The sequence below is a fragment of the Engystomops pustulosus genome, chromosome 6 (assembly GCF_040894005.1).
Source record: "Engystomops pustulosus chromosome 6, aEngPut4.maternal, whole genome shotgun sequence".
In the NCBI taxonomy this organism is placed as follows: Eukaryota; Metazoa; Chordata; class Amphibia; order Anura; family Leptodactylidae; genus Engystomops; species Engystomops pustulosus.
This window is the reverse complement of record NC_092416.1, coordinates 177,422,960-177,567,138: the sequence shown is the minus strand read 5'-3', so window position 1 is coordinate 177,567,138 and position 144,179 is coordinate 177,422,960. Positions and strand designations below refer to the sequence as shown.

General features: G+C 44.5%; 1 protein-coding gene and 1 long non-coding RNA gene across 4 annotated transcripts; both read left to right on the top strand.

The window, feature by feature from the left end:
• The first annotated feature begins 14,310 nt into the window (after nt 1–14,310).
• Nucleotides 14,311–57,540, top strand: LOC140066187 (uncharacterized). 2 transcript variants are annotated; one of them, XR_011848150.1, is made up of 6 exons: nt 14,311–14,373; nt 20,113–20,179; nt 20,231–20,331; nt 48,193–48,305; nt 49,849–49,904; nt 57,446–57,540. It is a non-coding gene; the product is annotated as an uncharacterized lncRNA (long non-coding RNA). The 2 variants fall into 2 exon arrangements; XR_011848151.1 differs by lacking the exons at nt 20,113–20,179; nt 20,231–20,331.
• A 17,113-nt stretch (nt 57,541–74,653) lies between these two features.
• On the top strand, nt 74,654–130,396 carry KCNJ16 (potassium inwardly rectifying channel subfamily J member 16). Of its 2 annotated transcripts, none has more exons than XM_072112566.1 (2): nt 74,654–74,978; nt 127,620–130,396. In XM_072112566.1, the coding sequence occupies exon 2, from the start codon at nt 127,676–127,678 to the stop codon at nt 129,059–129,061; it is 1,386 nt and encodes a 461-aa protein (XP_071968667.1). In that variant the 5' UTR covers nt 74,654–74,978; nt 127,620–127,675; the 3' UTR covers nt 129,062–130,396. The 2 variants fall into 2 exon arrangements, with proteins under 2 accessions (XP_071968667.1, XP_071968666.1); XM_072112565.1 differs by lacking the exon at nt 74,654–74,978 and adding an exon at nt 95,031–95,245.
• Nucleotides 130,397–144,179: the final 13,783 nt, after the last annotated feature.

Sequence of the window (144,179 nt, the reverse complement as noted above, 5' to 3'; positions counted from 1 at the left end):
TATCTATCTATCTCATATATATCTATCTCATATCTATCTATCTATCTATCTATCTCATATCTATCTATCTATCTATCTATCTATCTATCTATCTATCTCCTATCTATCTATCTATCTATCTCATATCTATCTATCTATCTATCTATCTCATATACTTATACTCATACTTATCAATGTCTCATATCTTATATCATGTATCATCTTTCATATGTATCCTCCATCATCCCTCTCCCTATCATCTGTCTCTCTCCTTTAGCATTCTCCCACAGTCCCATATTACAGATACTCACCTGCTACTGTATGTAACTACAAAGTGTTATTATTGTGAGCGCGGAGCCTGATGCAGGTGGGCGGAGAGCGGGCATGACTGGCTGGACTGGGAAGGGGCTATAGACTTGGGTTGAGCTTATTGGGGGGAGGAAATGCAGTGTGAGGTGATAGGGGGATTTAAATGTGGGGAGGAGTTAGTAGGGCTTATAAGGGCTGGCAGGAAGGGTAAGCCTCATTCTGGCCAGAAAAAATTTTGTCCCGCCCACCCTCCCGTAGTTTTTGTTGTATAGGGACGCTTATGCGTGTTTTGGGAGAAGGGATACACGTAGTTTCAAAAGCTAATTGTCAGTAGGGGTAGGATAGGAGTAGTTAGGATGCCGGTTGTGAGGTGGCGGGTTCTTGGCAATGCCCAGTTAGTGCATTTAAATTTCGGTGGTTATGCAATTTAACCACTATAATAAGGTTGGTGGTTTGAGAACAAAAACTGTTTTTCCCCCGGGGGGCTCGACAATTGTTAATAAAGCTGTGACCATTCATCTTTCCAACAGAAAATTGTCTCTGTGTGTTTATTAGGTAGATGGGTGATTAGGCTAGAAGTGTATGGTTTTTTCCCAGCCCTGGATCTCAGTCATCGCCGGGTCATGTGCAGGTCTAAAGGAGCCTCTTACTGACTGTGACTCTTCATAACATAGTTTTATTTTGGGGCCTCAGTTTTTGATTTGCCCAGGGCCCCACTTTGACTAAAACTGGGCCCTGACCCCATGAACCAGATTTGGTTATTACTAAAGTTTGAGGATGACCCCATAACAGTATGGGAGGATGTTATTCATGCATTTCAGTTCACCACAGCGAAGTTGAGGGTTACAGCTCCCCTTTACTATAGTCCCAGACTGCAATAATCAGCTGTGAGGTGTCTGTAATGAAGCTTTATTCATAATCCTTGGTCCCATTACAGCAAAAAATTTTGAAACTCCAATTGTCACTGGGGCAAAAAATGTTTTTTCTGGAACTACAATTATAAAATATACAGTTCCCACTTCCATACAAATTCAACTTAAGAACAAACCTATGCAACATATCCTGTACGTAACCCGGGGACTGCCTGTACGTAGAAAACATTGTAGCTTGGGGAATGTATGGAAGCTGAGACCCCCCACCAATTACAATAACTGTTGCACCCCTAATCTGAATTCTGCTGTAGCTACACTGAAGCAGAAACATATCTTGTTTAATTCCTTAGCTGAGTGGTTTTGCTGATAAAACAATTATAGAATTATGATAATGAAGCTCTGTCACTTCAATGGCTGGTTCAGTGCTTCTCCTAGCACATTAGTTATTCACTGCAGGAGAGGATGATGTAATCCCTGGGTTGTGCCTGAGGGCAGAATAATCAATTGCTGCACCATCCCCCGGCTGCTGTGTATGAGTGATCCAGCTCAGGCTGATTAGTCATGTCTTGTGTAATGAAAAGCTCTGTGTCTAATGTATTTATGTAGGCAGCCAGCCTCACCCAGCTTTCCCAAGGTCCTGAATGTTATAATTGAATTGTGTTTTCAGCAAAACCACTCAGCTCAGGCATGTCTCCAGGTATGTTTGCTTCATAATGCATCAAATCACATGGTAGGTTTCCTATAAGTTGTATTATCGGTTAGACCCCTTTAACTGAAGAAAAAAATGAATATGTAATAATAATCATCATAACATAATTGCATTAAAAAATTAAATAAACGTAATATATAACAATAGTCATAATCTAATAATAATGTAAAATATACAACAATAATAAAATACAGTTCATCGCTCTAAGTCTCCTGAGTGATAATAACTGGGAAAGGGGCGGGAGGGGAACTTGCAGCTCTAAAATCCTCACATTCCTTTGGATGTAGTAACAAGAAGTAGATATTGGGCATCTTTTACAGGGAGCAAGGAAATTATATTTCCAAATCCACTTTAAAGTACAACTGTGACCCGTCTCCAACATAAATACTACTGATTGTTTGTACACAGCCAAACTTTAACTGTTCCAACTCTCGGCTGAAAAACTCCAAAAAAAAAAATAAAAAATAGTAAACCCAAGTTGTTTTTGGAATTCTAAAAATATATATTAAGGGATATAAAAATTCTAATTCTTTCAAATTTAAAAGAAAATTTTTGAGAACATCAATAAAAAGTGATAAAAGATATATGAAGATGTGAATTTTTAAAAAGTTCTGGGTTGATACATGTCATAAATACAGAGATAAGGAGATAACAGCTCTTCTTCCTTTTTATTCTCTAAATTACACAGTACTCTGATTTACTATAGATGTTTTACCCTTAAACTTTATGTCCAAAACTTAGATGTGAGTGGTTGGTAATATACTGTAGATGATCTTCCTTCTACACTGTGCTTTGATCTGCTGTAGACGATCTTCCCCAACACTGTGCTGTGATCTGCTGTAGATGATCTTCCCCAACACTATGCTGTGATCTGCTGTGGATGATCTTCCCCAACATTGTGCTATGATCTGCTTTGGATGATCTTCCCCAACACTGTGCTGTGATCTGATGTAGATGACCTTCTCCTACACTGTGCTGTGATCTGATGTATATGATCTTCCCCAACACTGTGCTGTGATCTGATGTAGATGACCTTCTTCTACACTGTGCTGTGATCTTTTGTAGATGATTTTCCCCTACAATGTGTTGTGATCTGATGTATATGATATTCCCCAACACTGTGCTGTGATCTGATGTATATGATCTTCCCCTACACTTTGCTGTGATCTGAGGAAGATAATTGTCCACTTATGCTGTGTTATGCATTTTTCAAGAACATGTTCTCCAACACTGTGCCTTGATCTGCTGTTGATGATCTTCCCCTAATTTTCCCATGCATGTTGCAACTTTGCAATACATTTTTCTAAAACACTTCCCCCAACACTGTGTCGTGATCTACTGTAGATGATCTTCTTGTATACTGTGCCATGCATTTTTCTGGAATATCTACCCAACATTTTTCCTGACTATCTTTGTCTATACTGTTTTTTATCTTCTGTAGATGATCTCCCCTACACTGTACTGTGATGTGCTGTAGATCAACTCCATTTACACTGTACTGTGATCTGATGTACATAAAATTTCCTTACAATGTGCTATGCATTTTTCAAAAACATCTCCCCCTACATTATGCTGTGATCTGCTGTAGATGATCTTCTCCCTACACTGTACAGTGATATTCTGTAGATGATCTTCCCCCTACACTGTACTGTGATCTGATGTAGACAATTTCCCCCCTATACTGTGCTGTGTATTTTTCTAGAACATCTCCCAAAACTGTGTACCTTGGATATTGGATTATGAAGTACTATGGGTTAGGATTGTTTACTCTCAATGAAAGTCAGTAAAGTCTCTGTCCTCTAGTCTACAAGTTTTTTTTATCAATTTGAAGGGAACCTGTCACCACATTTTTCTCAAATACAGCTAGTGGCAGGTTCTTATAGAGCCCAAGTAACTAAATGACACTCTTATTTTAGCTAAAAATGATTTCCCTCAGATTCCCCTAAAATTAGAGTTATAAACTTGCCTGGTATTTAGGGATCTATATAGCTAATTGAGGGGCGTGGCCTATTGTCGTGTGAACAGGGTGACATCATCACATGTCCTTTAGTATTTTAACATTCGCAAACCTTACCCCATGCACATACTCAGATCCCCCTAAAATCAGAGTTATAAACTTGCCTGATATCCAGGGATCTATAGAGGGATTCAAGAGGTATGGCCTAATGTCATGTGACCAGGGTGTCATCATCACATGTCCTTTAGCCTTTTAACATTAGCAAACCTTACCCCATGCACATATCTGACCACATAAAAAAATCACAGCAGCCTGGATGGACTTCTACTCCTCTCCATGCAGGCTGCTGTGATTTCATGTGATATGATATGCTGTGATTTCATGAGATATGTACTTGAGGTACAGTTTGCTAATGTTAGAAGGCTAACGGACCTGCGATGATGTCACCCTGGTCACATGACATTACTGCTGCATGCCGAGAAAGCTGCTGGATTCAGCCCTAGGAGGACACGCCCACCTCGACTCGCTATAGACATCCTTGGATACCAGGTAAAATTATACAGTTGAATATATGGGAATCCGAGTGGAAGATACACCATATGGGCCCTCTAGGCCTCAAGGGCCCGGTTGTGACAGCACCTTCTGCACCCCCTCAAGTTACGCCCCTGGGTGTCAGTTAATTACTAGGACTCTATGGGAACCTGCTACTAGATGTATTTGTCAAAAATGTGGTGACTGGTTCCCTTTAAATCAGAGTGACTTCTGGGTAACAGGTGTATAAATATCTCACCAAAAACACGATCCTCAATGAACTCAGTGTTCAGTGTTACAGAGGAAAAAACTAATCTCAGTAATAAAAAGTCTGAGTATTGTGCCTAGTCGGATACCACAGATTTCCAGCACAAACCCCACAAGAATAATATTTCCAGACTAAGAAACCCATATTTCAGCTCTAATACCACATGAAACGCGTTTCCAGCTAAATCATCCCAAGGCCTTTGCTTTTCCAATAGAACAGCAACAGGAAGGACACAGTTGTGGGAATGTGTAAAAATAACAACAAAAAGGCACATAAATGGGAAACACAAACAACAAGGGAAAGTAAAAGCCGCTTTTTAACCCCAAAAAATTCCGACCAAAAAAATTTATTCTGAAATAACTTTATTAATCCCATCTAATAATAAGGCGGATGAAACGTTTGTGACAATTAATTAAAGCCGCGAAAAAAAAAAAAAAAGGCGACGCGGTCCACGCAATGAGGACAACATGTGACACTAAACAAAAACACTGGGGGAAAAAAAAAAAATGCAAGAAAAAAGTAATTAAAAAAGGCTAAAAATACAATGTGGGGATGTGTTTACAATTAAAAGTAGTTCCCTCAACCAGACTCGTGCGTGAACTTTCTTTGCACTGGGAATTCAAAATAGAAAAAAAAAAAAAAAAAGTTGTAAAAAAAAAAATAAAATCTAAAAAGTTGATGTTAGTTTTTGTAATAAAATGTATAATTATAGCTAAAAAGTTTGGTGCAACTTGCAACTATCGGCACAGTTGCTCCCTGCACGGCAGTTAACAGCAAGTTAACGTTGGGGCGGGGCCTACGTGCTGGATGTGGACTCTTGACACTCGAGAGGAATATATAACGAGTGCCTTAAATTCAGAGGGGGCGCACACCAGTACGTCATTGTGCTTGGTTTACAATCTTTCATCCTGGTCGTAGATAGTCCTTTCATGTAGTAGAACTGCAATACCAAACACAACCAGGCACATGTGTGGCGCTGTGAAGCAGATTTTCTATGTCGCTGCCCCCAGCTATGGTTTGTGTTTGGTCTTCCAGTTAATCTCCATCTCTGTAGATGGGTCTGACTGCAGTACCGCACACAACCTGTGAGTAGACGCGGTCCTGCGTATTCGAAATAAAGGATATTTTTCCAAAATCTTTTAAAGGGGATGTCAAATTAGGGCACATTTACTTACCTGTTCGACGGAGTTCACCCAAAGTGCATTGTCCGACAATCATGCCCTGTGCCGCGAATCACTAAGGTCGTGCCCCCTGATATCCTGCATGTGTCGCTTCCCCGCTCAGGTCCCCGGGGTTCACCTTCTTCTTCCTAGTGCATGTAAGTGCATTGTCCGTGTATAATGCGCTGTGCGGGGAGTCACTAAGATCGTGCGCCCTATATCCTGCATGTGTCGCTTCCCCGCTCAGGTCCCCGGGGTTCACCTTCTTCTTCCTAGTGCATGTAAGTGCATTGTCCGTGTATAATGCGCTGTGCGGGGAGTCACTAAGATCGTGCGCCCTATATCCTGCATGTGTCGCTTCCCCGCTCAGGTCCCTGGAGTTCACCTTCTTCTTCCTGGTGCATGTAAGTGCATTGTCCGTGTATAATGCGCTGTGCGGGGAGTCACTAAGATCGTGCGCCCTATATCCTGCATGTGTCGCTTCCCCGCTCAGGTCCCTGGAGTTCACCTTCTTCATCCTGGTGCATGTAAGTGCATTGTCTTGCGACACAAATTGAATCTAAATCCAGCGCGGTATCCGAATCAGTCGGATCGTACGACGGCCCAATCCGTGCCCAATCCGTGCCCAATCCTAACCCAGCGCAAAAACCCTTGTTAAATACCCGTCAAAGCTGCACAAATCCCGAGAACCATGAACACTCTGACGAAAGTGCGACCCGCGACCCTTAGTAAATAAGCCCTATTATCTCCTATATGGGGGATAAGTCTCAATCTACTTGGGGTCCAACTGCTGACACCTCCAATATCTCCGACGTAGAAGTGAATACGGTACCGGCTTCATTTACAGGGAGACTTTTGGTGCCTCATTATCCCAATCGCTTTTCCTCAATCTTTCATAGGAAAACCCCTTTAAGGCTGCGACCAATGACAGTACCAGGTTCTATCACCAGATGCGTTACGTTTCGCTCACATTCTTGATCGTCCGCTCGGGGTTGCGATGTCTCTGTGTGGAGCGATCCCACGTCACGGGGAGACATTGGAGAAATCCGGCTTCTTGTCTAATAAATGTGAAGCCTCCTCGCATGCAGCTGGCACCTGGAGGACAACTTTCCACATCTGTCTCGTTCTCTGACTCATCCCGGGGTCCCCGACAAGCAATGATAACTCCGACCCAGACCCCACGCTGCGGAATGATTCCAGGGTGATTTATTATATTATACTCTATATTCATCTCATAGTAACGGCAACCGTTTTGGCCAAATCTTCTCGAACATTGTATTCTTGGCTTTGGAAGCTCAGATGGGATTGTTCATGGAGAGAAGGGTTTTCGTGTGAAGTGTCCCCAGTCCGGTAATAAAACTTCTGAAAACAGGGAAATACGGACAATGCTGTGTTGCAATTGGAAAACAACAGTCAGATTGTATCCATTAATCTAGTATCATGGGGACCACATCGGGGAAGTATTTACTTCAGTCCAAGACCGAAACCAAATCTGTTCTCTCAATTTGGACAGAACCTTAACACTGCTCACTCTGGGCCACCATGAAGAGGCTACTACATAGCGCCCCCGAGGGATACAGTATAAGATGTTCTGGGGGTGTTCTGCTTCAGAGGTCAGGAACTAAAGGTCCAAGCAGAACATTGATATCTGTAGAGTTATAAACATCATAGTTTAATGTTATTTGTTATTTGGAGAGATAGAACCAACCCAAAAATTATTTAGGACCCCAGAGCAGACGCAGAAAGGGAATCAGGCCTCAGAACAAGCTGTTAAAATGAATTCAGACCCAAGATAATATCTTAAATTGAATTCAGACCGCAACCAGATCTTAAAATGAATTCAGACCCCAGACCAGATCTTAAAATGAATTCAGACCTCAGTCCAGATCTCAAAATGAATTCAGATCCCAAACGAAATGTTAAAATGAATTCAGACCCGAGACCAGATGTTAAATTGAATTCAGACGCCAGAATAGATCTTCAAATGAATCAGACTTCAGAACAGGCTGTTAAAATAAATTCAGACCCCATACCAGATCTTAAAATGAATTCAGATCCCAAACTGGATGTTAAAATGAATTCAGACCCCAGACCAGATCTTAAAATGAATTCAGACCCCAGACCAGATCTTGAAATGAATTCAGACCCCAGACCAGATCTCAAAATGAATTCAGACCCCAGACCAGATCTCAAAATGAATTCATTCAGACCCCAGACCAGATCTCAAAATGAATTCAGACCCCAGACCAGATCTCAAAATGAATTCAGATCCCAAACGGAATGTTAAAATGAATTCAGACCCCAGACCAGATGTTAAATTGAATTCAGACGCCAGAATAGATCTTCAAGTGAATCAGATCCCAAACTGGATGTTAAAATGAATTCAGACCCCAGACCAGATCTTAAAATAAATTCAGACCCCAGACCAGATCTTAAAATGAATTCAGACCTTAAACCGGATGTTGAAATGAATTTGCCTAAGCAGATACCATACAGCTCTAATATGAAACTCTGAAGAGTTCCCCAATTCCCAAATGACTAAAAAAAATTTAATTTTTTAATTTAAAGTTTAATTTCTTACACCTTTATGCAAGTAGGTGGCATTAAGAGTAACGAATAACCATGCTGGAGGTGAGGGCATAACTGTGGGTACAACTTGTTTCTTTTGATTTGATTGGTCTAAATCTATAGCCGGTCTTTTAAACCTTCATAACGCCTTTCAGGAGAATTCGAATACCTGATTGGTTATCTACAAGTGGCGTATTCTATTCCTATCACCATTCAGATTTCTGTGAACCCATCAGGTACCATGTACAGGCTCAGGCTTTGTTACAATGTAGCGAGCTACGCACGTGAAAAACTCTAGGGACACGGCAATCATGAAAATGATATATCTCTGAGGGCTTGTTTTTTGCGTGAGAAGTCATATTTACTATTCCCACCATTTTTAGTTAAATGATTCACATATTTTTGCCGCGTGGTGGAGGATTTAAAAAAATGTTTTTTACTTCACATGATCACATGACCGTGGGAAGGTGTGGTCAGAGTTGTCTTGTCCTAACGATGTGAATACACAAGGATCTCAATGATGAGGACTGAACGTGTCAGATCGGAGGTTTGTTCTGTATGTTTCAATGTTTGCTCATTTAAATAGCAATAAACAGATCACATAAAGAAATACAGCCCCTCCCTTACAGACTACAGAACAGAGTCACAAATCAGACCCAAACCAGGCCTCTCCAAATAAAGACTTCAAACCTCAAACCAAACGCACCAAATTTGAGAACTTTCTTATCTTACCCCTTAATCTTATTACAAACAGACCTCTAAAATATCCCCCCTATTTCACAGCTTTAAAATGCAAATATTCTTCAGACCCCCATATAAAATACATTGGGGCACATTTGCTTACCCGTCCTTTTGATGCCGCCGATCCGGACTGTCCGGCGAGGACTCGGAGCTGCAATGATTCACTAGGATCATGCGTCTAATTTCCTGTATGTGTTGCTTCCCCGCTCAGGTCCACAGGAGTTCACCTTCTTCTTCCCGGTGCATGTGAGTGCTGATCTTGCAACACAATTTCATTTTTAAATTCCGCGGTTTGTCCGATGGCACGACCCCTGATTTGTGTCGCATGCAAGCCACAATCAAATTGCGTGCGTCAAAAACCCGGGGCAATTCAGTGCAAAACAGAAAAATTTTGGAAACTCAATGGAAATGCGTCCAATGGACCCTTAGTAAATGTGCCCCATTCTCCTTAATACAGACCCCAAATTAGACCAGTCTTAATATTGACTTTACAGATTCTTGAAATCCACCTGGTTCTGTAGGGGTCTCCCATTATTGGTAGTGAAGGCTTGGAGTCACAGGACCTACATCGGCCAATCAGTGACTTCCTCTGGGCACAGGATGTCGCTGTCATGTAACAGGAAGTGACATCATGTCGTCTAAGGAAGCAGCTGATTGGACGAAAGCAGGTTCTCCGAATAAGGAATGCATTTTTTTTTGGTTGACCCCCCCTGGATTTTATTGTTGTCTATCATGTTCCAACCCATTTGTGTAGGTGACAAGAAAAACCTTAGAGGAACCGGTTTCCACATCGATGCCCCCCGTGACCTGAAGTCCACTTCCCCCATTATCCGGGATCCTCTCCGCTCATTCCGATGGCTGGTTTCCTGCTTTCTTAAAAATGTTGTTATCATAGTAACATTCTTTTGCATTTAACATAATTTGTCCTTTGGAAATCTCTGGGATATGCAGCTAATTGGTGGAAATTCCGTGAAGCGCTTCCATTGATTTTTCCATATATTGTATCAGTTTTCAAGATGAAGATTCCAAAAGTCTGCAAGATATTATTTCTGAGCTGAGAACTGTATCATCCGACAGTACAAGATATTCTTTGTACACATCCACACGCGCTCAGGCTGACATGCAGAGTTTTCCATCTTCTTACTACAGTAAATTTCATCTGATGAACTCCCCCCCCCCACCCCAAATCCCACATTTTGGAGTGCTGTGTTCATCATGATCAACCAAGGACACTTACTCATAGATCCAGACCCCGCAACAGGGGAGTTACCAGAGCCCTTCTGTGCTGTAGCTTCACAGGGTGTTACACTGTGTCTACTCCCCTTGCTCCCACAGCACTTTCCCTGCACAGTGTAACAGCCTGTGAATCTGCAGCACGGAAGGGCTCTTGTAGCACTCCCAGGAGCCCGTTAGGCTTATAAGCGTAATTTTAAAAGTTGATTTTAGAACAAATATAAGAAGATTACCATGGTCACGGTGCCCGAATCTATGAGTACTTGCCCTTGGTTTATCATGACGGATTTTGATAGATAGTTGATTTCTTTAAATGTGGACCCCAGACCAAAGCCTGGAAAAATAGTACAAAGATCAGACCTCATATATACAGATCTCATACCCCATAAAGAAATGCAGTATTAATAATTGTGTGAAATGTAGACATCCTCAAACCATCAGTAGCCTGAAAAAAGACCCCAGACCAGACTCCTAACAAAGACCCCAGACCATAATCCGTATCAGTCCCATACAAGTTCAAGACTGGATCTGGGGGACGCTGTGGATGTTGTATATCTGGACTTCTCAAAGGCATTTGACACCGTGCCACATAAAAGGTTGGTTTATGAAATGAGACTGCTGGGAATAGGAGAAAATCTGTGTATCTGGGTAAGTAATTGGCTTAGTGATAGAAAACAGAGGGTGGTCATTAATGGCACATTCTCAGATTGGGTTGATGTTACCAGTGGAGTGCCACAGGGGTCAGTATTGGGGCCACTTCTTTTTAATATTTTTATTAATGACCTTGTAGTGGGTTTACACAGTCAAGTTTCAATATTTGCAGATGATACTAAGCTGTGTAAAGTAATAAATACTGAGGTCGATAGTTTAGCATTACAGAGGGATTTGTGGAAACTTGAGGAGTGGGCAGAGAAATGGTTGATGAGGTTTAATGTAGATAAATGTAAAGTTATGCACTTGGGCCATGGAAACAAAAAGTATAATTATGTTCTAAACGGTCAATTACTTAGTAAAACTGAAGCTGAAAAGGACTTGGGCGTATTGGTGGATGGTAAACTTAATTTTAGTGACCAGAGCCAGGCGGCTGCTGCTAAAGCAAATAAAATAATGGGATGTATCAAGAGAGGAATAGATTCTCATGATAAAGACATAGTTCTGCCCTTATACAAATCCCTGGTCAGACCACACATGGAATATTGTGTACAGTTTTGGGCACCAGTGTATAAAAAGGATATAATAGAGCTGGAACGGGTGCAGAGGAGAGCAACCAGGATTATTAGGGGAATGGGGGGACTAGAATACAATGACAGATTACAAAATTTGGGATTATTCAGTTTAGAAAAAAGACGACTGAGGGGAGACCTCATTACAATGTACAAATACCTGAACGGACAGCACAAGGATCTCTCCAAAGATCTTTTTATACCTCGGCCTGTGACCAGGACAAGGGGGCATCCTCTACGCTTAGAGGAGAGGCGATTCTACCATCAACATAGACAAAGGTTCTTTACTGTAAGAGCAGTGAGACTGTGGAACTCTCTGCCGCAGGAGGTTGTTATGGCCGACTCTATGTACATGTTCAAGAGAGGCCTGGATGACTTTCTGGAGAGAAAAAATATCACGGGTTATGGGGATAAAACATTTATTTAATTCTTGAAGGTTGGACTTGATGGACTTGCGTCTCCTTCCAGCCTTATATACTATGATACTATGATACTATGAAGTCCCATAAGAGACCTCAAATATACAGACTCCAGTAACGGATAAAGGATTATAGACCTCAGATGTTTCTTAAAACAACCAAATAAATCTCTGAAATATGTAAAGACCCCAGACCAGACCAGACTGTCCCTCGAAACAGACAGCTCCCCATAAACTTACACCTCATCTCAGACCACTATAATGAATATAGACCCCAGACCAAACAAGAAAGACATCCTAAAAATGCAGACCTCAGAACAGATCCTCCTTAATACAGGACCCAAACTAGAACCCTGTTCTGAACCCAGACCTGAACCTTAGAATAGACCCCTACTAATAATACTGTGATCTATTACATAGAGCTCAGTGTGTGTGCATGTATGTGTGTGTGTGTGTATATGTGTATGTATATATGTATGTGTATATGTATGTATATATGTATGTGTATGTGTGTGTATGTATGCGTGTGTATATGTTTATGTATATATGTATGTATGTGTATATGTATGTATGTGTGTATATGTGTATGTGTATATGTCTGTATGTGTGTATGTATGTATGTATGTATGTATGTGTGTGTATATATGTATGTGTATATGTATGTGTGTGTGTATTTTTGTATGTATATATGTATATGTATGTATGTATGTGTGTGTATGTATATGTGTATGTATATATGTATGTGTGTGTATGTATGTGTGTGTATATGTGTATTTATATATGTATGTGTATATATCTGTATGTGTGTATGTATGTGTGTATGTATATATGTATGTGTATATGTATGTGTGTGTGTATTTTTGTATGTATATATGTATGTGTATGTATGTGTGTGTATGTATATGTGTATGTATATATGTATGTGTGTGTATGTATGTGTGTGTGTATATGTGTATTTATATATGTATGTGTATATGTCTGTATGTTTGTATGTATGTGTTTGTATGTATATATGTATGTGTATATGTCTGTATGTGTGTATGTATGTGTATATGTGTATGTGTATATGTCTGTGTGTATACGTGTATGTATATATGTATGTGTATATGTATGTGTGTGTGTATTTGTGTATGTATATATGTATGTGTGTGTATGTATGTGTGTGTATATGTGTATGTATATATGTATGTGTATATGTGTATGTGTATATGTCTGTATGTGTGTATGTATGTGTGTGTGTATATGTGTATGTATATATGTATGTATATATGTATGTGTATATGTATGTGTGTGTGTATATGTATATATGTATGTGTATGTATGTATGTGTATGTATGTGTGTGTATATGTGTATGTATATATGTATGTGTATATGTCTGTATGTGTGTGTGTATGTATGTATGTATGCATATGTATATATATGTATGTATGTCCGCTATAGGAATCTGCACCGTCCCGTTTATAATCACCAAAATTTGCACAGTTGCTCCCTGTGACTCAGGGAACATCATAGACTCGGTTTTGAGACAACATTTCACCCCGCGCTTTTTGAAATCCACCTATTACCCCCATATACTGGAGCCATTGTCTGCTGCTGCTGCTGTGGCAGTTGGAAGCTGAGCCATGATTGGTTGCTGTTCTGCCACAGGTCATTAATATGAGCTCTGAGCTGTGATTGGTTACTACAGGAAAGAAGTATAAGACGCTTATGTGTGAGGTAAGATGGATAGAGACAGAGGGAGATTTATCAGACGTTTCTGAGGTAAAACTGTTCTAGTTGCCCATGGAAACCAATCAGAGCTCAACTTGAATTTTATAAACAGCTGTGGGAAAATGAAACTCAAGCTTTGATTGGTTGCCATGGGCAACCAGTTCTGCTCTCAGTCAGTTCTGATAAAGCTCCCCATAGACAAAGTGACAGTCAGAGACAAATACAGAGACGTTCGTAAACAGTCACAGTCAGAGAAAGTCAGAGACAGTCAAAGACAGTCAGAGAATTTGAGGCGGTCAGAGACAATCAGAGACAGCGTCAGAGACAGAAACAGTCAGAGAAAGTCAGAATCAGAGACAGTCAGAGACAGACAGTCACAGTCAGAGCAGGGGCGCACCTGCCATGAGGCGAGTTGAGACTTTCGCCTCAGGGCGGTGCACCTCCTGGTGGAGGAGGGGGCGGCATTGTGGAGGCTGCCAGGCTGCTCCGCTACTACTAACAATAGTAATTGCATCATTCAGATGAGACACAGGAAGCGCTTACTAGCACTTCCTGTGTCACTAGTGCAGAAGCAGCATGGAGGAGGAGTGGGAGCGCCACATTCAAACATGTGGCTGGTCTCCCTGGAGGTCCACAGAAAGATGGCTGCCATGATGGATTCACTGCCTGACCTGGACCTCCTGCCAAATAACAGGTAAGTGACATGTGTATATATATGTGTGTGTCTTGTCATGTGTATATCTGTGTACAACATGTCAACATGTACACATGTAATATGTGTATATATATAGGTGTCATGTGATATATGTGTATGTATATGCAGGTATACCATGTAAAGGGTGTACATATAGGTGTCATGTGTGTATATACAGGTATAACATGAAATAGGGTTGTATATAGATGTAATATGTGGTGTATATATATATAGTGATTGATTTCCTGGGGGGTATATTGCTGTTCCCTAACTGGACTACATTCCATGGGGGCCTCCACCAGATTTTGCCCCCAGGGGCCCCCACTAACCTTAATCCAGCCCTTGCTGTATCTTTTTTGTACTACATGGTGGTACTCTATGAATTTTATACTATGTGGCGGCACACTGTATGCATTTTATACTTTATGGTGGTACGCTATATGAATTTTGTACTACATGGAGGTACGCTGTATGCATTTTATATTACATGGTGGCACGCTGTATACATTTTATATTACATGGAGGTACGCTGTATGCATTTTATACTACATGGCGGCACGCTGTATGCATTTCATACTGCACGGCGGTACTATTACATATATGGGGGGGGGGGGTGCGTCTTTCTATGGCTCCCCTCGGGCAGCAGAAAGGCTTGGTTCACCCCTGAGTCAGAGACAGACATAGTTGGAGACAAAGACGGATGGAGACAGAGACACTGGGAGACAGAGACAGTCAGAGACACTCAGAGACAGAAACGTTCAGAGACAATCAGAGAGAGATAGATAGAACACATTCTATTTTGTTATAGCTAAGAGCAGGTATATACTATCCCAGGCTGCGTCGGGATCTAAAACTAGTATATAATGTATACTACTATATGCCATATTAGACAGAGCACAGAAACAAATACAGCCCCTCCCTTACAGACTACAGAACAGAGTCTGAAGTCAGGCACAAATTAGACTTGAGACCAAAACCTGGTCCTGAGCCTCAAACCAAATCGAGCCTTTCCATCTTACCCCTCAATCTTTTTATAAAAGGACCCCTAAAATATCCGTCATATATATATATCTAACCCAGGTCAGAGCCACCTGCAGCAGGGGGCAGATGTACCCCTAGGGGCAGTAGAGGGGGTATAAGAGGAGCTGCCCTGTATCTTCTCACCCATCTGGAGTGATGATGGAAAACAATTGGAAGTGTTGAATGGAAAACCTTCGGAATGTGGCTTGTGTTCCGGGCTCCAGCTGTGCGGCACATGATGGACCCTCTCTGATCAGTTTTATCACGTACATGGGAATCTTCCGCACCTCAGTCCCGGCTCCACTTGTTAGATATTAGGTCTTGGCTGTTTGCAACCTGCTCCTTCCAAATCTCTTCCAAATTCCCACCCAAAATCTTGGGAATCTTGTAAAGGGAATAAACAACACATGTAGGAGCTGGCAGGAGCAGCAGCATGGCCAACCTCTAGTATCTGCACCTCTGTACATGGCACGGGATGGGGGATGTGTAGATGACACTGTTATGGGGGATGTGTAGATGACACTCTTATGGGGGATGTGTAGATGACACTGTTATGGGGGATGTGTAGGTGACACTGTTATGGGGGGATGTGTAGGTGACACTGTTATGGGCGATGTGTAGGTGACATTGTTATGGGGGGATGTGTAGATGACACTGTTATGGGGGATGTGTAGGTGACACTGTTATGGGGGATGTGTAGGTGACACTGTTATGGGGGGATGTGTAGGTGACACTGTTATGGGGGATGTGTAGGTGACACTGTTATGGGGGGATGTGTAGATGACACTGTTATGGGGGGATGTGTAGGTGACACTGTTATGGGGGGATGTGTAGATGATACTGTTATGGGGGGATGTGTAGATGACACTGTTATGGGGGATGTGTAGATGACACTGTTATGGGGGATGTGTAGGTGACACTGTTATGGGGGATGTGTAGATGACACTGTTATGGGGGGATGTGTAGATGACACTGTTATGGGGGATGTGTAGGTGACACTGTTATGGGGGATGTGTAGGTGACACTGTTATGGGGGATGTGTAGATGACACTGTTATGGGGGATGTGTAGGTGACACTGTTATGGGGGATGTGTAGGTGACACTGTTATGGGGGATGTGTAGAGGACACTGTTATGGGGGATGTGTAGATGACACTGTTATGGGGGGATGTGTAGGTGACACTGTTATGGGGGGATGTGTAGGTGACACTGTTATGGGGGATGTGTAGGTGACACTGTTATGGGGGGATGTGTAGATGACACTGTTATGGGGGGATGTGTAGGTGACACTGTTATGGGGGATGTGTAGGTGACACTGTTATGGGGGGATGTGTAGATGACACTGTTATGGGGGATGTGTAGGTGACACTGTTATGGGGGGATGTGTAGGTGACACTGTTATGGGGGATGTGTAGGTGACACTGTTATGGGGGATGTGTAGATGACACTGTTATGGGGGATGTGTAGGTGACACTGTTATGGGGGATGTGTAGATGACACTGTTATGGGGGGATGTGTAGATGACACTGTTATGGGAGGATGTGTAGGTGACACTGTTATGGGAGGATGTGTAGGTGACACTGTTATGGGGGGATGTGTAGGTGACACTGTTATGGGAGGATGTGTAGGTGACACTGTTATGGGGGGATGTGTAGGTGACACTGTTATGGGGGATGTGTAGGTGACACTGTTATGGGGGATGTGTAGATGACACTGTTATGGGGGATGTGTAGGTGACACTGTTATGGGGGATGTGTAGATGACACTGTTATGGGGGGATGTGTAGATGACACTGTTATGGGAGGATGTGTAGGTGACACTGTTATGGGAGGATGTGTAGGTGACACTGTTATGGGGGATGTGTAGGTGACACTGTTATGGGGGATGTGTAGATGACACTGTTATGGGGGATGTGTAGATGACACTGTTATGGGGGGATGTGTAGATGACACTGTTATGGGGGGATGTGTAGGTGACACTGTTATGGGGGATGTGTAGGTGACACTGTTATGGGGGATGTGTAGGTGACACTGTTATGGGGGATGTGTAGGTGACACTGTTATGGGGGATGTGTAGATGACACTGTTATGGGGGATGTGTAGATGACACTGTTATGGGGGGAGGTGTAGGTGACACTGTTATGGGGGATGTGTAGATGACACTGTTATGGGGGATGTGTAGGTGACACTGTTATGGGGGATGTATGGGTGACACTGTTATGGGGAGATGTGTAGGTGACACTGTTATGGGGGATGTGTAGGTGACACTGTTATGGGGAGATGTGTAGATGACACTGTTATGGGGGATGTGTAGGTGACATTGTTATGGGGGGATGTGTAGATGACACTGTTATGGGGGATGTGTAGGTGACACTGTTATGGGGGATGTGTAGATGACACTGTTATGGGGGATGTGTAGGTGACACTGTTATGGGGAGATGTGTAGATGACACTGTTATGGGGGATGTGTAGGTGACATTGTTATGGGGGGATGTGTAGATGACACTGTTATGGGGGATGTGTAGATGACACTGTTATGGGGGATGTGTAGGTGACACTGTTATGGGGGATGTGTAGATGACACTGTTATGGGGGATGTGTAGATGACACTGTTATGGGGGATGTTTAGATGACACTGTTATGGGGGATGTGTAGATGACACTGTTATGGGGGGTGTGTAGGTGACACTGTTATGGGGGATGCGTAGGTGACACTGTTATGGGGGATGTGTAGATGACACTGTTATGGGGGGATGTGTAGGTGACACTGTTATGGGGGATGTGTAGGTGACACTGTTATGGGGGATGTGTAGATGACACTGTTATGGGGGATGTGTAGGTGACACTGTTATGGGGGGATGTGTAGATGACACTGTTATGGGGGGATGTGTAGGTGACACTGTTATGGGGGATGTGTAGGTGACACTGTTATGGGGGATGTGTAGATGACACTGTTATGGGGGATGTGTAGGTGACACTGTTATGGGGGGATGTGTAGGTGACACTGTTATGGGGGATGTGTAGGTGACACTGTTATGGGGGGATGTGTAGGTGACACTGTTATGGGGGATGTGTAGGTGACACTGTTATGGAGGATGTGGAGGTGACACTGTTATGGGGGGAGGTGTAGGTGACACTGTTATGGGGGGGGGTGTAGGTGACACTGTTATGGGGGATGTGTAGATGACACTGTTATGGGGGATGTGTAGATGACACTGTTATGGGGGATGTGTAGGTGACACTGTTATGGGCGATGTGTAGGTGACACTGTTATGGAGGGATGTGTAGATGACACTGTTATGGGGGATGTGTAGGTGACACTGTTATGGGGGATGTGTAGGTGAGACTGTTATGGGGGGATGTGTAGGTGACACTGTTATAGGGGATGTGTAGGTGACACTGTTATGGGGGGATGTGTAGGTGAGACTGTTATGGGGGGATGTGTAGGTGACACTGTTATAGGGGATGTGTAGGTCACACTATTATGGGGGGATGTGTAGGTGACACTGTTATAGGGGATGTGTAGGTGACACTGTTATGGGGGGATGTGTAGGTGACACTGTTATGGGGGGATGTGTAGATGACACTGTTATGGGGGGATGTGTAGGTGACACTGTTATGGGGGATGTGTAGATGACACTGTTATGGGGGATGTGTAGATGACACTGTTATGGGGGATGTGTAGGTGACACTATTATGGGGGATGTGTAGATGACACTGTTATGGGGGATGTGTAGGTGACACTGTTATGGGGGGATGTGTAGATGACACTGTTATGGGGGATGTGTAGATGACACTGTTATGGGGGGATGTGTAGGTGACACTTATGGGGGGGATGTGTAGATGACACTGTTATGGGGGGATGTGTAGGTGACACTGTTATGGGGGATGTGTAGGTGACACTGTTATGGGGGGATGTGTAGATGACACTGTTATGGGGGGATGTGTAGGTGACACTGTTATGGGGGATGTGTAGGTGACACTGTTATGGGGGATGTGTAGATGACACTGTTATGGGGGATGTGTAGGTGACACTGTTATGGGGGATGTGTAGGTGACACTGTTATGGGGGGATGTGTAGGTGACACTGTTATGGGGGGATGTGTAGGTGACACTGTTATGGGGGGATGTGTAGATGACGCTGTTATGGGGGATGTGCAGGTGACACTGTTATGGGGGATGTGTAGGTGACACTGTTATGGGGGATGTGTAGGTGACACTGTTATGGGGGATGTGTAGGTGACACTGTTATGATACGTGTTTTCTTGCGCTGTGTAGGATGAGGCCGCCGCCCGCTGTAATTGGATGCAGACATGTAACATAGTATATATGTGAGTATATACACAGCCGTGTACGCAGCGCTCAGGTGGCTGAACTCCACGTGTTTGCGATTGGTAGGAAAATATTTGAACAAGGTTTCGGTAACATCACTGCCGTCTATAGACTTGTCTGTCTCCCACCACCGCAGCCATTTATACCGCAATGAGGCGTCCTCCGTGCGCTGATACCATTGGGGCTTAGATTGCTACTGAAATCAGGATCTTACTAATCACGTATCACCCAGACACCATCATGAGAAACTGGTGAAAGAGACTGCGACTCTGCTGCGGCTTCTTTGTAATCTACGGAAAACAGCGCCATGCATTGTGTAGTGGCTATGCATGGTATTGCAGCTCAGACTTATTCACTTGTATGAGAGTTACTGTTTTGACTGTCTTCTAGGGTGGAGTGTTGTTGGTCATGTGAATGCTACATCCAATCAGTGACCTCAATGGTTCAAGGAATGGAGGTCATGTGATGCTACATCCAATCAGTGACCTCAATGGTTCAAGGAATGGAGGTCACAGGAAAGGTGACATTGATTGGCCGTGGTGGTCACCTGACCACTAACAGCTGGCAGTTTAAACAATGATCCAGGGGCTTAATGTGGAGTCAGAAGAGGTAGGTACAATATATTTCTATTTAACCCCTTCTTCCTCTCGTCCTACAGGCAGCACTGATGGGTAAGAGTCTGGAGTCCTAATTATGACAGAAGAACACAATAACAATGTTAATTAACAATAAATCAATTAACCGACTGCCCTATAAGTATCCTAGGAGTCAAGGAAGAGGCGTGTTTTTTTCTTCTGTCCTAATTAGGTTTACTGCCAGTATCCTCTTGCTCCCCTGAGGCCTGGGCTGTGGTGCACGTCCAGCAGGGTAGAAGCAAATGTCTTACCAGTGGCAATCCTGGTGAAACTACATTCTGAGGCTGTCCTTCCCCCCGTGGTGGCGGAAGTCCAGTATTTTCGGAGTTTCTGGATAAACTCCCCTCCTACTGCGTCTCCCATTGGAAGCGGGAACCGCTGTATTCTCAGGTACGGCTTTTGAATAAGCAGAGAAGTGGAGGTCAGATTTGTGTTGCACTCAATACTTTGGGGTATAGCTGCTGTTTTGCCGCATCTCCCCCTTCCTGAAGCCACCATCTACAATGTACCGTAAGGTGGTTTCTATATTGTTGTGAACAAAGCTCTTGCTAACCTTAGGGCTCAGCGCGTCCCCTGCATCCTTTTCTTATGTTAGAAGGATTTGGTTGTTAGCCCGGGTGTCGCCTCTGACCAGGTGCATTGCATTTCCTGTTGGGAATGTTTTAAGGCTGTACTGTTCAGGTATGCTCTCTGCACCTGCCAGGCAGCAGAGTCAGTCTGAGCTTAAGGTTTGTTCCTTTCATGAGTGCCCTTGTTCCTTCATTTGGCATGTCCTAACACTTGTTGTTTGTGTTACAGATGTCCAGCCTTGGTAAAAGGAAGAGAAAGTCTCATCATAGAGACTGTATTAGCTGTGAGCAGCCTATACCGGATGATTGCCCTGATGATGTTTGTGCCCCTTGTGCAGCTCCTGCTCAGACTTCAGGAGGAGACGTATTTTTTCAGTGGATGAAGGAAAAAATGTCTGCTGTATTTGATGAGATGAGTTCAAAGAAAAAGAAGTCTAAAAGACATCATAAACGTAGAAAACATCATAGGCAATCATCTTCTATATCTTTGCCTTCTAGTAGCTTCTCAGAAGCCCAGATAATTTCTGGGGATAGCCCTGAATCGGAAGGTTCTGGGCCAGATGTATCTGAGGATTTTTTTCTGTTTCACAAAGATAAAACCTCTAAATTGATCAAGGCGGTTAAAAGTGTAATGGAGACAGATGAGTCTCATAATGACTCTGTTAACCAAGATGCACTTTTTTATTTTCCCAGAAAAAAAGCCAAAGTATTGCCTAGTCATCCTGATCTTAAAGTCCTCTTTGAACAGGGTTGGTCTAAGCCTGAAAAAAGATTTGATTTGGGGTCTCGTTTTCGAGCAGTATACAAAATCGACCCTAAAGAATCTGAAGAATGGGAATTGCCTCCCAAGATTGATATCCCAGTGGCTAAACTATCTAAAAAATCTATTTTTCCTGCAGATGAATCTTCTTTACTTAAAGACCCTCTTGACAGGAAAGCTGACGCTATGCTCCGCAGAAGCTATCAACTCTCAGCAGCCATGGCTAAGGCATCTCTTGCTACTGTGCCTGTTGCACGAGCCTTAAGATTATGGCTAAGCCAGATTGGTCGGGACATTTTGGATGGAGTCCCTAGAGAAGAAATTTATGAGAATTTGTCTTCTGTTAAACTTGCAGGCGATTTTCTGTGTGATTTTTCTCTTGACTCTTTAAAACTTGCATCTAAGAACATGCTAACGGCTAACTCTGCACGTCGTGCCCTGTGGATAAAACCCTGGACAGGGGATGTAGCCTCCAAACATCACTTCTGTTCACTTCCCTTCCACCCATCTTCCTTGTTTGGGAAAGACCTGAAGGAGGTGTTGAAGAATCTTAGTGAAGATAAGGGGAACTCTTTTCCACAAGTAGCCAGTACCTCCAAAAAACCGAGCTTTCCACCTAGAAAAGCAAGACCGGAAAGACCTTTTCGTGCATTTCGTAACCGACGTAGAGGAGTTCAGAAGTCTAAAGACAGAACTGTCTTCCACAGTAAAAAAAACGAGAAGCCTGACTTCTGACGCCATGCCAGGTCTGTCTCCAGTAGGTGCAAGGGTGACAGACTTTGCTCACTTATGGACAGACATCACATCCGATGCTTGGGTACTGTCCACAGTAAAAAACGGATACGCTTTGGAATTCGACAAGATTCCGCCAGAAAGATTTTTGAGTACAAAAATCGAGAAATCTCAGATCCTTCCCTTGTTGCACGAATTTATCCAAAAAAGAGCTCTAGAAGAAGTCCCTTTGTCAGAAAGAGGAAAAGGAGTGTACTCCGCCATATTTGCTGTACCAAAGCCAAACAACAGGTGGAGATTAATTATAGACCTCCGCTATCTAAACAGATTCTTGACCAAAATTGCATTCAAGATGGACTCCATAAAATCAGCCACCGCCATTCTACAGCAAAGCAACTACATGGCCAAAATAGACCTGGCCGATGCTTATCTCCACATTCCCATCAGGAGAGGTCACAGAAAATATCTGAGAATAGCAATTGTGACCAATTCAAGAACTCTTCACTACCAGTTCACCTGTCTGCCATTCGGCATTACATCAGCCCCTCGCGTCTTCACCAAGACCACCATAGTTCTGGCGGCTGCACTGAGACTTCGGGGGATACAGATCGTGCCCTATTTGGACGACTGGCTGGTCATAGCAGAGAATCAATCTCTCTTGAAACTTCATCTTCAGATGACAATCGATCTTCTACAACAACTGGGTTTCCTAATCAATTGGGAAAAATCCCTTCTTATTCCAACAACCAGAATTCAGTTCCTGGGGTATATTCTCGACTCGTGCAGTATGACTATTCATCTTCCTCAGGAGAGAATCTTGAAAATCAAGCAGTCCGTGCACTACCTTATCAAGACAAGATGCACAACGGTCAGAACAGCCATGAGGGTCCTGGGTCTGATGACTTCAATAATAGAAGCAGTTCCTTGGGCAAAGGCACATTTCAGACAGCTACAACTCAACATTCTGGCTGTTTGGAACAAATCTCCAGCAGGATTCGACAAACCGATTGTACTAACTCCTCAGACCAGAGTCAGCCTCGGTTGGTGGTTGAGGAAGAATTTGGCGTCCGGCAGATCTTTACGTTTTGTTCAACCCCAGATCCTGACAACCGATGCCTCATCCTCAGGTTGGGGGGCCCACCTCGGCAATCTCTGGGTTCAGGACAAATGGAATTACACAGACAGGACTCGGTCCTCAAATCAAAGAGAATTGAAAGCCATTTATTTAGCCCTGAAATTCTTTCAGACCCAGCTGAAAAAACAGCATGTGAAGGTACAGACCGACAATCTGTCATGTGTTTATTACATAAACAAGCAAGGGGGTACCAGGAGCACACCCCTCATCAAACTGTGTCAAAAGATTATCTCCTGGGCCGAGGAAAACCTTCAGAGTCTGTGAGCAGTCCACATTCGAGGGTCTCTGAACACTCAGGCAGACATTTTAAGCCGCTCTCAACTAAGACCTGGGGAATGGTCCCTGAACAGTGTTATCTTCCAACAGATTGTCAGTCGGTTCGGTTGTCCACAAATGGACATGATGGCGACCAAACAGAACTCGAAGTTGCCAATGTTTTGCTCTCTTTTACAGGTCAGACCAACCATATGCAGTGGATGCCCTGTCTCTTCCCTGGACCAACCTGTTCATTTACATATTTCCTCCGATACCGCTCATTCAGAGGATACTTTACAAAATCAAAGAAGAGAAACCGAATGCAATTCTGATCCTACCATTTTGGCCACGCAGAGTATGGTTTCCTCTTGTAATGAGGTTGTCCAAGGGCGAATATTGGAAACTTCCTGCAGTTCCACATCTCTTGGAACAGATGGGGTTTTTCCATCCATCACCACAGAAGCTACAGCTTACGGCCTGGAGATTGAGAAGAAGACCCTAACAGGTCTAGGTCTTTCATCCAGAGTTATAAAGACATTGTTGTCAGCTAGAAGACCAGCGACCATTAAGTCCTATGGTAGAGTTTGGAAAGTCTTCACATCCTGGTGTTCAGATAATTCTGTATCTGAACCTTCAGTCTCAGATATTCTTACTTTTCTACAGGATGGCCTTGATAAAGGTTTAAAACCTGCTACCTTGAAGCTTCAGTTTGCTGCAATCAATGCTTTAAATAACAATAGATTCTCATCTAATCATTTAGTACGGAGATTTTTCAAGGCTTTAAGGAACATCAAACCTCCTATTAGACCACCATGTCCACAGTGGGATCTTGCCTTGGTCCTACATCATCTCACAGAACCTCCCTTTGAGCCTATACAGGAAGCTTCTCTCAAATCTTTATCGTGGAAGACCTTCTTTTTAGTTGCCGTTTCCACCGCTAGAAGAATTTCAGAGCTGCAAGCCTTATCCTGCAAAGAGCCATACTTACAGATAAGACCAGACTGCATCATACTAAGAACCGTTCCATCGTTTCTTCCTAAAGTGGCCTCAGTTTCTAATTTAAATCAGGAATATTATCTTCCAGCTTTGTGTCCAACTCCTGCTAATGCTCATCAGCAAGTTCTGCATCTTCTGGATGTTAGAAGATCCTTGACTTATCTAGAGAAGACAAAATCTTTTAGAAAATCTGAATCTCTGTTTCTCCAATTTCAAGGTCCAAGAAAAGGGATGAAGGCCTCTGCAGCCTCTCTCTCTCTCGATGGATAAAGCAGAGTATTTCTATGGCTTACAGAGCCTTGGGACAACCTTCACCTTTACAGATTAGGGCTCATTCTACAAGATCTACCGCTACTTCCTGGGCAGAGTATGCAATGCTCTCTATAGATCAGATCTGTCAAGCAGCTTCTTGGACTTCTTCTAATACTTTTGCTAAACATTAAAGGCTGGATGTCTCCTCAGCTGGCTCAGCCTTTGGCGTATCGGTGCTATCTACAGTGGCTTCGAAAATTTGTCCCCCCCTTTGATTTGCTACCTAAATCCCATCAGTGCTGCCTGTAGGACGAGAGGAAGATCTAAATTTTGCTTACCTGAAAATTTCTTTTCCTCGAAGTCCAAAGGCAGCACTATTATATTCCCTCCCAATAAAATAATTTTTTTGCTGCATAAAACACGCCTCTTCCTTGACTCCTAGGATACTTATAGGGCAGTCGGTTAATTGATTTATTGTTAATTAACATTGTTATTGTGTTCTTCTGTCATAATTAGGACTCCAGACTCTTACCCATCAGTGCTGCCTTTGGACTTCGAGGAAAAGAAATTTTCAGGTAAGCAAAATTTAGATCTTATACCCTCAAGAAATGCTGGGACTCTTGGACAACCCCTTTAAGTTATGTTTTATGGCTTTTTCTATATATTTCCTAGCTCTGTGCTAGTAAATTATTAGTACCAGAAGGGACGCTCCGAGCATCAGGCAGGGTGTGCAAACACTGGGGGCGCCAGAGAGATGGGGGCAATCCCGATCCTCTCTTATTACTCCTCTAGCAGCCGACAGTAAGAAGAGAGGAGGGCGCATTACTATGCAGCGCATCCTCCACAAACTTGAAGGAAGGTGGGCATCATCTTCCCCCAGCCTACAGAACACAGAAGAGAAGGAGGACTCTTCACTCACCATCAAGGGCTCTCATAACACGTCCTAAGCTTCCTCCTTATCACCCTGCTCCTCCTCACTGTCTCCTAATTGACTTCTGTTAACTGCAGCCACAAGTTAGGAGTCACACTGCTCCCCTTGCAACAACAAACAACTTAAGGAAGTCAATATAAGGGTTAAAAATCCTGATTTATTGCTGCCCAAGGAGCTCAGAGACAGAATTGTGGCAAAGCACAGATGTGGCCAAGGTCACAAAATAATTTCTGCAGGACTCAAGGTTCCTAGGAGCACAGTGGCCTCTATAATCCTAATGGAATAGGAATAACCACTGTATGAGGTTCTGCAGAAGCTGATGTCTTTATACTGATGTTCTGCAGCAGTTGATCTCTGTATTAGGAGGTTCCGCAGCAGCTTTGATGTGTATCATGATGTTCCGCAGAAGCTGATGTGTGTATTGTGATGTTATGCAGTAGCTGAGGTTTTATTTATGAGGTTCTGTAGCAGCTGAGGCGTATATTGTGATCTTATGCTGCAACTGAGGTGTAATTGTTGCTGTGATGTGTATCATGAAGTTCTGCAGCAGGTGAGCTTTATATTACAATGTCCTGCAGCAGCTGAGGAGTGTATTGTGAGGTTCTGCAGAAACTGTGGTGTGTATGATGAGGTTCTGCAGCAGCTGAGGAGTGTATTATGTGGCTCTGCAGCAGCTGTGGTGTGTATGATGAGGTCCTGCAGCAGCTGAGGAGTGTATTGTGAGGTTCTGCAGAAGCTGTGGTGTGTATGACGAGGTTCTGCAGCAGCTGAGGTGTGTATTATGTGCCTCTGCAGCAGCTGAGGTGTGTATTATGAGGTTCTGCAGCAGCTAAGGTGTGTATTATGAGGTTCTACGGCAGATGAGGTGTGTATTATGTGGCTCTGCAGCAGCTGTGGTGTGTATTATGAGGTTCTGCAGAAGGTGAGGTGGGTATTATGAGGTTCTGCAGCATTTGTGGCGTGTATTATGAGGGTCTGCAGCAGCTGTGGTGTGTATTGTGATATTCTGCAGCAGCTGTGGTGTGTATGATGAGGTTCTGCAGAAGCAGAGGTGTGTATTATGAGGTTCTGCGGCAGCTGTGGTGTGTATTATGAGGTTCTGCAGAAGCTGAGTTGTATATTATGAGGTTCTGCAGCAGCTGTGTCATGTATTATGATGTTCTGCAGCAGCTGAGGTGTGTATTATGATGTTCTGCAGCAGCTGAGGTGTGTATTATGAGGCTCTGCTGCAGCTTAGGTGTGTATTATGAGGTTCTGCAGCAGCTGTGGTGTGTATTGTGATGTTCTGCAGCAGCTGTGGTGTGTATTATGGTGTTCTGCAGCAGCTGAGGTGTGTATTATGAGGCTCTGCAGCAGCTGAGGTGTGTATTATGAGGTTCTGCAGCAGCTGTGGTGTGTATTGTGATGTTCTGCAGCAGCTGTGGTGTGTATTATGATGTTCTGCAGCAGCAGATGTGTAATATGAGGGTCTGTTGTAACTATTAACATAACTTGATGGCACGGGGGGGGGGGGGGGGTACAACCTTTGAGGTTCTCTCTGTTGGCTAAATGACCTAGACACTGCCCTGAGTATCAGTTTGGTCTGGGGGTCTCCCCCCCCCCCTCGGGCTCCCCCTGATTTAAGCGATAACAATGTGTGTACACTCGCCTGCGCATGACTCGGGGCTGACTCTATTTGGAGGAATGAGCGTCTGGTTTCTGGATATTGTTGCATTTATTTTGTCAGGATAAGCAGAACGCGCGGCGTTTTATGTGGGAGCGTTGGGTCATCTCCATCCTGCCATAGTGTGTGAATAAAGAATTTCCTAACACGTCCACAGATTAACACCACAAACGCCGGCCGGACAGGGAGAAGCCGCGCAGCTGCCTCACATTATCAGTAACCACAATGGAATGAATAACACAAGAACAAATCCAGCCTCAGACTCTGATGGGAAAAAGTCCTGCGTGTCATAAGCGAGAGAGGCAGCCGTATAGGAAGGGGTCAGAGGTCAGGGGGGAAATCGGGGGCAATTAGTGAAAATTAAGGGACATAAATGCAAGGTCATGCCCAGCCTTGGTTGTTAGACCATTGAGTGAAGCACCACGAGTAGAGATGAGCAGATCCGGGGGTCAGGTTCCAGGTTTGGGTTTGGCCATCTGACCCGGACATATTGCCGGATTGGCTTCCAAACATTCCAATCCGGAATCTGACACCTTCAGCAACTAGCCGTGACTAGGATTGGCCAACCACAGCCATGGCTTTTTTGGCAGGGTAGTCAATTAGCTAGAATGGCTGTTTGGCCGTCAATCCGGGTCAGATAGACGAACCCTGAACCTGACTATTGGGTCCACTCATCTCTAGCTACGAGTATTCAGACTTGCTCCATTCTGGTAACTTCCACCAGAAGTTTTGACAATTTGGAAGTTCCATAGAAGTCAATGGGGCACATTTACTTACCTGTCCCGTTGATGCCGCCGATCCGGAATATCCAACGAGGATTTGGGTCTGCCGCGATTCACTAAGGTTGTGCGTCCAATTTCCTGGATGTGTCACTTCCGTGCAAAGGCCCGCTGGAGTTCACCTTCTTCTTTCTGGTGCATGTGAGTGCTGATCTTTTGACACAATTTCGTTTTTAAGTTCCACGGTTTGTCCGAATCAGTCGGGTTGTCGCGCCCCCCTATTTGTGTCGCATGCAAGCTGGCGCCGATGCACCACAATCTGATCGCGTGCGCCAAAAACCCAGGGCTATTCAGGGCAAAACGGTAAAATGTCTGGAAACCCGACGAAAATCCGGTTTTCGGACTCTTAGTAAATGTGCCCCATTGGATCAATGTGGTGTAGGTCTTGTAGTCCTGTTATGTGAGTTACGAGGGTCTACGCTGTTGGATTTACCCTACAATCATACACTCATCCTCTACCCTGGGAATACGGGTAGTCTTAACAAAAACCCCTTTAAGAAGTGGACTAAGGAGTGGACACTAATGTATTATTCACAGGGGGTCCATACATTTATTAGGTGGCTGCCAGATATAACTTTGCGCTACCCAACTTTCCCCAGGTTACGACTTCGTACACCAAAGACAGAATTCGGAACACATAGGGGCAACTCCATCTCCACCTGTTCTTTTGGTTTCCCAAAAACGCCAGTCTTTATAGATTCCCCCCCTAGTCTTGTAGGCACCTGAGGTACTTTGTACGTCAGGCTCCCAACATATCCAGGCATCCAGTTGTGTGGTGACCCATGCCAAAAATATCTCATTAAAAATGACCCATGATTATTTTGTGTGGCTTCTAGGATTTCGAGGTTTTTTTTGGTTCTGTATCTATTTTTTTTTCTGGCTGAATTTCTATTTCTTTTGACTTTATCAAAGTCTGTGCTCATTTTTGGACACTTTTATGTTGAACATTGTGTCATCCATGAATTGATATTTCTAGTGAAAACTTAAATGATTCCAGCGAAAATGTTTTTGTCGATCCAAAATTTTTTATAAAATCTTAATAAAGTTCATATCATCCCTTCTTGTCATCGAGGCTTCTCTTTGAATAGTCTTTGATAAATCGGGAACTAAATCAAACTTCTTGTGAATCCACAACTCCCAGGATGCTCTGATATCTGGAGGCTTTCATGGATATACCCACAAGCACTGGAAGTCCATGTTAACGTTGGCCTGGTCAAATATTTACTCAGGGCTCCATTAAGACCACCGACTGTGCCACAGTACAACCTTAATATGTCATGTCCATAAGATCCATTGGGTGACAGCTATAAATTGGGCATAACATAACCCTCAGCTCTACTATCCTTCCACCACGACCATTTCAATGTTTGTCCTCTACTGGAAGGATGTAGAATTTAGGAAGCCACACTGATTGCCTTGGCCAAAAGTAGACAACACAACAAGACTTGGAATTTTTGTTCTTTGTTATGTGACTATTGGACAAAAATATTATACCATGACTAGGGTTGAGTGGACCTAAACGGGCACCTACCAAACATTGTGGATTTGGGTCACCAAACCCGGTTTTACAGCAAGGTTTAGACATTCAGGCTAACCTGGAAAAGCTAGTTGATGGGCTGCCCAGCAGTTTTTAGCCTTGACAACACATGATAGATCTATACCTCATGGCACCATTAAGGATGTTTGAAGAGGACTTAGGGCCTGAGCCCTCTGCAAACAAACTTGGTGTTTGCTGCAGTATGCAGCAAACATCTGCCAGTAACTCCTGTGGTTGTCGCTCCAAGCCAGTCATTTTGCATGATCTGTAACAGTGTGCTGGTGGCATGATGTTACAGATAAGTAGCTAGTTCACTATATGCTGCAATACTGTAGTATTTGAGTATATAATAGGAGTGAACAGACCCCTGGCTTTAGCTTCTCCAACCAAACTTTTGCTTAAAGTTTGGCCAAACTCGGTATTGGGTACATCACATGTATTTCTTATGTACCCAATAAGAAACACTGATTGATTTCTCCTTTTTACTTCTGCACCACAGACCTATGGATTAGCATCAAAAATTGATCATCAAAGTCAAGATGATCACCATTAAGTGGCTCATTTACTAAGGGTCCGAACGCCGCACTTTCGCCGGGTTTCCCGAATATTTCAGTTTTTCGCCGAACTGCACCGGGATTTTGGCGCACGCGACCGGATTTTGGTGCATCGGCGCCGGTTTGCACACGACAGAAATGGGGGGGGGGGCGTGCCCGTTGGACAACCCGACGGATTCGGACAAACCGCAGAATTTAAAAAAGGTTTTGTGTCACAAGATCAACCACTCACATGCACCAGGAAGAAGAAGGTGAACTCCGGCGGACCTCGGCGCAGCAGCCACACCTGCAGCAACTCGGACGCACGATGTTAACGAATCGCGCCGGACCTGAATCCTCGTTGGACAACGCTCCGCGGCCGCGGGATCGCAACGGGATCGAGTAATTTAAATCTGCCCCATTGTATTTGAAACACGGTCAACAGGTTCTGTCAAATGGAATTACCACCCGTAACACATTGACATCTTGCTTTAAAGAATTCTCCCATCATATATACCTACATCTGTCCCCTATTTACAGGATTGTTTGAGTCTGGCAACTGGGAGCCTTAGTGAGTACAAGAACTGAGACCCAAGTGCCCCCAAAGATCTATATGAATGGAGCTGTCATGGAGCCTTCCGAAAGTGAATGGACCTTTGCAAAGCATCCATGTCTAAAATTATACACCTCCTTTACCAATTTTTTGTTTCAAATACTATTCATCTCCAGCCACTGTTCATCTCGGATGAAAACTTGTTTATCCCTAGCCCAATCTAAGCAAATTCATTCAAAAAGTATTCCTGATTACCCAAGTCCTAGTCAATTTCGTCAATCTCTAAATGGAAATTTTTATCTGGCAGAGAATTAAAGTCACATATTTTTCAAGCTAAAAATGTGTATTACATGTGTGTCAAAATAATTCTCTAGAAATTCAGAAGTTAAGGTACTGGGACGAGAACTGGGACATGGTTAGATGGGATCAGTACAAGTGGCAAAATATTCTAGAAACTTCTCAGAAAGTTGTCTGGGAAGAATGTTTTTGGAAAGTTTTGCAAATTATGTTTAATCACAATTGTGCTTTAATTATGAAAGCTGCACTGATGTCCCATTTCTGGAGCCTTGTCACAGCCCTGGAACGTCCCACCTTTACTACGGCATGGCCACTAAATAGACTAGAAGTTTGAATCTATTTATGGTGGTCTCTCAAGATCTGGGTTGAAGCTACAACTTAGTTGGTCAACCAACTATTAGGTGGACCGTATGTGGACTAGATCAATGCTGCCTTTAATCATAGAGGAGAAAATGAACAGCTTTATGTTTTTGATATCCTGAAACCTCAACAGTCAATGACCTCTGTGATAAGAAACTTTTTTGATCCGGTGGTTTTGATTGTGGGTGTTACTGGCGGGTTTTCGGGTAAGCGAACCAAGCTTTTCTTCGAGGTTCATCCAAACCTGGCGAATGAAACCTGAACTGGTCCCCTTCATTCTACTGTAACGCTAACACCATTTGTAACAAATTCAAGACATTGGGGCACATTTACTTACCCGGTCCAGTCGCGATCCCGTGGCGCATTGTCCGACGAGGATTCGGGTTTGGCGGGATTAACTAAGGTCGTGCGCCCGATATCCAGCAGGTGTCACTGCGGTGCTGAGGTCCACCGGAGTTCACCTTCTTCTTCCCGGTGCATGTAAGTGCTGATCTTGCGACACAAATAGTTTTTTAAATTCCACGTTTTTTCCGAATCCGTCGGGTTGTCTGACGGCCACGCACCCCGATTTCTGTCGCGTGAAAGCCGGCGCCACAATCCGATCACGTGCGCCAAAAACCCGGGGCAATTTGACGCAAAATGGAAATATTTGGGGAACCCGACGAAAGTGCGGCGTTCAGACCCTTTGTAAATGAGCCCCATTGTTGGCTTCTTCTGAATCAACAAAGCTTGAAGAAGAAAAGTTGGAACCAATATTTTTCCAACCTCAGTATGTTCGTCTTAATATATATAGAGCAAAATTAATCATCATCCAGTAAATGGTTGTTGAAGGTCCATTGGGCACATAATGACCTACAAACATGGCAATGGCCGGTGCTAGGACACAAAGTAGACGTTGTTCAATAAACCTGAGGTTGCTCGTTCAGTGTGTGGTCTTGGGAACATCTAGTAACTATTCATTCTGTCCGGCTTCTGTACCACTTACACCATTTGTAACAAATTAAATTTCATTAATAGGCACTTATTATCATTACCGAGAAGTTCCGTGGAAAAAGGATCTTGACAACCGCTTCCCCTTTTGAAATATATGAGGTGCAATAAACCCTGGTGATGTTTTCGTAGCGATGTATTACAAACCCAGTGCTAAGTAAGGTTCACAATGATTGCTTGATTGTTTCCTCCATGAGGCATTGAACCCACGCTCCTAAATATTCGAGACCCGCCATGTTAATTACACTCTTCCTCTCCTTTGCTCATCTGGGTCCAAACAAAATGTTTGCCCAGCCGTTCCATAGCGTTATACAGCACGGTATAAAGCCTACTGCTCATATTCTTGCTCTGGCCTTGAAAAACACAAGGTCCTTTTCCACACTTTGTTGTGGATCCAACAAGTTTCCTTTAATCATTATTCTTGACCTAAATGGAGTAGGCAGCGTCCTGGCGCCGAGGAACAAAAATGGAGCGCAAAAACGTCAAACTTCTTTCCAGCAATGACTCCGAGTCTATTTTCTTCCATGACGTAGATGGATCGTACGCCAGCTATTTCCTGAGCGGTTCATCGAAAGGCATCCAGCCCCTTACACAACAGGCTGTGCCCTACTGATATTGTGTAAATATATATTTTTAGAGGGCCAGATACATCAAGAAAAAGTATTGGCAGTCGAGATCTGAATAAATCATTCTGCTGTCCAGAACAGATACAATCCAGGAATTCTCAGCGGAGTGAAAACAAATGATAGGGACGGAGTCAGAAGCTTCAACTGGGTTGGAGTGCAGAATGTAAAATGATCCTTCGTTTATCGGTGGACATCGGATCGGATGATTGGCCGGCAGCAGTAGGAGAATCAAAGGTTGGAGACTAAAGTGGTGGGTGATTGGTACAGTGACTATAACACGGGGTCCCCAAATTCTTCTACATTGAAGTTTGGATACTGAGGATAAATTGTAAAATCAAAAATGGGGTTCCCTAACTAAAATAATGACATACCCCGGAAAAATTTTAATGTGAGGATTGTTTTCCTCCTAACGAAACCCACAGACAGATGACCGTAGTTGTTTTGGCTAGTTGTTGGCTACGTAGTTGGCTACAGATGACCGTAGCCTTGTGCTAGGCGCCACTTCATTGGTGAGGACATAGCCCATTAGTTTCTAAGGAATCATAGACAAGGCTTTCATTTCCATGGAACCGTTCTTGTTCCGGGAAGTCTTCTATTATCGCCATCGGCCGGTATGTGCCGTGCACCCATGGATGATAGATGGGCTGCAAACAACAGTTCACGGCACTCATGTTTCCGGCTCATGAACTACACATGTTTAGGAGTGCTATGGCCATGTTCACATCTCAATTAGGGACCTTCATCATGGCCACTTTTTGGTCTGGCAATAGAACAGACACCCCAATGTACCCTTAGTACTGTCAATTGGGTATGAATGGGGTCTATTTTGACCTCAAAGCTGCAGATTATACCACCAAAGACAAGAAAAATCTGGGAAGTATGTTGTGGACCCCGATTAAAACTGTCCCAGGAATTGGTAAGTTATTGTTGTGAATTTTGCTTATATAGTGGCTGTAGAATGGGTGTTCCCAAAATAATGTCTCATCATATATAACTCTGTTTTGGCTTTTCAAAAAGTTGTATTTATGGTACCTTCTGGTAATAATGGACTGTATGTTATAGCCAGAATTGGACTGGCCCACCGGACCACCAGGCTCTAAGCAAATAGTGGATTCCATAGATACACAAGGCACCGGCCTGATTATGAGCATAGTAAAGTTTATTTCCTAGAGGATAGTGAAGAGAATATTTTTGTTGGATCCCAGAAACCCAAGTCCAGGTGAGTGACTTCTCGATGAGTTGTAAGACCAGTCAACAGATTGGCGGTCATGTTGTGAGATTTGCATTGTTTCTACCCATTTCCTCCTTTTCGACAAGTTCCTCCCTATATATACACCAGATTGGCTCCCTATCATGTACAGGATTCAATTAAAAAAGCTGAGTCTTAAAATACAAAGCCCCAAGTAATCCGACACAGACCGTCTCGCCATGCCTGCAGCACATCTGCTATGACTTTGGAGCTTTCTCGCTTGTTTGAAACAATCCTTTGCGAATGTTGGGTGTCATGTTCATTTTCATAGGACGTTTTTTGAATAGGAGTGGGTCGGAAGTGGTTACATACCTGCTTCTGCACACCTGTCGTTCTGGCTCCCCTTGTAGGTCTACAGAGTCAAGCAAAGCCGTTCATGCTATGCTTGAAATTTTTGGAAATGTTGAAAGTCAGGACCTTCAAAATAACCAGTGCCCAACTTCCGAGACTCCTTTCAAGGATGATTTGAGATGTAAAGGAAAGGACCTCTATCTGTAGACAACTGTTCCTAATTGTTTGCTCCCTACATCTCCTTCGTCAACTCTATCACCTTTAATTTAGCCAAACCCGTTCCTTGCTCATACTCCATGATTTGGCCGTATGTTGAACCATATGGGAGTCTCTTCCTTCTGGAAAACAGTGGGGGTCATTTACAAACGGCCTGAATCGTTTTTTTTCGTCGGGTTTCCCGTATTTTTCCGATTTGCACCGAATTGCCCCAGGTTTTTGCCGCACGCGATCGGATTGTGTCGTATCGGCGCCGGCATGCACGCGACGGAAATCGGAGGGTGTGGCTGTCGGAAAACTCAACGGATTCGGAAAAACCGCAGAATTTTTTTAAAAAAATGTGTCGCTTGACACGCGCTTACCTGCACCCAGCAACGGATGGTGAACTCCAGTGAACTCCGACGGACTTCAGCGCAGTAGCGACACCTGGTAGACATCGGGCGCACTACCTTGAATCACCAGAAGACCCGAATCCTCAACAGAGAATGCGCCGCTGGATCGTGACAGGACCGGGTAAGTAAATCTGCCCCAGTTACTTAGTTGGCTTAAATTCGAAGTTACAAGACACCTCGAAAGTCAGATTTTGACATATGGGGAACCATCTAATGAAAAATAATTTTAGTGCCACTATTCTCCAGATTACACCTATGTTTGATATGGATGTTCAGAGTCTTTATAATGCAGGTAGAAGTTGTTACCTTGCTCCTCCAAATTCTAAGCTTGTCTAAAGTTCATTAAGATGAAGATGATCTTCAAGGTTTTGGAATTTGAGGACATCTTGTAGCCAATTGTTTCAACCACTTTCATATAATTTTTTTATCCTTTGGTGAAACCTCTTGGACATCAGAATCTTCTTGATATGTGGTCTTATAAAGGCACCTGCTCAAACCTCAATCTTAGATTGCGTTGGGTCCAACAGAAACTTGACGAAGACATCTGCGTCAAGGTCCAACCACAGCCAGTGACTGCTGAGAACATCTAATCAATGGGGGATCTTAAGAGTAAAATTATCAATATCAAAATGCTGGACAACCCCTTCAAGGAAGGTAGTCAATGAACTTCACCCTACGGGTCTCCTGAGTAGTACACCACAAGTGGAAGCATCAGTCATACTTCCCAGATATCACTGCATTCATAAAAATTGACGAATGCATGCAAACTACGATGACGGCGCTAGACGTCCACCACCCACGGATTATTCCGCACATGTTGACATTTCTCCGCCGGTTCTATTTCCATGGACATGTCTCTTTGCTTTCCTTTAACACTGAACACTGGTTTTGTTCTTAGAAAGTGCTTAGCATCTAGTCGCTAAAAAAAGCCCTCACCAGCTCCGGAGCAGAGCGCGGAGATAAGCTAATTTTGTAAACATTTTCACTTTTTTTGCCAAATATCTTTCATATGCCGAACATGTGTGTGTGAGCCTGTGTGTGTTCTGGGACTAATTCGTAAAGCTAGAAATAATATTTTCTTTCACTTTACTACCAGACGGTTCTCCGACTTGCCTAGTTCATGGTTGATGTCTTCTCCCGAGTACAATGAGGTCATGTTGGATCACATGGCTAGCTTACAGTGTCAACTACCAGTTCATCATCATCAATTCCGGAATTTGCCTGACTCGATGCCTCGGTGTCCTCGCTAGCGTTTGGCTTGTATAATGCGTAAAGACGTGCCTGCTCTATTGCTGAACAATCGCATGGTGCTTTATGTTCTGTGGTGGCTGAGAAAGACCTCAATATACTGCAATATGACTCATAGATAACTATAGTAAGGAAAGAGCCGGTGCCAAACTTCTGGGAAGTATCTAGTTTCTTGGCCCACAATTAGTTTTGACAATAAAAAAAAAAAAAAAAGATATCCTGGATGGAAGAGTCAGTGTTAAACAGTTTAGCAAATTTCACAACATTTAGTTTGAGTCATTGATTTTTTTTTTATGTTGCTTTTAACAACTATTGTCCTGCCTATACTGTATCTCCTGGATCGGTGCCGTTCTGATCGGATTTGGCAAAAACCCTCAATGACCAAGTTACGTTACAACCGCAGAAGAAGAATTTATTTTATGATGGCATCTGTCAACATTAAAGGGGAGGGTAACATCAATAAGTTATTAGTGGGGGTCCGACACCTAACCCCCCACATCCTTATGATACTGTATGTCCTGGATCGGTGCCGTTCTGATCGGATTTGGCAAGAACCCTCAATGACCAAGTTACGTTACAACCGCAGAAGAAGAATTTATTTAATGATGGCATCTGTCAACATTAAAGGGGAGGGTAACATCAATAAGTTATTAGTGGGGGTCCGACACCTAACCCCCCACATCCTTATGATACTGTATGTCCTGGATCGGTGCCGTTCTGATTGGATTTGGCAAAAACCCTCAATGACCAAGTTACGTTACAACCTTAGAAGAAGAATTTATTTAATGATGGCATCTGTCAACATTAAAGGAGAGGGAAACATCAATAGGTTATTAGTGGGGGTCCGACACCTAACCCCCTCATCTTTAAGATGTTCAGCTCAGTGTAAGCATCGGGCCACAGAGCCAATGGTTACTAGCTTGCTTTGTTTATACGTGATCGGTGTGGAGTCCCTTCCCTATGATCAAATATGACTTAACTTTTAATACTAACTCATGAAAAAACCCTTTAAAGGGGTTTTCCCATAAAACAAGTTAGGCCCTATGCACAGGATAGAGCCTAACTTGCTGATCAGTGGGGTCTCAGTGATGAGACGCCTAAAGATCACGAGAATGGGGGGTTCAATGGGGTCCGATGTACCCCCGTCAGACCACTTGTTTCTTCCCGAGATGAGTAGAGCAGCCGTTCGCACATGGCCAAGGCTGCCTGTTCATCTCTATCTTGAGTACAACACTCGGCAATCTCCGTCACCTTTGATATAGAAATGAACGGGCAACCTGGCCATGTGCGACCGGCTGCTCTACTCAACTCGGGGAGCGACGAGAGGTCAGATGGAGATACATTGGACCCCTGAATCCCCACCAATCAGCAAGTTAGGTCCTCTCCTGTTGATAGCGCCTAACTTGTTTCAAGGGAAAACCCATTTTAAAGTTAGAGTAAAATGAGAAGCCCACTAGTGTTGACTTGGTCAACACCTATTATAAGAGCCATCCAAAGTCAAAGGACTTCCATAGAGCTTTGCAAAGTGCAATGTCAGGGAGACAAATTGTAAGAATCTGACAGATTCTGCATTAAGGGTATAAGCTACTCGAGATAATGGGAGCCTTTTAGATCAGGTTATATGTGAGAACGTTAAGGTTTGGGAATTGTTGAATGGACTGAGGAAGGAAATACCGGAATGATGTGGAAGCGCTAGAGAGGTCTTAAAAGCAAAAGTTGGAGAAGGTTGACATAGGGAGGTAGAGAGTCTGGTTCGGTTCTCGTGAACTTGACCTAAAGATTATGTCAGTGATGCATGAGAAAATCCAATATCACCTTCCCGTTGGTCGTGGTGTGGTTTGTATTTTGTAAAACCATTGGACTCCATGGTGAGCGGTGCCACCAGGTTGCAGGGTCCATCAGATGTATGTGCTGGAAGCTGGAAACGTAGAGATGTGATGGCAGAAACCAAGGCTCGTAAGCGATGTCTACCGGTGACCGCACTGGCAATGACCACTTCTGATTCTGTATTGGACCAAGGACTGTATAAGGACCAGGACATTTTCCTTTCATTACATAAGTAAATCTGTATCTGGAATATATATTATTAGAATTCTAGCACATGGAAGTGATTGAAGATCCCAGCAGTGACATCCCCTACAGATATTACATTGCAAGGAACACGTTGTACTTCTCAGACCACTTCAGCAGGGGATGTTCTGCTTCCGCACAAACTCTTCACCATTACTGTCAACATATTTGACAACTTCTTGCACCATAATTTTAACAAGTACATTGTGAACTATCATTCCCAAGGTATAGAAAAGACAAAGAATAAATTCCATAATCTAGAAATCGTAGAAATTTGTTCTTCACCTGTCGTGTTTCCAGGGGAACGAGAGTAAGAACTTTACGTTTCATCAGAGGACATTTCCATTATTGAGAAGTAGGATCTGTATTCATCTAGGAACAGAACCGCTCTTGTCCTTGGGATGTCTATGTCAATCTACATAAAGTCACCCGACAACTAGACCAAGCATAGTAAAGCACCAAGTATTAAGTCATCTTTTAAGGGGTTTCTAACCATGAGATCGAGGACCCCCACCAATTACAAGAGTCTTGAATACCAATCTGCAATTGGGTATAGAGTTTCCATTAAGCTACAATAGTGTCTATGCTAAAGCACCACATATTACATGGAACAAGACTAGACAGGAGAGAGTTTGCATGTTCTCTCCATGTTTGCATGGGTTTCCTCCGGGTCCCCCGGTTTCCTCCCACACTCCAAAACATACTGGTAGGTGATTAGATTGTGAGTCCCATTTGGGACAGGTGACAAGTTCTGTGCAGCGCTGTGCAATCTGTAGACGCTATATAAATAAAGAATTATTATTATTATAGAGAGGACCATCATCAACTAAGAAAAGCAGAGTTCTGATTCACCATAAACAATTTAGGTATCCAAACAAATCTTACTAATAAGCTCCTCATCAGTAAAGGGTTCCAACGAGGGATGACCAGAACTTCGGGTTCAGGCCCAATGCCGCTGGTAAAACCTGCAATCGGTGGGTGTTAACCCTTTAAATACATCCAGCAAAATGCTAGTGGCATTTAGATACATTGAAGGTGCACACTCTCAGCCATCATTAAGAGGTTTGGAGGACATCTACCATCAGAATTTCTTACTTACCAATGCATTTTATAGTAGGAGGAACAGGTTTCGTAGCTTCAGGAACTGCAGGATGCACCCCAAAAAGAACCGGAGGACCTCTGGGCTATGTCATTGGAGCGGCTCAAGCTCAGCTTCAGAGAGTGGAGGTGTGCATATATAATTAGTCTTCGAAGTCAAGAGATGCTCCAATAACATAGGTTGGGGCCGGCTCATTAGCATATTTTCATAAAACGCAAAGTAAATTTGGGCAGTCTGCCATCAGAAATTCTGCTGGTGCTCCTTTAACACGGGCAATCAGTGCAAGCACCAATCAAAGGTGTTCGAACAATGCCGGTATGAACCAAGATTTCCCTCTAACCACATCATAGGAGATCATTTTCTGATTGCTAATACTTTGACTAATTTGTCCTCCACCAGAAATGAGACCTAAGGGTCCTGAGTCGTCATGAACAATGGGGGGTTCTCACAAAAAGTCATATCCATCCATAAGATAGAGACTGATTGCGGCAGGTGCGACCACTGGGATCACCAATGATTCTGAGAACTGAGGTCCTGAATTTCCACGAACAAAGGTGACCCTACAAAAAAAACCCATCTCTATCCAAAATATGGAGAGCAGACGAGAACAGGAGTCCTAAGGGGCCACTAGGACCATTTACCTATTTACCTAAATTTTTCATCACATCTGCATCAAAACTTTTGCAAGGTTCTCCTCATGACTGTGAGCGGTATAGAAGCCTCGTATGTGAGCCCAAACATTGCCAAGTACTTGATGTACCTAACCGAATAAAGAACAATTCCTTGAAGCACTTATCACATACATACGACTCTTGAGTTGTGTTTTATGCTTCTGCCTTCATGCAGCATTCAGCACTTAACTCTTGCCAGCGATAGCGTGCAGATAATTCCACAGTTTTTCTTGGAATTCAGTTCTCTCCCAGCTCGACGTACTGAAAGAAAAGCAGGTGGCAATTCAGTGACTCAATGCACAATTTAAGAAATTTGACTTGTCGAAGTTGATCCAGTACTTTCACGAGAATAAATGTTATTCACATATTTTATCTGTTTAGACCTGGAAAGAAGTTTCAATCGATGATTCTGTCCAATCAAGATGAAAATGTAGGTTGTAGGTTGGAGATTGAAATGTCCTGGACACCACAGAAATCCCTTTGTTGGGTAATTCCTACTAGTTGAGGTCCCACCAACGTAATCTTCACACACTATTATGTAGATAAATCTGGATGTTAGGTTCAATTTCCAAATCTTAATTACTTTGGATATCACAATTCCTGAACAAGCACCAAATTACTTTCTGCTCCTCCAAAATCCGGACTGGACATCATGACGAATGATGACCTAAATTATTACTCCGAGATATGGACATTTCAGATCGGAGAGTTCTATAAGCAACAACATTGGGGCACATTTACTTACCCGGTCCTGTCGCGATCCCTGTCGCGTTGTCTGATGAGGATGTAGTCCGGCACGATTCACTAAGATCGTGTGCCCGATATCCTGCATGTGTCGCTTCCCCGCTCAGGTCCTCCGTAGTTCACCATCTTCTTCCCGGTGCATGTGAGTGCCTGTCTTGCGACACAATTTGACATGTTAAATCCTGCGCATTGTCCGAATCCGTCGGATGATCCGTCCGCGTGAAAGATGGCACCGACGTGCCAAAATCCGATTGCATGCAACACAGTCCCCGGCATGATGCCCGAAAACATCGGAAAACCCGGCCGCGGGACCTTAGGAATTAAGCCCCAATATGTTTGTTGGGTGATTCCTACTCAAGATCTCCACCCATGCAATCTTCAGTACCAAGTGTGAAACACTTAACCTTCTGATTCTCCGAAATGTTCTTTTCCTTTTATTTTTGGGTTTGGCATGAAGGCAAATGAAGACCTCAATTATCACTCCGAAAAAATAGAAATATCAGATCTTCACTTAAGGGATTTGAGAATACAACAGACCACAGCAGTATCTTTATTGGATTCCGCCACCTACATAATCTCCTGATACATTTTGGTGGAATTTTTTCCCCTCATATTATCTCCTTTTTTATACCTGGGCTTGATATCCCATCAAATGATGTCCCCATTAATCACTCCTAGAATTATCGGATCTACGTATATTGGAATGGGGAGTCCTAGAGACCACAACTCTAAGATCCCACCAATTTAATCTTCAAACATGTAGAATATTTTGAGGGAATTTCTTGGATAACTCTAGGCCACAGCTGTCCCGGTGTTGACCGACCTTTTAAGGATGTCAAGGACCAAATTGACCTTCTACTCTCCCAAGTTTTCTCTTTCTTCCATACCTGGGAATTCAGTTCTCTCCCAGCTCGACGTACTGAAAGAAAAGCAGGTGGCAATTCAGTGACTCAATGCACAATTTAAGAAATTTGACTTGTCGAAGTTGATCCAGTACTTTCACGAGAATAAATGTTATTCACATATTTTATCTGTTTAGACCTGGAAAGAAGTTTCAATCGATGATTCTGTCCAATCAAGATGAAAATGTAGGTTGTAGGTTGGAGATTGAAATGTCCTGGACACCACAGAAATCCCTTTGTTGGGTAATTCCTACTAGTTGAGGTCCCACCAACGTAATCTTCACACACTATTATGTAGATAAATCTGGATGTTAGGTTCAATTTCCAAATCTTAATTACTTTGGATATCACAATTCCTGAACAAGCACCAAATTACTTTCTGCTCCTCCAAAATCCGGACTGGACATCATGACGAATGATGACCTAAATTATTACTCCGAGATATGGACATTTCAGATCGGAGAGTTCTATAAGCAACAACATTGGGGCACATTTACTTACCCGGTCCTGTCGCGATCCCTGTCGCGTTGTCTGATGAGGATGTAGTCCGGCACGATTCACTAAGATCGTGTGCCCGATATCCTGCATGTGTCGCTTCCCCGCTCAGGTCCTCCGTAGTTCACCATCTTCTTCCCGGTGCATGTGAGTGCCTGTCTTGCGACACAATTTGACATGTTAAATCCTGCGCATTGTCCGAATCCGTCGGATGATCCGTCCGCGTGAAAGATGGCACCGACGTGCCAAAATCCGATTGCATGCAACACAGTCCCCGGCATGATGCCCGAAAACATCGGAAAACCCGGCCGCGGGACCTTAGGAATTAAGCCCCAATATGTTTGTTGGGTGATTCCTACTCAAGATCTCCACCCATGCAATCTTCAGTACCAAGTGTGAAACACTTAACCTTCTGATTCTCCGAAATGTTCTTTTCCTTTTATTTTTGGGTTTGGCATGAAGGCAAATGAAGACCTCAATTATCACTCCGAAAAAATAGAAATATCAGATCTTCACTTAAGGGATTTGAGAATACAACAGACCACAGCAGTATCTTTATTGGATTCCGCCACCTACATAATCTCCTGATACATTTTGGTGGAATTTTTTCCCCTCATATTATCTCCTTTTTTATACCTGGGCTTGATATCCCATCAAATGATGTCCCCATTAATCACTCCTAGAATTATCGGATCTACGTATATTGGAATGGGGAGTCCTAGAGACCACGACTCTAAGATCCCACCAATTTAATCTTCAAACATGTAGAATATTTTGAGGGAATTTCTTGGATAACTCTAGGCCACAGCTGTCCCGGTGTTGACCGACCTTTTAAGGATGTCAAGGACCAAATTGACCTTCTACTCTCCCAAGTTTTCTCTTTCTTCCATACCTGGGCTTTGACATCTAGGGAAATGATGACCTCAAATGGAGACTTTCGAGTGTGTTGTAGGCCGTCGCTGTCCATTGTTAGGTCTATAACTTGAAGACCACCAATGTTATCTTCTGACACATCTTTGTAGATACAATTCAGTAGAACTTTCTCGTAATAATTACTTTAGATAACATGTTGATAGACAGACATATTTTCATGAATAACTCCAGCCCAGAAAGAAAATGTTACATCCCACGTATGTCCGTCAATGTGTATTAACATTCTCAACTTGGCTTGGGTACAACATACACATTGTATCCCAACCTCATAGACCACCCGAGTGATTTAATGGATTATTCTAGGACTGGTAATGAAAACGCAGCATAATCAAAGTCATGTACAAATAGTTAACAATTAAGCGCTTCCTTTGAACAACATTTTGACACTGGTGATGGCAAAGTCCTAGCCACCGAGACGTGATATTACGTCAAATGTACGCTCTGTCTCTTTCCCATTTCCTATTTTCATATTCTCTACCCAAGACCTTCTTATATGTTCCTACAAGTTATCACAAAGAAAACATTATCGTGTGCGCTGTGAATAAACACCCAGGCCGACGCAAGAGAAATTTGGAAATAATTGCCAAGCAAGAAAAATAGTCAAATGTTTCGACGTTTTCCGTAAAATAATGGAATCCGACCAATCAGAGGTTTTAACTAGAGATGAGATATTTGAGACATATCAGTCTGCTTTGTGTTGTGCCAACTTAAAGTCAACCTAGATGTAATAAACTTGACTGGATGTCCCCTGATTTGTTGATTATGTCCATAATGGTGACTCCCGTACCGGTGACTCTCGTACTGGTGACTCTCGTACTGGTGACTCTCGTACTGGTGACTCTCGTACTAGAGACTCTCATACTGGTGACTCTTGTACTGGTGACTCTCATACTGGTGACTCTCATACTAGTGACTCTCATACTGGTGACTCTCATACTAGTGACTCTCATACTAGTAACTCTCGTACTGGTGACTCTTGTACTGGTGACTCTTGTACTGGTGACTCTTGTACTGGTGACTCTTGTACTGGTGACTCTCATACTTATGACTCTCCTACTGGTGACTCTCATACTGGTGACTCTCGTTCCGGTGACTCTCATACTCATGACTATCATACTGGTAACACTCGTACTGGTGACTCTCGTACTGGTGACTCTCGTACTGGTGACTCTCGTACTGGTGACTCTCATGCTGGTGACTCTCATACTGGTGACTCTCATACTGGTGACTCTTGTACTGGTTACTCTTGTACTGGGTACTCTTGTACTGGTGACTCTCATACTGGTGACCCTGGTACTGGTGACCTTTGTACTGGTTACTCTTGTACTGGTTACTCTTGTACTGGATACTCTTGTACTGGTGACTCTTGTACTGGTGACTCTTGTACTGGTTACTCTTGTACTGGATACTCTTGTACTGGTGACTCTCATACTGGTGACCTTTGTACTGGTGACCTTTGTACTGGTTACTCTTGTACTGGTTACTCTTGTACTGGATACTCTTGTACTGGTGACTCGTGTACTGATGACTCTCATACAGGTGACTCTCATACTAGTGACCTTCATACTGGTGACTCTCATACTAGTGACTCTCATACTGGTGACTCTCATACTAGTGACTCTCATACTAGTAACTCTCGTACTGGTGACTCTTGTACTGGTGACTCTTGTACTGGTGACTCTTGTACTGGTGACTCTTGTACTGGTGACTCTCATACTTATGACTCTCCTACTGGTGACTCTCATACTGGTGACTCTCGTTCCGGTGACTCTCATACTCATGACTATCATACTGGTAACACTCGTACTGGTGACTCTCGTACTGGTGACTCTCGTACTGGTGACTCTCGTACTGGTGACTCTCATGCTGGTGACTCTCATACTGGTGACTCTCATACTGGTGACTCTTGTACTGGTTACTCTTGTACTGGGTACTCTTGTACTGGTGACTCTCATACTGGTGACCCTGGTACTGGTGACCTTTGTACTGGTTACTCTTGTACTGGTTACTCTTGTACTGGATACTCTTGTACTGGTGACTCTTGTACTGGTGACTCTTGTACTGGTTACTCTTGTACTGGATACTCTTGTACTGGTGACTCTCATACTGGTGACCTTTGTACTGGTGACCTTTGTACTGGTTACTCTTGTACTGGTTACTCTTGTACTGGATACTCTTGTACTGGTGACTCGTGTACTGATGACTCTCATACAGGTGACTCTCATACTAGTGACCTTCATACTGGTGACTCTCATACTCATGACTCTCATACTGATGACACTCGTACTGGTGACTCTCATACTGGTGACTCTGATACTGGTGACTCTCATACTCATGACTCTCCTACTGGTGACTCTCATGCTGGTGACTCTCATACTGGTGACTCTCATACTGGTGACTCTCATACTGGTGACTCTTGTACTGGTTACTCTTGTACTGGGTACTCTTGTACTGGTGACTCTCATACTGGTGACCCTGGTACTGGTGACCTTTGTACTGGTTACTCTTGTACTGGTTACTCTTGTACTGGATACTCTTGTACTGGATACTCTTGTACTGGATACTCTTGTACTGGTGACTCTTGTACTGGTGACTCTTGTACTGGATACTCTTGTACTGGATACTCTTGTACTGGTGACTCTCATACTGGTGACCCTCGTACTGGTGACCTTTGTACTGGTTACTCTTGTACTGGTTACTCTTGTACTGGATACTCTTGTACTGGTGACTCTTGTACTGATGACTCTCATACAGGTGACTCTCATACTAGTGACCTTCATACTGGTGACTCTCATACTCATGACTCTCATACTGATGACACTCGTACTGGTGACTCTCATACTGGTGCCTCTGATACTGGTGCCTCTGATACTGGTGACTCTCATACTCATGACTCTCCTACTGGTGACTCTCGTACTTGGTGACTCTCATACTGGTGACTCTCATACTGATGACACTCGTACTGGTGCCTCTGATACTGGTGACTTCCAAGAGAAGGCCATGGATAGCAAATAGAAGAAGATAGATACATTTTGTATCAATAATTTTTATTCTTTTTAAATTTTTTGCTCATATAAAATATAAGGAAATATACAACCCTGTAATACAGAGACTGACTGTTTTCCATTTCTTATACCTCCCTAAATAAGCTCCTTAATGTGTATTGGAATTAGTTGGTTTTGTATAAATTAGAAACATCATTTGGATAATTGTACAGGTGCCAGCAAAATGCAAATTCACAGTATAAATAAAAACTCCATCTCACGCTGCAAAAAATTCACCTTTTATATTTTGTACATTGACCTAACAACATTGTAGCAGAAAGATAACAATCCAAAAGTTCTGGATGTCGATGGTGAAATTTTTTTAAATGCTTGGTCCTAAAGGCCAAAAAGAGGCTGGTTGTGCAGGGGTTAATGAAAGAAAATCGTTGTCTTATTGTGAGCAGATTTACATTTTCTTTCTTATTGTCCTATGCAAATTTGTCATTTTCTCGTACAAATTGATGTCTAGTCAATTTCATTACATACAAAGCAGAGGATTGTGTGGAGGAGCGCGAGCGATGTAACCCCATTGTGTCTTCTACACCATGACTCATCCCGCACTATTAGTGATTTGTATGGAGGCTTCATCTGACACACGTTCCTGCGTTCCCTTCCTAGTTATAGCTGACAGCGAGCTTGGCATGGCTGTCACATACTTCAAGTCTGTCTGATAAGCCTCACTGACTCAGTTGTGTTCTGTTACATAACCAACATCAGTTTATGCCATTACAAAATACTTGCGAACCCAAAAAACTGAAGAGCGATACTACAAAAAATACTATGAAGAAGGATGAGGTAAAGGGGAAGTGACCAAAAGACACTGAACTAATAAGTCTAAGCAAATCGGAAACCCATAGCAAGTTGTATCCAATTCCGCTCCTCGGGGGCGGGATGAATTTCAGGATCCACCCCTGAGCTGAACATTATCAACAAAGACACAATGGGGCTTATTTAGTAAGGGTCCCGACTTTTCATGGATTGTGCCGGGGATTGTGTCGCACGCGATTGGATTTTGTCACGCCAGCTTTCAGGCTACATAAATCCGGGGGGGGTCGGACTATCCAACGTATTCGGACTAAGCGCAGGATTTAACATTCAAATTTGTGTCGCAAGACAATGCACTTACATGCACCAGGAGGAAGATGGTGAACTCCTGCGGACCTGAGCAGGGAGCGACACATGCAGGGTATCGGGCGCAGGATTTACGTGCATTCCGGCAGACATTCCGGATCGGGGGTCGTGACTCGGACAGGTAAGTAAATGTGCCCCCCATGTCTACAGTATCTTTAAAAAAAAAAAAAGAAGAGCTTGATCTTAAAGGGAACCCGTTAACAGTAATTGGCCTAAAAAATCACTGTTTCTTTCATGGTCAAGTGTGATGGCGTAATCTAGAAAATTGGTTGTATAAAGTCACGGAGGAGGAGAGTTTAATACTGAAGTGAAATAGGTATTGGGTGCCTTCAACCATCACAGGAAATGTGATATATGTTCTACATTTTTCTTTTGTATACAGCTTTCCTCATGGGCGGGATGAAACTTTGCAGGTCCCTTATTATGAACAGATTGTACAGTCACCTCTCCAACCAAAGATGAGGCTGCAGGACCTTCAAGTACTGACTCACATAGGTATACAATGCCTTCAAACATCATAACAGATCTGGGATCATTTACAAAAAAAATTTTGGGAAAATATTTCCATATATGGAGGTAAAGGTTTGCAGGTACTTACCCTGAGCTAAATACAACCAACAAAGACCCAATGTTACAGTCTCTCCAACAAAGAGGAGGAATCAAAAAGACATGCAAGGCCCACAGCTAGTGTTCTACATTTCTTTTTGCAACCATTTTTTTGTCTTGGGCTAGTTAAGAGCAGGTCCCTCCCCTGAGCAGGACTTTTCTAACAAAGACTCAATGGTACAGGTAATCGAACAAAAGATGAGTTGGACCTAACTGGATAAGACAGGTATATAGTTTCGGCAACGTCTACCAAAGATGGGACAATTTTAGCATTTCATTCTATTGTATCGTTCCTCATGGGCAGGTTCCTCCACGAGGTAGACAATAAAAACATAGGCCCAGATGGAGAAGTCATCTACCTCTCCAACAAGAAATGAGCTGAGACTTTCAGTACTGGATTAACCAGCTCCGAAGAGATCATTTAGACATTACTTTTGGGGTGGGGTAAAGCATGACAGGACTCTCCCCTGAGTTAGACATTATCCACAAAGACCCAATGGTAAGGTCATCGTCTTCTACACCCAATGATGAACAGTATAAATAGGTATGTAACACCTTCAACCAGCACAGAAGGTGTGGGACCATTTTAACATTTATTTGCAGATGCATCTTTCCTCATGGGCGGAGTGAAACTTGGCAGGCCCCACCCCAGAGGAAAACTGTTTTTAACAAAGACCCTATGGTACAGCCACTCCCACTCCAACAAAGATAAACTGAACCTTCCAGTATGTGGTCACACAGGTATGTAGTACCTGTCCTGCCCTCTCTTGAGCTGAAAGTGAAGACCCAATAGTGCATTCATTTGCCTCTCCAAAAAAAGATGAGCTTCACTTCATTATTTTGAGTGAAATAGGTGCATATTAAATCTACCTTTACAATCCATCTGGTAAACCAGGGACATTACTCATAGATCCAGGCACCAAGACTGTGGTCATCTTCTTATATGTGTTATCCATGGCCTCCTTCCTTCTAAAATCAACTTTTGAATTAAGCTAATTATTCAGAAGGGCTCTAGGGAACGTTACCAGAGCCCCTCTGTGTTGTAGCTTCACAGGATGTTACACTGTCTCTCCCTGCCTTCTGCTCCCTCATGACCTTCCTCCTCCCTCTCCCAGATGTAATCTCACACAGTGGGAGTGGGGAAAGTTTAAAAGCCTGTGAAGCTACAGCACGGAGGAGCTCTGGTAACACCCCCAGGAGCCCTTTAGCCTCATTAGGATCATTTTGATCAAAGTTGATTTTAGAAGGAAGGAGGCCATGGAAGACAAATATAAGAAGATTCCCACAGCCCCGGTCCCTGGGTCTATGAGTAATGTCCCTGGTTTATCAGGATGGATTTTGATGTAGAATGTGGGTTTCTTTATTGTTACCCGTCTGCACAAGTGTTTTTGAAATTGCAAGATCATGAGAGTTTGTTTTCCCCACATTACAGCTTACAAGCCGTGACGGGAATAAAACTGAAGGTCAAGTATGTAAAACACACACAGGGTAAGGACACAAGTGTTTCTTTTACACTTTTATATGCAATGTTTATACCAAACACAAATGTATCTTCACCGCTGAGGAATGTCGTTATTCCGCTAGCCGTGACCCTGTACACCTTCTCCAATCTTTCCAATCTCATTATCCGGAGCAAGGTCTCGGGAGGGGGAGTCAATAAATAGTTATACGGGTGCTCGGTATATGGAAGCTGAAGACTAAGAGTGCTCAAAACTTTTACACTTTAAGGAGTTGTTAGGGTCAGGGGTAGCAGATCCTCTGGACCACCACGGGCAATGACATAAGCCGACATCGGAGTCTAAGTGGCACCAGGTCTTCACCAGAGCCTGTCGGAAGGCGGGTTGGACTATCTGCGGCGTAGTGCCACCAGGTCGCTCCACAGGCATGACTTTGCTCATGGTGGTGACCAAGGCGAAGTACAGAATCGTGGTCAGTCAGGAGGTCAGGACAGGCTGCACAGGATCTGAGTCAGGAACGGAATCACAACGGGAACATCACAACGGGAAATCACTATAAACGCGCAGGGTAACAATAGGAAAGCTTTCTCTCAGGAATGAGGCACAAAGATTCGGCAGGGATACAGGAAGGGGCTGGCCATTTATCAGGGCAGGCGGCCGGCCCGCACCAATTATCAGCGCGCTGCCCCTTTAAATCTTACAGAGCCGGCGCAAGTGTGCACTAGGAAGCGGGGATGAGGCGGTGGAGCGCAGGGATTACCACTGGAGCAAGGGAAGGTAAGTGAGGCTGCAGAGGGAGTCCAGAGGCACAGAGAGGCACATGGGTGCGTCTGCAACCCGGGACAGGGGTCGTAGGAGCACCCGTGACAGGAGTTTTCCAACTCATTTTAAAAATGAAACATAAAATGGTATAAAATAAAAAATAGTGCCCCCGATCCAGTACAAGCAATACCAAACTCCTCCCCTTTTCCTGGTCCTTGTTCGGATAGACTTTCCAATCACTGATTCCAAAACCATGACCACATTAATGGGGGTCCTTTATACCCCTAAATGGATAGAGCTACCAGCAATAGATGAGGCCCGTGCTCTGTTGCTATCACTATGGGCTCGTAGATTCAGACACCGAATTGTATCCAAATTTTTTCTGATTCTCTTTGGACAAATTTTGGGGAGGATATTTAGAACACTGGATTGTGGGGAGGAGATCAGATTGTCTTCTGGCAGAGAGTCAGTGTCCACAAAATCGCCAAAACACCAAGTCTGGATAAGGATGGGGATCAGCGAGGGAAACTGATAAAAAAAATCATAAAAAACTACCAAACAAGATTGGAGCTTTTCATAAAATCTGTGTTTTAAAGGACTAGGATGTAGAGATGATTGAACCCGATGTTTCCATTTTGTGTTTCGGGTTCATATTCCCAGATTGGCGTCCGAATAACAAATCCAGCGAATTGGCGCCCCTAGCACCTAGCCATGGCTGTGATTGGCTTGGGGAATGATTGGTTGGATACCCCTGGCCAATCATAGCCATGACTAGTAGCTAGGAACGTCAATTTGTCGGGTTGGCTATTTGGCCGCCAATCCAGCAATAAATTCTGGTCGAGCAGGGTGGACCTGAAGCCGAACGGAAACATTGGGGTTCATTTACTAAGGGTCCGCGGAGCACATTTTAGTTGGGTTTCCCGATGATTTCCGTTTTGCGCCGTATTGCCCCGGGATTTTGGCGCACGCAATCGGATTTTGGCGCATCGGCGCCGGCTTCCACGTGACAGAAATCGGGGGACGGCCGCCAGATAACCCGACGGATTCAGACAACACGCGGGATTTTACATTTAGAAATGTGTCGTAAGACATGCACTTACGTGCACCGCGAAGAAGAAGGTGAACTCCGGCGGACCTCGGCGCTGAAGCGACGGATACAGGAACTCGGGCACACGATCTTAGTGAATCGTGGCAGACCCGAATCCTTGTTGGACAACGCACCACGGGATCGCGACAAGACCGGGTAAGTAAATCTGCCCCATTGGGTCCACTCATCTCTACCAAAGGAGTTTTGTATAACAATTTCCAACATCTGTTTTCCTATGAACAATTCGGCAAATCTTTACAGAATCGAATCTTGGATGATTTACTCATCTTTTTTCATATATATTATATAAATGGATTGGTCGCCCACTGCAGATCCAAGGATTCCAGAATTCCCAGGTTAGATGATCGGTGATGGTTCCACCAGTCAGACCTTCACCAATTGGTAGCAACAGGGCAAATCATCCTGCAGCCTGAATTAGAGGACCTTAAAGGAAACCTACCACTTGAAGTGGCAGGTATAAGAGGGAACTACCGAGCACCAGCTCAGGGTGAGCTGGTGCCGGAGCTTATTTTTGTTAGTGTTTTAAACCGCTATATCGCGGTTTAAAACACTTTTTAAACTTTATGGCCGAAGCTGCTTCGGCGCAGGGAGGTACGCGCTCGGCGCACCATGCGCGCGGCTCTCCTTCACTTCCTATGTAGCCGCGGGCACGGTCGTGCGCATGGTGTGCCGAGCGCGTACCTCCCTGCGCCGAAGCAGCTTCGGCCATAAAGTTTAAAAGGTGTTTAAAACCGCGATACAGCGGTTTAAAACACTAACAAAAATAAGCTCCGGCACCAGCTCACCCTGACCTGGTGCTCGGTAGTTCCCTCTTATACCTGCCACTTCAAGTGGTAGGTTTCCTTTAAATCCTTGATTGAGGACCTTAAATGTATGTGTATCATTGGACTAGTTATGTAGTAGTGATGAGGATGAATTACTAACTAACCAGAACATCCTCTTCTGGGCTCTAGAAGTCCATAGACGGAGCTGTAAAGTTGCTCTCCAGAATTACGGCTGCTCCCAAGTCATTCGGGAGGTCAAAGTCCGAGACGGCTGCCGAAACGAACCTGCTGGCGCCATGTATAATTATTACATACAATTCTCCGCTGTTTACCCGGCTCAGAGCTGCGCGCGGTTATTAGCGGGATTATTGTCACGTGAAAATGGTAAAAATAGCCTCCTCAATGTTAGAGATGTCATTTATGGATGTGTGAAGCTCCGCTATAGAGCCAGAGGTTCCTGTGGGTCTGGCTCACGTCAAACAATGGCATTTACTGTAGATGTAGACGAGTTTGTCGTTTATCGGTTGCGCAGTGAGAAACTCCCTGTTAAAGGGGCGGCCCATTCCCATCTGAAGCTTTCATGACATGGATCACATATCTGTCCGTCTACAGTTGCTTTAAGGGGTTTTCAATGAACTTTGGAAAATGGACAAGGATGGAATAAAAAAAAACACAGTGGGGCTCATTTACTAAGGGTCACGGATCGCACTTTCATCAGACTGTTCGACTTTTTTGGGGATGGCATGGCTTGCACAGGTATTTAACAGGTGTCTGTGCTGGGATTGTGTCACACGCGATCGGGGGCAAATCTTAAAAATTCGGGAAACCCAGCAGATAAACGCGATTCGGACCCTTAGTAAATGTGCCCCAATGACTTCAGGGGACTAACGAAAGACCATCACGGACCACCGGAGCAGACATGGGACTCAACGAGAACCACACACTATACACCCCCCTCCAAGGAGGAATCCAGCTCTGCTACATCTTGTGTTTACTTGCTAGAAGAGTCTCAGTGCATAAGAACCTCCATGACCTTGTGAAAGGCGCAGCCCATGGGTGCTGGAAAATACCGGCTGCACCCAGTATGTAACACTCGGAGTTACAAGTTGTCATGTAGTTTCGGGCACTTGTTATGCACTTAGTAAATCTTATACCCTGAAGGAGGGGAAACGTGTGGAGCGGAGCAGACCGAGCGTCTGGATATCTGTGGCTTCATCGTTATATATGGTCACCCCTAAAAAAATGTCCAAATACCGACAAAACTTTGTAATATAGTAGCCCCTAGTGAATAACTGGTAAATCCTTTTATACCACCCTTCAATTTTAAAGTGCACCTTCCACCACTCCCACGAACCCCCGGCCCAGTATAGGGGTCACTGGACCGATACCAGCCCAGTTGTAATTTTTCCTCTACCCCCCAGTGTTCCCGAACAATCAGTGTTGTTAGTTTCAGCACCCACTCAGCTAATTCTGCTCTCTATTGCCAAGTGGGCGGGATCAAGTTGACTACTCTATTCCAGGACCACCCACCTGTCAATATAGAGTCAAAACTAATTGGACTAATTGTTCAGGAACGGTTTGGACAAGAGACAAAATTCCAATTTCCCTGAAATTAGTGGATCAGCAAATACTTGGTGCTGGTGGAATCGGAGCCAAGCCTTCTATATCTGTTAGCGACACATTCCGTAGCAGTGTGAGTGAAATGCTGTATTTTTGCTAAAAATGTCATCTAAGATCCTATAACCTTTACATTTGCAAAATGTAGCCCATGTAAATATCTGATCACATGAAAACACAGCATACCTCCACGGAGGATGGGGAAGAGTGGAAGTCCATGCAGACGTTCTGTGATTTCATGTGATCAGATGCATACATGGGGCACATTTTGCAAATGTAAAGGGTATAGGACAGTGATGGCAAACCTTTAAGACACCGAGTGCCCAAACTACAACCAAAACCCAAATTTTTTTCCACAAAATGCTGAATTTTAAGCACTAGCTTATTACACCATGCTCTTTCCCAGGTTTAAATTGTATAATCACCCGAAAACATCTATACAGTAGAAAGAAGGAGAACATGTTTAGATTATCATTGTAGCTTCCTTCTACAATGGCTGTCTGGGACTGCAAGAGGCGTCCTATCTGGGGAACCCTGCCCTGGGGTGAGGGCAGTGTGGGACTGGGTTTCCTTAGGCCCACCAGAGAATATAAATTTGGGGGCCCACTCTACATTATTCCCCAGGAAATATACTCTAGCAACCTACAAATTGTGGTGTTTTCTGATGGACCTCTGGGTTTCAGTATTGTGTTGAGCCAGGGCCCATCGGAGGATTCTCTGGTACTCTGGTGGGCCAGTCCAACACTGGGTGAGGGCAAGGGTGCCCATATAGAGGGCTCTGAATGCCACCTCTAGCCCCCGTGCCATAGGTTCATCACCTATAGGACCTTAGATGACATCAACCTAGTCACATGACATGAAGTGTTGAATTACAAGGAAGCATATGTCATGGGGAGGAGTAGATGGGAGGAGCAGGACACTCCCTTTTTGATACCAGGTAACATAAAGTTGATTTGATGGGGATGTGAAACTATTTTTATCTAAAAGAAGGGGGTCAGTTAGTTACTAGGGCTCTATGGGAACCTGCCACTGGCTGTATTTGTGAACAAGTGGTAACAGGTTCCCTTTAAATAGTTGGGACAAACCCTTTAAGCCTAATATTACCCCCTCTCTGCATGAGTTGTATAAGCCCCTCTCTATGACTGACAATGTTCCCACTCCAGTTACCGCACGGTCCGCGCACTGACAGCCATTGTAGCCAATCAATATCACATTAACACTTACACAACGCGCCAAGTATGAATCCGTTCCTTCCGAAAAATCTCCCGTCACTATCTGAAGTCATTCCGATAATGAGGGTCTTATGTAAAACCCTGGAGGGATATGGAACTAGGTTAAGGGGGCAGACGCTCCCGCGCCGCTGACGTCCGCCTTTATTTATGGTCTATTTTCATAATAAAGAGATGTCTTTTAAAAGCTGAATATTGATTAGTGATCCAATAAGACGCCATTTCCTGCCCCATTTTCTTTAAAGTGTTATTATCCGGCAGGACAAGGACTTGTCTTATTGATGGGATGTATGTAGCTCGCAGACTGGATGCAAATGTAGCAAACCCTCAGCTGTTAGATGTAAAGAAAAAAAATTTGGAACAGGAATTAGAGATCAAAGAATGGGAAACGATTACACAATAAAGTATTACAATGTTGCAGAACCAGTGAATAAAAGGGTTACATAAGTACCCCAGATCCCCCCCCCCCCCACTAAAAAAAAATATTAGGCAACTTACCTTAATCTTTCTTCCGCTCTCAGAATTGTGGCAAGCGTTGGTTTAAGCCCAACTGGGTATGTCAGCAGGAAGTGATGTTTTTTTAAAAAGTTTTTGAATTCTTGGTAGTGATAATCCATAAACATCATAATGGATATTATTTACCCAGATTTAGTCATCCAGAAGAGGGAATCATATTTTACACCAATTAAAAATTCCATATTGATCACACACAAGCACAATATACATCCATACCCTCACAGCTCTGCTACATCCATTCATACACACAAAGCACTTCTATAACTATTTACTCACAGACACACAGCTCTGCTACATCCATACTCTTACACACAGCTCTGCTACATCCATTCTTACACACAAACTCTTCTATATCTATTTACTCACACAGACACACAGCTCTGCTAAATCCATACTCTCACACACAGCTCCGCTACATCCATTCTTACACACAAACTCTTCTATATGTATTTACTCACACAGACACACAGCTCTGCTACAACCATACTCTCACATACAGCTCTGCTACAGCCATTCATACACAAAAAACGCTTCTATATCCATTTACTCACACAGACACACAGCTCTGCTACATCCATACTCTCACACACAGCTCTGCTACAGCCATTCATACACAAAAAACGCTTCTATATCCATTTACTCACACAGACACACAGCTCTGCTACATCCATACTCTCACACACAGCTCTGCTACTTCCATTCATACACACAAAGCTCTTCTATATCTATTTATTCACTCAGACACACAACTCTGCTACATCCATACTCTCACATACAGCTCTGCTACAGCCATTCATACACAAAAAACGCTTCTATATCCATTTACTCACACAGACACACAGCTCTGCTACATCCATACTCTCACACACAGCTCTGCTACTTCCATTCATACACACAAAGCTCTTCTATATCTATTTATTCACTCAGACACACAACTCTGCTACATCCATACTCTCACACACAGCTCTGCTACATTCATACTCTCACATACAGCTCTGCTCCATCCATACTCTCACACACAGCTCTGCTACATCCATACTCTCACACACAGCACTGCTACACCCATTCTTACACACAAAGCTCTTCTGTATCTATTTTTCACTCAGACACACAGCTCTGCTACATCCATACTCTCACACACAGCCCTGCTACATTCATTCATACACACAAAACTCTTCTATATGTATTTACTCGCACAGACACACAGCTCTGCTACATCCATACTCTCACACACAGCCCTGCTACATTCATTTATACACACAAAACTCTTCTATATGTATTTGCCCGCACAGACACACAGCTCTGCTACATCCATACTCTCACACACAGCTCTGCTACACCCATTCATACACACAAAGCACTTCCATATCGATTTATCCCCGCACAGATCTGCTACAAACATTCAATCACTCACCTCTGCCTGCTACATACCTGCACGTTTCTAGGTGCTATAGAACAGACAGCGTCTCCCGAACCGATAATTCCCCTGCAACCACTAAACTTGACTCATCTGGTGAAAAAGGGATGAGAAGAGTCATATTTGCCTGACTTCAGAGGATATTTTATATTTTTATAGGTAAAGGAACGAGATTTCACATAAAACATGGAATTCTAGAAGAGACATTTCATCCCCGACCTGAGGAGGACTGGGAGTTTTAGTCGGGTAAAATCTGGTGATTAAAAGTTTTTGTTTTAGTGTTTTTGAAAAAAAACTTTTTGAATTCTTTTTGAATTTGGAATATATAGATAGATAGTAATAGATTGTTTATAATAAAATAAAAATCAGAATCAGTGATAGCCGTCCGACCCGTTCTTCATGGACCCCCGATGATCCACCGCGCGTCGGGGGTTCTGCGCAGCCACCATCCGGCTTTGAAGCTTGGAGTCAAGGGAAGGTCAATGGGCACCAATGTTGGAAATTTCCTGGGCTCTGTTTTCGAGCTGCTTTAATTCAGTCGATTCCTTGGTCCGGGCACAAGGATATCGTCTTACGTTTGGCTTCCAACAGGAAGACTTGGTCGACCACAATACAATCAGGCGCAGAATTCCAGCTTCCAGCAGACAGGTTCACCAACCCGAGGAGTGCAAGGTTACCGGGATAGACAAAACAAGGGGGATGCTGGGACCAATACCTGATAGGAGGGGAGAGGGGAAGGAATGGAAACTTCGGCTGCCGCCTTCACCATGCTAATCTCATTTATAAGGCTTCACTTTCCCAAGGTAGGAAAATTAATAGCTGCCAAGAGCAATAAATCCGCCCGGGAGACTGATCCTTTCCCCTTTTTCCTAAGGAAACCTAAAACTAATACACAGTTCTACAAGGGGGTCCGGGGGTCTGGGGTAGAACATATTCTTAACCCTTTGCCCGTTACAGCATGTCCTGAATGAAAAGGTCATCTTCCCCGGATCGGAGGGTCTGGGTGACCCATTCCATGTTCTAAACTCAATTTTCTCCTCAAAGACCCTCTCTGATAGCAAGACGACTAAGCACATGAATCAGGAGGCTCAGGATGAAAGTGGTTGTTGAATTCAAAACTTAACTTGTGTTCAAGCAATTTAACTAAAGTTTTCATAAGTATATAACAGCGAAAGAGAAGCAAACGGCGGAAAAAAAAAATCAAAGTCATAACAAAGAGTAAGAAAAAGAAATAACGGATTCATAAGCAGTTACATTCATGGACATACATTTTGCATACAATGTATAGAATGATAATGTATAAGAAGCAAAGCTCAACTTATGATGGTGCTAGAAATGTTTCAAAGACATGAAGAAATAAAAGTCCCTGACTGATACTTTCTTGTAAGTTTTTAAAAAGAGAGGAAAAGCTTCATTATAGATCTGTGACATTCCCTATACATAGATTCTATGGAACAAGTTTCTATAGATTCATCATTATTATTGTGTTAAATTGTTACATATGATCCAATTATAATTAATTTAATACTGCCCCTATGTACAGGAATATAACTACTATAATACTGCCCCCTATGTACAGGAATATAACTACTATAATACTGCCCCTATATACAGGAATATAACTACTATAATACTGCCCCCTATGTACAAGAATATAATTACTATAATACTGCCCCCTATGTACAGGAATATAACTACTATAATACTGCCCCCTATGTACAAGAATATAACTACTATAATACTGCCCCCTATGTACAAGAATATAACTACTATAATACTGCCCCCTATGTACAGGAATATAACTACTATAATACTGCCCCCTATGTACAAGAATATAACTACTATAATACTGCCCCCTATGTACAGGAATATAACTACTATAATACTGCCCCCTATGTACAAGAAAATAACTACTATAATACTGCCCCCTATGTACAGGAATATAACTACTATAATACTGCCCCTATGTACAAGAATATAACTACTATAATACTGCCCCCTATGTACAGGAATATAACTACTATAATACTGCCCCCTATGTACAAGAATATAACTACTATAATACTGCCCCCTATGTACAAGGATATAACTACTATAATACTGCCCCCTAGATACAAGAATATAACTACTATAATACTGCCCCTATGTACAAGAATATAACTACTATAATACTGCCCCCTATGTACAAGACTATAACTACTATAATACTGCCCCCTATGTACAAGAATATAACTACTATAATACTGCCCCCTATGTACAAGACTATAACTACTATAATACTGCCCCCTATGTACAAGAATATAACTACTATAATACTGCCCCCTATGTACAAGACTATAACTACTATAATACTGCCCCCTATGTACAAGAATATAACTACTATAATACTGCCCCCTATGTACAAGAATATAACTACTATAATACTGCCTCCTATGTACAAGAATATAACTACTATAATACTGCCCCCTATGTACAGGAATATAACTACTATAATACTGCCCCCTATGTACAAGAATATAACTACTATAATACTGCCCCCTATGTACAGCAATATAACTACTATAATACTGCCCCCTATGTACAGGAATATAACTACTATAATACTGCCCCCTATGTACAAGAATATAACTACTATAATACTGCCCCCTGTGTACAAGAATATAACTACTATAATACTGCCCCCTATGTACAAGAATATAACTACTATAATACTGCCCCCTATGTACAGGAATATAACTACTATAATACTGCCCCCTATGTACAAGAATATAACTACTATAATACTGCCCCCTATGTACAAGAATATAACTATTATAATACTGCCCCCTGTGTACAAGAATATAACTACTATAATACTGCCCCCTATGTACAGGAATATAACTACTATAATACTGCCCCCTTGCTGGGAGGTTGTGTGTGAGCAGAGCTCCTGAAGTCTCCTAATGCCTGGAGATAGCCCAGGGCGGGGCCACCCTGGGTGGGGAACTTCCCCAAGCAAGGCCCAGGCTCCAAGGCCTTCTCTGGGAGGAAACTCTCAGACACCAAAAACTGAGGATGCAAATCCTAAAGTGAAGTCTGTGAGTAAGGTGCAGAATGTCAGTGGCTTCAGTACAGCTGGAGTTTGTGAGAGAAAGAAGGTGAATGTTTTGGAAAAGCAAGAAGCAGCAGTGAGTTCCAGTCTGGTGAAACCATCTCCCAGTGTTAATGTGCAGCAAAAAGCAGTGAGTGAGACCAGAGCGCTGGGTCAGGCAGCAGGGAAAGCTGTGCAGGAGCAGAGGCAGCCTCCATCACAGGCCTCAGCTGTGCCCTCTACACCTCCATCCAGGCACAGGAGGACATCTCTAGAGCGCCAGACTATCTTGGAGAACCTGCAACAGTCTGTATTCATCCGGCCTGAGAGAACCAGGTCTGGGAGTGGAGGAAACAAGACTGTAAGATCTGTGGAGACCGAGGTGAGACCAGCAGGGAGGCCTCAAGCTGCTACCAGCGCTGTCACTGGCAGGAAAGTGGGACCCAGTCCCCATCATGGACAATGTCATCCCCCAGTAGTGACAGCCGCAGCGCGCCAGAGCCCACCAGCGGCACAGAGGCCCGGACCCAGCAGCAAGTCATTACCCTCAGCATGTAACCAACCTGCAGCCTCTCCCAGTCCTGTGGCTGAGCGAGCACCTGCAGCCTCTCCCAGTCCTGTGGCTGAGCGTGCACCTGCAGCCTCTCCCAGTCCTGTGGCTGAGCGTGCACCTGCAGCCTCTCCCAGTCCTGTGGCTGAGCGTGCACCTGCAGCCTCTCCCAGTCCTGTGGCTGAGCGTGCACCTGCAGCCTCTCCCAGTCCTGCGGCTGAGCGTGCACCTGAGCTGCACCTCGCTGATCAGATCCCAGCGCTCGTGAAAAGACTGGAGAAGCTGAAGGAGCAAAAACTGCTGCTGCAGAAAAACATCGACTGCGCTTACAAGCTGAAGGCAGCGAATCCTGAGAGACACGAGCTCCTGGACAAGAAACTGGCCACACTGGCCAAGCAGCTCGCAGACAACATCACCCAAACTGAGGCAGTCCTGGAGCAGATGGGACCCCTGGCAGAGACCTTCAGGAATCAGGAGCGCTTCCAGGCACAGACACATGGAGGACCATCATATCCTGCACCCGTGACCTGCCCTGATGTCGTCCAGCAGACCCAACTAAAGCCAATACTGCAGCCGGCAACATTCCCCTACCACAGAGCCAGTGATCAGCCACTTACAGCAGAGGCACTACAAGTCCCAGCAGCCTGCAATCTGCAGCAAGAACAGAGACACCTGACTGATGGTGCAGTTGGTGATGGTGCACCACAAGACTCAGATGACGTTCCTGAAGGTAACACTGCAGCAGCGCAGCAGAGCTCCCAGGTGACACCAGAGCAGGACAATCAGGACTCTGCTGTGCCTGTTACTGACTCTGCTGATCCTAATGTTACAGACTCTGCTGGTCCTAATGTGTCTGATACTGCTGATATGTCTGTGGTTATTGCTGCCAATGTCTGTGATATAACTAATCCCTGTATTGATACCTCCGTATTTGATAATATTCCAACGGAAGGGGCTTCACCACCTGTCTGGGATGTTGTTATAGAGCAGTCAGAGCAGTGTATGGAGGCTGGGGACATGGAGGCTGATGGTGGGGAGGTGGTAGAGCAGTCCAGTGCTCAGGACTTTTCTCCATTAGTTCCTGATGGTGGCGCAGACCCCCCTGTTTCAGGTGCTCAGCAGCGCCCCCAGTCACAGCGTGGTACCGGTCCTGACCAGACCTCCTCTGGCAATGCCTGGAGCCGGGGTGCACCATCCTTTACGTCCGGCTCACATTACACCGGTCAGGCTTTTAAGAGGAGGAACGTGGTTAGGTTTAAGCACAAAGGGGCCAAGGAAGACCTACCTGACCGGAGATTTGTTGTGAGATCTCTGCTATGTGACCAGATGGGTTTCTCGCCAAGTGACATCCTGGCAGTTATAAACCTCCCAGACCGCCAGGGATACGATGTGAGCTTTAAGTTAATGTGTAACTTGGACCGGTTTTGGGCCATCTTCCCCAGGTATAGGGATGCTGAGGGGTGGAATAATTTCAGCTTCATCCCCATCTCTAAACTTGGCCAGGTTACTGTCACCATTATCTTCTGGAATGAAGCTGTGCCCCCGCAGGATATTGTCATCTGGCTCAGGAGACACTGTGACCTTATGTCAGAGCTCACCAAGACCCGGGATGAGGACGGGATCTGGACAGGAGGGTGGAAGGTCCTGGTAAAATTAAGACAATATAATAACATAACCCAGCATCTGCCCAACTCCTTCTTCATTGGTCGTGAAAAGGGGGTATGCTTCTATCCAGGTCAGCCCCGCAGATGCTTCAAGTGTGGTAGGGTCGGTCACATCGCCAGTAATTGCTCTGTGGTCAAGTGCAGCCTGTGTGGGAATATCGGCCATGTGAGTGCGGACTGCCAAAACATCAGGTGTAACCTGTGCGGTGAGATCGGGCATGCCCACAGGGATTGTCCCAATGCATGGCATAACATCTGTAAGACCTTCCCTGATGAAGACCTATTGGCAGGGGCAGATGACCTGGGGGAGGAGGAGGCTGTGGTGTCAGGGTCAGCTCAGGTTGGGCCAGAACCTCAGTGCGTTGAAAATTATATCATACCAGACCAGCCTCAAATAAACACCATGCCAGAACCAGACCAGCCTCAGATTAAAACCACACCAGTACCAGACCAGTCCCAAACAAAAATCATTGAGGGGAACAAACAGGTTGTCCCTCAGGTTGTACCACCCTCAGTGCCCATTCCTTCTCCAGCACCAACTTCTACAAAGAGAAGGAAGAAAGATACATCCACCCGTAAGCCAGAGGGTGAGTGGACCACTGTCCAAAAATCATCTAGGATGAGGGTGGATAGAACGGCAGATGTGACAATGACCGTAAACAGGTTTAGTGTGTTGTCAGAGTCAGATGCGGAGGAAGAACTAGAACGTGAATTGCAGAGAATGGTAGCAGAATATGAGGATGAGCCAGATATAGATCCCCCATCCAAACGGAGACCTCAGGCAGTAGGGCCAGAATCTGAATCCGATATGGAGACAGGTGGTCAGCAGGAGGGCTCGGACTCAGACTTATGATGATGGGGTTACTCTCTCTGCTTCTTCTTATGGCTCTAATGGCGGATTTTCACCTTAAAGTCATCTCGACTAATGTAAACAGCATTAGGGCAAGGAAGAAAAGACATGCGGTGTATGAACATCTCCAATATCTGGACGCTGATGTCTTTTTCTTACAGGAGACTCATCTCAATAGTCTTAGTCTCTTACGAGAAGCAGAGAGGGAATGGCGTTCAGGTCCATCCTTCTGGTCGCTGTCTGTGGAGCCTTGTGCCGGGGTCTCCATACTATTTAATACACACGATGTTACCCTACATAGACTTACCGAGGTATTGATGGGAAGGTGTCTGGTGCTGGAGGTTACCATCCGAGGTAGGAGGCTCCGATTTATTAATATCTATGGTCCACAGACAGTGACTGAAAGGGTAAATCTGTTTAATGAGGTAAAACCCTATCTCTTTACATCTGTGCCTGTAATCATGACGGGTGACTTTAACGCCACCAGAGCATCTAGTGATCGATCCAGTGGTAGACCTCTCACCAGGGACTCCAAGGTCTTGAATGCTATAATCTCGCAGTCAGGTCTATCTGATGTGTTTGTGCAGGGTGGTAGGAAACCCAAATTTACCTACTCCTGTGCTGGAAGATCTAGCCGGATAGACTTGGCGCTGGTGAGTCCTATGGAGGTCATAGGAGAGAGGAGCGAAAAGTGTGTTCCCTATTCAGATCACCTTGCCTTATATTTTTGCTTGGGTGCTAGTGAGCGGCCTGATATGGGAAGAGGGTTATGGAGACTTAACTCTAGTCTCTTGGAAGAAGGTTTTGTCCAGGAACATGTCCATTCTCTTCTACAGGGTGAAATGGAGAGAGTGGATTTCTATAACCACATATCTGACTGGTGGGAGGACGTCAAGGAGGAGATCCGGTCCCTCTTACAGAGACTGTCAGTGAAGAAGGGGAAGAGCAAGTACAGCCAGTATCTCAAGCTGCGTAGAGAATTGGAGTCACTCTATTCGGCGGGTGGGGATGAAAAACAAAAGATTGACCGACTGAAATCTGAAATAAAGCAGTATCAGTACAGCCGCTACACGTCCCTGGTTGTGGAGCGAGACTACGGAAACGTAGTCACGCCAGATCCATATGAGAGTTGCCGGGAACGTGTGGCTAAGAAATCGATCACAGGTCTCACTGACTCCCAGGGAGTTTTGCAGGAATCTCGGGAGGGTATCCTGGGGGTGGTGAGATCCTACTATGCTGAGTTATTTCAGAAGAAGGTTTTGGATAAGGATAAAATGGCTCAATTCTTGGAGGCAACTCCAGGTCCTGACACTAGAGATTTGGACTTTACTCCTTTGACAGCAGGAATAACAGAGGAGGAGGTTAAAGAGGCCATTGATAAGTTACATCTGAAGAAGGCACCAGGTCCTGATGGAATAACATGTGAATTCTATAAGAAGTTCAGAGATCTCTTAGCTCCAATCCTTGTGGATGTTTTTACCAATTGTCTAGAAAATCACCTGATGCCTCCATCCATGAGAGTGTCCTCCCTTATTCTGCTGTCCAAAGGTAAAGAGCCTAGTGACATCAAGAACTGGAGGCCGATCGCCCTCTTGAATGTCGACAGGAAGATTCTGGCAAAAATTCTATTTTCTAGGTTAGTCTGTTTGTCCCCGGCACTGTTGGCAGGCTCTCAGTACGGCACAGTAAGAGGGCGGAACATCTCTGGAGCAGTCATCTCGATAAGGGAGATGTTTGAGAGATGTAAAGCTCTGAGGTGTGGGAGATATGTTGTAGGTCTGGACCAGGCTAAGGCCTTTGACAGGGTTGATCATGATTATCTATGGGCCACTTTGTCAAAGTACGGTATTCCGGGACAATTTATAGATTGGCTGAGAACTTTGTATAGAGAGGCGGAGAGCTTTCCTCTGATCAATGGTTGGCAGGGGGACACTTTCGGAGTAGAGGCAGGGGTGAGACAGGGTTGCCCCCTGAGTCCACTGCTGTATGTGTTTGCCATAGACTTGTTTCTGCGATCACTGCAGCGGTGTGATTTTCGGGGGGTGCCGGTCCCCCATTGCCTGCCTTTGAAGGTAGTCGCCTACGCGGATGATGTGACTGTGGTGATATCTGAACCTCGTGAGGTGGAGATGTTGTCTGCAGCCATCAGAAGTTACTCAGAGGCCTCCGGGTCTCTGGTCAACCTAGAGAAGAGTCAGGCTTTCTGGACATTGGATACTGCTCCTGGTTTTGATCTGCCACAGTTCGCCAAGGCCTCCACCCATATCAAGATCCTTGGGGTGAAATTCGGGAGGGAAGATAATGCCAAACTAAATTGGGAAGAGAAGTTGGATACCGGAAATGTAAAGGTTCAGCGATGGAAGAACTGGAGGCTGACCTATAGAGAAAGGGTTACTCTGATGAAGACTTACCTGGTCCCTGTCTTCCTCTACGTCTCTGTCGTCTTTCCTTTGCCAGAATCTTTCTCCGCTAGGCTCTTTAGCCTGTTCTTCCAGCTTTTATGGGGGAACAGGTTGAACCCAGTAAAAAGAGGGATCACCTACCTGCAGAGGAGAGAGGGTGGGCTGGATATGTTAAATCCGAGGGTTTTCTTTGACTCCATGTTTCTGAAAGTTAATTTTGGTTGCCTGGACTCAAACAATGGTCTCCTGTGGGTAAGTAGTGTCAGGGACTGGATATTGCCTTTTGCAGAGTCTTGGGTGCGAGGCGGCAGTCTCAAGAGGGGCCGATGGACTCCTGGCTTCCTCCCCCAGTATCTGGTATATGGTCTGAAGTGTGTCAGGATGTGGAAGCTGGAGAAGTCCTACATTGTCAGTAACACCAGGAGAGATCTCTATACTAGGATATGTCGGGCTTTCTACCACTCCCCACTTGCTCTCAGAGACTGTGTGACCACCACCTTACAGAAGAGTCTCAGGTTCCTCAATGCGAAGCGACTTCCCCCCAAGTTGTTTGATATCTCTTGGTTGTCACTACATGGGAAGTTATTTGTGAGAGGGAACCTAAAGTTTGTGAGTGTGGCAGATAGGAAGTTTCCACTGGGGTGTCAGCAGGAGGAGACGATGGAGCATTTCATCTCTGAGTGCTGGGGAGGGAGGAAGATCTGGAAGGAAGTGTCTGACCTGCTGAACATCCCGAGGCTGCAATTCCTCCAGTACCCGGACGTCATCTATGGCGTCCCATCTCCAGATGGTAATATAGATCCGGGAACCATGTATCTCATAATAACAGTGATAAAGTATTACCAATGGCATGCTAGAACCCGGGTGTCCCTGCATAGTGAGGACTATAACTACATGGCTGTGGTATCCCAAATATTGTCTGAGCTAAGGTGGATAAAATCACTGGAAATCAGGAAAGACCAGAGAAATAGGAAATTATGGAGGAAAGTGTCTGGGGTTTAATTTCTATATATATTGAATTTACATTTAACTTTTTCCTTTCCAGCAGCAGCAGCTATGGACACTATAAGTTAAATTTACTTTGAGTTAATATTTTGAATACTAATTGTACATACAGAAGAATGTATTTATGATTTTGTATTTTGTTTAATTGTATTTTTGTTGGTTTTCACAATAAAAATTGCCCCCTGTGTACAAGAATATAACTACTATAATACTGCCCCCTATGTACAGGAATATAACTACTATAATACTGCCCCCTATGTACAAGAATATAACTACTATAATACTGCCCCCTATGTACAGGAATATAACTACTATAATACTGCCCCCTATGTACAAGAATATAACTACTACACTACTGCCCCCTATGTACAAGAATATAACTATTATAATACTGTCCCCTATGTACAAGAACATAACTACTATAATACTGCCCCCTATGCACAAGAATATAACTACTATAATACTGCCCCCTATGTACAGGAATATAACTACTATAATACTGCCCCCTGTGTACAAGAATATAACTACTATAATACTGCCCCCTATGTACAAGAATATAACTACTATGATACTGCCCCCTATGTACAGGAATATAACTACTATAATACTGCCTCCTATGTACAAGAATATAACTACTATAATACTGCCCCGTATGTACAAGAATATAACTGCTATAATACTGCCCCCTATGTACAGGAATATAACTACTATAATACTGCCTCCTATGTACAAGAATATAACTACTATAATACTGCCCTCTATGCACAAGAATATAACTACTATAATACTGCCTCCTATGTACAAGAATATAACTACTATTATACTGCCCCCTATGTACAGGAATATAACTACTATAATACTGCCCCCTGTGCACAAGAATATAACTACTATAATAATGCCCCCTATGTACAAGAATATAACTACTATAATACTGCCCCCTATGTACAAGAAAATAACTACTATAATACTGCCCCCTATGTACAGGAATATAACTACTATAATACTGCCCCGTATGTACAAGAATATAACTACTATAATACTGCCCCCTATGTACAAGAATATAACTACTATAATACTGCTCCCTATGTACAGGAATATAACTACTATAATACTGCCCCCTATGTACAAGAATATAACTACTATAATACTGCCCCCTATGTACAGGAATATAACTACTATAATACTGCCCCCTATGTACAAGAATATAACTACTTTAATACTGCCCCCTATGTACAAGAATATAACTACTATAATACTGCCCCCTATGTACAAGAATATAACTACTATAATACTGCCTCCTATGTACAAGAATATAACTACTATAATACTGCCCCCTATGTACAGGAATATAACTACTATAATACTGCCCCCTATGTACAAGAATATAACTACTATAATACTGCCCCCTATGTACAGGAATATAACTACTATAATACTGCCCCCTATGTACAGGAATATAACTACTATAATACTGCCCCCTATGTACAAGAATATAACTACTTTAATACTGCCCCCTATGTACAAGAATATAACTACTATAATACTGCCCCCTATGTACAAGAATATAACTACTATAATACTGCCTCCTATGTACAAGAATATAACTACTATAATACTGCCCCCTATGTACAGGAATATAACTACTATAATACTGCCCCCTATGTACAAGAATATAACTACTATAATACTGCCCCCTATGTACAGGAATATAACTACTATAATACTGCCCCCTATGTACAGGAATATAACTACTATAATACTGCCCCCTATGTACAAGAATATAACTACTATAATACTGCCCCCTGTGTACAAGAATATAACTACTATAATACTGCCCCCTATGTACAAGAATATAACTACTATAATACTGCCCCCTATGTACAAGAATATAACTACTATAATACTGCCCCCTATGTACAAGAATATAACTACTATAATACTACCTCCTATGTACAAGAATATAACTACTATAATACTACCCCTATGTACAAGAATGTAACTACTATAATACTACCCCTATGTACAAGAATATAACTACTATAATACTGCCCCCTGTGTACAAGAATATAACTACTATAATACTGCCCCCTATGTACAGGAATATAACTACTATAATACTGCCCCCTATGTACAGGAATATAACTACTATAATACTGCCCCCTATGTACAGGAATATAACTACTATAATACTGCCCCCTATGTACAAGAATATAACTACTATAATACTGCCCCCTATGTACAGGAATATAACTACTATAATACTGCCTCCTATGTACAGGAATATAACTACTATAATACTGCCCCCTATGTACAAGAATATAACTACTATAATACTGTTCCCTATGTACAAGAATATAACTACTATAATACTGCCCCCTATGTACAAGAATGTAACTACTATAATACTGCCCCCTATGTACAAGAATATAACTACTATAATACTGCCCCCTATGTACAAGAATATAACTACTATAATACTGCCCCTATGTACAGGAATATAACTACTATAATACTCCCCCCTATGTACAGGAATATAACTACTATAATACTGCCCCCTATGTACAAGAATATAACTACTATAATACTGCCCCCTATGTACAAGAATATAACTACTATAATACTGCCCCCTATGTACAAGAATATAACTACTATAATACCCCCCCTATGTACAGGAATATAACTACTATAATACTGCCCCCTATGTACAGGAATATAACTATTATAATACTGCCCCCTATGTACAGGAATATAACTACTATAATACTGCCCCCTATGTACAAGAATATAACTACTATAATACTGCCCCCTATGTACAAGAATATAACTACTATAATACTGCCCCCTATGTACAAGAATATAACTACTATAATACCCCCCCTATGTACAGGAATATAACTACTATAATACTGCCCCCTATGTAGAAGAATATAACTACTATACTACTGCCCCCTATGTACAAGAATATAACTACTATAATACTGCCCGCTATGTACAAGACTATAACTACTATAATACTGCCCCCTATGTACAGGAATATAATTACTATACTACTGCCCCCTATGTACAAGAATATAACTACTATAATACTGCCCGCTATGTACAAGAATATAACTACTATAATACTGCCTCCTATGTACAGGAATATAATTACTATAATACTGCCCCCTATGTACAGGAATATAACTACTATAATACTGCCCCCTATGTACCAGAATATAACTACTATAATAATGCCCCCTATGTACAAGAATATAACTACTATAATACTGCCCCCTATGTACAAGAATATAACTACTATAATACTGCCCCCTATGTACAGGAATATAACTACTATAATACTGCCCCCTATGTACAAGACTATAACTACTATAATACTGCCCCCTATGTACAGGAATATAACTATTATAATACTGCCCCCTATGTACAGGAATATAACTACTATAATACTGCCCCCTATGTACAGGAATATAACTACTATAATACTGCCCCCTATGTACAAGAATATAACTACTATAATACTGCCCCCTATGTACAGGAATATAACTACTATAATACTGCCCCCTATGTACAAGAATATAACTACTATAATACTGCCCCTATGTACAAGAATATAACTACTATAATACTGCCCCCTATGTACAAGAATATAACTACTATAATACTGCCCCCTATGTACAGGAATATAACTACTATAATACTGCCCCCTATGTACAAGAATATAACTACTATAATACTGCCCCTATGTACAAGAATATAACTACTATAATACTGCCCCCTATGTACAAGAATATAACTACTATAATACTGCCCCTATGTACAAGAATATAACTACTATAATACTGCCCCCTATGTACAAGAATATAACTACTATAATACTGCCCCCTATGTACAGGAATATAACTTCTAATAATATAACCTACCTACCCAATACTTACCTGCTTACACCTACCTGCCCTACACTAGATGATAACACCAATCCTTCCCTACACTACATGTGTATACCTACCTCCACTACTCCATGTGCTTACACCTACCTGCACTGCCATACCTGGTAACTTCTACTTGGCCCACACTTTCTGTCCCTACACTACCTGCTGATACTTACCTGCTGATGTCCTCCTCCTTCGGTTCATTCAAGTTTTTTCCCACCTGGCAGTGGCTGGTGACTTGTGTACCTACCTGGCATGTTAGGTTATTACGCCATATAACAGCCGGTCAGTGTGTTTATCCCCCTTCACCTGCTTTCGCTCTTTCCTCCATCTCCCCCCATTTCTTATTCTAATGATTTTCTCTACATGCACCTTATATAAAGGAGACCCCCGGGCGAGCGGCTGCGGGCGCAGACATAACATCTGCCCCATTTTGTGTTTTTTTGATAATTCGTCACTGGTCCCCGGAAACTGTACAATCCATTTATCTTAAAAGGTTCATCCAGATCCTCCTTGTTCATGAATACAATATTACACGGTGTACACTGACACATGACCGTTATTAGATAGAAATCTGCATAAACGTCTACATGAAATGTTGTTACAGGTGAAGACTCTTGTTAGTCACACAGGTAGGTGCACAGGTAAGTGACCCCGAGCCTCCGGCTGGATCCCATTCTCCTGCACTTATCAGGGTCAGATCTTTCTTCTGGAGTAAATATTTAACCCAAATTCCTGATTGTTAACTATATGAAGAAGGAAGAGGCACTGGTGAGGAGTACGAGCAGCGCTGGGGCCCGGAGCCACACACAAGGTAAGGGGGGGACCTCTACAAGTTTGGGGAGGGTGCGGGGCCCCCCTATAGAGGATCTTGTGGGGCCCCTGGAACCCACGGTATATTCCCCCTACATGTCTGCTATGGTCTCCTGGAATAAATCTTTTGCTCTGGTTGATCAACATCCAACATTGGGGCACATTTAGTTACCCGGTCCCGTCGCGATCCCTGCGGTGCATTGTCCGATGAGGATTCGGGTTTGCCGGGATTCACTAAGGTTGTGCGCCCGATGTCCACTAGGTGTCGCTGCTGCACCGAGGTCCGCCGGAGTTCACCTTCTTCTTCCCGGTGCATGTGAGTGCTGATCTTGCGACACAATTCCGTTTTTAAATTCCACGGTTTTTCCAAATCCGTCGGGTTGTCCGACGGCCATGCCCACGATTTCTGTCGCATGCAAGCCGGCGCCGATGCACCACTATCCGATCGCGTGCGCCAAAAACCCGGGTCAACAATCACAAAACCCGACAAAAGTGCATCGTCCGGACAACAGGGACATTACCTTTGGGGGTGCAGAGGGCTTTGGGGCTACAAGTGACCTCTAACCTGTACAGAGAGACTGGATTGTATAGAATACATTATAGCTGGGGGCCCGGCGGCTCTCTATGACCCTGGGCCCCCCCCTGGGCACCCCCTGCCTGGTTCCCCCCTGTGACCTTCAGTGTATGCAGGTTATTCCTAGTCTCTCCACCAGTGATGAAGGTGCACCTCCTCCTGTGTAACCTGCACCCATCAATCACCTTCCCCGTCTAGCACCAGTGACGGGGCACGTGTACCCCCCGGGGACATGTCCTAGACAACTGTCACCTCTCACTGACACACGTGTAACACTAATAACAGCAACGTGTGACCCGGACATAGACTAGATGATGACAATGTTTCCATTCACTGACAACAAGCAGAGGTTTTGTAAAGATCCTTTCACAAAGAGCAGATGATCTGCAAGTGTGGTCTCCTTCTAAAAAGGGGGCTGCTTACTCAGTACAGAAATAACTTCTCTTGATTATTTGGTTAGTAGCAGCAGGACTGTGAAATATAGATTCAGATTCCAGGATTGTAGTTACTGTGAGAGCGTCCTCACACTGCTGTGCTCTGTCCTCTCTGAATCTAGTGTTAGGTATTGTCCCTGGAAAAATATGTAATCATACTTTTGTGTACGTTGTACACAGACCTTCGTTAATGTTTTTATTAGCAGCAGGACTGTGATGTATGGATTTATATTCCGGGATTGTAGCTTCAGTGAGCGTGTCCTCACACTGCTGTGCTCTGTGCTCTCTGCAGCCAGTGTTATGTATTTCCAATGGGAGATGTATAATCAGACCTTTATGTATGTTTTTAGTAGCAGCAGGACTGTGACATATGGATTTCTATAGTAGCTTCTGGGGGATCGTGTCCTCACACTGCTGTGTCCTTATCTCTGTGCTAGAGCTCTGATTCTGACTGAGGGGCCGCACATCTCATGTGGTCTGCAAGAGGAGGTGGAGGTAGGGGGAGGGGCGTGGGGGAGGATTTCTCAGTTTTCTGCTTGGCCAAGTGTGCAGGTGCACTGGGGGGTCCGCAGAGATAATGAAGCCATGGATCCGCATCTTCAGTAGGGGATCACCAGTCACTACAACAACCAGCATAACTTGCTGAATAGTGGGGGTCCCAGTGATGGGGGGGGGGGGGGGCAAATGTTGTCTGGTGACTGTATGGCTGTAATATTTACTGCTTGAAAATGTCTCCCATGAGGGGCTGAAACGTCGCACCTTCACTTTGGGTGAATAAACAGCTTTTTACTTCCGGAGTGCTGCCCCGTCTTCAATTTATTTGGATTAATCATTGTGTGCTGGTATTACTTCAGCTCTGTATGGTTGCACTATTTTATCACTGTATGGCGGTATTACTCAAGCACTGTATGGTGGTATTACTTGAGTACTCTATGTCGGTATTACTCAAACACTGTATGGCGGTATTACTCAAGCACTGTATGGTGGTATAACTTGTGCACTGTAGGGCGGTATAACTTGTGCACTGTAGGGCGGTATTACTCAAGCACTGTATGGCGGTATTACTGAAACACTGTATGGTGGTATTACTTCAGAACTCCATGGCGGTATTACTCAAGCACTGTATGGTGGTATTACTCAAGCACTGCATGGTGGTATTACTGAAACACTGTATGGTGGTATTACTTCAGAACTCCATGGCGGTATTACTCAAGCACTGTATGGCGGTATTACTCAAGCACTGTATGGCGGTATTACTGAAACACTGTATGGTGGTATTACTTCAGAACTCCATGGCGGTATTACTCAAGCACTGTATGGCGGTATTACTCAAGCACTGTATGGTGGTATTACTCAAGCACTGCATGGTGGTATTACTTGAGCACTGTATGGTGGTAGTACTTGAGCACTGCATGGTGGTATTATTTCTGCACTGTATGGTGGTATTACTTGAGCACTGCATGGTGGTATTACTTGAGCACTGCATGGTGATATTATTTCTGCACTGTATGGTGGTATTATTTCAGCACTGTATGGTGGTATTATTTCAGCACTGTATGGCGGTATTACTTGAGCACTGCATGGTGGTATTATTTCTGCACTGTATGGTGGTATTACTTGAGCACTGCATGGTGGTATTATTTATGCACTGTATGGTGGTATTACTTGAGCACTGCATGGTGATATTATTTCTGCACTGTATGGTGGTATTATTTCTGCACTGTATGGGGGTATTATTTCAGCACTGTATGGCGGTATTACTTGAGCACTGTATGGCGGTATAGCAGTATGTTGTGTGTGTGACACTTCTTTTGCCATTGTTCTGGATTATTTGGACACATCTAGCGTTATTATTTAGGGCACCCTCCTCCTCCTCCTCCCTACTATTCATGTGTCATTAGCCTATTGTTACTCACTATATGGCGGTATACAATAGAGGCTCCCTGCCCTAATAGCATCTAAGATAAGAGCTGATGACTCTTCCCGGCGTGTCCTCGGCCTGATTCCCACTTGTCTGTGATTTCTCCTCAGTCTTTTTTGCTTTGTTTACTTCTTTAGCAACAACCGAAAGCGATTGTTAGTTGGACAAACAAGTTGTACAGTTCGGGCGGCGCCAGGGGGGGCGGCACAAATATTTGCTTTGTTACTTTAAAACTTGGTGATTGTATTTCAGCTCCAAAAACTTGTTGGGTGACTTTCTTGGGTGCAGGATTAGGTGTCGGCCCCGGTGTCCTGCTGCTACTCCGGAGAGGGACACTCAGGATTCTGGGAAAATCTAAGGATAATGTTGGATTGGGAGGTCCACAGTCTGGGGTGGGACAGAAGACACCTGAGCCATGACAATGGGGAGGACTATCCTGTGCGGGCAGGACACCTAGGACGCCGTACCATGGACTATAAGGTAGGTGATACAACAGCGAGATGTAAAGATTCTAGATTCAAGGTTCTTTGCAATCTAGAGATTCTAGATTCAATGGCAGCAAGCGGAGATCTCGCTATCAATGAGCGGATTAGGAAGAAGCAGAACTGTACTTTGTGCAGGAATCCCCCAACCTCTAACATGGAGGGGGGTTCCCAACCCTTCACTTGATCATTTTGCCGATTCTCTGGTCTAGGATTGGGCATATTGAATGTGACATGTCCTACCCCTCTTTTACCCAATGTCAGGGGAGTTTGGACAACCCATACATCTGATGCTGGGGATACCAGAATTTGGACCCCACAGCCCCAGCAATCGGACATCATTCTCATCCATTCATTGTAGCAATCAGTTATGTTGCTTGAGGTCCATATACTAGGACTAGGAGTCTGTACGGAGCGATGGTGGAAGCAGGTAAAGGGGTTGTCACCTGGACCCGGGGGATTGGGGTCCAAGCCTTCAATGACACAAGGAGGAACTATAATGACCTTGCATTACCACATATGCAACAGCCACACCGGGGGGCGGCAGCATATGGGAGCAGCAGGAACTAGAACCCGGAGTGGCTGGATATGATGGAGCGTAGGCCGCAGGAGCCTTGGGTTCTGTTGACTTTCCCTGGGTTCTGTTGACTAGTGTAGGTGTCTATCTCATGGGCAGATGTTATGTGGGAGGCCCATGATGTTAGCAGCAGGTCAGGAAGACACACAGTGAGGCAGAGATCTTTAACACTGGTCAGCTTCACTATGGAGCCAGGTGGGCTCTGCTGCATCAGCCACACACCACCCATCTATGTGGTAGTAGTACACAGAGACAATGTAACCTCTCTAAAATCTCCAGACAGCTCTAGACAGACCCTATATTTATAGGTTTGGTCATTGTAGACACCCTGGGTTGCCAGCCAATCATTAGCCTGGAAGCTAGCAGAAAGATGCATTATAATATAAACAAACATTGAACCTTTTGGATGGTTGATCATTGGGGTCTCAGTGATTGGTGGTCGGAATACCCCCTTAAAGGGGTTGTAAATTGTTCTGATCAGCGAGTGTCTCTCTGCTGTGGCCCCCATTAATCATGAGCATAGAGGGTCTTGTTCTTACTAATGGTTGGAGTGGAATGTCGAGCATGTGTCCTTCTGCTCCATTCAATGTAATAGGAATGTTGGAAATTGCTGAGCACGGTGCTCTGGTATGTCTCATTCACTGTGTATGGGAGATACCCCACCGCTGTACTCTGCAATTTACAGAGTTTTTATATTATATTGCGCCTAAACTGGTGCTCTATCAGCTAGTGAGAACAGGACCCCCATTCTCATGATCAGGACCCCCCATTCTCGTCTCCAGTAATCAGATTGTTACAATTAAAGTTGGTACAATTTATAACAATTTGCAGTATCTGTTCTGGGTGATCTAGATATGGGGTCTGTACATTATGGGAAATATCTTTTCATGTTGGGCTGCCGGGGGCAGCGCAGGGTATGTCCTAGTGAGCCCGATCCTGCCTGATCCGACGCAATCACTTGGCCCACATCGCGCAGACGGTCGACTTAAACACAGGAAAAGTTCCGGCAGATAAGGATTCTGTCCATTCCGGATATTTCCCTGGTGTTGGCCGGCGTCCAGGCCGGATAGTGTGGCCGCGGTCTGATAATATTTAGGTCGCTATCGCCCGCGTACATGAAAGGGTCGCAGATACCCCGGGCGGCTTTGGTCTCACCCGTCCACCCTGGCATCAAAGTCCTTGTAATCAGCACTCGGATAACATTCCCAGAAACTTCACGTTTTTGTTAAACTTTTCCAATATTTTTTTAATGTCCCTGTTTTCCGAAGCAGATAAAGGGGACGTATTCGCCAAGATACACAGAACCAACATCTATGAGTAAGAGCCCCCGGGCTTATCAGGACGGATTTTGATGGTTGATTCGCTTTAAAGGGGTTTTCCAGGAATTCCAGGTACACGGGTGGCAATAAAAGAGATGGCGGACCTACCCTGCTCCAGCTTCCTGTTCTGCAGTTACCTGGCCTGGCCACTTTATAGAGAATGGAGCTGTTCCTACAACTCAGCTAATAGTTGGGGGAAGGGGGGGTCCTGGCGTCACCCTTCTATGTATAATCCACTTCTGTAGATAGGTCATAGGTCATCTCTATACTGCGGAGGTAGAGCAGAACCTACAGCAAACTCGGCTCTGCTACATGTGTATTATGATGACTATTTGACCTTTGCTTTTGTTTCTCTGTCTTTGCTTTATAACTTTACTCGCTGTAGCTCCCGGCGCTGCCCGGAATAGTAAATAACTGCTCTTATCTATCACAAAATAGAAGGGGTTAACAAAATATATTTTATATGTATCTCTCTCTCTCTCTCTGACTGTCTCTGTGTTTCTCGGTCTCTAATTGACTGACTGTCTGTTTGTTTCTGTCTCCGAGTGTCTCTATCTGTGTCTGTCTGTCTCTGACTGTCACCGTCTCTGACTGTCCCTGTTTCTGACTGTCCATCTGTCTCTGACTGTGGTTTTCTTTGACTGTCTCTGTCTCTGACTCTAATCACAGGGAGGGAGGAAGTGCTCCTGCACAGTGTGACAACCTGTGCTACCAGCACGGAGGGGCTCTGGTAACACCCCTAAAGTTATGGCTCACGGAGGGAGGAAGTGCTTCTGCACAATGTGACAGTCTATGAAACCAGCACGGAGGGGCTCTGGTAACACCCCTAAAGCACTTATGGCCCATTAGATTAATTTTAGATGGAAAGAGGCCATGCTTCACAAATCTAAGTGTCCCTGGTTTATCATGATGGATTGTGACGATAAATTTTGTAATAAATAATATAAATTGAATACTCACCTTTCCCCGGGACTCCTATACATACAGGGGCAACTCTCCTGGGCGTCTGAGTCGGATGAGAGGTAATGACATCATGTACGCTGCTGAGATATTCACTGGCCTCACGGGTCACACTCCAGTCATTCAGCGGGTGACTGCTGAGGCCGGTGTTTGACTTTGCTGACTACATAAAAATCATCAGTTCCAATTCTATGACACAGAAGCCGGAGAGGTCACTAAAGTTTTTTCCTATTTCTATCCCTAAGTTGCAGCCTCAGGGATTTTTCCAGGTGTCGGAGAAAACCCCTTTAAGTGTTAGTTTAACCTTTGCTACATCCTAGACCGAGCACAAAGGTCATCACATGCAGGGCACCTACACTGGGGAGGGAGACGCTACATGACCCGACGTTGCCCTATCACCGCGCCTTGTCAGAGCTGCAGCTTTGTCACACTGTGTAGACGGCGCTGACCAGCTGGATCTAGATGGAGTCACTTCTTTATCTCCCCAATCAGAGAAAACAACTTGTCTTAAACGGTAAAAATCCGGCAGGGTTTATGGCGGCAGTGACTGCACAAGCGCTGGCACATCTAGAGATATATCTTAGCAAGACTTTCTGATTTAGATCAAATCTTTACACATGTTGTTAGTAGCAGCAGGACTGTGAAATATGGATTAATATTCCAGCATTATTGTTTCCAGGGAACACGCTGCTATGTTCTCTCTGCAGCCAGTGTTGTGTCCCTGGAGTGATGAGTAATCATAACCTTGTGTATGGTGTTAGTAGCAGCAGGACTGTGATATATGGATTCATATTCGGGATTGTAGCTTCTCTAGGTGCACTGGGGGCATGTACTCACACTGCTGTGTGCTCTCTGCAGCCGGTGTTAGGTGTCATCCCTAATGATTAATCATTCCTTAGTGCATGTTTTTAGTAGCAGCAGGACTGTAAAAAATGGATTTATATTCCAGCATTGTAGCTTCCAGGGAACACGCTGCTATGTTCTCTCTGCAGCCAGTGTTGTGTCCCTGGAGTGATGAGTAATCATAACCTTGTATATGGTGTTAGTAGCAGCAGGACTGTGATATATGGATTCATATTCGGGATTGTAGCTTCTCTAGGTGCACTGGGGGCATGTACTCACACTGCTGTGTGCTCTCTGCAGCCGGTGTTAGGTGTCATCCCTAATGATTAATCATACCTTAGTGCATGTTTTTAGTAGCAGCAGGACTGTAAAAAATGGATTTATATTCCAGCATTGTAGCTTCCAGGGAACACGCTGCTATGTTCTCTCTGCAGCCAGTGTTGTGTCCCTGGAGTGATGAGTAATCATAACCTTGTGTATGGTGTTAGTAGCAGCAGGACTGTGATATATGGATTCATATTCGGGATTGTAGCTTTTCTAGGTGCACTGGGGGCATGTTCTTACACTGCTGTGTGCTCTCTGCAGCCGGTGTTAGGTGTCGTCCCTAATGATTAATCATTCCTTAGTGCATGTTTTTAGTAGCAGCAGGACTGTAAAAAATGGATTTATATTCCAGGATTGGAGCTTCTCCCAGTGCATTGCATTGTTCTACAACCCACTCTATGATACTGAGTATTATTATCAAATATGGGAGCCTTAAACAAAGCAATGGGGGTGTCAGATGTTTTATTGTTACCCCTTAATCACAGTATAGAGGGTAACAATCTGGGACCCCCATGGAACACTTGATGTTTTTACCCTAATTGTAGAATTATAACTCTTTGTGGCCCCCGGTTCTCCACTCCTCACTACGTTACATGCTGGATGTTATGTCCCACCCCCTTTTCCATGAGTTATTTTCGGGTGTATTTTTCCGTAACAAGCAGAAGGAACCTCATCCTGATCTTCCGTGTAAACGTTGGCGTCTCGTTTGTGCAGTTATGTAATTAAGGGGAAGCCGCAGAACTGTCCTGATTAGAGGCGACCGGTTAGGGGGCGAATTGACGGGACGCGCGCGGCTTGCGTAGGGCGTCTGTCACCAGGGCAGAGTTTTTATAGAAATCCTGGATGTCGGGTTTAGCGTCAGGATTTCCTGTTGCTACATTAATATACAGCGGCCATAAATATTTGTGATACGGCTGCGCGGCGAGGAATGTCAGCAATGCCTCCGCTTCTAGGAGGACGGGGCACAGCGCGTTACGTCCAGGCTCACAGCAGATGCTCCTGGCGTCACTCGTCCCTGTGTTATCCTATAAAATACATCGGATAAAACTAGAAAGGGGGGGGGGGGATGGGACGCAATCTGCAGGAGATCCGTATCCATATGACGCAGGCGCCATCATACAGACCCACAACGACCCCAGCAACGGCCGAAGACCAATGCGATTTGCACTAGAGATGAGATGAGTCATCTGAGCTTCCATTGGCTGAAGTTTTGCCCAAATTTTTAAAAGAATCTGTCACCTCTGAATTTGTTCGGGTCCAAAATAATGTTCCTCCAATTGTTCTGGATACTACCCCTTTAGTCCTCTGAAATACAGATTTTTGGATTAAAAATATCTAGTTTTAATAATTTTCTACAAATTTTTCCGTGAGTTTTGGGTCAGGGTTAACGTGTTACTATTAGGGTTATAGTCAGGGCTAGGGTCGATGTTATATATAGGGTTAGTGTTATGTTGAGGATAAGGATTACAGTTAGGGTTAGTGTTATGGTTATTGTTAGAATCAGGTTTAGGGTCAGGGTTAGCATTAGGTTTAGGGTTTGTGTTAGAGTTTGTATGTTCTCTTCATGTTTGTGTGCATTTCCTCCGGGTCCTCCGGTTTCCTCCTACACTCCAAAACATACTGGTAGGTGATTAGATTGTGAGCCCCATTGGGGACAGGGAGTGCTGTGACAAGCTCTGTGCAGCGCTGCGTAATCTGTGTGCGCTATATAAATAAAGAATTATTATTATTATTAGGGTTAGGTTTATGGTTTGAGTCAGGGCTAGGGACGATGTTAGATTAGGATTAGTGATAGGGTTAAGCTTGGTGTTAGGTTTAGGGTCAGGATTAGTGTTAGGTGTAGTGTTATGTTAGAGTCAAGTTTAGGGTTGGTGTAAGGTTTAGGATCAGGGTTAGAGTTAGGTTCATTGTTAGAGTCATGGCTAGGGTCGATATTATATTTAGGGTCAGGGTTAAGGATACAGTCAGGGTTAGAGTCAGGGTTAGGGTTGATGTAAGGTTTAGGGTTGGTGTAACGATTAGGGTCAGGGTTAGCATTATGGTTAGTGTTATGGTAAGACTTAGGGTTAGTGTTAGGTTTTGGATCAGGGTAAACCCTTATACTAACCATAACCTTCTGATAATCCTAACACTAAACCTAACACCAACCCTAACCTAATTCTATTCCTATCACTAACTCTAGCGCTAACCCTAATCTAATGCTACTCCTGACACTGATAGATAATGGTAGTAGAAAATGAATGAAACAAGATTGGACCTTTTTATTAAAAAATCCACGTTTTACAAGACTGGAGGGGGTCAAATACCAATTTCGAGGACAATTTGAGCAATATTGGTTCATCCAAAGCAAATTAAAAAAATTGGATTTGATTTGGTGTTGATAAATCGGCCGATTCATATTGAATTGATTAATAGATTTGCTTACAATTTCCTCCCCCCCCCCCCCCCGCTGTAATAGGGCATGGAGGGGCTCTAGTGCTCCCACCTGACAGGTTCCCTTAGCTGAGGTGGAGACCCTCTACCCCCCGCTGTAATAGGGCATGGAGGTGCTCTAATGCTCCCACCTGACAGGTTCCCTTAGCTGAGGCTGAGACCCTCTACCCCCCGCTGTAATAGGGCATGGTGGTGCTCTAGTGCTCCCTCCTGACAGGTTCCCTTAGCTGAGGTGGAGACCCTCTACCCCCCGCTGTAATAGGGCATGGTGGTGCTCTAGTGCTCCCTCCTGACAGGTTCCCTTAGCTGAGGCTGAGACCCTCTACCCCCCGCTGTAATAGGGCATGGTGGTGCTCTAGTGCTCCCACCTGACAGGTTCCCTTAGCTGAGGCTGAGACCCTCTACCCCCCGCTGTAATAGGGCATGGTGGTGCTCTAGTGCTCCCACCTGACAGGTTCCCTTAGCTGAGGCTGAGACCCTCTACCCCCCGCTGTAATAGGGCATGGTGGTGCTCTAGTGCTCCCACCTGACAGGTTCCCTTAGCTGAGGTGGAGACCCTCTACCCCCCGCTGTAATAGGGCATGGAGGTGCTCTAATGCTCCCACCTGACAGGTTCCCTTAGCTGGGGCGGAGACCCTTTACCCCCCGCTGTAATAGGGCATGGAGGTGCTCTAGTGCTCCCACCTGACAGGTTCCCTTAGCTGGGGCGGAGACCCTTTACCCCCCGCTGTAATAGGGCATGGTGGTGCTCTAGTGCTCCCTCCTGACAGGTTCCCTTAGCTGAGGTGGAGACCCTCTACCCCCCGCTGTAATAGGGCATGGTGGTGCTCTAGTGCTCCCTCCTGACAGGTTCCCTTAGCTGAGGCTGAGACCCTCTACCCCCCGCTGTAATAGGGCATGGTGGTGCTCTAGTGCTCCCACCTGACAGGTTCCCTTAGCTGAGGCTGAGACCCTCTACCCCCCGCTGTAATAGGGCATGGTGGTGCTCTAGTGCTCCCACCTGACAGGTTCCCTTAGCTGAGGCTGAGACCCTCTACCCCCCGCTGTAATAGAGCATGGAGGGGCTCTAGTGCTCCCACCTGACAGGTTCCCTTAGCTGAGGCTGAGACCCTCTACCCCCCGCTGTAATAGGGCATGGTGGTGCTCTAGTGCTCCCACCTGACAGGTTCCCTTAGCTGAGGCTGAGACCCTCTACCCCCCGCTGTAATAGGGCATGGTGGTGCTCTAGTGCTCCCACCTGACAGGTTCCCTTAGCTGAGGCTGAGACCCTCTACCCCCCGCTGTAATAGGGCATGGTGGTGCTCTAGTGCTCCCTCCTGACAGGTTCCCTTAGCTGAGGTGGAGACCCTCTACCCCCCGCTGTAATAGGGCATGGTGGTGCTCTAGTGCTCCCACCTGACAGGTTCCCTTAGCTGAGGCTGAGACCCTCTACCCCCCGCTGTAATAGGGCATGGAGGTGCTCTAGTGCTCCCTCCTGACAGGTTCCCTTAGCTGAGGTGGAGACCCTCTACCCCCCACTGTAATAGGGCATGGAGTTGCTCTAGTGCTCCCTCCTGACAGGTTCCCTTAGCTGAGGTGGAGACCCTCTACCCCCCACTGTAATAGGGCATGGAGGGGCTCTAGTGCTCCCACCTGACAGGTTCCCTTAGCTGAGGTGGAGACCCTCTACCCCCCGCTGTAATAGGGCATGGAGGGGCTCTAGTTCTAGCACCTGACAGGTTCCCTTAGCTGAGGCTGAGACCCTCTACCCCCCGCTGTAATAGAGCATGGAGGGGCTCTAGTGCTCCCACCTGACAGGTTCCCTTAGCTGAGGCGGCAGAACAAACCCTGGGTTTGAGCGGAGTTAGGCCAAGGTCGAGTTTCTCTCTCTGCATTGAAAGCAATAATGTAAAACCTGCAGCAGGACGCCCTCCCACTAATGTTATCATAGGACGACCCGCAGCAAACCTGCAACATGCATCCCCAGCCTTAGGGAAGATGCACACAATGCCAATCTTCATTCAGGGCAATCACATCACACGGGAAAAGAAGCTGATTGTGGGGGTCCAATTAACCCTCAGAGAATGAAGGTCCTATTCTCACTATTGGGTGCAGCACCCAGAGATCCAACTATCGCCATCTAATTCTATGGGAGTTTTGGAAATTGCTGGTCACAGCAGTGGGGTATCTCCAGCACTGCCATTCACTGTCTATAACATTCCTGATCTGCTTGGGGATAGGTTTTACGATGTGTCCTATGTATCAAAATCAGATACTCACCATTCCGGGTTCCCCGCATTGCACCGGCCTCAGCCGCACACACAGCAGAGGCACATGGGTAACAGCGGCTCCCTGCTTCACCATTGCAGTCAACTGTATCTGCATCCGCTGGCTGCAGATACAACTTCCAGTCCCCAAACTACAACTCTGCGCCTTATCATTTGAATTGTTCACGGATTCCACGGAACAAAACTTAGATTCTTTTGATAAATTTCAACCCAATTTCGGGCCCAGAGATCAGTAAAAGAACGAAAAATGAGTCACATTGGGGCAGATTTACTTACCCGGCCCATTCGCGATCCAGCGGCGCGTTCTCTGCGCTGGATTCGGGTCCGGACGGGATTTATTAAGGTAGTTCCTCCGCCTGCTGAAAAGCATCGGAACGCACTGGAATACACCGAGCCGGGCTGAGTGAAGGTAAGGGCCAGCTCCGCGACACATTTTTTTTTTTAACATGCGGCGGTTTTTCCGAATCCGTCGGGTTTTCGTTCGGCCATGCCCCCCAATTTCCGTCATGTGCATGCCGATGCGCCACAATCCGATCGCGTGCGCCAAAAACCCGGGGCAATTCATGGGAAATCGCCGTAAATCAGAAATATTCGGGTAACACGTAGGGAAAACGCGAATCGGGCCCTTAGTAAATGACCCCCAATGTATCTTGTGTGAACAGTCACAATGGGGCACGTTTACTTACCCGGTCCTGCGTGTTCCCCGATCCGGAGTGTCCCACTGGAATACTCTGTGCCGCGATTCACTTACATTGTGCGCTCGATATTCTGCATATGTCGCTTCCACGCTCAGGTCCGCCGGGGTTCACCATCTTCCTCCCGGTGCATGTAAGTGCTTGGCTTGTGACACAATTTTAAAGGTAACTCCCGCCGTTTGTCCGAATCCGACGGCCCGCCCCCTGATCTGTGTCGCATGACAGCCGGCACAATTGTGCCAAAATCAAATCGTGTGTGACACAATTCCATTCTAAATGTCTATCCCAGGGGGACGCGATCCCCGAAAAGTCGGAAAACTGGACAGAAATGTGGCCGCGGGACCCTAAGTAAATAAGCCCCATTGTATCTTGTGTGAACAGTCACATTGTATCTTGTGTGAACAGTCACATTGTATCTTGTGTGAACAGTCACATTGTATCTTGTGTGAACAGTCACATTGCATCTTGTGTGAACAGTCACATTGTATCTTGTGTGAACAGTCACATTGTATCTTGTGTGAACAGTCACATTGCATCTTGCAGGTGGTAAACTAGATCCAGCAGCTACTCGGGGACACGTTGTAGGTATCTGCCATCTTTAGCGATTTGTTTTCGGAGGACCTCATTGTGTCGCTTTCTGCGGTACGTTCACCCCGATGAGGCTTACATATGTAATCTGTCATTAGCTGCACCTGCTGATACAGGACGGGCAGATTGTACGGTGGATCCAGCCGGATCCTATGTCATGAATAGGAAATGGAAAGATGTTTAAATGTACAATGACCATTAGGATAAATCACGTCTAAACTCGCTCAAACTGGATGAAGAGGCACAAATCCCAGACGGCGTTCATATTACTACACGCACAAGTGACATGTACCTCCCTCTATTATACCGAGACCCTTATACGTAACATGGGTGGCATATGGTAACCCGCAATCACTGCTCTACAGTAACATGTGTATATACATCTGTATTCATGATAGATGCCGACCAGTTCTGACCGCTCTTCTTCTAGTTCCTAAAGGTCATTCCTATCCAAACCATAACAATCCAGCAGTGATTAACCCTATATCTTACCTGCAGAGGTCCAGAAAGGATCTGGGACATGGGACCTAGGATGCTACATGATCGGGTCCTTAGACTGTAGCACCTTCTATATATTGGTAATTAGGGATATATCTTATAGGTTCTGCCTAAAAGAGTATTCCCATATCACAGTTGGAGAAGTAAACATCTCCCAAACACATTATACATCGAACCTATGACATATCTTAATGTATTACATAGAGACAGAACCAAAACCAATCTTACTGCAAAGATATAGCACTCGAACCAAGCTTACTACATAGATATGTTCCCAGAACCAAGATAACTACAAAGAAACAGGACTAGAACCAAATTTACTTTATAAATATGTTACAAGAATCAAGATGACTGCAAAGATATGTGACCAGAACCAAGATTACTACAGAGATACTGCAACAAAACCAAGCTTGTAACCTAAAACATGACCCTGAACCTAGCTAAATGCACAGATACAGGATCAGAACCAAGCTTACTACATAGATATGTTACCAGAACCAAGATTACTAGAGATACTGCAACAAAACCAAGCTTGTAACATAAACATGACCGTGAACCTAACTAAAGGCACAGATACAGGATCAGAACCAAGCTTACTACATAGATATGTTACCAGAACCAAGATTACTAGAGATACTGCAACAAAACCAAGCTTGTAACATAAACATGACCGTGAACCTAACTAAAGGCACAGATACAGGATCAGAACCAAGCTTACTACATATACGTTACCAGAACCAAGATTACTACAGAGATACTGCAACAAAACCAAGCTGGTAACCTAAAACATGACCCTGAACCTAGCTAAATGCACAGATACAGGATCAGAACCAAGCTTACTACATAGATATGTTACCAGAACCAAGATTACTAGAGATACTGCAACAAAACCAAGCTTGTAACATAAACATGACCCTGAACCTAACTAAATGCACAGATACAGGATCAGAACCAAGCATACTGCAAAGACAGAGGACCAAAACCAAGCTTACTTCATAAATATGTTACAGGAACCAACATTTCTACAAAGATATGTTACCAGAACCAGGATTATTACAGAGATACAGCACCAAAACCAAGCTTACAACATAAAACATGACCCTCAACCTAGCTAAATTCACACATACAGGATCAGAACCAAGGGAAGTATATAGATACATTACTAGAACCAAGCTTTGTACAAAGACAGAGTACCAGAACCAAGCTAACTTCCTAAATATGTTACCAGAACCAAGATTACTACAGAGATAAGCACCAAAACCAAGCTTACAATCTAAAACATGACCCTAAACCTAGTGCAATGCACAGATAATGGATCAGAACCAAACTTACTACTTAGATATAGCACTGGAACCAGGATTACTACAGAGAGATGTTACAGAACCAAGGTGCAACACCAAAACTGAGCTTACAACATAAACGCATAACTCCAGCAGCAAGCTAAATACACAGATACAGGATCAGAACCAACACTACTTCATAAATCTGTTACCAGAAGCAAGATCACCGCAGAGGTACAGTACCAAAATTGAGCTTACAGCATAAACACACAACCCCAGAACCAAGCTTAATTCACTGGTGCAGGATCAGGACCAAGTTTACTACAGAGATACGTTACCAGAACCAAGATTACTACATAGACAGGGGAACAGAACCAAGCTTACTTCATAAATATATTACCAGAACCAATATTACTACATAACAACAGAACCAGAACCAAGCTGATGCTCTTAACACATACATGTGTGCACCCACACACCACATCCACATCCATCATGTACATTTCAGAGCCAGGTCTAATCGTGTGCCGGGATATTCTGACTCTGGGGCTCAAGTAACCGATTTCACTGTAAAATGTACCAGTCCCATGACTGAGGCACAATATTCCCCCTCTGATGTTGACTCTTCCTGAGACAGGGAGAGCCCGGAGGCCGTCAAACTTTAGGTGGTCGTCTGACACCATAGAGATTTGATGGGTTTGTTGATACCGGTTGACGTCTGATCCTCAAAATGTCACTAGTTTCTCAACAACTGCAAAAAAATACTTCCTCCTCCACTTATTTGGATCTTTTTCTCCCGGATGACACCTACTCTGTCCAGGTATTGCATTCTGTCAGATCAGGGGATCAAAGGATCAACCAGTGGCCTCTTTGGACGGCCTAGACGACCCCCTAGGACAGCGATGGCGAACCTTTCAGAGGTCGAGTGCCCAAACTTCAACCCAAAACCTACATATTTTTTGCAAAGTGCCAAAACAGCAATTCAAGCAGTAACTTATTGCAATTTTCTTGCTCTGTGCTGTACCACAACTTTCAATGGGCCTGAGGGCATCAATATCTTTGTCAGAAGGAGAGGAAATAGTAGGATTCAGGGGACGCACAGATAACCTGACCTTGTCCACACCACCTGTCTCTTCCTGCAGGTATACCAGGATGCTCTACATTAAAATAATGCTAAACATGGCAAGTCCTGAGACTGCAGGAGGATCCCTGTCTGTCAAGCTCTCCCAGGGTGAAACAGCCTGAGTGCCCACTGGGAGGGCTCTGAGTGCCACCTCTGGCACCAGTGCCTCAGGTTCGCCACCACTGCACTAGGACTTCTGGACATGCACAGGTACTGAAGACCGGAGAAACTGCCAGGAATTGGTTTTCCATAGTTCCTGGAGAAGCCTGTAAACTAAAGCTAGATGGACAGCAGAAGTATCACATTACAGCTTTACATAGAAGTCTTAGGAAATAGGATTGGGTAGAGAGAGCGGGAGTAACTGAGGAGAGACATTGGCACAGAGAGAAAACCTTTTGGATTTCGAAAGTAAGTTTCTATCCGATCCCAAGTGCTCTATACATATCCGTACAGATCCGTTCTTCTACTTTGATGTCCTACAGAATTCTGTATAACAGATAAAACCTTCCACGACCACTTTTAGTCACGTAATAACAACCCACTATGGTGGTCCAAAGTAGAACTTTTACTAGGTCTAACCAAGTAAGCGGAACATTGAGAAGAAACATATGTGATACAATATTCAGGAGGTTTGTGACACAACGGGGCAGATTTACTTACCCGGTCCGTTCGCGATCCAGCGGCGCGTTCTCTGCGGTGGATTCGGGTCCGGACGGGATTCACTAAGGCAGTTCCTCCGCCGTCCACCAGGAGGCGCTGCTGCGCTGAAGTTCCCCGGAGGCGCGCTGGAATGCCCTGAAATTCACCGGCCTATACCTGGTGAAGGTAAGTGTAATTTTCGCGACACATTTTTTGTTTTAAATGCAGCGGTTTTTCCGAATCCATCGGGTTTTCGTTCGGCCACGCCGCCCGATTTCCGCCGCGTGCATGCCGGCGCCGATGCTCCATAATCCGATCGCGTGCGCCAAAATCCCGGGGCAATTCAGGGAAAATCGTCGCAAATCGGAAATATTCGGGTAACACGTCGGTAAAAACGTGAATCGGGCCCTTAGTAAATGACCCCCAACATCTAATTTATTGGTGGCATTTAGAGGGATGACTTGCTGCCATATCTGTGCCATAGTACCAAGAATGCCCTTACATGGCCAAGGAATTGAGGTGGTTCCTACATAACACGAGCCATTGACCCTGACATGGGCCAACTTATTTGGCAGGAAGCACGGCATCCAAAGCTGTGACCCCTTTCAGGCACAGAAAAGCCATGGGAGTAGCCAGAAATCTGACGTGTCCAATTTGGATGTAGTTGGTTCTGAGGACAAGTTCTTTTCTTGAATTTAGGCCTCCTCAGCTATGAGAGCCAGGGATACATCCCACACATCAGTAGGTGTCCTCCATGCACTGCTCATGCTAAAGTTGTGGGTCAACCTAGTTTAGGGACTCACCCCTGTATCCTCCAATTTATCCGCTGACCCTGGTTTCCACCATCTATATGATAAAAATCCCCTCAAGGTACTAGAATATTTTTCCCTAAACTATGTCCGGAACATGGCCACCATCTTTTAAGTTGACGAATTGGATCAAGGGCAAGTTTGTCCAATGGGAAGGTGGTCATGTAACAAATTGGAGAAGACCAGAACCTTCACAAAAATCGATTTGTCTCAATCAGATCTGTAACATCTCTTGTAGTTCAACTGTTATCAACATGGAGATTCTCTCCATAGATTATCATGCGGGTTCATACTGGATCCAACATGTCATATAGCTGTGCATCACAGGGGACGTTACCTGTTGTAATTTCCTGTTGATAACCATATACTATAGGCCAAGTCCTCCAGAGTGATAGACACCCTCTTTGCAGGCTCTTTGCTCCTGTAGGACTGTTTACAGAAGGTTGTGCCTAAGTCATGGTAGGTCATGACCCCAACAATTCCATTTCCTCTTCATGGTCAGTTTTCGGAGGGTTCCTTGGCTGACGTTTCTGGCTCGCTTTCCTGAGGATGCTCGGTGACATCTTCAGTCTTCCCTGTTATTATAAAACCTTTTGCGAGTTGCCCATTTGCTTTGTGTTTTCTCCAGAGCTTCCTGCACCGAGCGCTCAGTAGACATCACAAACTTCCGATATTTGTCGGAAGCTTTGGGTCACGAACTTTTACTTCTGTGAAGATAATCCTCTACCCTCAGGGAGGTGAATTCAGGGCAGTCAGCTATAAATATCTCCTTATTTTGGTCTGGTCTATAAAACTCATGGTCATGGTCAAGGGGATTCAAATAATGGGTGGTGATGGGGGACTATGGCCTACAGAGAGTCTGAGGTAGCCTAAGGCGCACCCCCTGACTCATGATTGGTTTAGGCTGCTCTCACATCCTCTACAGACCAGTGATTGGTTGCAGTCTACAGGTCAGTGATTGGTTGCCGTCTACAGATAAGTGATTGGTTGTTGTCTACAGATAAGTGATTGGTTGCTGTCTCCAGATCAGTGATTGGTTGCAGTCTACAGGTCAGTGATTGGTTGCTGTCTACAGATCAGTAATTGGTTGCTGTCTACAGGTCAGTGATTGGTTGCTGTCTACAGGTCAGTGATTGGTTGCTGTCTACAGGTCAGTGATCGGTTGCTGTCTGCAGATCAGGGATTGGTTGCTGTCTACAGATCAGTGATTGGTTGCTGTCTACAGATCAGGGATTGGTTGCTGTCTACAGATCAGTGATTGGTTGCTGTCTACAGGTCAGTGATTGGTTGCAGTCTACAGGTCAGTGATTGGTTGCTGTCTACAGGTCAGTGATTGGTTGATGTTTATTGATCAGTGATTGGTTGCTGTCTACAGATCAGTGATTGGTTGCTGTCTACAGATCAGTGATTGGTTGCTGTCTACAGATCAGTGATTGGTTGCAGTCTACAGATCAGTGATTGGTTGCTGTCTACAGATCAGTGATTGGTTACTGTCTACAGATCAGTGATTGGCTGCTGTCTACAGATCAGGGATTGGTTGCTGTCTACAGATCAGGGAATGGTTGCTGTCTACAGGTCAGTGATTGGTTGCTGTCTAGAGGTCAGTGATCGGTTGCTGTCTACAGATCAGGGATTGGTTGCTGTCTACAGATCAGGGATTGGTTGCTGTCTACAGGTCAGTGATTGGTTGTGTCTACAGGTCAGTGATTGGTTGCTGTCTACAGATCAGTGATTGGTTGCTGTCTACAGGTCAGTGATTGGTTGCAGTCTACAGGTCAGTGATTGGTTGCTGTCTACAGGTCAGTGATTGGTTGATGTTTATAGATCAGTGATTGGTTGCTGTCTGCAGATCAGTGATTGGTTACTGTCTACAGATTAGTGATTGGTTGCTGTCTACAGATCAGTGATTGGTTGCTGTCTACAGATTAGTGATTGGTTGCTGTCTACAGATCAGTGATTGGTTGCTGTCTACAGATCAGTGATACAAGGGGAAGAGTTGTAATACCAAGCATGGCCACTATTCTATGGTAAGGAGTTAACTTTGCAGAGCAGGTATTGACCAATAAAAACATTATGGAATATCCCTTCAAGTTCATCAGCCTTCTCTTAAAGGGGAACTCTGAGTCTTTAAACATTGGTGGCTTATCAGTTTTGATGGGATAGTCCTTTAAGTGCTTATAGCAATGTAATTTACTTTAAATTCCAATACAGAAATATCCCTTTAATATAGGTTCACCATGCTGTGAGGTCAGTGCCGGGGTCACACCCATCATTTTGGAAGGTTTTATTGTAACCTTCATTATGAATGGATAATAGAGAGTAATTGCTGAAGGTAAGTATCATGTAACCGGGGAGGTAAATAGACTTATTTACACGCGAGATTGGAAGGAGAACCGGTTTTACGCTGATTAACACTTCTTCTGCCAAGAATGCGTAACGCATGGACCATGGTGAGCATGACAGTGATGCGGATATCCTATAGTTCCTGCGCCACCACTGACCTCTGTAAAGGTCACTCCCCAAATCTTACTATGGAAAAGGTTGTGCAGAGAGGGGGCGCCAAGACTGCGCCGAGTTTGAAGATGATGACATAGTATGATGTCATCGTATGTACTGTGACATCATCATCGGGTTCTTGTTAAGGAAGGGCGTTGTTGGATAGTGGTGCCGCCCATCAATGGGCTTGGGGGCATAAGTCCGCATTGTTTTGGCACAGGATTTGTGATGTCACATGAAATCTGTCTCCCGGTCCTGTCCAATTATTACAGTCCACGGATGGTGCTCCAAAATCTGCAACGCGAGTTTAGGATTTAAGAGAAGTTCAAAATTATCAGGACCTACCTCTCCCAAAACTACTTCATCCGTATTGGAATCTATCCTGGGGGACCAGTAAGGCCATTCCCAATTTTTTATGCAAAATTTTTTTACAGAAATACAAAAAAGGGTTTCGGAAAAAGAATAGATACTTAACCTTTCCGGGATTCCATCCATCGACTCTCCGGTTCCTGTATCAGTACATGCTTAGCCCGCTATGGTGCCTCGTTTTATGTTGTTCTGGTGCTTCAGTTTTGGCTCCCTGCCCAACTGGAAGTTCCGGGGGGTCACAAGACGTTATTACCACTTCCTGTACTGTCCCTTAATCCAAGGAGGACAGTCATTGAAGGAAGCGTGTCCTGTGACCCCCTGGAACTTCCGATTGGGTGCATACCCAAAGCCGAAGTACTGGAGCAACACGGAGAAGGTTGTGTTCTTTTTTGTTCTCACCTCAGAACTGTGGGGGGTTTCTTTATTCATGGAAAACCCCACTTTATATCCAAAATGATAAAGTACGACCCCTCTGGATTTATACCCAACAATGGGACAGATTTACTTACCCGGTCCCTTCGCGATCCCGCGGTGCGTTGTCCGACATGGATTCGGGTCTGGGGCGATTCACTAAAATCGTGCGTCCGAGTTCCTGCAGGTGTCGCTGCTGCGCTGAGGTCCGTCGGAGTTCACCTTCTTCTTCCCGGTGCATGTAAGTGCGTGTCTTGCGTCACAAATCCTTTTTTAAATTCCGCGGTTTGTCCGAATCCGTCAGGTTGCCTGATGGCCACGTCCCCCGATTTCTGTTGCGTGCAAGCCGGTGCCGATGCGCCAAAATCCGATAGCGTGTGCCAAATTCCCGAGGCAATTCGGCGCAAAACGGAAATATTCGGGAAACCCGATGAAAGTGTGGTGTTCGGACCCTTAGTAAATGAGCCCCAATTTGTCAATCGTAGAAGAACTGAGGGCCCCGATATTGTACAGTTGGTTTGGGATGATGACAGAAAGTTTTGGGTCCCTCTGTCTCATTCACCTGCGCCTCTTTAGTAGCTCTCACCGCGTTGTCCTCCTCGAATGGAAAAAATTACAACATCAGAAAATATAAAGCAAAAAGAGTGAAAACAAGAACATTGAAATCATCTCTGAAAAACACAGATCCGTGGAAACATCTGGAAATTTAAGACAAGGAATGAAAACATTCCTTAACTCGGGATAAGAAAACACGAGCTGAAAACAAGTCTACAGGCTGCAGCGGGTGTTTGTCCAAAGGTCAGAGTTCAGCGCCTCTCGTTTCATGCCTTCCAACATGCACGGGTAATTAAAGGGATTGTGATGGATTATGGATACTGGAAGCCGGACAAGCTAAAGCTCCCGGCAGCTCTATGGAATGGAAACCTCCAGGACTGTCAGAGTGCGAGACATCAGTACAATGTGACCTCTACTTGTGTGATGTCCAAACAGTGATCCCAAAGAGGAAGTATATGATCCCAGCGGATAATTGAGGGCGTACATTACAATCCAGGTGGGCGAGAAGCTTATAGATTATTCTGCTGGTGCAGTCACTGGGGCTCATTTACTTACCCGGTCCTGTCGCGATCCAGCGGCGCGTTCTCAGTCGAGAATTCGGGTCTTCCCGCGATTCACTAAGGTCCATGCGCCTGATGTCCACCAGGTGTCGCTGCTGTGCCGAGGTCCGCCGGAGTGCACCATCCTATCTTGGGTGCAGGTAAGCACGTGTCAAGCAACACATTTTTTTAAAAAATACCACGGTTTTTCCGACCACAATCCGCCAAAACCCCGGTGCAATTCAGCGAAACACGGCGCAAATCGGTAATTTTCCCCGAAAGCCGACGAAAAATAATGATTCGGGCCCTTAGTAAATGACCCCCACTGTGTACATGCATGACATTACATATCCTGTAATGGACCAGAACCATCTATACTGGAAAGTCCATCTTATCTTTAAACAGAAAAACTGATTGTTTCTGCACATGTGATATGAGATGTGATTTGTTTTCCATAATTTGAGGTGTAATTGAGTAGATGGAGCGCTGCAGAACACATCACAGATGTAGGTGGCCGCCTCCATATGACTCTAAGGTCACAGACCCGAGCAGCTGTATGAGATCTGTAGGAGCAGCGCTGGTACTGGAGACCCTGTGAGTGACCCTAATTCTGGAGAGGGCATTGGGACTCCATGACACATACAGGGAAAGTCCTTAACTAGTTCAGTAGAGCACATCGCCTTTAAAGGAAATCTACCATTTAATTTGATGCAGTGTGAAGCAAACATACCTGGAGACTGCTGTAGCTACACTGATGCAGGATCAGATCTTGGTTAATCCCTGAGCTGAGTGGTTTTGCTGATAAAACAGATATAACATTATGATAATGAAGCTCTGTCCCTTCTATGGCTGTTCCAGCACTTGCTTTCCTGCTTCTCCAAGCCTGTGAGTTTTTCTCTGCAGGAGAGGATGATGTAATCACTTTTCTCCCTGCCAGACAGAATAATCAATTGCTGCACCATCCCCCTGCTGCTCAGTCCAGCTCAGTTTGATTAGTCATGTCTTGACTAACCTCCATTTGTAATTACAAGCTCTCGTGTGTAATCATGTTTATGTCAGCCAGCCTGACCCAGCTTTCCCACGGTCCTGAATGTTATAATTGTATTTTTTTCAGCAAAACCACTCAGCTCAGGGATTAACCAAGATCTGATCCTGCATCAGTGTATCTACAGCATTCTCCAGGTATGTTCGCTTCATACTGCATCAAATCAAATGGTAGGTTTCCTTTAAGAACACATCTAGAAAGAGGAACTGAGTGTGAGCTGGGAAATACAAGTTCCTTTGTGATGGTCACTAAATGTTGAAATGAGTGTTGACACATTTGATAGTGCAGCAGAGCGGCGGCACCGCCCCGGCCTGGCAGCGACAAGCTGTGTACAAGGAATGATAACACTTGGGAAAGTTTCCTAAGAATAACCACACCTGTGCCTGGGACTGCGATCCCTATCATCCCGTCTGCGGGGACATTCCCAGGTGATCCACGGAGCTGAGGACATTCATGGAAAGACCCCATTATCTGCAGTTACCAGACTATAGTCAGGTAGGAGAGAACGGAGCTGGTGCTCTCTGTTATCAGCCTCAGCTGTGAGTCGCTGTGATGAAATCCTATACACTTGCTTTATCTGCGAGGCCGTGCACTTGTTTATCTCTCGCACATTCTATATATTTCTGGTTATATGGAACTATCCCTCATCTATAGGCCCCATGGGGGTCCGACTACTGGGAACTGGGGTCCCACTACCTCCAAATAAAGTATATGCACAGCATTTTTAATGGAAGTGTCAGGGGTCTCTGATTAATTGTCCCCCTATAGTGACCCTATAGATCCTATAGAAATTACAGTCATTACATGCAAATATCCCTGTTCCGATAACAATGGCACAAAGAAGCGACATATTTTCCAATGGAACCCAAAAAGCTCCAAGTGCAACTGAATCTGATACATTGGGGGACATGTATTTTTATTTTTACTTGTTTTTTTTTACTTTTTTTTTTACGACTTTTGGTGTTTTTGTGACTTTTCCCCTGCACCTTTTGCTGTCGTTTCTTCAGTACGCCTTGGTCTGCGCCTTGTGTCTTATGTATCTGTATTTCCCAGCTGTTCCGTGCAACTTTTTCACTTATGTATCACTTTCTTTGCTTACTTTTGCAACTTTTTATAGTGCAAATCTGCACCTACAGATGGACCCTGTTTGGAATGGACCTCTGATTGGAATTAGTTGACAGGCTTTAGGGCTGTGTTCACACGTGGCGTTTACATTGCGTTTTATCCTTTTACTATGCATTTGGCTGGTTAGAAAGCGTTTATTTTTTCCATTGCTGGAAGTGTAAGCAGCTGTGAAAATGTTAACATGGCTGCTTACACTTCCAACAATGAAGAAAAACGCTTTGAAACTAACCGAACGCATAGTAACATGGAAAACGCATGCGCTTCTGTGATGCTTTGACGTGTGACCGCAGCCTCATAAGTCGTCATCTCTATGGGGTGTGATTACAGTGCTTAAAAATGCAGGGCACAGCCTCAAATCCAAAATGTACAGTAGTGAGAGCTGTGTTTTAGAGGACTAGCGGGGGTTATGTAGCAATATCCAGAAGAATTGGAGCAACGTCGGATCAATCTGAAGCTTTTGAAAAAATTGTCAAAGCTTCAACGAACCGGATCCTGAAGGATTCTCTCATATGTATGTGATCGATACATTGGGGCTCAATTACTTACCTGTCTGGAGGAGTTCACCAAAAGTGCATTGTCTGACGATCATGCCCTGTGCCGCGATTCACTAAGATCATGCGCCTGATATCCTGCATGTGTCGCTTCCCCGCTCAGGTCCGCAGGAGTTCACCTTCTTCTTCCTGGTGCATGTAAGTGCATTGTCTGACAATCATGCCCTGTGCCGCGATACAACTAAGGTTGTGCGTCCGATATCCTGCATGTGTCTCTTCCCCGCTCAGGTCCCCGGAGTTCACCTTCTTCTTCCTGGTGCATGTAAGTGCTTTGGATGCGACACAATTTGAATGTTAAATCCGGCGCTCAGTCCGAATCAGTCGGATCGTCCAACGGCACGTCCCCCGATTTCTGTCGCAGGGAAGCATCGCAGCTGCGCCACAATCTGATCGCGTGCGACACAATCCCTGGACAAATTGGGGCACATTTACTTATCCGTCCTGTTGACAATGCCGATCCGGAATGTCCGACGAGGATTCGGAGCTGCCGCGATTCACTAAGATCGTGCGGCCAATTTCTTGCATGTGTCGCTTCCCCCGGTGAGGTCCGTCGGAGTTCACCTTCTTCTTCCTGCTGCATGTGAGTGCTGATCTTGTGGCACAATTTGGTTTTTAAATTCCGCGCTTTGTCCACGCCCCCCAATTTGTGCCGGATGCAAGCCGGCGCCGATGCACCACAATCCGATCGCATGCACCAAAAACCCGGGGCAATTCAGCACAAAAATGGAAAAATTTGCGAAACCCGACGGAAATGCGTCTGACGGACCCTTAATAAATGCGTCTGTGCATCCGGTAAATTAACGCCCCTAACAATGAATAATTGGCGTGGGGGACATCCTCTGCAATATGTCCGGGACCTCTCATCTCAAATACAAATTGTTACAAATTGTTACACACTTTGGTTGTATACAGTGAGCACTGAGAATCTTCCTGTGCCGCCATGATGTCAGGTTATCAGCGAATCCAGATGCTTGTAGAGATGAGATTAGCGCGGGACGCCCTGCACCCTCAGGCGCCGTGGACTTTACACTTTGGCAGAGCCGTCTGTGTACGAGCCACAATATAAGTGTTTGTCACTTCACGGAGAAAATCCCTGGAACGTGTGTAATGATAGTCTCTAGTATCACAGAAGAGCCCCCCCCCCCATGTATATACAGTCAGTCTCTAGTATCACAGAAGAGCCCCCCCCCCTCCATGTATATACAGTCAGTCTCTAGTATCACAGAGGAGCCCCCCCCCCATGTATATACAGTCAGTCTCTAGTATCACAGAAGAGCCCCCCCCCCCGATGTATATCCAGTAATAACCAGACAGTGTATGAACATATCCCTATATAATATATCACACACAGCACCCGCACCCCCGGCCGCCTCGCTACATGTAGGCCGCGTGATGTCACCACAAGGCGCGGAGGAGACCTGGCGTCCTGCAGGAGCATCTATAGGGAGAGCAGGAAATACCTGTTCCCAGGACGGGGAGAGGCTCCGCTGCTCCTCACTTCATGAATCTGATGACAAAGAATCCAAACCAAAAAGCTTCCAGCCCCATCCTGATTACTACATACAATCACATGTGTACATTGTCATACACACACATATACACTGTCACCTCATATACACTGTCACCTCATACACACACATATATACACTGTCACCTCATATACACTGTCACCTCATACACACACATATACACTGTCACCTCATACATACACACATATACACTGTCACCTCATACACACTGTCACCTCATACACACTGTCACCTCATACACACACATATACACTGTCACCTCATACACACACACACATATACACTGTCACCTCATACACACACATATACACTGTCACCTCATACACACACATATATACACTGTCACCTCATACACACACATATATACACTGTCACCTCATACATACACATATATACACTGTCACCTCATACACACACATATACACTGTCACCTCATACACACACATATACACTGTCACCTCATACACACACATATATACACTGTCACCTCATACATACACATATATACACTGTCACCTCATACACACACATATATACACTGTCACCTCATACATACACATATATACACTGTCACCTCATACATACACACATATATACACTGTCACCTCATACACACACATATACACTGTCACCTCATACACACACATATATACACTGTCACCTCATACACACACATATATACACTGTCACCTCATACATACACATATATACACTGTCACCTCATACACACACATATACACTGTCACCTCATACACACACATATATACACTGTCACCTCATACATACACATATATACACTGTCACCTCATACACACACATATACACTGTCACCTCATACACACACATATACACTGTCACCTCATACATACACACATATATACACTGTCACCTCATACATACACATATATACACTGTCACCTCATACATACACATATATACACTGTCACCTCATACATACACACATGTATACACTGTCACCTCATACATACACACATATACACTGTCACCTCATACATACACACATATATACACTGTCACCTCATACATACACACATATATACACTGTCACCTCATATACACTGTCACCTCATACACACACATATACACTGTCACCTCATACATACACACACATATACACTGTCACCTCATACACACACATATATACACTGTCACCTCATACACACACATATACACTGTCACCTCATACACACACATATACACTGTCACCTCATACACACACATATATACACTGTCACCTCATACATACACATATATACACTGTCACCTCATACACACACATATACACTGTCACCTCATACACACACATATACACTGTCACCTCATACACACACATATATACACTGTCACCTCATACATACACATATATACACTGTCACCTCATACACACACATATACACTGTCACCTCATACACACACATATACACTGTCACCTCATACATACACACATATATACACTGTCACCTCATACATACACATATATACACTGTCACCTCATACATACACATATATACACTGTCACCTCATACATACACACATGTATACACTGTCACCTCATACATACACACATATACACTGTCACCTCATACATACACACATATATACACTGTCACCTCATACATACACATATATACATTGTCACCTCATACATACACACATATATACACTGTCACCTCATACATACACATATACACTGTCACCTCATACACACACACATATACACTGTCACCTCATACATACACACATGTATACACTGTCACCTCATACATACACACATATACACTGTCACCTCATACATACACACATATATACACTGTCACCTCATACATACACATATACACTGTCACCTCATACATACACACATATACACTGTCACCTCATACACACACACACATATACACTGTCACCTCATACATACACACACATATACACTGTCACCTCATACATACACACATATATACACTGTCACCTCATACATACACATATATACACTGTCACCTCATACATACACACATATACACTGTCACCTCATACACACACACATATACACTGTCACCTCATACATACACACATGTATACACTGTCACCTCATACATACACACATATATACACTGTCACCTCATACATACACATATACACTGTCACCTCATACATACACACATATATACACTGTCACCTCATACATACACATATACACTGTCACCTCATACATACACACATATACACTGTCACCTCATACACACACACACATATACACTGTCACCTCATACATACACACACATATACACTGTCACCTCATACATACACACATATACACTGTCACCTCATACACACACACACATATACACTGTCACCTCATACATACACACATGTATACACTGTCACCTCATACATACACACATATACACTGTCACCTCATACATACACACATATATACACTGTCACCTCATACATACACATATACACTGTCACCTCATACATACACATATACACTGTCACCTCATACATACACACATATATACACTGTCACCTCATACATACACATATACACTGTCACCTCATACATACATATACACTGTCACCTCATGCACACACATATACACTGTCACCTCATACACACACACACACATTCACTGTCACCTCATACATACACATATACACTGTCACCTGATACACACACATATATACACTGTCACCTCATACACACACACATATACACTGCATACACACATATACACTGTCACCTCATACATACACATATACACTGTCACCTGATACACACACATATATACACTGTCACCTCATACATACACATATATACACTGTCACCTCATACACACACATATACACTGTCACCTCATACATACACACATATATACACTGTCACCTCATACACACACATATATACACTGTCACCTCATACATACACATATATACACTGTCACCTCATACACACACATATACACTGTCACCTCATACATACACACATATATACACTGTCACCTCATACACACACATATATACACTGTCACCTCATACATACACATATATACACTGTCACCTCATACACACACATATATACACTGTCACCTCATACATACACATATATACACTGTCACCTCATACACACACATATACACTGTCACCTCATACATACACACATATATACACTGTCACCTCATACACACACATATATACACTGTCACCTCATACATACACATATATACACTGTCACCTCATACACACACATATACACTGTCACCTGATACACACACATATATACACTGTCACCTCATACACACACACATATACACTGCATACACACATATACACTGTCACCTCATACATACACATATACACTGTCACCTGATACACACACATATATACACTGTCACCTCATACATACACATATATACACTGTCACCTCATACACACACATATACACTGTCACCTCATACATACACACATATATACACTGTCACCTCATACACACACATATATACACTGTCACCTCATACATACACATATATACACTGTCACCTCATACACACACATATACACTGTCACCTCATACATACACACATATATACACTGTCACCTCATACACACACATATATACACTGTCACCTCATACATACACATATATACACTGTCACCTCATACACACACATATATACACTGTCACCTCATACATACACATATATACACTGTCACCTCATACACACACATATACACTGTCACCTCATACATACACACATATATACACTGTCACCTCATACACACACATATATACACTGTCACCTCATACATACACATATATACACTGTCACCTCATACACACACATATACACTGCATACACACAATCCGATCGCATGCACCAAAAACCCGGGGGAATTCAGCACAAAAACGGAAAAATTTGCGAAACCCGACGGAAATGCGTCTGACGGACCCTTAATAAATGTGTCTGAGCATCCGGTAAATTAACGCCCCTAACAATGAATAATTGGCGTGGGGGACATCCTCTGCAATATGTCCGGGACCTCTCATCTCAAATACAAATTGTTACAAATTGTTACACACTTTGGTTGTATACAGTGAGCACTGAGAATCTTCCTGTGCCGCCATGATGTCAGGTTATCAGCGAATCCAGATGCTTGTAGAGATGAGATTAGCGCGGGACGCCCTGCACCCTCAGGCGCCGTGGACTTTACACTTTGGCAGAGCCGTCTGTGTACGAGCCACAATATAAGTGTTTGTCACTTCACGGAGAAAATCCCTGGAACGTGTGTAATGATAGTCTCTAGTATCACAGAGGAGCCCCCCCCCCCCATGTATATACAGTCAGTCTCTAGTATCACAGAAGAGACCCCGCCCCCCGATGTATATCCAGTAATAACCAGACAGTGTATGAACATATCCCTATATAACAGTGATGGCGAACCTTTTGGAAACAGAGCGCCCAAACTACAACCAAAATCCACTTATTTATTGTGAAGTGCCAATATGGCATTTTAAGAAGTAACTTATGGCTTCCTGCTCTTCCACATCTTTCAATTGTATCTGACGCCAATATAGTTGAAAGAAGGAGGGAAAATTTGGATTATCATTGTAGCTTCCCTCCAGGGCCTTTCTGTACAGTAAGAACAGTGGGTCCAGGAGGAGGATCTCCAAAGATAATGCACTTCTGTCAAAATGAGAAGGTTTTGACATAGTTCTTCCACACTTTTTCCATAGTGTCAATGAAGTGTCACTTTAAAATAGAGCTGAGAGCAGCGTCTCTTAAGATGCCTGCGACTGCTGAAAGATTCAGTGGATTTGGTCCTGTTTAATGAACTCTGTCTTGGGGAAATGGCCTGAGTGCCCACAGAAAGTGCTCTGAGTGCCACCTCTGGCACCCGTGCCATAGGTTCGCCACCACTGCTATATAATATATCACACACAGCACCCGCACCCCCGGCCGCCTCGCTACATGTAGGCCACGTGATGTCACCACAAGGCGCGGAGGAGACCTGGCGTCCTGCAGGAGCATCTATAGGGAGAGCAGGAAATACCTGTTCCCAGGACGGGGAGAGGCTCCGCTGCTCCTCACTTCATGAATCTGATGACAAAGAATCCAAACCAAAAAGCTTCCAGCCCCATCCTGATTACTACATACAATCACATGTGTACATTGTCATACACACACATATACACTGTCACCTCATATACACTGTCACCTCATACACACACATATATACACTGTCACCTCATATACACTGTCACCTCATACACACACATATACACTGTCACCTCATACATACACACATATACACTGTCACCTCATACACACTGTCACCTCATACACACTGTCACCTCATACACACACATATACACTGTCACCTCATACACACACACACATATACACTGTCACCTCATACATACACACACATATACACTGTCACCTCATACATACACATATATACACTGTCACCTCATACATACACACATATACACTGTCACCTCATACACACACATATATACACTGTCACCTCATACATACACATATATACACTGTCACCTCATACACACACATATACACTGTCACCTCATACACACACATATACACTGTCACCTCATACACACACATATATACACTGTCACCTCATACATACACATATACACTGTCACCTCATACATACACACATATATACACTGTCACCTCATACATACACATATATACACTGTCACCTCATACATACACATATACACTGTCACCTCATACACACACATATATACACTGTCACCTCATACATACACACATATACACTGTCACCTCATACATACACACATATATACACTGTCACCTCATACATACACATATACACTGTCACCTCATACATACACACATATATACACTGTCACCTCATACATACACATATATACACTGTCACCTCATACATACACATATATACACTGTCACCTCATACATACACATATACACTGTCACCTCATACACACACATATATACACTGTCACCTCATACATACACACATATACACTGTCACCTCATACACACACACATATATACACTGTCACCTCATACATACACATATACACTGTCACCTCATACATACACACACATATACACTGTCACCTCATACATACACACATATACACTGTCACCTCATACACACACACACATATACACTGTCACCTCATACATACACACATGTATACACTGTCACCTCATACATACACACATATACACTGTCACCTCATACATACACACATATATACACTGTCACCTCATACATACACACATATATACACTGTCACCTCATACATACACACATATATACACTGTCACCTCATACATACACACATATATACACTGTCACCTCATACATACACACATATACACTGTCACCTCATACACACACACACATATACACTGTCACCTCATACATACACACACATATACACTGTCACCTCATACATACACACATATACACTGTCACCTCATACACACACACACATATACACTGTCACCTCATACATACACACATGTATACACTGTCACCTCATACATACACACATATACACTGTCACCTCATACATACACACATATATACACTGTCACCTCATACATACACATATACACTGTCACCTCATACATACACACATATATACACTGTCACCTCATACATACACACATATATACACTGTCACCTCATACATACACATATACACTGTCACCTGATACACACACATATATACACTGTCACCTCATACACACACACATATACACTGCATACACACATATACACTGTCACCTCATACATACACATATACACTGTCACCTGATACACACACATATATACACTGTCACCTCATACATACACATATATACACTGTCACCTCATACACACACATATACACTGCATACACACATATACACTGTCACCTCATACATACACACATATATACACTGTCACCTCATACATACACATATATACACACTGTCATCTCATACATACACACTCATATATACACTGTCACCTCATACACACATATATACACTGTCACCTCATACACACACACATATATACACTGTCACCTCATACATACACATATATACACTGTCACCTCATACACACACATATACACTGCATACACACATATACACTGTCACCTCATACATACACACATATATACACTGTCACCTCATACATACACACATATACACACTGTCATCTCATACATACACACTCATATATACACTGTCACCTCATACACACATATATACACTGTCACCTCATGCACACACACATATATACACTGTCACCTCATACACACACACACATATATACACTGTCACCTCATACACACACACATATATACACTGTCACCTCCTACATACACACACATATACACTGTCACCTCATACATACACACATATATACACTCACCTCATACACACATATATACACTGTCACCTCCTACATACACACACATATACACTGTCACCTCATACACACATATATACACTGTCACCTCATACACACACACATATATACACTGTCACCTCATACACACACACATATATACACTGTCACCTCATACACACACATATATATACAGTGTCACCTCATACACATATTTACACACTGTCACCTCATACATCTGGTGACTGTGGAGGCCATTTGTGTCCAGTGACCTCATTGTCATGTTCAAGAAACCAGTCTGAGATGATTCCAGCTTTATGACATGGCGCATTATCCTGCTGAAAGTAGCCATCAGATGTTACAGGGTACATTGTGCTCATAAAGGGATGGACATGGTCAGCAACAATACTCAGGTAGGCTGTGGCGTTGTACCAAGGGGCCCAAAGACACCATGACACCAGCACCACCAGCCTGAGCCGCTGATACAAGGCAGGATGGATCCATGACACCACCACCACCAGCCTGACCCGCTGATACAAGGCAGGATGGATCCATGACACCACCACCACCAGCCTGAGCCGCTGATACAAGGCAGGATGGATCCATGACACCAGCACCACCAGCCTGAGCCGCTGATACAAGGCAGGATGGATCCATGACACCACCACCACCAGCCTGACCCGCTGATACAAGGCAGGATGGATCCATGACACCACCACCACCAGCCTGACCCGCTGATACAAGGCAGGATGGATCCATGACACCACCAGCACCAGCCTGAGCCGCTGATACAAGGCAGGATGGATCCATGACACCACCACCACCAGCCTGACCCGCTGATACAAGGCAGGATGGATCCATGACACCACCAGCACCAGCCTGAGCCGCTGATACAAGGCAGGATGGATCCATGACACCACCACCACCAGCCTGAACCGCTGATACAAGGCAGGATGGATCCATGACACCAGCACCACCAGCCTGACCCGCTGATACAAGGCAGGATGGATCCATGACACCACCACCACCAGCCTGAGCCGCTGATACAAGGCAGGATGGATCCATGCTTTCATGTTGTTGACGCCAAATTCTGACCCTACCATCCGAATGTCGCAGCAGAAATCGAGACTCATCAGACCAGACAACGTTTTTCCAATCTTCTACTGTCCAATTTCGATGAGCTTGTGCAAATTGTAGCTTCAGTTTCCTGTTCTTAGCTGAAAGGAGTGGCACCCGGTGTGGTCTTCTGCTGCTGTAGCCCATCTGCCTCAAATTTGGACGTACTGTGCGTTCAGAGCTGCTCTTCTGCCTACCTTGGGTGTAACGGGTGGCGATTTGAGTCACTGTTGCCTTTCTATCAGCTCGAACCAGTCTGCCCATTCTCCTCTGACCTCTGACATCAACAAGGCATTTCCGCCCACAGAACTGCCGCTCACTGGTTGTTTTTTCTTTTTCGGACCATTCTCTGTAAACCCTAGAGATGGTTGTGCGTGAAAATCCCAGTAGATCAGCAGTTTCTGAAATACTCAGACCAGCCCTTCTGGCACCAACAACCATGCCACGTTCAAAGGCCTCAAATCACCTTTCTTCCCCATACTGATGCTCGGTGTGAACTGCAGGAGATTGTCTTGACCATGTCTACATGCCTAAATGCACTGAGTTACCGCCATGTGATTGGCTGATTAGAAATTAAGTGTTAACGAGCAGTTGGACAGGTGGACCTAATAAAGTGGCCGGTGAGTGTATATACACTGTCATTGGAGACGTTCTCCCAGATCTGCTCTTTGCATGGACTCCTGAAGCAGCAGATAAGTAGATATCCGTAGTGTCTGCCCTCATTGATCTCATATTGGTGACTATCCTATTCATATATGGTAATCAACATCAACTTAGAGAGCACACGTTTGGTTAAAGTCATAAATGGGATCCCTTTTAGTTATTTGTCTGGGTTATCGTTTTGTATGTAATAGAGGATAACAATTACACTAAGCATAAACACCTCAACCAAATTAGTTAAAGGGGTTTTCCAGTTTATTCTTATGGATGATCTGTCCATAGACAACTTGCTACAATCTGGCTCTAGATTTCTTCCTGAAATTCAATACAATATCACTATGACAGGCTGCAACACACAACTCAACCACTGGGTGGCGCCAATAGACATTGACAGGATGTCACTTTGCTGCTTGCTGCAATGTTGTCTTGAAAAGCTGCTCATCCTGTGAACACAGAAGAAGGGATTGAAGGAAAGATGGTGGAATAAATGAGCTGCCCCCCCCCCCCCTGTGGAGGAGCGGTCGGGAGGGGGGGGGGGCGATCAGGTGATTCTCCGATGCCGCCCTCATGTGTAGCGGAGGGGTTAATCTCAGCGCATGTCTACAGGAAAATACACGACACAAATAATCGGGCGAGTGCGAGACTTCTGGTGCTTATTATAGCGTCAACCTTCACCGAGTCCATGGCGTTTTTTTTTTTTTATAGAGTCTGGATTCACTTAGAGGAATTATATGTCATCGTGTTTGTTTCTCTAAGATTTTCAAGTGCAAATTGCCGCCCGCTTGCATGACTTTAAGGTTTGTGTAAGTGTCTGACGCTCCGCGCTATTTACGTCTGAGAGCCTAATGTTTAACTAGAAATTCTCCAAGACTATTATATAGGATCGGAATTTCTGATCCGATGACATTTGGGACCTTCCCACTACACGAGACAAAATCCAAGGGAAATGAGTAACAGGCAGAAGTTCCCCCATTATTATCTTTATAGTAGTTATATTCTTGTACATAGGGGGCAGTATTATAGTAGTTCTATTCTTGTACATAGGGGGCAGTATTATAGTAGTTCTATTCTTGTACATAGGGGGCAGTATTATAGTAGTTATATTCTTGTACATAGGGGGCAGTATTATAGTAGTTATGGTCTTGTACATAGGGGGCAGTATTATAGTAGTTATATTCCTGTACATAGGGGGCAGTATTATAGTAGTTATATTCCTGTACATAGGGGGCAGTATTATAGTAGTTATATTCTTGTACATAGGGGGCAGTATTATAGTAGTTATATTCTTGTACATAGGGGGCAGTATTATAGTAGTTATATTCTTGTACATAGGGGGCAGTATTATAGTAGTTATATTCCTGTACATAGGGGCAGTATTATAGTAGTTATATTCTTGTACATAGGGGGCAGTATTATAGTAGTTATATTCTTGTACATAGGGGGCAGTATTATAGTAGTTATATTCCTGTACATAGGGGCAGTATTATAGTAGTTATATTCTTGTACATAGGGACAGTATTATAGTAGTTATATTCCTGTACATAGGGGGCAGTATTATAATAGTTATATTCCTGTACATAGTGGGCAGTATTATAGTAGTTATATTCTTGTACATAGGGGGCGGTATTATAGTATTTATATTCTTGTACATAGGGGACAGTATTATAGTAGTTATATTCTGGTACATAGGGGACAGTATTACAGTAGTTATATTCTTGTATATAGGGGGCAGTATTATAGTAGTTATATTCTTGTACATAGGGGGCAGTATTATAGTAGTTATATTCTTGTACATAGGGGGCAGTATTATAGTAGTTATATTCTTGTACATAGGGGACAGTATTATAGTAGTTATATTCTTGTACATAGGGGCAGTATTATAGTAGTTATATTCCTGTACATAGGGGGCAGTATTATAGTAGTTATATTCTTGTACATAGGGGGCAATTTTTATTAGTATAAACAAACAGAAAATATTACACTACATTCTCATCAGAATGAACAAACAGTTAATTAACAAATATCATACTGATCAGAAAATAATAAATTCATAATAATCTTAACTCAAAAAGTCCATTACTGGTAAAAAGAAAAAAAAAAAAAAAAAAAAAAAATGTGGAAATTAATATAATTACTTGATCAGTTACCCCAGACATATGTTCCTCCATAACTTAACATTATTACTAGTTTTTCTAACCTCTATGGATCGTATCCACCTCAGCTCTGAGAGTATTTGGGTTACAGCGTTCATGGGCTGGAAGGACTCGCTGTGTGCAGACACTCTGGTCCTGGTGTGCCAGTGGTAGTATTTAATTGTGGTGATGATCAGGTACATGGTCCCTTGGTCTATGCCGGCTACCTGTGGTGTTACCCCATAGATGATCTCTGGGTAGGTCAGAGACTGCAGTCTTGATATTTTGAGTCTGCGGGACACCTCCTGCCATATCTGCCTCCCTCCCGGGCACTCAGTAGTAAAATGCTCCATGGTCTCCTCCTGCTGACATCCCAAGGGGCACAAACGCTCAGAGAGACTCAAGAATTTTAAATTGCCCCTGACAAAGAGCCTCCCATGTAAGGACAACCAGGCGATATCAAAGAGCTTTGCAGGGAGCCTAGGACTATTGAGGAACCTCAGACTCTCCTGCAGGGTGGCCGTTGTGCAGTCCCTCAGAGCTGGCCGAACAGTATAGAAGGTCCTACAGATATTAGTGTACAGCTCCTTCCTGGTCCTACTCTCCAGATAGGTCTTATCTATTCTCCACTTTTTCAAACACCGTATCCCATACTCCAGATACTGGGGGAGGAAGCCAGGAGTCCATCGGCCCCTCTTGAGACTGCCGCCTCGCACCCAAGACTCTGCAAAAGGCAATATCCAGTCCCTGACACTACTTACCCACAGGAGACCATTATTTGAGTCCAGGCAACCGAAATTTACTTTCAGAAACATGGAGTCAAAGAAAACCCTTGGATTTAACATATCCAGCCCACCCTCTCTCCTCTGCAGGTAGGTGATCCCTCTTTTTATTGGGTTCAACCTATTCCCCCATAAAAGCTGGAAGAACAGGCTAAAGAGCCGAGCGGAGAAAGATTCTGGCAAAGGAAATACGACAGAGACGTAGAGGAAGACAGGGACCAGGTAAGTCTTCAGCAGAGTAACCCTTTCTCTATAGGTCAGCCTCCAGTTCTTCCATCGCTGAACCTTTACATTTCCGGTTTCCAACTTCTCTTCCCAATTTAGTTTGGCATTATCTTCCCTCCCAAATTTAACCCCAAGGATCTTAATATGGGTGGAGGCCTTGGCGAATTGTGGCAGATCAAAGCCAGGAGCAGTATCCAATGTCCAGAAAGCTTGACTCTTCTCTAGGTTGACCAGAGACCCGGAGGCCTCTGAGTAACTTCTGATGGCTGCAGATAACATCTCCACCTCACGAGGTTCAGATATCACCACAGTCACATCATCCGCGTAGGCGACTACCTTCAAAGGCAAGCAATGGGGGACCGGCACCCCCCGAAAATCACACCGCTGCAGTGATCTCAGAAACAAGTCTATGGCAAACACATACAGCAGTGGACTCAGGGGGCAGCCCTGTCGTACCCCTGCCTCTACTTCAAAAGTGTCCCCCTGCCAACCATTGATCAGAGGAAAGCTCTTCGCCTCTCTATACAAAGTTCTCAGCCAATCTATAAATTGTCCCGGAATACCGTACTTTGACAAAGTTGCCCATAGATAATCGTGATCAACCCTGTCAAAGGCTTTAGCCTGGTCCAGACCTACAACATATCTCCCACACCTCAGAGCTTTACATCTCTCAAACATCTCCCTTATCGAGATGACTGCTCCAGAGATGTTCCGCCCTTTCACTGTGCCGTACTGAGAGCCTGCCAACAGTGCCGGGGACAAACAGACTAATCTACAGAATAGAATTTTTGCCAGAATCTTCCTGTCGACATTCAAGAGGGCGATCGGCCTCCAGTTCTTGATGTCACTAGGCTCCTTACCTTTGGACAGCAGAATAAGGGAGGACACTCTCATGGATGGAGGCATCAGGTGATTTTCTAGACAATTGGTAAACACATCCACAAGGATCGGGGCTAAGAGGTCTCTGAACTTCTTATAGAATTCACATGTTATACCATCAGGACCTGGTGCCTTCTTCAGATATAACTTATCAATGGCCTCTTTAACCTCCTCCTCTGTTATTTCTGCTGTCAAAGGAGAAAAGTCCAAATCTTTAGTGTCAGGGCCTGGAGTTGCCTCCAAGAATTGAGCCATTTTGTCTTTATCCAAAACCTTCTTCTGAAATAACTCAGCATAGTAGGATCTCACCACCCCCAGGATACCCTCCCGAGATTCCTGCAAAACTCCCTGGGAGTCAGTGAGACCTGTGATCGATTTCTTGGCCACACGTTCCCGGCAATTTTCATATGGATCAGGCACGCTCAGTTTTCCGTAGTCCCGCTCGATAACCAGGGACGTGTAGCGGCTGTACTGATACTGCTTTATCTCAGACTTCAGTCGGTCAATCTTTTGTTTGTCCCCCCCTCCCGCCGAATACAGTGACTCCAATTCTTTCCGCAGCTTGAGATACTGGCTGTACTTACTCTTACCCTTTCTCACTGACAGTCTCTTTAAGAGGGACCTGATCTCCTCCTTGACGTTCTCCCACCAGTCAGATATGTTGTCATAAAAGTCCTGTCTCTGGAGCTGGTCCTGAAAAAGGGAGTGGATACAATTCCGGACATAGGCATCATCCAGGATGCTAGAATTGAGCCTCCATAACCCCCGACCAATGTCCGAGCGGTTAGTGGCTCCTAGGTGAAACAATAAGATAAGATGGTCAGAATATGGAACAACCTTCTCGCATATACTACTAACATTCTCTGAGGGACTCACAAATGCCATATCGATCCTGCTGTGCCTGTCAGCACACGTATAGGTGTACCGAGGCTTCCTCCCGTCCAAGGTAAATACATCACGTAGGTTTGCCTGTGATATGATGCTCTGTAGGACCCTGGAGTCCCTGACCACTGCTCTGCCTGAGGACCGGTCACCTGAAGTCATGACAACATTAAAGTCGCCCGCCATTATCACAGGGATGGAGGTAAATAAATGCTGCTTCACCTCATTGAACAGCTGGATTCTCTCTGTCACTGTCTGTGGGCCATAGATGTTGATCAGCCGGAGCCGCCTACCATGGATGGTCACCTCTAGCACCAGGCACCTCCCCATAGCGACCTCCGTCAGCCTGTGCACCGTCACGTCTGTGGTGTTAAACAGTATGGCGACCCCGGCGTACGGCTCCACAGCCAGTGACCAGTAAGAAGGACCAGACCGCCACTCACGCTCAGCCTCACGGAGATGCCCCAAGGTGGTCAGACGGGTCTCCTGCAGGAAGATGACATCAGCGTCCAGATATCTCAGGTGGTCATATACTGCGTGTCTGGTCCTTCTTACTTTAATGCTGTTGACGTTGCTGGAAGCAACTTTTAGAGAGAATCCAGCCATCACAATGATAAAGAGCAGAGCAGCGACCCCCATCATCATGTGTCAGAGTCATCCTCCCCCTGTCTTCCACCTGTCTCCATGTCTGAATCCTCAGCGGTCTCTACAGGAGGGGGCTTCTTCTTAGTTGGAGGATCCCCTGTGTCCACCTCACACTCATTATCAATTCTTTCTAGCTCTTTTTCAAAGTCCCCATCAGACTCTGACAGAGCATCAAACCTGTTGGAGAGGACCATGACCCCGGCATCACCGCTGGACTTCCTCCTGGTCTTAGGCTCCGCACTGTACTCCTCAGGCTTACGGGAGGATTTATCTTTTTTCTTCCTTTTATTCTTTTTCACCTCCTCATATTCAGTAGATGTTACAGAGGTGGCTGCCTGAGGCTGGTCGTGGGTTACAACCTCCACACTCCCCTGAGCGCTGACTGACTGCTGGGGTTCTGCATCACCTGACCCCTGTACCTCCCGCCTGGTCAGAATTTGCCCCGACACCAGGGCCTCCTCCTCTAAGGCATCTGCCTCCTGCACCATTTCATCATCAGAAAAATCCCTGGTGATGTTATGCCAGGCCTCCGGGCAATCCTTGTGCGGGTGCCCAATCTCTCCGCAGAGGTTGCATCTGACCATTTCACAGGTGGCACTGAGATGGCCGACCTCCCCACACAAGTTGCATTTTACTACTGTGCATACTTTGGCCACGTGACCGATCGTACCACACCTGAAGCACTTTCGTGGTTGTCCGGGATAGAAGCAGACGCCCTTTTCTCTGCCTATATAGAAGGAGTTAGGGAGGTGCAGGGTAATGTTGTTAAACTGCCTCAACTTCACCAGAACCTTCCACCCTCCAGTCCAGATACCGTCGGCGTCTCGGTTCTTAGTGAGGTCAGACAGCAGATCACAATGGCGCCTGAGCCACACTAGAATGTCCTGAGGAGGAACCGACTCGTTCCAGAATATTATATTGACCACCACAGTACCTGGCCTGGATATGGGGACAAACACAAACTTGCTCCAACCATCAGTGTCCCTGAACCGGGGGAGTTTATCCCAGAACCTGTCCAGACTTGACATTAGCTTAAAGCTGACATCGTAGCCCTGTCTGTCTGGAAGGTTGATGACTGCCAGGATATCATCAGGCATGAACCCCATCTGGTGACAAAGGAGATCCCGCACCACAAACCTCCTGTCTGGGAGATCTTCCTTTGCGCCTCTGTTCTTAAAGCGCACCACATTCCTCCTTTTGAACGCCTGCCCGGAGTAGTGTGCGCCGGAGGTGAAGGAGGGAGCGCCGCGGCTCCAGGCGTTTTTAGGAGGTTCCGGATGGGGCTCACTACGGGTATCGGGGGGAGGGTCTGATCTAGAGAGACCTGACTTTACAAGGGGGCTCGATGTTAAAGGGGGGAAGTCACAAGCATCATTCTGCGCCACCCCCTGCCCCCCATCCACCTCTATGTTATCCTCCGGTGGCTGTACCTCCCAGATAGACTGAGGGTCCCCTCCATCCCCCAACCCCGCAGGTAAAGCAGAATGTCCTACAGTGTCCCCAGTCTCAAGCATGCTAGAGTTCTCCTGGGTCACCGCATCACCCTGACCCATAGATAAAAGTTCACCATCTTGCTGCTGCACAGACACTGCTGGGACTTGTGGTACTACAGGTCCATGCACCTGCTCTGGGACTGCTGCAGAGCTCTGCGGCTGATCTGGTGTCTGTCCCTTCTGGAATGAGAAGCTCGCAGGCCTGAGAATCTGTGTCACACGTTGGGGTACATCTGGGGGGACAGGTCCTGCTTGTGCTGTAGGGGCCCGGGGCCCAGAGTCACAGCTCTGCCTCTGCTGGGAGAAGCGCTCCTGGTTCCTGTATGACTCGGCCAGGGGTCCCATCCTCTCCAGGACACAGTCCATATCCCTGACCACCTGTGCCAGCTCTATGCCTAGTCCCTGCAGCTTGGAGTTATACAGGATGCTGCTTTCAGGGTGCGCAGTTCTAAGTGAATACATACAGTCAATTTGCATTTGCAGCATTTTCTTGTGATTAGTCAGCTCCCCCATCCTCCTTACCAGAGTCGGTATCTCCTCCGCCAATTGCAGCTCCGGTGCCCGCGCGGTCTCCTTCCCCTGCTGTGCTGGTCGGGGTGCAGCTCCAGATGGTTTGGGTGCACCCGTCTCCTTCCCAGGCTTGTGGCTTGCACTTGCAGGGGCCTGTTCACACTTAGCAGTGCTCATGGTAACACTCTGTGGCTTTACTGCTGACCTGGTGCGGCCTGTGCAGGCCATGCTGGACACCACATCCCTCTGCTGCAGGTTCTCTCGCAGGGTCTGTCTTTCCAATGATGTTCTCCTCTGTCTGGGTGCAGGAGTGGGGGGCTGTGCACCTGCTGCTTGTCTCTCACTCTGCTGCATCACCTGTGCTCCTCCACGCTGGCTGCTCATAGAACTTGACGCTTTCATTGCTGCTTCAGTTACTTCCACTTTTTCATTCTTTCTCACCACAACCGCATTGTCTGCAATCTGTCCACAATCTTTACTGCTTACTTTGGGATTTGCATCCCTAGAAGGTTTTTGGGAGTTCACTCCCGGTGTAGGCCTGGAAGCCTGGGCCTTGCCTGGGGAATCTCCCCACCCAGGGTGGCCCCGCCCTGGGCTAGCTCCAGACATGCAGAGACTCAGGAGCTCAGCTCATACACGTCCTCACAGCAAGGGGGCAGGATTATAGTAGTTATATTCTTGTACATAGGGGGCAGTATTATAATAGTTATATTCCTGTACATAGTGGGCAGTATTATAGTAGTTATATTCTTGTACATAGGGGGCGGTATTATAGTATTTATATTCTTGTACATAGGGGACAGTATTATAGTAGTTATATTCTGGTACATAGGGGACAGTATTATAGTAGTTATATTCCTGTACATAGGGGGCAGTATTATAGTAGTTATATTCCTGTACATAGGGGGCAGTATTATAGTAGTTATATTCCTGTACATAGGGGGCAGTATTATAATAGTTATATTCCTGTACATAGTGGGCAGTATTATAGTAGTTATATTCTTGTACATAGGGGGCAGTATTATAGTAGTTATATTCTTGTACATAGGGGGCAGTATTATAGTAGTTATATTCTTGTACATAGGGGGCAGTATTATAGTAGTTATATTCTTGTACATAGGGGGCAGTATTATAGTAGTCATATTCTTGTACATAGGGGGCAGTATTATAGTAGTCATATTCTTGTACATAGGGGGCAGTATTATAGTAGTTATATTCCGGTACATAGGGGGCAGTATTATAGTAGTTATATTCCTGTACATAGGGGGCAGTATTATAGTAGTTATATTCTTGTACATAGGGAGCAGTATTATAGTAGTTATATTCCTGTACATAGGGGGCAGTATTATAATAGTTATATTCCTGTACATAGTGGGCAGTATTATAGTAGTTATATTCCTGTACATAGGGGGCAGTATTATAGTAGTTATATTCCGGTACATAGGGGGCAGTATTATAGTAGTTATATTCTTGTACATAGGGGGCAGTATTATAGTAGTTATATTCCTGTACATAGGGGGCAGTATTATAATAGTTATATTCCTGTACATAGGGGGCAGTATTATAGTAGTTATATTCTGGTACATAGGGGGCAGTATTATAGTAGTTATATTCTTGTACATAGGGGGCAGTATTATAGTAGTTATATTCCTGTACATAGGGGGCAGTATTATAGTAGTTATATTCTGGTACATAGGGGGCAGTATTATAGTAGTTATATTCTTGTACATAGGGGGCAGTATTATAGTAGTTATATTCCTGTACATAGGGGGCAGTATTATAGTAGTTATATTCTTGTACATAGGAGGCAGTATTATAGTAGTTATATTCTTGTACATAGGGGGCAGTATTATAGTAGTTATATTCCTGTACATAGGGGACAGTATTATAGTAGTTATATTCTTGTACATAGGGGGCAGTATTATAGTAGTTATATTCTTGTACATAGGGGGCAGTATTATAGCAGTTATATTCTTGTACATAGGGGCAGTATTATAGCAGTTATATTCTTGTACATAGGGGGCAGTATTATAGTAGTTATATTCTTGTAGATAGGGGGCAGTATTATAGTAGTTATATTCTTGTACATAGAGGCAGTATTATAGTAGTTATATTCCTGTACATAGGGGCAGTATTATAGTAGTTATATTCTTGTACATAGGGGGCAGTATTATAGTAGTAATATTCTTGTATATGGGGGGCAGTATTATAGTAGTTATATTCTTGTACATAGGGGGCAGTATTATAGTAGTTATATTCTTGTACATAGGGGGCAGTATTATAGTAGTTATATTCTTGTACATAGGGGGCAGTATTATAGTAGTTATATTCTTGTACATAGGGGACAGTGTTATAGTAGTTATATTCCTGTACATAGGGGCAGTATTATAGTAGTTATATTCCTGTACATAGGGGGCAGTATTATAGTAGTTATATTCTTGTACATAGGGGCAGTATTATAGTAGTTATATTTCTGTACATAGGGGGCAGTATTATAGTAGATATATTCTTGTACATAGGGGGCAGTATTATAGTAGTTATATTCTTGTACATGGGGGCAGTATTATAGCAGTTATATTCTTGTACATAGGGGCAGTATTATAGTAGTTATATTCCTGTACATAGGGGGCAGTATTATAGTAGTTATATTCCTGTACATAGGGGGCAGTATTATAGTAGTTATATTCTTGTACATAGGGGGCAGTATTATAGTAGTTATATTCTTGTACATAGGGGGCAGTATTATAGTAGTTATATTCCTGTACATAGGGGGCAGTATTATAGTAGTTATATTCCTGTACATAGGGGGCAGTATTATAGTAGTTATATTCTTGTACATAGGAGGCAGTATTATAGTAGTTATATTCTTGTACATAGGAGGCAGTATTATAGTAGTTATATTCTTGTACATAGGGGGCAATTTTTATTAGTATAAACAAACAGAAAATATTACAATACATTCTCATCAGAATGAGCAGACAATTATTTAACACATATCTTACAGATCAAAAAATAATAAATTCATAATAATCTTAACTCAAAAAGTCCATCACTGGTAAAAAGAAAAATGTGGAAATTAATATAATTACTTGATCAGTTACCCAGACATATGTTCCTCCATAACTTAACATTATTACCATTTTTTTTAACCTCTATGGATCGTATCCACCTCAGCTCTGAGAGTATTTGGGTTACAGCGGTCATGGGCTGGAAGGACTCGCTGTGTGCAGACACTCTGGTCCTGGTGTGCCAGTGATAGTATTTTATTGTACTGATGATCAGGTACATGGTCCCTCTGTCGATGCCGGCTACCTGTGGTGTCACCCCATAGATGATCTCTGGGTAGGTCAGAGACTGCAGTCTTGATATTCCGAGTCTGTGGGACACCTCCTGCCATATCTGCCTCCCTCCCGGGCACTCAGTGATAAAATGCTCCATGGTCTCCTCCTGCTGACATCCCAAGGGGCACAAACGCTCAGAGAGACTCAAGAATTTTAAATTTCCCCTGACAAAGAGCCTCCCATGCAAGGATAACCAGGCGATATCAAAGAGCTTTGCAGGGAGCCTTGGACTATTGAGGAACCTCAGACTCTCCTGCAGGGTGGCCGTTGTGCAGTCCCTCAGAGCTGGCCGAACAGTATAGAAGGTCCTACAGATATTAGTGTACAGCTCCTTCCTGGTCCTACTCTCCAGATATGTCTTATCTATTCTCCACTTTTTCAAACACCTGAGACCATACTCCAGATACTGGGGGAGGAAGCTAGGAGTCCATCGGCCCCTCTTGAGACTGCCGCCTCGCACCCAAGACTCTGCAAAAGGCAATATCCAGTCCCTGACACTTCTTACCCACAGGAGACCATTGTTTGAGTCCAGACAACCAAAATTTACTTTTAGAAACATGGAGTCAAAGAAAACCCTTGGATATAACATATCCAGCCCCCCCTCTCTCCTCTGCAGGTAGGTGATCCCTCTTTTTACTGGGTTCAACCTGTTCCCCCATAAAAGCTGGAAGAACAGGCTAAAGAGCCTAGCGGAGAAAGATTCTGGCAAAGGAAAGACGACAGAGACGTAGAGGAAGACAGGGACCAGGTAAGTCTTCAGCAGAGTAACCCTTTCTCTATAGGTCAGACTCCAGTTCTTCCATCGCTGAACCTTTGCATTTCCGGTTTCCAACTTCTCTTCCCAATTTAGTTTGGCATTATCTTCCCTCCCAAATTTCACCCCAAGGATCTTAATATGGGTGGAGGCCTTTGCGAACTGTGGCAGATCAAAGCCAGGAGCAGTATCCAATGTCCAGAAAGCCTGACTCTTCTCAAGGTTGACCAAAGACCCGGAGGCCTCTGAGTAACTTCTGATGGCTGCAGATAACATCTCCACCTCACGAGGCTCAGATATCACAGTCACATCATCCGCGTAGGCGACTACCTTCAAAGGCAAGCAATGGGGGACCGGCACCCCCTGAAAATCACACCGCTGCAGTGATCTCAGAAACAAGTCTATGGCAAACACATACAGCAGCGGACTCAGGGGGCAGCCCTGTCTCACCCCTGCCTCTACTCCGAAAGTGTCCCCCTGCCAACCATTGATCAGAGGAAAGCTCTCCGCCTCTCTATACAAAGTTCTCAGCCAATCTATAAATTGTCCCGGAATACCGTACTTTGACAAAGTGGCCCATAGATAATCATGATCAACCCTGTCAAAAGCTTTAGCCTGGTCCAGACCTACAACATATCTCCCACACCTCAGAGCTTTACATCTCTCAAACATCTCCCTTATGGAGATGACTGCTCCAGAGATGTTCCGCCCTCTTACTGTGCCGTACTGAGAGCCTGCCAACAGTGCCGGAGACAAACAGACTAACCTAGAAAATAGAATTTTTGCCAGAATTTTCCTATCAACATTCAAGAGGGCGATCGGCCTCCAGTTCTTGATGTCACTAGGCTCCTTACCTTTGGACAGCAGAATAAGGGAGGACACTCTCATGGATGGAGGCATCAGGTGATTTTCTAGACAAGTAGTAAACACATCCACAAGGATCGGGGCTAAGAGGTCTCTAAACTTCTTATAGAATTCTGCGGTAATACCATCAGGACCTGGTGCCTTCTTCAGATGTAACTTATCAATGGCCTCTTTAACCTCCTCCTCTGTTATTTCTGCTGTCAAAGGAGAAAAGTCCAAATCTTTAGTGTCAGGGCCTGGAGTTGCCTCCAAGAATTGAGCCATTTTCTCTTTATCCAAAACCTTCTTCTGAAATAATTCAGCATAGTAGGATCTCACCACCCCCAGGATACCCTCCCGAGATTCCTGCAAAACTCCCTGGGAGTCAGTGAGACCTGTGATCAATTTCTTGGCCACACGTTCCCGGCAATTTTCATACGGATCAGGAACGCCCAGTTTTCCGTAATCTCTTTCTATTACCAGGGACGTGTAGCGGCTGTACTGATACTGCTTTATTTCAGATTTCAGTCGGTCAATATTTTGTTTGTAATCCCCGCCCGCCGAATACAGTGACTCCAATTCTCTCCGCAGCTTGAGATACTGGCTGTACTTACTCTTACCCTTCTTCACTGACAGTCTCTTCAAGAGGGACCTGATCTCCTCCTTGACGTTCTCCCACCAGTCAGATATGTTGTCATAGAAGTCTACTCTCTGGAGCTGGTCCTGAAAAAGGGAGTGGATACAATTCTGGACATAGATATCATCCAGGATGCTAGAATTGAGCCTCCATAACCCCCGACCAATATCCGTGCGGTTAGTGGCTCCTAGGTGAAACAGTAGGACAAGATGGTCAGAATATGGAACAACCTTCTCGCATATACTACTAACATTCTCTGAGGGACTCACAAATGCCATATCGATCCTGCTGTGCCTGTCAGCACACGTATAGGTGTACCGAGGCTTCCTCCCGTCCAAGGTAAATACATCACGTAGATGGGCCTGTGATATTATGCTCTGTAGGACCCTGGAGTCTCTAAGCACTGCTCTGCCCGAGGACCGGTCACCTGAAGTCATGACAACATTAAAGTCGCCCGCCATTACTACAGGGATAGAGGTAAATAAATGCTGCTTCACCTCATTGAACAGCTGAATTCTCTCTGTCACTGTCTGTGGGCCATAGATATTAATCAGCCGGAGCCGCCTACCATGGATGGTCACTTCTAGCACCAGGCACCTCCCCATAGCGACCTCCGTCAGCCTGTGCACCGTCACGTCTGTGGTGTTAAACAGTATGGCGACCCCGGCGTACGGCTCCACAGCCAGTGACCAGTAAGAAGGACCAGACCGCCACTCACGCTCAGCCTCACGGAGATGCCCCAAGGTGGTCAGACGGGTCTCCTGCAGGAAGATGACATCAGCGTCCAGATATCTCAGGTGGTCATATACAGCGTGTCTGGTCCTTCTTACTTTAATGCTGTTGACGTTGCTAGAAGCAACTTTTAGAGAGAACCCAGCCATTATAACCAAAATAAGCAAAGCAGCGACCCCCATCATCATGAGTCAGAGTCATCCTCCCCCTGTACACCACCAGTCTCCATGTCTGACTCCTCAGCAGCCTCTACAGGAGGGGGCTTCTTTTTAGTTGGAGGATCCCCTGTGTCCACCTCACACTCATTTTGAATGCGCTGTAACTCTCTCTCATAATCCCCATCCGACTCTGACAGAGCATCATATCTGTTAGATAGGACCATGACCCCGGCATCACCACTGGCTTTTCTCCTGGTTTTTGGGCCTAAATTACAATCTTCCTCAGGTTTACGAGAGGATTTATCTTTTTTTTTCCTCTTGTTCTTCTTTGACTCCTCAAATTCAGATGTTGTTACAGAGGTGGCTGCCTGAGGCTGGCCCCGAGTGACCATCTCCATATTCCCCTGATTGCTGTCTGACTGCTGGGGTTCTGGTACTGTCTCACCTGACCCCTGCTGTACCTCCCGCCTGGTCAGAATTTGCCCCGACACCAAGGCCTCCTCCTCTAAGGCGTCTGCCTCCTGCACCATTTCATCATCTGACAAGTCCCTGGCGATGTTGTGCCAGGCCTCCGGGCAATCCTTGTGTGGGTGGCCCATCTCTCCGCAGAGGTTACATCGGACCGTCTCACAGGTGGCACTGAGATGGCCGACCTCCCCACACAGGTTGCATTTTGCCACTGTGCATATTTTGGCCACGTGACCGATCTTACCACACCTAAAGCACTTTCGTGGTTGTCCGGGATAGAAGCAGACGCCCTTTTCTCTACCTATATAGTAGGAGTTGGGGAGGTGTAGGGTGATATTGTTATATTGGCGCAGTTTTACCAGCACCTTCCACCCTCCAGTCCAGATACCGTCACTATCTCTATTCTTAGTGAGGTCAGACAGCAGATCACAATGGCGCCTGAGCCACACTAGAATGTCCTGGGGAGGAACTGACTTGTTCCAGAATATTATATTAACTACCACAGTATCTGGCCTGGATATGGGGACAAAAATAAACTTATTCCAGCCGTCGGTGTCCCTAAGCCGGGGGAATTTATCCCAGAACCTGTCCAGACTAGACATGAGCTTAAAGCTGACATCATAGCCCTGTCTGTCTGGCAGGTTAATGACCGCCAGGATATCATCAGGCGTGAACCCCATCTGGCGGCACAGGAGATCCCGCACCACAAACCTCCTATCTGGTAGATCATCCTTGGTGCCTCGGGTCTTAAAGCGCACCACGTTCCTCCTCTTAAACGCCTGCCCGGAGTAGTGCGCGCCGGAGGTGAAGGAGGGAGCGCCGCGGCTCCAGGCGTTTTTAGGAGGTTCCTGACGGGGCTCACTACGGGAATTGGGGGGAGGGTCTGATCTAGAGGGACCTGACTCTACTAGGGGGCTTGATGTTAAAGGGGGGAAGTGACACACATTATCTTGTATAACCCCCTGCCCCCCATCCATGTTTTCCTCCGGAGGCTGCACATCCCAGATACATACCTCCCAACATTTGGGAAAAGGAAAGAGGGACAAAATGGCGGCACGCGTAGCGTGCCGCGGCGATCCCCCTAAGCCACACCCCCAATCACTCCCTGGCCACGCCCCAAATTTTAGACATATTAAAAATAATAAAAATCATAATTTAAAAAAAAAAAAAAAATTATCCTCATTGGGATTTGAACCCAGAACCTGCAGTGTCCATGTACAATAATAACACAGCACCTCAACCCACTGAGCTATAACCTCAGTGATTAACAGAGTGGAGAATTTTGGTAACTAAGAACTATAAACTGCCTTGGTATATAGGGAGGGATCTTCTCAGATTATTGTAATTATTGAGACTATTATTATTATTATTATTATTATTGAGATGATTATTATTATTTTTACCATTATTAATAATCATCTCCATAATAATAAAATTTATAATAATAATAATAATAATAATAATAATAGTCTCAATAATTACAATAATAATCTCTGAGAAGATCCCTCTCTATATATCAGTGCATTAGTCTGTGTCACAGTGTAACACTGGCTGATAACATGTCTTACTTACCAGAAATCCCCAGCTCTGTATCACTGGGCTTATAGCTCAGTTAGTTAAGCTCCTGTCTGCAGTGCAGAGGGTCCCAGGTTCGAATCTCAGCCTGGGCAAAACTTTATTTAATTTAATTATATAAAGAGCTTGTGTCTGGGGAAGACCTGGAGACCATATATGGACAGATAGAGATCTGAGCTGATGACGTGGTCCCTGCTCTCTCCACTAAGCCGACACTTCTCTGAAAAGGATTCCCTGCCCGATGTCTGCTCTGGGGAACCCTAGGGGATGCAGCGACCATATATGGACAGATCTGAAGCTGATGACGTGGTCCCTGCTCTGCGCTAAGCCCGACACTTCTCTGAAAAGGATTCCCTCCCGATGTCTGTAGAAGCCATTCTGTACTGTGAGTTCAGACTTTCAAAGTATTTACTATGCAGACACAGCGCCGGGACACAGCGGGACCTGGGGGGGAAATCCGTGACAATATCATAGCTGCCCGTGACGCGGGGCAGGGGTACGAAAAACGGGAAAGTCCCGTCAAAATCGGGACGGTTGGGAGCTATGCCAGATAGACTGAGGGTCCCCTCCATCCCCCGACCCCTCAGGTATAGCAACAGTGTCCCCAGTCCCAAGCACAACAGAGTTTTCCTGGGTCACCGCATCACCCTGACCCATAGATGCAAGTTCTCCATTAACAGACACTGCTGGGACTTGTGGTACTACAGGTCCATGCACCTGCTCTGGGACCGCTGCAGAGGTCTGCGGCTGATCTTGTCTCTGTCCTTTCTGGAACGAGAAGCTCGCAGGCCTGAGAACCTGTGTAACACGCGGGGAGACATCTGGGGGAACGGAACCAGCTTGTGCTGTAGGGGCCCAGGGCCCAGAGTCACAGCTCTGCCTCTGCTGCGAGAAGCGCTCCTGGTTCCTGTAAGACTCGGCCAGGTGTGCAGTTCTAAGTGAATACATACAGTCAATTTGCATCTGCAGCATTTTCTTGTGGTTAGTCAGCTCCCACATCCTCCTTACCAGAGTTGGTATCTCCTCCGCCAACTGCAGCTCCGGTGCCCGTGCGGTCTGCTTCCCCTGCTGTGATGGTCGGGGTGCAGCTCCAGATGGTTTGGGTGCACCCGTCTCCTTCCCAGGCTTGTGGCTTGCCCTGGCAGGGGCCTGTTCACACTTAGCAGTGCTCATGGTAACACTCTGCGGCTTTACTGCTGACCTGGTGCGGCCTGTAGCGGCCATGCTGGACACCACCTCCCTCTGCTGCAGGTTTTCTCGCAGGGTTTGTCTCTCCAGAGACGTTCTCCTCTGTCTGGGTGCAGGAGTGGGGGGCTGTGCACCTGCTGCTTGTCTCACACTCTGCTGCATCACCTGTGCTCCTCCACGCTGGCTGCTCATGGCACTTGCTGCTTTCACTGCAGTATTCATGTTCAAATCTTTCTCTTCCTTCAATACAGCGACATCACGTCCACAATCTTCACTCTTCATGACTTTGGGATTTGCATCCCTAACAGAAAGTTTTTGGGAGTTCACTCCCGGTGTAGGCCTGGAAGCCTGGGCCTTGCTTGGGGAATCTCCCCACCCAGGGTGGCCCCGCCCTGGGCTAGCTCCAGACATGAGGAGGGTCAAGAGCTCACACCACACACAACCTCACCTCTAGGAGGCAGGATTATAGTAGTTATATTCCTGTACATAGGGGGCAGTATTATAGTAGTTATATTCCTGTACATAGGGGGCAGTATTATAGTAGTTATATTCCTGTACATAGGGGGCAGTATTATAGTAGTTATATTCCTGTACATAGGGGGCAGTATTATAGTAGTTATATTCCTGTACATAGGGGCAGTATTATAGTAGTTATATTCCTGTACATAGGGGGCAGTATTATAGTAGTTATATTCCTGTACATAGGGGCAGTATTATAGTAGTTATATTCCTGTACATAGGGAGCAGTATTATAGTAGTTATAGTTTTGTATTTGGGGGACAGTATTACTTCTGACAATTTACAGTGTATTTGTCTCCTAAATGTCTATTTATTAGTACGTGTATTCTCTGGTGTACAGTTACGGTTTTATTTATGGCTGGAGGTGTCCTCTAAGGACACAGGGCTGAGCTTTGTGTGTGGGGCTGTAGGGGAGGCCACCTATCCAGATAAAACATCTGCTCTTCCCAAAAATTAAAGTTATAAAGTGAAAGTAAATAAATAATGCAGCTCTGGTTCTGTCTTCTTGGGTTATGATCGCTATCTGTTCTGATGAATAATTTGCTGCTATATTTGGCGCTGTCCCCGGCTGTGCTGTGCAGCTGCACTTTTTGTACGATTGTGACAATTAGGAGAATGTTCCCCCGGTATCATCTGCTGTTTTGTTGAGACATGAAAACTTCATCATGGAAGAACCAAAGGGAACATTTCTTAATAGGAGAATATATTTCTATATTTCGGGAAAGTGATGTTCTAGCGGTTTTTTTTTTTTTATAAAGCGACACAATAGATGTAAAAATATTCCGGCTAATCTAGAACAGAGTCATCCAGTAGCTTGTGATTGAGGCCGACTTATTCCCCGATGTTTGTGGTTCTTTTTAAAATAACTATTGTTTGAAGCTGCGAAACGTGAAAACAATTAAATCCATGAGCGTGTTTTCCATCTGAGATCCCTTCGCTGTTTTTCTCCGTTTCCACATGTTAGTGGGTTGTAAACTTCTGGTTTCGTTAATGCGGCTGAAAAAAGAAGAACAAACGTGAGAGAACGTTCGCTCTTCTGGCGCAGAATACTGTTCTTTTAAATAGGATTCCGTTTTTACGGATTACAAAGTGTCCATCAGGGTCCGGGAATGTTTCAAGGCTCAGTTATGGGTCGGACATTGATTTACAGGGTGGTGACTCCTATGTGGCACTAGAGGGACAGCTTTCGTCCTTCTGGAGGAGCTGGTGTCCAAATGTTTGATGCTGAGCATTGCCTATAAATAGGGATGAGCGGATACAAACCGCAATGTTCAGGTCAAAATTGACAAATATTAACGATTTAGGTCCCAAGACTTTGGGGGTCATTTACTAAGGGCCCGAATCGCATTTTTCCGACGGGTCATCCGAAAATTTCCGATTTGTGCCCCGGGATTTTGGTGCACGAGATCGGACTGTGTCGCATCGGTGCCGGCATGCACGCGACGGAAATCAGGGGCGTGGCCTACGAAAACCCGATGGATTCGGAAAAACCGCCGCATTTAAAAAAAAAAAGTGTCGCTGGACACGCGCTTACCTGCACCCACGATAGCTTGGTGTACTTCAGTGCATTCCCATGAATTTCAGCGCAGCAGCGACACCTGGTGTACGTCGGAGGAACTACCTTAGTGAATCGCCAGAAGACCCGAATCCTCCACGCAGAACGCGCCGCTGGATCGCGAATGGACCGGGTAAGTAAATCTGCCCCTTTGTGTTCGAGTTCAGCGTTCTGGCTCAACCCCCCACCCCACACTGCTAACACCTGCTCTCGGTGCTGGCACTGATAGTGGGGGTTAACCCTACAAATGTGCACCACCAATTACCCAAGGACGTCATAAGGAACGGTGGTCATAGGGAAAATGAACAGCATTTAAAGGGTAACACCTCCAATCAATTAGTGGAACGGGGAAGGGGAGATTAACTTTCAACTTGAAACTCAGTGAACCCAAACCTAAAGAGGATCCTCTGCTACTCTGGTGGGCCAGTCCAACACTGGGTCAGCTCATCCCAACCTATAACCTATAACCCAACCGTTCCCCACAACTGTCAAAGATATAGTAATAAGAACCCATATTTCCAGCTCAATCCCAAAGTCCGGGGTCCTCAATCTATCTGTATCCTCCAGAGGCAGAGAGTTTATTGTAATGGTTAAGCAAAAAAAAATTGAGAAAGTAGAAAGTCTAGTTGGGTAAGGTTGACCGAAAAAGAAGGTATTATAAGGTATTATAAGATGGGAGACATAAAAGGGGGCACCATCAGTTGAGGGGAATGGTAAAAAGGCCATTATAAATAGGGGGTATTGTGAGTTACAGAAAGGTGGGAGTCAATGGGGGCATTGTAAAATGGGATTACAATGAAGGGTGGATAGAAGATGGGGGCAATATTATTTGGTAGACCAAATTTGGGGGTAGTATAAATGAGGTGCCCAGAGCTCATGCCCCCTGGATCCGTATTATTTGGCAACTAAATACTATTTAAAACTCATACTACATGAGATTTTCTTGAAGATGAGAGGACACAAGGTTTGTCGGACTCTCCATTTTAGATAAGAACTTGGTAGTGGTCATAGTTGAGAACATCAATATTTGTAGGCCCCTATTGTCTTAAATCAGCCTCCGGAAAGTGTTACTCTTGACTTGGAAAGTTTTGGATGTGGTGTATTAATTCTTACAATTTCTTTTTCAGGTGGTCAGGGAAGGCAGAATATAACGACGCCTGAAGGAGTACTAGGAAAACCCAATATGAGTCGTTCTACAGATACCTGGAAACTGGTCAACATAAAAGAGCACACGTGGTACCAGCACAGTCTCGTCTACAGGAAATCCTTCCAACATCGCTTCATGCAAAAAGATGGCAGCTGCAATGTCTACTTCAAGAGCATCCTTGGCGAGTGGGAGAGCTATGTGGTGGACATCTTCACCACGCTGGTGGACATGAAGTGGCGTCACATGCTGATCATCTTTACGTTGTCCTATATCTTAACGTGGCTCTTGTTTGGGTTTATCTTTTGGATCATTGCTTTCCAGCATGGAGATCTCAACGACATGAATGTGAGTCCTTGCGTCGACAACGTCCGCACGTTTGTGGGAGCGTTTTTATTCTCTCTTGAAACGCAAACAACCATTGGGTACGGTAACCGCTGCGTCACAGAGGAGTGCTCTTTTGCGATTATAATGGTCACTCTTCAATCAGTATTCAGCTGCATCATTGACACCTTCATAATCGGCGCGGCAATGGCCAAGATGGCGACTGCACGGAAAAGGGCCCAGACTGTGCGTTTCAGTTACTTTGCTCTCGTTGGAGTGCGGGATGAAAAGTTATGCCTCATGTGGCGTGTTGGTGACTTCCGGCCAAACCATGTGGTTGAGGGAACTGTAAGAGCCCAGCTAGTCCGCTATAATGAGGATCACGAGAAGGGGATCGTAATGGACTACAAAGACCTCAAACTCGTCAATGACCAAATCATATTGGTCACTCCGGTCACGGTTGTCCATATCATTGACCAGGACAGTCCTTTATACACTCTAGATCGGAAGGCGTTGGCAGCAGACAGATTTGAGATTTTGGTTACTTTTGTATACACAGGGGATTCCACGGGAACATCTCATCAGTCTCGAACATCCTACTTACCCCATGAAATCCTTTGGGGTTTCAGATTCAACAATATCTTGGAGGCCAAGAAAAAATATTACAAAGTTGACTGTGAGCAATTTGAGGAAATGACTGAATATTATGCTCCGTTCTGCAGTGCAAAGCAGCTGGACATCAATAACATGCCTGCAAGTCCTTCCACTAGCTCCATGGCCAATGGTGTATCCAACGTCCCACCACCAAGATCCACAATCAATGTCTTGTCCACTGTTGAATCCAGCAGCTCAATGAATAACATGCTCAGTGCTTCGTCTACGGCCTCCTTGTCCAATGACTTACTCAACATTGCATATCCAAGTTCGTTGACCAACGGCCTCTCCACCAAGTCTCGAAGCTTCACCACCGTGTCATCACTGGATACTACTGATAGCAACTGTGAAGACCCCGCCGATCCTGACCTAGTATTACAAGATAATGAAGGCAGTGCCTACCAAAACGTATTCAAGACTTTGAGCAAAATGTCTTTAGAATCGTAAATAAGGAGGATCATTCATTACGTTGTAGTATTGCTTAGCTCGCTTATCCTGGGCCACCACCAAGTGCTGCACCTTACCGGACATAGATGCACCCAGTATATTATCTCAACTATTTTAGCTATTAACACTATAGCTATTATTTTAGTTATTTTCGCTATGAAATCTTGTGGGAACCCTTGTTGAAGCTGAGGACCTCATGGTATGGAGAGTATAGCCAACAATGTAGAACCTTCTAGTATGGTGGTCACATGGTTTGTGTCCACATGATCATCGTATCCACAACCTGCAGCCCTTAGAATCTCAGTCATCTGGTCCTTATATTCTCTATGGAACTGTACTGGGCTCCTCAGAAGTGAACGCTGTGGCTACACATGCTGGACCAGCCAATGCGTACATCATGGTCTACAGGGGGCTCAATTCTGATGATGTCGTTAGAACCCCCTTCTGCTTCTGTAAATACAAGCTGTACACTGAACACTTGTTGAAAAAGTCTAATACATCGTTATTCTTCAAAGAGACACTCCACCCCTTTTGCTTTTTTAATTCACTACTTAAAATCCATCAACTGTCTGAGGGATCAGGTTACATGCTTCCCATAGAAGTCTATGGAGATGGAGGTCAGGAACTGCTGGACAGATACCGAGGAAGACTTTGCACTCTGTTACACCTCATCCCAGTTGAACGTGATAGAAGTATATATTCTCTCAGCCATACTAGCTGTTACATGTTGTTCCATGCTGCCGCTTCTATGGAGCGAGAGAAGAATGGAGCAAACTCTACTTTCTGTGCTCAGTGTATGGGAGACATCATAGCAAATAGTCTCCAGCCACCAGCTCTGAAACAATTGGGAAATTTAGATAGAGCCTGCAAAGGGGAAAACTGCTAAATACTGCAGACTACAAGTCATATATTGACAAAATATAGTGTTATTACTCATGTGTACATGACAACTTAGTCTGAAAATTCATGCTGGGGGAGAAGAGAGCTGTATTTTATTTTTTTACGTATACAGTGACTGCAGTGAGCTCCAAAGCTCCCCCTGGTGGTGAAAACAAGCAGTAGGATTTATGGACTTTGTCTGCTCTCATTGACACCAATGGCCTGACTGTTTTGATGCAGTGCCCTGCATCATGAGCTTGTCCTTCAGTGGCCTGGATGCAGGGAAATAAGCATTTCAGTGCACTGTGGGCGTGGCTATAAGGTTCTGTGCACCCTCTCTTGCTCTATAGATTTTGATGGACAAAGTAGCAAAGAATAACAGCTATGATTTTAGGTATAAGTTTCCTTTCATGCCTGTTTTCACTGTATATATATATACATCTGTACACATCAATAAAGATTATGAGCACGTTATGTATTCACTGCAGGGTTTTTATCCCATGTTCTTATCTCACTGCTGTTGTTCTCACAGCTAAGGAAGTCCTGGTTTAAAATAACAGATACACATATGGGTGGTTCTTACATCTATAGTCACCTATGCTGCTGTGATCCCCTGCCTCCATATGGGACTTATATATCATATTGTAATTAGGGTTTTCATTATGGGACAGTAACCTGTCATGAAGACAGGGGATCACAGCAGCATAGTCACCTACAATCACCTATAGTCACCTATGCTGCTGTAATCCCCTGCCTTTATATGGGACTTATATATCATACTGTAATCAGGGTTTTCATTATGGGACAGTAACCTGACATGGAGACAGGGAATCATAGCAGTATAGTCACATACAATCACCTATAGTCACCTATGCTGCTGTAATCCCCTGTCTCAATATGGGACTTATATATCATACTGTAATCAGGGTTTTCATTATGGGACAGTAACCTGATATGGAGACAGGGAATCACAGCAGCATAGTCATCTATTGTTACCTACAGTCACCTATGCTGCTGTGATCCCCTGACTCCATATGTGACTTAAGTATAATACTGTAATTAGCGTTTTCATTATGGGACAGTAACCTGACATGGAGACAGGGAATTACAGCAGCATAGTCATTTATAGTCACCTATGCTGTTGGGATCCCCTGACTCCATACAGGATAACGTCCTATACTGTAATCATGTTTAATTTACGAGACAGTGATCTCAAGAAGATACAGGGACTTGCAGCAGCATAGTCATCCATAGTCACCTATGCTGCTGTGATCCCCTGTTGGGTCTTCTATATGATACTTTAATTAAGTTTTCATTATATGAAAGTAAGTTGACATGGAGACAGGAACTCATGGTCAGGGTCATCTACAGTCAACTATGCTGCTGTAATCCACTGCCTTCATACAGGATGAATGTCCAAGAGGATACAGGGATCATCTAACGTCACCTATGCTGCTATGATTCCCGGCCTCCATATGGGACTACTATAGAATACTGTAATCATGTTTGCTGGGGTTCTCCGCCTTCAGTATGGACTACTATATATTAATGGAATCATCATTTTTCATTATGAAACGGTAATCTGACGAGGATTCAGGGACAGAATAGTCATCTATAGTCACCTATGTTGCTGTGATCCCCTGCCTTTATATTGGACCATGTGGATACAGGGACTGACAGCAGCATAGTCATCTATAGTCACTTAGGTTACATGCTGACGTGGAGACAGGGACTTACAGCAGCATAGTCATCTATAGTCACTTAGGTTACATGCTGACGTGGAGACAGGGACTTACAGCAGCATAGTCATCTATAGTCACTTAGGTTACATGCTGACGTGGAGACAGGGACTTACAGCAGCATAGTCATCTATAGTCACTTAGGTTACATGCTGACGTGGAGACAGGGACTTACAGCAGCATAGTCATCTATAGTCACTTAGGTTACATGCTGACATGGAGACATGGACTTACAGCAGCATAGTCATCTATAGTCACTTCGGTTACAGGATCACATGGAGACAGGGACTTACAGCAGCATATTCATCTATAGTCACTTAAGTTACATGCTGATATGGAGACAGGGACTTACAGCAGCATAGTCATCTATAGTCACTTAGGTTACATGCTGATATGGAGACAGGGACTTACAGCAGCATAGTCATCTATAGTCACTTAGGTTACAGGATGACATGGAGACAGGGACTTACAGCAGCATAGTCATCTATAGTCACTTAGGTTACATGCTGACATGGAGACAGGGACTTACAGCAGCATAGTCATCTATAGTCACTTAGGTTACATGCTGACATGGAGACAGGGACTTACAGCAGCATAGTCATCTATAGTCACTTAGGTTACAGGATGACATGGAGACAGGGACTTACAGCAGCATAGTCATCTATAGTCACTTAAGTTACATGCTGATATGGAGACAGGGACTTACAGCAGCATAGTCATCTATAGTCACTTAGGTTACATGCTGACATGGAGACAGGGACTTACAGCAGCATTGTCATCTATAGTCACTTAGGTTACATGCTGATATGGAGACAGGGACTTACAGCAGCATAGTCATCTATAGTCACTTAGGTTACAGGCTGACATGGAGACAGGGACTTACAGCAGCATTGTCATCTATAGTCACTTAGGTTACATGCTGACACAGAGACGGGGACTTACAGCAGCTTCTTCCAATCTTCCAATCTGAATACTGGAAAGGGAGAAGATTTTTGTTAGCGTGACTGAGATTTGGAAAGAACCGTTCTGGCCGAGCGTCTGTAACTTTCAGCCAATCATAGACATAGCAGGACATTTAGGATGTCCCTACGGAGAAAATAAGGCTGGAACTTGTAGCGTGAATCTGTTAATGTGGGAGGTAAGATTAGACAGTGTGATGTAGTAGAGCGCCCCTGTGCCAGATCTCACTCCATCAGGAGCCTCGCAGGGAAGTACAAGGTCCTGCCAGCTGTGAGTCCTGTCCATGGCCTTTAGCGACTTGGTGAACTGTCTGTGCACCAGACGTGTGCAGGAGATATCCACCACAAGGACTTTGGACTTACACTTCCTCAGTACAGGAAAAGAAGGCTTAACCCTCTATGGGGAGAGAACAACACCATATGTGCTGCTTCTGTATCTCATACCAGATACCAGACTTCACAGTATCAGAGAAGATAAATCCAAGGAGTCCAATCCATAATCCACCAGCGTTAATCCAGAAGATGGAAGAAGATACAAGTCACTGCTCTTACCATAAAGAATCCTGCCTACGATGAACACAGAGGAAGCCCTCAGGTCCAGGTTACAGGTCTAGATCAAAGATCTGTTTTTAAATTAGATCCCTCATAATCAGAATAGCTGAGGTTCAGTAAGGACACAAACTTCAACCTATGATCCTAATGTGCTGATCCAGAATGTTTAACATCATCCTGAGCTTGTACATGTATCAGGTATCACATCATCCTAAGATTGTACATGTATCAGACATCACATCGTCCTGAGCTTGTACATGTATCAGACATCACATCATCCTGAGCTTGTACATGTATCAGGTATCACATCATCCTGAGCTTGTACATGTATCAGACATCACATCATCCTGAGCTTGTACATGTATCAGACATCACATCATCCTGAGTTTGTACATGTATCACACATAACATCATCCTGAGCTTGTACATGTATCAGACATCACATCATCCTGAGCTTGTACATGTATCAGACATGACATCATCCTGAGCTTGTACATGTATCAGACATCACATCATCCTGAGCTTGTACATGTATCAGACATCACATCATCTTGAGCTTGTACATGTATCAGACATCACATCATCCTGAGCTTGTACATGTATCAGATATCACATCATCCTGAGCTTGTACATGTATCAGACATCACATCATCCTGAGCTTGTACATGTATCAGACATCACATCATCCTGAGCTTGTACATGTATCAGACATCACATCATCCTGAGCTTGTACAAGTATCAGGTATCACATTATCCTGAGCTTGTACATGTATCAGACATCACATCATCCTGAGCTTGTACATGTATCAGACATCACATCATCCTGAGCTTGTACATTTATCAGGCATCACATCATCCTGAGCTTGTACATTTATCAGACATCACATCACCCTGAGCTTGTACATGTATCAGACATCACATCATCCTGAGCTTGTACATGTATCAGACATCACATCACCCTGAGCTTGTACATGTATCAGACATCACATTATCCTGAGCTTGTGCATTTATCAGACATCACATCACCCTGAGCTTGTACATGTATCAGACATCACATCATCCTGAGCTTGTACATGTATCAGACATCACATCATCCTGAGCTTCTACATGTATCAGACATCACATCATCCTGAGCTTCTACATGTATCAGACATCACATCATCCTGAGCTTCTACATGTATCAGACATCACATCATCCTGAGCTTGTACATGTATCAGACATCACATCATCCTGAGCTTGAACATGTATCAGACATCACACCATCCTGAGCTTGTACATGTATCAGACATCACATCATCTTGAGCTTTCACATGTATCAGACATCACATCATCCTGAGCTTGTACATGTATCAGGTATCACATCATCCTGAGCTTGTACATGTATCAGGTATCACATCATCCTGAGTTTCTACATGTATCAGACATCACATCATCCTGAGCTTGTACATGTATCAGGTATTACATCATCCTGAGCTTGTACATTTATCAGGCATCACATCATCCTGAGCTTGTGCATGTATCAGACATCACATCATCCTGAGCTTGTACATTTATCAGACATCACATCATCCTGAGCTTCTACATGTATCAGACATCACATCATCCAGAGCTTGTACATTTATCAGGTATTACATCATCCTGAGCTTGTACATGTATCAGACATCACATCACCCGGAGCTTGTACATATATCAGACATCACATCATCCTGAGCTTCTACATGTATCAGACATCACATTATCCTGAGCTTCTACATGTATCAGACATCACATCATCCTGAGCTTGTACATGTATCAGACATCACATCATCCTGAGCTTGAACATGTATCAGACATCACACCATCCTGAGCTTGTACATGTATCAGACATCACATCATCTTGAGCTTTCACATGTATCAGACATCACATCATCCTGAGCTTGTACATGTATCATGTATCACATCATCCTGAGCTTGTACATGTATCAGGTATCACATCATCCTGAGTTTCTACATGTATCAGACATCACATCATCCTGAGCTTGTACATGTATCAGGTATTACATCATCCTGAGCTTGTACATTTATCAGGCATCACATCATCCTGAGCTTGTGCATGTATCAGACATCACATCATCCTGAGCTTGTACATTTATCAGACATCACATCATCCTGAGCTTCTACATGTATCAGGCATCACATCATCCTGAGCTTCTACATGTATCAGACATCACATCATCCAGAGCTTGTACATTTATCAGGTATTACATCATCCTGAGCTTGTACATGTATCAGACATCACATCACCCGGAGCTTGTACATATATCAGACATCACATCATCCTGAGCTTCTACATGTATCAGACATCACATTATCCTGAGCTTCTACATGTATCAGACATCACATCATCCTGAGCTTGTACATGTATCAGACATCACATCATCTTGAGCTTGCACATGTATCAGACATCACATCATCCTGAGCTTGTACATGTATCAGGTATCACATCATCTTGAGCTTGCACATGTATCAGACATCACATCATCCTGAGCTTGTACATGTATCAGACATCACATCATCCTGAGCTTGTACATGTATCAGACATCACATCATCCTGAGCTTGTACATGTATCGGACATCACATCGTCCTGAGCTTGTACATGTATCAGACATCACATTATCCTGAGCTTGTACATGTATCAGACATCACATCACCCTGAGCTTGTACATGTATCAGACATCACATCACCCTGAGCTTGTACATGTATCAGCCATCACATCATCCTGAGCTTGTACATGTATCAGACATCACATCATCCTGAGCTTGTACATGTATCAGACATCACATCATCCTGAGCTTGTACATGTATCAGACATCACATCATCCTGAGCTTGTACATGTATCAGACATCACATCATCCTGAGCTTGTACATGTATCAGACATCACATCATCCTGAGCTTGTACATGTATCAGACATCACATCATCCTGAGCTTGTACATGTATCAGGTATCACATCATCCTGAGCTTGTACATGGAAGAATAAAATGGAATGGAAAAATAAAAAGTTTGTTTTGCGCGGGAAGCAAAAAAAAAACTGAAACACATGGGAAAGGTGTGTGGTGTTAAGGGTTATTACCTAATATCAACCTAACGCGGAGAGGAGATCGAAACCTGGAGGCAGGAGGGCAGGAATGAGGTGGGTTTTCCATTGTGGTGTTGGATTTACCCAACAACTGTTTTTTTCCCCCTCCTGACTCGTTCCTTGACCCTTGGGACAAGTCAGTGACTCTGGGGCTCTCCCAGCACCCACGTCTTCTATGCTTCTTCACAGAATATAATTAGATAGGATTTAACAGGTGAGGATAAGATGTAACTGTTGTGTCAAATGGATTGGCTTATCTGATGGAGAGTAGTAGTGGTCGATAGCAGTGGTCCAGGCAGGTTGCACCAACTACCTCATTAGCATATGGATTGAACTGGGAATATCATGGAATCAGCATAATGGACAGAAAGGATAAAGGTAAGTCAGGAATCATAGTTCATTTCTCTACAACATGCTGGCAGCAGGTTATAACACAGGGTGAAGGTCGTAGAGCCCCTTGAAGTAAGGACAAGTTCCCTTATTGTTTTGTAACCTCTGTCCACAAGGGTCGACTTCCCGTTGTCCCACTGCGACCCTGACTAAGAGCAGCTCCTATGGATGACTCTCTGTTGGAATTACCAGAGATCACAGACAAGGTACAAGCAGTGCTCCAGGTACCAGGACTTACAATTTTTTGAAAACAGGAATTTTGCAACAATATTTTTTTATTGCTGATTTGAATTGTCCCTATAATCACCCCATTAATAACCCCCCCCCCCAAAAAAGAAAAAATCTCCTTAACAATGGATGTGTATGGTGCACCAATAGAAATAAGGGAGCAGAGCAGGTTGCACCATGATCACAGCAGGGTAGAGGAATTTTGCAAGTTGCATCCAGGCTTCTGGACCGATTTAGTGTTGCGCCCTCTTGTGGACTGAGTCATGAAATTGCATCAGGCACCCAATTCCCCAGATATAAAGAATCTCATAGGGGACGAGGTTTCATCTTTGATTGAGTGGAGCTCAGAGAATTGCAAAAAGCAACAACTGCAAGCGAGTCTATGCAAAGATTTGGGCAAATATATCTGTTTTAGCAAAAAAAAAGATCTACTGGAGGGTTTATGGTGGGATAAAGATCCAAATATGATCAAATATGATCTCAGAAAATAAAGTCCTGATGATGGAGACCACCCAGACCCAGGACTAGGCTGGAAGTTATATGACACCTCTAATGTCTAACGTAAATCCACAGATGGTCCTATAGAGTCTCATCAGGTGTCCTGCCGAAAGTCCTGCTGCCAGTCTTCTGAATATATGGAGACTCAGTGCGGCACCCAGGACTCTTCCTAAAACTGCTGGAGAGGGGAATGGGTGGGAAAACCTATGATGCCTTCAAGAACTCAAACACCAAGAACATCTTCAGCGTGAAGGAGAACGGCAGACGAGGGGTCAGACAGGTCTGAAGTCCAAGTCCAACGCTCTTCACCATCTACATCAATGATCTGCAGCCCTGGAGACCTCCTCCGCACCCTACATGACACAGAGGTGACATTTATTCTGAATGTATTGAGGAAGGACTGTTGTTACATTGGGGGACCAACATATGAGGGACCTTCCATTCTTGTCCGTGGAGGACCCTGTGGAGGATCCTGTTGTTGAAATTCTCTAATGGACAGATTTGGGGGGTATTTTAGGAGACATTAATATTAAGAAATGTTACATAAGTCCCCAGTCTAGTGTATGTACATGGGAGGGATATTATAGTATTTAGCAGTTTTCCCCTCTGCAGGCTCCATATGCAGGTCCTATGATGTCTCCTATACCTTCTCTGTACCTCTCTCTACAGTTTAAAAACTGATTAAACCTAGACCCCCTGGGTATGGACTCCCCTAATGGGGAGAGAAGTAGCACCGTTCTTCCAAACTGTACGCTCCAGTAGAGGTATTCGATAACTGTGGTAGAAGTTGTGTTTCAGATGACTCCGTATGTAGTCCGTTTGGAGCTGTACAGGTAAGTAGAGGTGCGCAGGGTACCGTGTAACTGTCGTAAGAAGAGGAGGGTAGATATAGATGCAGTGCTATCCCTATTACTCCCTAAACCTGCAGAGTGCTCGTAAACCTAACCTCGGAGCCGCAGCCCTAAAAAGCTGCCACCCCGACTGGAACCTTACCCTATGAACCTTACCCTATTATAAGCCTACAGGTCCATAGGTAGGTATACATAGCATCTCAAAAGAGTGTCAGGTGGAGCATGTCCCTACATGCCATGTTTCGCCTTGCTTCAGGCTGACATGAGTGAGAAGCGCCCGCTGACATGAGTGAGAAGCGCCCGCTGACATGAGTGAGAAGCGCCCGCTGACATGAGTGAGAAACGCCCGCTGACATGAGTGAGAAGCGCCCGCTGACATGAGTGAGAAGCGCCCGCTGACATGAGTGAGAAGCGCCCGCTGACATGAGTGAGAAGCGCCCGCTGACATGAGTGAGAAGCGCCCGCTGACATGAGTGAGAAGCGCCCGCTGACATGCGTGAGAAGCGCCCGCTGACATGCGTGAACCAGTGGGTCCCACTATAACCTCCCCTATAACCTCCAGTTTTTAAACTGCTTACTTGTTTAGGAGTGTTTCTCATCAGTCCACACTGACACTTAGTTTATCTGTATTTTAATTAATACCTATTAAAAGTTATATTTTTTTCACCATTTATATTCTCCACATCAAGTGATATAGTACCATAATACTATACTATTAGTTCTACTACAACCGTAGTACCATACGAGTACTCTACATCTACCATAGTACAATGCTATTAGCTCTACTACTACCATGGCGCCCTACTATCAGCTCTACTACTACTATAGTACCATTCTTTTGGCTCTACTACTACCATAGTACCATACTATAAACTCTACTGCTTCCATTGTACCTTTCTATTAGGACTACTACAACTATTGTACCATATGATTAGCTCTTCTACCACAATAGTACCATACTATCAGCTCTGCTACTACCATGGTACCATACTATTAGTTCTACTACTACTATAGCACCATACTATAAGCTCTACTGCTACTATAGTACCATACTATCAGCTCTATTGCTACTATAGTACCATACTATCAGCTCTATTGCTACTATAGTACCATACTATCAGCTCTACTGCTACTATAGTACCATACTATCAGCTCTACTGCTACTATAGTACCATACTATCAGCTCTACTGCTACTATAGTACCATACTATCAGCTCTACTGCTACTATAGTACCATACTATCAGCTCTACTGCTACTATAGTACCATACTATCAGCTCTATTGCTACTATAGTACCATACTATCAGCTCTGCTACTACCATGGTACCATACTATTAGTTCTACTACTACTATAGTACTATTATATTAGCTTTACTACTACCATGGCACCCTACTATCAGCTCTACTGCTACTATAGTAAGATTCTATTGGCTTTAGTACTACCATGGTACCATACTATCAGCTCTGCTACTACCATTGGTCTACTACTCCATGGTACTATACTATCAGCTCTAATAGTACGATAGTACTATTCTATTAGCTTTACTACTACCATGGCACGCTACTATCAGCTCTGCTACTACCATGGCGCCATACTATTAGCTCTACTACTCCATGGTACTATACTATCAGCTCTAATAGTACTATTGTACTATTCTCCCCAATCATAAAGTGATAACACACAATATCAATACTCTGCAAATGTGTCAGTGCACCGGACATCATCCATAGTTCACCTCTACAAAACCATACATCTTGAAGATATTTCACCCCGTCGCTGACAAGTTCCCTGCATGCATGTTAAAGCGAACCTGTCATCTGAAATGTCATTTTAGCTGATGGCAGGTTCCAATAGTCTCAGTTGCAGCCTGTGTTTCAGTATCTGAGTCTCCTCTTCTCTTCCTATACTCCACACCATCCCCCTCCCTCCCTGGCGGCTCATTGCACATGACAGGAAGTAGGGAGGGAGACTGACACAGGCACACAGGCTGCTAGCAGGAAGCCAGGTAATGTGAAAAAAACTTTAATAAAGTAGTGACAATATTCAAAATGCTGTTGAAAGCATTTTAAAAATCAGCATAGCATAGTCTATTGGAACCCGTCACCAGCTAAAAATTCCATTCATGGTGACGGGTTCTCTTCAAGGGCAGAGTGGAAATTGGTTTCCTGGCAAACAGACTCCCCCCAAATTTGTGATCTTCCCAATTGCTGACCCCAGCAATATCCCACCACCATTTATTTATAAGCATAATATATTTTCGCTCCCACAGCATAAAATTAACTTTTTTTCCAACAAGTGCAGTCAAGACAAGAGTTAAATATATCACATCTAACAGTCACCATGAGACCTAGATCCAACCTGATCTCTTGGAGATCTACATTTAGTGTCTGGACAGGTGCCACTGAATGCCTCTGTGGCTGTGAAAGGGTTAATGGCCATATAATGTGCATTAAAAGATTAGGAACAAATCCCCCCTCGAGCCCCTGTCAATCACCAAACGTGTTCACTACATGGGACGTCTATTTAGACATATTTCCTGCAAGTTTAATCCTCCGCTTCCATGTTACCATAAAGTGACATAGATGCTACATAGTTACATAGAGTAACATACACTCACCGGCCACTTTATTAGGTACACCTGTCCAACTGCTCGTTAACACTTCATTTCTAATCAGCCAATCACATGACGGCAACTCAGTGCATTTAGGCAAGTAGACATGGTCAAGACAATCTCCTGCAGTTCTCCCGAGCATCAGTATGGGGAAGAAAGGTGATTTGTGGCCTTTGAACGTGGCATGGTTGTTGGTGCCAGAAGGGCTGGTCTGAGTATTTCAGAAACTGCTGATCTACTGGGATTTTCACACACAACCATCTCTAGGGTTTACAGAGAATGGTCCGAAAAAGAAAAAACATCCAGTGAGCGGCAGTTCTGTGGGCGGAAATGCCTTGTTGATGCCAGAGGTCAGAGGAGAATGGGCAGACTGGTTCGAGCTGATAGAAAGGCAACAGTGACTCAAATCGCCACCCGTTACAACCAAGGTAGGCAGAAGAGCATCTCTGAACGCACAGTACGTCCAACTTTGAGGCAGATGGGCTACAGCAGCAGAAGACCACACCGGGTGCCACTCCTTTCAGCTAAGGACAGGAAACTGAGGCTACAATTTGCACAAGCTCATCGAAATTGGACAGTAGAAGATTGGAAAAACGTTGCCTGGTCTGATGAGTCTCGATTTCTGCTGCGACATTCGGATGGTAGGGTCAGAATTTGGCGTCAACAACATGAAAGCATGGATCCATCCTGCCTTGTATCAGCGGCTCAGGCTGGTGGTGGTGGTGTCATGGATCCATCCTGCCTTGTATCAGCGGCTCAGGCTGGTGGTGGTGGTGTCATGGATCCATCCTGCCTTGTATCAGCGGGTCAGGCTGGTGGTGGTGGTGTCATGGATCCATCCTGCCTTGTATCAGCGGGTCAGGCTGGTGGTGGTGGTGTCATGGATCCATCCTGCCTTGTATCAGCGGCTCAGGCTGGTGGTGGTGTCATGGTGTGGGGAATATTTTCTTGGCACTCTTTGGGCCCCTTGGTACAACGCCACAGCCTACCTGAGTATTGTTGCTGACCATGTCCACCCCTTTATGACCACAATGTACCCTGTAACATCTGATGGCTACTTTCAGCAGGATAATGCGCCATGTCATAAAGCTGGAATCATCTCAGACTGGTTTCTTGAACATGACAATGAGGTCACTGGACACAAATGGCTCCACAGTCTCCAGATCTCAATCCAATAGAGCATCTTTGGGATGTGGTGGAACGGGAGATTCGCATCATGGATGTGCAGCCGACAAATCTGCGGCAACTGTGTGATGCCATCATGTCAATATGGACCAAAATCTCTGAGGAGCTTCCAGCACCTTGTTGTATCTATGCCACGAAGAATTGAGGCAGTTCTGAAGGCAAAAGGGGTCCAACCCGTCACTAGCATGGTGACCTAATAAAGGGGCCGGTGAGTGTATAAGTTACATAGTTATATAGAGTAACATAGATGTTATATAGAGTATCGTAGATTTTGGCCTCGGATACTGTTATGTGGCCGGCTCTGAGGTCTCCATAGATCTGAGTCTTTACTACATCCGAATACTCAGCAATTTCTTCAGTGATAAATTCTCACCCTTCGGATTTGTGGGTTTCTTCTCCCTGGAAGACGATGACTTGAGTAAATCCTGGTGAAGAGACGTCTTATTCAAAAATTCCAAGAATGGAAGGGGATTGGCGCAACGGGTTAGCCGCTGGTGGAGCCAGACCGATCATTACTGGGCACCAATAGCTTAGGGGGAGGATGGAACCAATTACTGAGGGTTTTCCACCAAAACAAGTTGTGAATCATCAGGAAGAATAGTTCAGGGAGCAAAGCGAGCGCCAACCTGCAATACATAGGTATAACATATAGAAGATCTCCTGACCTCTGACCCTATCACTACCATGTGACTGGGTACAATGGAGTATATGGACACCGACTGGACAGCAGCAGGACTGTGACATATGGATTTATACTCTAGGATTGTCCTCACACTGCTGTGCACTTAGCTCTGCAGACAGTGTTAGGTATTGTGTCTGGGTTGATATGTTATACATTTATGTATCTTGGTAGTAGCAGCAGTACTTTAAAATATGGGTTTATATTCCGGGATGGTCACTTCCAGTCCTCACACTGCTGTGCTCTTAGCTCTCTGCACAGATTTTGGGATATTGTCCCCTGGATAGAAGATGTTTAAGCACACCTATATTTATCTTGGTAGTAGCAGCAGGACTGTGATATATGGATTTATATTCCAGGATTGTTACTTCCAGGGGCGTGTCCTCACACTGCTGTGCTCTTAGTTCTCTACAGCCAGTGTTGGGTATTGTCCTGAGAAAGATGGGTAATCAGAACTTTTTGGGAGTCATTTACTAAGGGCCCGAATCACGGTTTTCCGACGGGTTACACAAATATTTCCACTGATTTGCGCTGATTTTCCTTGAATTGCCCCGGGATTTAGGCGCACGCGGTCGGATTGTGTCGCATCGGCGCCGGGTTGCACGCGACGGAAATCGGGGGGGGGGGGCCGTGGCCATAAGAAAACCCGACGGATTCGGAAAAACCGCCGCATTTTTTAAAAAAAAGTGTCGCTTGACACGCGCTTACCTGCACCCGGCCCTGCTTGGTGAACTTCAGTGCATTCAGCGCAGCAGCGACACCTGGTGGACGTCGGGGGAACTGCCTTAATGAATCGCCGGAAGACCCGAATCCTCCACACAGAAAGCGCCGCTGGATCGCGACAGGGCGGGGAAAGTAAATCTGCCCCTTTGTGTGTACGTAGTAGGACTGCAAAATATGGATTTATATTCCAGGATTGAAACTTCTGAAGGCGTGTCCTCACACTGCTGTGCCCTTTGCTCTCTGCAAAAGGTGCTCCGAGTGCTGCAGGGAATGCAGAGGATGTCCCAACTTGTCACTAACGCAAGACCAGTGATGTTCATTGGACAACAGATGCTGAGCATTTCTGATCCCCCCTAGAACAGGTGTCCCCCAGCAGGAAGGGGAAGCCAAAGCAGGGTGAGGATATTTTACTTTTCATTTGCCCCTCCCCCCTTCCTATGGGTTTTCCTTTATTGTTACTTTTCCCAATGATAATAACCCGGATACTAATTATACATAAACCACAAATATCAGCGATTTCCTTGAAATTATTTTTTCATTCTTCCCAAATTATTTTTACCTTCAGCCCCAAATGGGGCAACAACCGACTGTTTAAAAAAAGTCCCGATTTTTACCCGAACTTGATACTTTTAAACCATTTTTGGCATCGCTGTTTTTACTCATTTACATAAATGTGTCATTAAGTTGCTAATCACTGGGAG

Excerpts from the sequence above, each read along its gene's own strand:
- KCNJ16 (XM_072112566.1), top strand. The coding sequence starts at position 127,676 with ATGAGTCGTTCTACAGATACCTGGAAACTGGTCAACATAAAAGAGCAC.